The sequence below is a fragment of the Ranitomeya variabilis genome, chromosome 4 (assembly GCF_051348905.1).
Source record: "Ranitomeya variabilis isolate aRanVar5 chromosome 4, aRanVar5.hap1, whole genome shotgun sequence".
NCBI classification, from domain to species: Eukaryota; Metazoa; Chordata; class Amphibia; order Anura; family Dendrobatidae; genus Ranitomeya; species Ranitomeya variabilis.
Window position 1 is genome coordinate 168,735,205 of NC_135235.1, and position 144,179 is coordinate 168,879,383.

Below are 144,179 nucleotides of genomic sequence, written 5' to 3' on the forward strand. Positions count from 1 at the left end.
CAGACACAACGGTTGTGGGGACTCTCCGTAAGCACAGCAGGGGAGGACCACAACACATAGCGCTAGAAGGAAGGCACCGATTTCCACCTGTGAAGAGAGCTCTGGAGGTGCCATTGGACCGGCCGGACTTGCGCAGCCTGGTGAACCGTATTCTGGACTGAGGACCCAGAGATCTTCAGTAAAGAGGTAAAGAGACTGCAACCTGGTGTCCTCGTTATTTACTGCACCGCACCACCACCACCGTCTTCTACATTTCTTATTCACTGTGCGCCCCACGACAGGGTCACGGACCGGGGCCTAGCCGCCGTGACAATCCCAGAGCAGAGACTCAGTGGCCTGGTACCGGGTACCCCTCGGTGGGGGCGCTACACATGCAGCTACAGAGACTCGGACATATTTTTCGAGCATGTCGATGTTAGGAGTATAAAACCTTATCTGAACAGATTCATTCATTGCTCTTGAATCTTGGTACAATTCCCATGGGCAATGGCTTCCAGTTCGCAAATATTCTTTTCCTTGCATGCTGCATAAGCCTTCTTTGAATCACATCAAAGATTCAAGTGACAGTGAAGGTCGTAGATTGTGAACCCTCACAGGCAGGGTCCTCTTTCCTCCTGTACCAGTCGTGACTTGCATCATTTAAGATTACTGTACGTTTTTTTATTATGTATACCCCTCACATGAAAAGCGCTATGGAATAAATGGGGCTATAATAATAAATAATAATAATTTAACCATTTTCTAGGATGTCTTCTAAAACCAAACCTTAATGGAAGGTGAGCAGAGGTATAACTATAGACCTACGGACCACCGCCTCAACTTGCATGTTGGTAAGCTGTATTGGCCTCCTACAATACAATACAAGCTGTATTGGCCTCCTATAAAAAAGCATCTGTTCACACCCCATTAAAAAAAAGAAATACAGCAACATACATTTTCTAAGTAACACATTTAAATAGTAGTCATACATTTGTCAGATAGCAAATATTAGTACTATGTTGTTACTGAACAAAGTCCACTATGGCGAAAGTAGTCTAATCATACATAACATAAAAGGGGTAAAAATCGCACTATAACCTTGTATGTTCCCCAAATAAATCCTGAGTTAAACATTATCCAGTTACTGAATAAAATCCACTATTCAAAGACCAGAGTACCAATAATACATCATACAAGGGGTCAAATAATAGCACCATACTAATCATTAGCAAAAAACACAGTTATATTACCATCAGTGACAATTATACACAAAATCTGACTAAATCATTTACAAATATAGTTTAAGTGTACAGGTAATAGAGTGATCAAAAGTAACGTCTCCCAATGAAATAATTAAATTATGCATCCGGTACAGACCACTATGACTTATTTCAGCCACAATTTATCTCTACAGAAAGTAACACACAGACATTTGTGGTTGTTCTCTTTTTAGAGCACCCACTTTTCCCCCCACTTCTGCACTGTACCAGATGAAGAGAAGTGCTAGAGTGCCGACCTGGTGTCTTGCAAAGTAACAGTACCTCCCTTTCCTTCCTTTGCAATAATAGTATTCTTAAAAATAAAATATATTACGGTAGGGATGTCCCCCTTTGTGAAGCCCTCACATTTGAAATGCCCTCACCTGTGTTCTTCATACAGGATTAATGCATATGTCCCATTTTGTCACCTCATTCAAAAGTAAAATTCCACTTTTGTGACCCCATACAGTAGAAATGTTCATATTTGTGCTCAAATACAATTATAATGCCTGGGCCACAATAGTGAATATTATTAATGCACCCCAATTAAGTAATAGTGTCCCGCATTCTGACCTTCATACAATAATGGCACACTCCCTTTGAGAAAGCACGTGAGCGTCTGGGCGTTTGTGGTGGTGTCTGTAACTTGGCATATCATATTATGGGTAAGCACTGACCTTGCAACAACTTTGCCTGTATGACCCAATTGGACTATTTTGAAATTAATTTTAGAAACATTTATAAAATGTCCATTGGCAGCTATATTGCTTATGGTGATCTGCATTTGGTCTGATGTGGCACTTTTCCCTTATAATATATATTTGACTCATCACATCACCACCCCATTTCTCCATACTTGATTTAGCCTCCTTGTTACAAACCTCATTCATATGTCCTCTTTTTGTATGATATATGGTTTTAAATTTAATGTTCACTTTATTGATTTTATATTTTTGTGGTTCATAGAGACTTCGTATCCATCTAAAGGCAATATACGATTTAATCCACTGCATATATATAGACTTGTGTTAATGGGGAGATGAGTATGCAGCGCCCCAGAGTCCTGGTCGTTGCAGTACTGATGCTCCGCCGCTAAGGGGAGTGTTGGTACATCTGATGGTACTGAAGGAGTTCATCTGACCAGGTATCACAGACACCAATACACTTCACAGACTGGCCTCCAGGGGGAGCTAAGGGTGCTATGTATTAGGCCACTCCTCACAATCTGGTAAAACTGGGGGTTAGATAGGAAGTTAGACAGAAAGCTGACTGGGTTGGAACCAGGCAACATCCTGTGGCAGAGGGTGTTGCAGGGGAAGATTCAGGGGGGTCCCTGTCAGGGGTGGGATCCTGACAGAGGCCTAGCGAACAGAAAGAACTTTATGGGACCGCGCCTGCACTTCATTGCAGCGGTACCCCAAGAAAGGACTAGAAGCGAGGTTTATTGTGAAGAGTGAGAAACGAGATCAACGCAACAAGGAGAAAACACCAGTAGGAGTCGTGCTGTAAGATCGAGGCAACATCCTACTGAGGCGCGTAGCCGGTGGCCGGAAACGCCGAGGAAGTACTGGCTCCAAGCCCTAATTCAAACCTACGGCAGGACAGTCAGTTATAGGCGGGCTGTCTCACCTAAATCACCTAAGCAGACATAGGGGACAACAGTTGGAGAGGGGCGACTCTAGGGTCCCAGAAGAACTCCAGGCCTACCCGTCATACGGGTGCGTCCTAGCCATATCATCTGGGGGATGGAGAAGAACATCAGAATCAGTTGTGAGGGAACTTCAGAAACAGACACAACTGTTGTGAGGACTATCCCGTGGTGCTCAGCAGGGAAGGACTACAACACACAAGCGCTAGAAGGAAGGCACAGATTTCCACCTGTAAAGGGAACTCTGGAGGTGCCATCGGACCGGCCGGTCTCAGACAGCCCTGTTAACCGTACTCTGGATTGCAGACCCTGAAGCCTTCAGTAAAGAGGTAAAGAGACTGCAACCCTGTGTCCTCGTTATTCCTCGCACCCTGCACCACACATCATCACTCTCAACCTTCATTGGACGCCCCTCAGCAGGGTCACGGACCGGGTCTAGCCACCGTGACAATCCCAGAACCGAGACATAGAGACCCGGTACTGGGTACCCCTCGGCCCTGCGACGGTGGGGGCGCTCCAACTTGGCGTCACGAACAGGATCTACTTAAGCCTGAAGAATCAGGTCATGTGTGCCTTGGAACTGTGATTTATTTTGCTTGAACTGTGACTTAGTGCAAAGACTGTGTATTGCCACTTGCTGCCAAAAATTCCTGCCAAAACCGCCGCCATTGCTGCGCCGAAGAAGAAGGGCGTGGAGTGGGCGTAGACAAGCTGAAGAGCACGAAAGACAATGGCCGCCCATTCTAAGTATTTCTGCATCCTGAGGACGTGTCCGTCAGCAGCTGAGGTCCGCCTTCTGATCCTTTTTGGAGGGTGGAGACCATGGAGACAGGGCCGCCCCCGAAAAAGAGCGCGGGAAGGAGACACCGAGGAGGCAAAGATGGCGACGTTGAAAGCACCGTATGGGGACGACCCGACCCAGCAAGAGGCTGCACTACCCGTTACAGCCCCAGAATCACCATCGCTGCAGGGACTGGCAGTCACGGAGTTACCGCTGGGTAGACCCAACTGGATGCCGTCCGAGGAGTGTGTGGCTGCAGCCGAGGCCCGGCAGATAGCATGTCGCCAGGAGGCCAATGATCGTGTGACCTCTCGGCTGGGCCAGCCTACGGAGGTCCGCCTATCTCGGGTGTCTCCCGCCCTCTCCATCCCGGCTGCGGCAGAGTGTGAGCTGCAGGCACAGGGCCTGAGGATCCTGCTGGAGGCAGAACACGTGCGGCGCCTAATGATGGCGTGGAGAAACAGACCCCAACCTGCGGTCCAGATCAACCTGATGGGTGCTGAGAAGGCCCCGCCGTCGCACTGGGGTGTGGTGGTATTCTTTAACCCTCGAGAAGGAAGGGAAGTCATTCAAGAAATTGGGGAGCTGCTGCAGGTCCGCGTTGATCGGAAGGAAGTGGAGCCCTGCGGTGGAAGATATGACCAAGACCGTGATTTGGAGCCCGGAGACGCAGTGACCTATACCCGGTGGAGGAGGGAGGTCGGCTGGATGGCTTGGGGCGTTCAGCGGTGTGTCGCTCTCCAGGCTGTCGCCGGAACATCAGAGGACGGACCCCCTGCGGCAAAGGTAGCAGAACCTGTCCCCGTGGAACCTCAGGAAATCCTGACCCACCATGTATCCATGGGACGGGGCCTCTCTCGGTTGAGAAGGGCGGCCCAAAGAGGAGTACTGCCGCTGCCTAGACGAGGACCGGGCCTTTCTACGCCATCACGGGCTGTTTGCCAGGTGAGGCCCGGAAGGATGCCACCTCCGGATCAGCCAGAACCTGAGTAAGCATAAATGCTTTACAGAATGTATATAGTTAACTGTTTGTCTCTCCATGTGTTTCTGCTGCTACAACCCGACTAGGGTTAACTCTTAAAGGGATCCCTTAGTTTACCTGGGATCCCTATTTTTGCCTTTTTGTTTTGTTTCCTGTTTATCACTGTTGAAAAGAACTGCTGGATCATGAACACTGCATGATTACAAACTTATTGTAAATAGTTTGCACCTTCTTAAAGGTGCCCCCTACTGGTTTTACAAGGAAAAGGACTCTTTGCGAAGAAACTGTTTCTGGAAACAGTACAGGAGTCCCTGCCTTACACGAACTTGCAGCTTGAGAAGTTGCACTACCTCCAAGAGACTTGGTTCCCTCTTAAAGGGAACGTTCACTAATAGCACTTAAAGTACAATGTTGCCTTAAAAGAAGTAGTAATAATGTTTATATGTAAAAGTTATATGTAGTTAGTTAGTTGCTTGTAGGAAATGTTTAATAATGTGTTAGAGAATGAGGACAGGGAGTGAACCCGTATGGGGTTCGTTGGTGAGTCCTCCTAGGAGCCATACAGAGATGGCTCAGTGATCTTGTGCTGAGAGAAGGTTGATAAGTCCTATACTGTGTATAGAAAGAGAAAGGCAGTAGGCCCGGACGAGGAACTAGGCGGTCCTGCAAAAGAGCGAGAGGCAGTAGGCCTGGGGCAGATACACAGGCGGTCCTGCGAATGTAAAGTTGGAAAAATGAAGAAAAGTTGATTAGTATTGTAGTGTTTTATGAGTAAGCCTTTAGTGGATTCAGCTTATACATCCTTAGAGGCAAAGTTAAATTATTGTTCAGTAATTGCACTAAGTAGAATACCCGGTTGGGTAATAGAAGTTATTTATGGTATGTTATTTAAAATATTTAACCATGTTTGTAACGTTCGTGTTCTCACCTCCCATAAAGGGAAGCTCTGTTAAAATCTACTTGTTTCTGCATTTCTAAAAATTGTATGTCTTTTTGCTGACATGTATTGTTGTTTTCTTCCCAGTCCAGGAGTACTGGATTTAACCGGGGGGGGGGGAACGCCCCCGAGTCCTGGTCGTTGCAGTACTGATGCTCCGCCGCTAAGGGGAGTGTTGGTACGTCTGATGGCACTCAACTTCAGAAATAGACACAACAGTTGTGAGGACTATCCCGTGGTGCTCAGCAGAGAAGAACTACAACACAGAAGCGCTAGAAGGAAGGCACAGATTTCCACCTGTAAAGGGAACTCTGGAGGTGCCATCGGACCGGCCGGTCTCAGACAGCCCTGTTAACCATACTCTGGATTGCGGACCCTGAAGCCTTCAGTAAAGAGGTAAAGAGACTGCAACCCTGTGTCCTCGTTATTCCTCGCACCCTGCACCACACATCATCACTCTCAACCTTCATTGGACGCCCCTCAGCAGGGTCACGGACTGGGTCTAGCCACCGTGACAATCCCAGAACCGAGACAGAGAGGCCCGGTACCGGGTACCCCTCGGTCCTGCGACGGTGGGGGCGCTCCAAGTACACATATGCCTCAGCCAGCTTTACTCTTTTATGCTTTTTGAATATTTGCTTGTATCTTCATACAATAATATAGTCCCCAAATTGGTCCTATATAGTAATAATATGCCCAATTGGCTCTATATAGTGATAATGTATTTCAATGTCCCCAACAAACTAATAATTGTATTGCTAGTGGCGGGGGTCCCTGAGTGTCCCATGTTTCTACTACTGGCAGAGATGGTTGCATATTCATCACCCCGTCCCTGTGACGTGTCCATGCTGTCTGCTATGCTTCCTACTGCCATGGTTCCCTTCGACCTGCACACACCACACAGGTCTCCTTGCAGCGCCGCCTAGTGCATGCGCGCAACTCCCTGACTCTTAAAGGGGCAGCATGCACACTTTGGAAAGGCCACCAGCCGATAGTTGGCAGGCATTAAGTAACTAAGCCACACTCTCTAATTGTGAGGTTCTTGAGCAACCCCTGCAGCTTCCTTACTTTTTGTGTGCAACTCCTTTGTGTTAGTTAGTGCATGTACCTGAGTCTGAAACTGCATTGGCGAACCCTGAACTTCAAACTGCATGGCAGTCGCTGACCCCTGACACCATTTTGGCTGTACCTGAACCCTGAAACCACACCCGTGGCACCTGAAACCTAAAGCCTCACCCATGGCACCAGAACCCTGAAGCCACACCAGAACCTGAAGCCACTCCAGCAGTGCTTGAACCTGGAACTGTTCTGGAGGTACTTGAACCAGAACTAGTATCTGTCCTAGTTTGCATTCCAGAGTCCGCACTGTTAGAGCCGGTTCCAATATTAAAAGCCTGTCCTGTCAGTGACTCCTAATTAGTGTCTGCCATTTCCGACTACCCTGAACCCGCGTTGTCTGAACAGTGTCTTAATCCTGTCTTGCCAGTCACTCTGGGCCAGTGTCCAGTCTGTCTGGGGACCCAGAACCTGTGTTGTCTGAACAGTGTCCTGCCAGTGACTCTGAGGCCATGTCCGTGATTCTGACCCCTGGGGTCAGCATCTGCAGTATCTAGAAGTAGTCCCTGCCAGTTATCTGAAGCTCAAATCTATTTTACCATCATCAGCTCTAGCGAAAACAAGTTAGCCACTTAGCCACGCCCTTCATTGGTAAGGCTTTCCCTGTGGCACAGTGAATACACGAACCTTGCTGTAATAATGCCCACAATTCTATTTATTCAATAATAATATTCCCAATGGTCCTGTAAAATAAAAATGTCTCCCAATTCAACCTATATAGTAATATTATCCCCCCAATTGGCTGCCTACAGTAATTTGTCCCCAATTGCTCCCGTAAACTAGTAAAGTTCCTCATCCTGGTGGTCTTCACATTGATGCAAAAAAACCTTGATTCTAAGCTATTCTACTCACCTCTTTTCACTTCCACAGAAAGCAGCATCCTTTTCTTTCTCCATAGCCAGTGCATGTGGGAGGATGGTGCACATCCCCGTGCGCTCACCCAGCCGCTGCGTCTAACCCGTGCCTTCCCTTTTCTTTTTTTTCACATCCCTGTGTGCACAGCCAGCTGCTGCGTTTAACCCATGCCTTCCCTTTTCTTTTTTTTTTTCATATCCCCGTGGCTCACCCAGCCGATGCATCTAACCCGTGCCTTCCCTTTTTTTACCACATCCAGTGTGCACACCCAGCCGCAGCGTCTGACCAGTGCCTTCCCTTTTCTTTTTTTTCCCCACATCCCCGTGCACTCACACAGCCGCCGTGTCTAACCCGTGCCATCCCTTTTCTTTTTTTTTCACATCCCCGTGCGCCCACCCAGCCGCCGCGTCTAACCCATGCATTCCCTTTTTTTTTTTCCCACATCCCTGTATGCGCACCCAGCCGCCGCATCTAACCCGTGCCTTCCCTTTTCTTTTTTTTCTACACATCCCTGTGCGCGCACCCAGCCGCCGCATCTAACCCGTGCCTTCCCTTTTCTTTTTTTTCCACATCCCCCTTCGCTCACCCAGCTGCCGCATCTAACCTGTGCCTTCCCTTTTCTTTTTTTTTCCACATCCCCGTGCGCGCACCCAGCAGCCACCGAACTTTGATAAGTGACGCGGTTCACTTATCAGAGCTCTTGTGCCTGCCATTTTCCTTTTATTTCACATCCCTGTTCACACACCCAGCAGCCGCCGAACTTTCATAAGTGACGTGGTTCACTTATCAGAGCTCTCGTGCCTGCCGTTTTTTTTTACGTCCCTGTTCGCACACCCAGCAGCCGCCGAACTTTGATAAGTAACGCGGTTCACTTATCAGAGCTAGGGCCTGCTGTTTTAGACTTTTCCTTTCACCGGTATTTTTTTTCTCCCTATATGCTTTTTTTTCCCTTTAGCTTTTTCTTTTCAGAACAGTTTGCACCAAACACTATCCCCCCCACACGTACACATAGTTACCAATAAAGTACACCCATCCTCGCAAAAAAAAAGTCCTGCTCGTCCCGTTTGTCCCAACAGCGTTATTCATTTGAGGAGGCATATTCTTTTATTGCCTCCGACACTGATAGCGAGGGAGAGGATCCCACATTCTTTTACTCTTCAGATCCTTCATCCTGTTCCTCCTCATCATCTTCCTCCTCAGGTCCTGCGGAACCGCCTTGCAGCGTCGCAGGACAGAAGCAGTGCCCACCATTCATGAAGATGAAGATGAAGCAGCGCCCACTCCTGAAGATGAGCCAGCGTGCCCCTCTTCAGCCCCCATATGGACCTCGGCCCCCAAAAATTATGAGCCACTGATTCCTGATTTTGTGGCAGAATCTGGAATCAAGTTTGACACCACCGGCGTCTCATAAATAGACTTTTTCAAAGTCTTTTTCTCTGAGGATTTTATTAACCTCATGGTGGAGCAAACTAATTTGTATGCTCGGCAATTTTTGGCGCAAAAATCCGGTTCATCATTTTCTAACTGGTCTCCTGTAGACGCAGTTGAAATGATGCAGTTTTGGGGCCTGGTCCTTCATATGGGTATCCTGAAGAAGCCAGAAATTCACCAATATTGGAGTGTTGATATTTTAGACAACACTCCAGTGTTCCGAATGGTCATGGCCTGGACACGTTTTGAGGCCATCCATAAATTTCTACATTATTCCAATAATGCACAGTGTCCTGCACGAGATTACCCCAACTTTGACCGTCTGTTCAAAGTTCGGCCAGTCATTGAACACTTCAGCAAAAAGTTTGCTGAAGTGTATGTGCCCCAAAGGGACATCTGCGTGGATGAGTCCTTAATTCATTTTAAGGAGCAGCTCAGATTCCGTCAATACCTGCCCAACAAGAGGGCCAGGTATGGAATCAAACTCTACAAGCTGTGTGAGAGTACCTCAGGGTCTACGAAGGGAAGGACACCAGGATTGAACCCCCTGAATGTCCACCTGTCCTGGGAGTGAGTGGGAAAATTGTGTGGGATTTGGTGCACCCACTGCAGGATAAAGGTTATCACCGCTACACTGATAACTTTTATTCCAGCATCCCACTCAACAAATCCCTCTCTGCGCAAGGTACCGCAGGCTGCGGTAATGTCCGCAAAAATCAGAGAGGCCTCCCGAAGACGCTACTTGGGCAGATGCTCAGAAAAGGTGAGAGCAGAGGAGGTAGTGGTTAAGGCCCTGATATTTGGCACGAGGGAAGGATCAGGCACCAGTACTTCCGGAACTGAGGGTGCTCGTATCGTACCAGGTCAGCATTTTCTGGGGGTGGTTCCACCAACTGGAAGAAAAGGTAAACCACAAAAAAGGTGCCGAGTGTGCTACAAAAGAGGAATACTCAAGGACACCATCTATCAATGCGACACCTGCCCTGACAAACCTGACCTGGCCTGTGTATGAAGGATTGCTTCAAATTGTATCACACCTCCATGCACTTCTTCACTGCTTCCCTTCCGAGTCCCGATGTTCCCAAACAGTTTTTTCCCACATAAGGGGTACTAGCGTAATCAGGACAAATTGGACAACACCTTTTGGGGGTCCAATTTCTCCTGTTTCCCTTGGGAAAATAAAATATTGTGGACTAAAAGATAATTTTTAATGGAAACAAAATAGGATTTTTTATTTTCACGCCCAGGCGTTATCAACTTTAGTGAAGCGCTTGGGGGTTCAAAATTCTCACCACACACCTAGGTAAGCTCCTTAGGGGGTCAAGTTTCCAAAATGGGGTCACTTGTGGGGGGTTTCTACTGTTTAGGCACATCAGGGGCTCACCAAACAGAACATGATGCCCACAGACCATTCCATTAAAGTCTGCATTCCAAAACGTCACTACTTCCCTTCCGAGCCCCGAAGTGTGCCCAAGCAGTAGTTTTCTTGCACATACGGGGTATCAGCATATTCAGGACAAATTGGACAAGGACAGCAACTTTTGGGGTCCAATTTCTCCTGTTAGCCTTGAGAAAATAAAAAATTGGGGACTAAAAGATAATTTTTGTGGGAAAAAATAGTTTTTATTTTCATGCCCGGGTGTTATTAACTTCTGTGAAGCACTTGGGGGTTCAAAATTCTCACCATGCACCTAGATAAGTTCCTTAGGGGGTCAAGTTTCCAAAATGGGATCACTTTCAGGGGGTTTCTACTGTTTAGGCCCATCAGGGGCTCTCCAAACAGAATATGATGCCCGCAGACCATTCCATCAAAGTCTGCATTCCAAAACGTCACTACTTCCCTTCCGAGCCCCGAAGTGTGCCCAAACAGTAGTTTTCTCCCACATGTGGGGTATCAGCATACTCAAGACAAATAGTACAAACACTTTTGGGGTCCAATTTCTCCTGTTACCCTTGGGAAAATAAAAAATTGGGGACTAAACGATCATGTTTGTGGAAAAAATAGGATTTTGTATTTTACGCCCGAGCGTTATAAACTTCTGTGAAGCACTTGGGGGTTCAAAGTGCTCAACACACACCTAGATAAATTCATTAGGGGGTTTAGTTTCCAAAGTGGGGTCACTTGTGGGGGTTTCCACTGTTTAGGCACATCAGGGGCTCTCCAAGCGCGACATGGCGTCCAATCTCAATTCCAGCCAATTTTAGCTTGAAAATGTCAAACGGTGCTCCTTTCCTTCTAAGCCTTGCCGTGCGCCCAAAAAGTGGTCCCCCCCCCACATATCAGGTATCACCGCACTCAGGACAAATTGTACAACACCTTTTGAGGTCCAATTTCTCTTTTTAACCTTGGGAAAATAAAAAAAATGATTGCTGAAAGATAATTTTTGTGACTAAAAAGTAAAATGTTCATTTTTTCCTTCCACGTTCCTTCTGCTCCTGTGAAACACCTGAAGGGTTAATAAACTTCTTAAATGTGGTTTTGAGTACCTAGAGGAGTGCAGTTTTCAGAATAGTGTCACCTTTGGATATTTTCTGCCATATAGACCCCTCAAAATGACTTCAAATGTGAGGTGGTCCCTAAAAAAATGGTTTTGTAAAATTTGTTGTAAAAATGAGAAATCACTGGTCAAATATTAACCCTTATAACGTCCTAGCAAAACAATTTTGTATCCAAAATTGTGCTGATGTAAAGTAGACATGTGAGAAATGTTATTTATTAACTATTTTGTGTCACATAACTCTCTGGTTTTGCAGAATAAAAATTCAAAATTTGAAAAGTGCGAAATGTAAACAAATTTCACCACATTTCTGTTTTTTACACAAATAAACGCAAGTTATATCGAAATTTTTTTACCACTACCATGAAGTACAATATGTCACGAGAAAACAGTCTTAGAATCACCAAGATCCGTTGAAGTGTTTCGGAGTTATTACCTCATAAAAGGACAGTGGTGAGAATTGAAAAAATTGGCCCGGTCATTAACTTGCAAACCACCCTTGGGGGTACAGGGGTTAAACCACTGACTAATATATTTTGATTTTAGCTGGATGGAGTGCTGACTAGGGTTGAGCGACTTTCATTTTTTTAAGATCGAGTAGGGTTTTGGGAAACCCGATTTTGTCCAGAGTCGAGTCGAGTGCAGTCGGCCGATTATCGCTAAAAGTCGGGGATCGACCGAAACACGAAACCCAATGCAAGTCAATGGGGAAGCATAGTCGGCAGTGAGTGGAGGCCAGGAAAACACCTACAGTGCCCATTTTAATGCCAAAAACATCCATTCTTGTTTCTGAAGCTTGCCAATCTTAATTAACTGTATAATAATAGTTGGGCATAGGGAATTGGGGGAAAGTTGTGGGGGGAGTAGGGCTGGCTCAAGTTTTTCGTGGGCCCAGGAAATGCGGACTACGTCACGGCGGTGTTGCAGGGAAAGGTAAGTATTTAAACGTTGCAAGTGCTGTGATCCTGAGCAAGCAGGGGGGGGCCCACTCGTTCGCATTGGCACTGGCACAGGGCCCCTCAAAGTACGGCGGTGTGTTTGCATGGCGGGGGCGCCTCCCACCAGCAGCGACACTTTTGCGTACTCTGAGGGGCCCTGTGCCAGTGACGTCGCCAACGAGTATGCCCCCCCACCTGATGAAGGAACCTGCACTTTCATCTGCACCTTCCTCTTTGTCCCTGTGTAAGGTGGTATAACATGCGGGAAGGGGAACCTTACTTTCAGCAGGGTCAGATTCTGGCTGTGTAGAGTACAAGGGGAATGTAGTGGTCTAGGTCAATGTACCAGCAGACTCATTTAGCAGTGGCTGGGCAATGGGCAGGATGAGGAGGAAACAGATATAGGGCCAAAGAATAAAGTAGGCTAAATGCAGTTCAAAATTGGTAACAGGACTAAACAGGCGGCATTGCTTTGTTCAGTGGAGTAGCAAACCCAAGAGCAGCAGACACTGTTTCAAGGGCCTAACCACACTAGTAGGCCAAATGCAGTTTAATATCTGATAGTATAGGGCGAAAGCCAGAATGTGGAAGCTCAGCTTTGTTTAGTTGAGGACAACACCAGGGAGGGGCAGACACCTTTAGTAGGCCGGAAAAGCCTATTGCATTTTTTAAAATGGTAATTTGGAGCAGAAGGTTGAAGCTCAGCTTTATTTAGTTGAGGACAACACCAGGCAGGGGCACACAGACAGACACCTTTAGTAGGCCGGAAAAGCCTATTGCATTTTTTAAAATGGTAATTTGGAGCAGAAGGTTGAAGCTCAGCTTTATTTAGTTGAGGGCAACACCAGGCAGGGGAACACAGACAGACACCTTTAGTAGGCCGGAAAAGCCTATTGCATTTTTTAAAATGGTAATTTGGAGCAGAAGGTTGAAGCTCAGCTTTATTTAGTTGAGGACAACACCAGGCAGGGGAACACAGACAGACACCTTTAGTAGGCCGGAAAAGCCTATTGCATTTTTTAAAATGGTAATTTGGAGCAGAAGGTTGAAGCTCAGCTTTATTTAGTTGAGGACAACACCAGGCAGGGGCACACAGACAGACACCTTTAGTAGGCCGGAAAAGCCTATTGCATTTGTTAAAATGGTAATTTGGAGCAGAAGGTTGAAGCTCAGCTTTATTTAGTTGAGGGCAACACCAGGCAGGGGCACACAGACAGACACCTTTAGTAGGCCGGAAAAGCCTATTGCATTTTTTAAAATGGTAATTTGGAGCAGAAGGTTGAAGCTCAGCTTTATTTAGTTGAGGACAACACCAGGCAGGGGAACACAGACAGACACCTTTAGTAGGCCGGAAAAGCCTATTGAATTTTTTAAAATGGTAATTTGGAGCAGAAGGTTGAAGCTCAGCTTTATTTAGTTGAGGACAACACCAGGCAGGGGCACACAGACAGACACCTTTAGTAGGCCGGAAAAGCCTATTGCATTTTTTAAAATGGTAATTTGGAGCAGAAGGTTGAAGCTCAGCTTTATTTAGTTGAGGACAACACCAGGCAGGGGAACACAGACAGACACCTTTAGTAGGCCGGAAAAGCCTATTGCATTTTTTAAAATGGTAATTTGGAGCAGAAGGTTGAAGCTCAGCTTTATTTAGTTGAGGACAACACCAGGCAGGGGCACACAGACAGACACCTTTAGTAGGCCGGAAAAGCCTATTGCATTTTTTAAAATGGTAATTTGGAGCAGAAGGTTGAAGCTCAGCTTTATTTAGTTGAGGGCAACACCAGGGAGGGGCAGAAGCCGTTAGTAGGCCCTAACCACCATTTTTTTTTTTAAAAACCACTTAATGAGAGCCGGAAGGTTGAAGCTCAGCTTTATTTAGTTGAGGACAACACCAGGCAGGGGCACACAGACAGACACCTTTAGTAGGCCGGAAAAGCCTATTGCATTTTTTAAAATGGTAATTTGGAGCAGAAGGTTGAAGCTCAGCTTTATTTAGTTGAGGACAACACCAGGCAGGGGAACACAGACAGACACCTTTAGTAGGCCGGAAAAGCCTATTGCATTTTTTAAAATGGTAATTTGGAGCAGAAGGTTGAAGCTCAGCTTTATTTAGTTGAGGACAACACCAGGCAGGGGCACACAGACAGACACCTTTAGTAGGCCGGAAAAGCCTATTGCATTTTTTAAAATGGTAATTTGGAGCAGAAGGTTGAAGCTCAGCTTTATTTAGTTGAGGACAACACCAGGCAGGGGAACACAGACAGACACCTTTAGTAGGCCGGAAAAGCCTATTGCATTTTTTAAAATGGTAATTTGGAGCAGAAGGTTGAAGCTCAGCTTTATTTAGTTGAGGACAACACCAGGCAGGGGCACACAGACAGACACCTTTAGTAGGCCGGAAAAGCCTATTGCATTTTTTAAAATGGTAATTTGGAGCAGAAGGTTGAAGCTCAGCTTTATTTAGTTGAGGGCAACACCAGGGAGGGGCAGAAGCCGTTAGTAGGCCCTAACCACCATTTTTTTTTTTAAAAACCACTTAATGAGAGCCGGAAGGTTGAAGCTCAGCTTTATTTAGTTGAGGACAACACCAGGCAGGGGCACACAGACAGACACCTTTAGTAGGCCGGAAAAGCCTATTGCATTTTTTAAAATGGTAATTTGGAGCAGAAGGTTGAAGCTCAGCTTTATTTAGTTGAGGACAACACCAGGCAGGGGCACACAGACAGACACCTTTAGTAGGCCGGAAAAGCCTATTGCATTTTTTAAAATGGTAATTTGGAGCAGAAGGTTGAAGCTCAGCTTTATTTAGTTGAGGACAACACCAGGCAGGGGCACACAGACAGACACCTTTAGTAGGCCGGAAAAGCCTATTGCATTTTTTAAAATGGTAATTTGGAGCAGAAGGTTGAAGCTCAGCTTTATTTAGTTGAGGACAACACCAGGCAGGGGAACACAGACAGACACCTTTAGTAGGCCGGAAAAGCCTATTGCATTTTTTAAAATGGTAATTTGGAGCAGAAGGTTGAAGCTCAGCTTTATTTAGTTGAGGGCAACACCAGGGAGGGGCAGAAGCCGTTAGTAGGCCCTAACCAAAGTTGAAGGCCAAATGCAGTTTAATTTCTGATACTATAGGCCGAAAGCCAGAAGGTGGAAGCTCCGATTTAGACAGTGGAGGACAATTTGAATTAGGGACTGCAGACAGACTTAGTAGGCTGTCCCCTGTGGACCATGCATCCACCACATTAACCCATTGCGCCGTAATGGACACGTAATCTTCCGTGGCCATGCCTACAGGTCCATGCGTCTGTTGTCAGGTGCACCTTTGTACTCACAGATTGCCAGAGTGCATGGACAATGCGGTCTTCTACATGCTGGTGGAGGGTTGGGATGGCTTTTCTCGCAAAAGAAGTGTCGACTGGTTAGCTTGTAGCGTGGTACAGCGTAATCCATCATGGCCTTATTAATAGTAAATAAAATATATAACTAGGCTCTATGAACTTTTAAATAGGTTCCAGGGGTACACGGGCAGCATTGGTGTGGTCAGTGGAGGAGTATTGCAAGTAGGGGCTGCAGACAGGCTATCAAAGGCCTAAAATACCAAACAGTAGGCACTCATGGCAGTTTTACATCGGTTACATGGATACACAGGCAGGCACTCCAGGCAGCATTGTGGTCAGTGGAGGAGTATTGCAAGTAGGGGCCGCAGACAGGCTATCAAAGGCCTAAAATAACAAACAGTAGGCAGTCATGGCAGTTTTACATCGGTTACATGGATACACAGGCAGGCACTCCAGGCAGCATTGTGGTCAGTGGAGGAGTATTGCAAGTAGGGGCCGCAGACAGGCTATCAAAGGCCTAAAATAACAAACAGTAGGCAGTCATGGCAGTTTTACATCGGTTACATGGATACACAGGCAGGCACTCCAGGCAGCATTGTGGTCAGTGGAGGAGTATTGCAAGTAGGGGCCGCAGACAGGCTATCAAAGGCCTAAAATAACAAACAGTAGGCACTCATGGCAGTTTTACATCGGTTACATGGATACACAGGCAGGCACTCCAGGCAGCATTGTGGTCAGTGGAGGAGTATTGCAAGTAGGGGCTGCAGACAGGCTATCAAAGGCCTAAAATACCAAACAGTAGGCACTCATGGCAGTTTTACATCGGTTACATGGATACACAGGCAGGCACTCCAGGCAGCATTGTGGTCAGTGGAGGAGTATTGCAAGTAGGGGCCGCAGACAGGCTATCAAAGGCCTAAAATAACAAACAGTAGGCAGTCATGGCAGTTTTACATCGGTTACATGGATACACAGGCAGGCACTCCAGGCAGCATTGTGGTTAGTGGAGGAGTATTGCAAGTAGGGGCCGCAGACAGGCTATCAAAGGCCTAAAATAACAAACAGTAGGCAGTCATGGCAGTTTTACATCGGTTACATGGATACACAGGCAGGCACTCCAGGCAGCATTGTGGTCAGTGGAGGAGTATTGCAAGTAGGGGCCGCAGACAGGCTATCAAAGGCCTAAAATAACAAACAGTAGGCACTCATGGCAGTTTTACATCGGTTACATGGATACACAGGCAGGCACTCCAGGCAGCATTGTGGTCAGTGGAGGAGTATTGCAAGTAGGGGCCGCAGACAGGCTATCAAAGGCCTAAAATAACAAACAGTAGGCACTCATGGCAGTTTTACATCGGTTACATGGATACACAGGCAGGCACTCCAGGCAGCATTGTGGTCAGTGGAGGAGTATTGCAAGTAGGGGCTGCAGACAGGCTATCAAAGGCCTAAAATACCAAACAGTAGGCACTCATGGCAGTTTTACATCGGTTACATGGATACACAGGCAGGCACTCCAGGCAGCATTGTGGTCAGTGGAGGAGTATTGCAAGTAGGGGCCGCAGACAGGCTATCAAAGGCCTAAAATAACAAACAGTAGGCAGTCATGGCAGTTTTACATCGGTTACATGGATACACAGGCAGGCACTCCAGGCAGCATTGTGGTCAGTGGAGGAGTATTGCAAGTAGGGGCCGCAGACAGGCTATCAAAGGCCTAAAATAACAAACAGTAGGCAGTCATGGCAGTTTTACATCGGTTACATGGATACACAGGCAGCTAGGTGGTGAGTGGAGGAGTATTTAAAGTAAGGACCGCAGACAGGCTATCAAAGGCCTAACATAACAAACAATAGGCTCATGGCAGTTTTACAGCGGTTACATGGATAGACGGGCAGGCAGCTTGGTGGTGAGTGGAGGAGTATTTAAAGTAGGGACCGTAGACAGGCTATCAAAGGCCTAACATAACAAACAATAGGCTCATGGCAGTTTTACAGCGGTTACATGGATACACGGGCAGGCAGCTTGGTGGTGAGTGGAGGAGTATTTAAAGTAGGGACCGCAGACAGGCTTCAAAGGCCTAACATAAGAAAATGGGCTGGCTGTAGGCACTTTATAATTGGTTCCAGGGGTACACGGGCAGCAGTGGTCTGGCCAGTGGAGGACTAGTGGAAGGAGGGACCGCAGACAGGCTTCAAAGGCCTAAAATAAAAAAATGGGCTGGCTGTAGGCACTTTATAATTGGTTCCAGGGGTACACGGGCAGCAGTGGTCTGGCCAGTGGAGGACTAGTGGAAGGAGGGACCGCAGACAGGCTTCAAAGGCCTAACATAAAAAAATGGGCTGGCTGTAGGCACTTTATAATTGGTTCCAGGGGTACACGGGCAGCAGTGGTCTGGCCAGTGGAGGACTAGTGGAAGGAGGGACCGCAGACAGGCTTCAAAGGCCTAACATAAAAAAATGGGCTGGCTGTAGGCACTTTATAATTGGTTCCAGGGGTACACGGGCAGCAGTGGTCTGGCCAGTGGAGGACTAGTGGAAGGAGGGACCGCAGACAGGCTTCAAAGGCCTAACATAAAAAAATGGGCTGGCTGTAGGCACTTTATAATTGGTTCCAGGGGTACACGGGCAGCAGTGGTCTGGTCAGTGGAGGACTAGTGGAAGGAGGGACCGCAGACAGGCTTCAAAGGCCTAACATAAAAAAATGGGCTGGCTGTAGGCACTTTATAATTGGTTCCAGGGGTACACGGGCAGCAGTGGTCTGGCCAGTGGAGGACTAGTGGAAGGAGGGACCGCAGACAGGCTTCAAAGGCCTAACATAAAAAAATGGGCTGGCTGTAGGCACTTTATAATTGGTTCCAGGGGTACACGGGCAGCAGTGGTCTGGTCAGTGGAGGACTAGTGGAAGGAGGGACCGCAGACAGGCTTCAAAGGCCTAACATAAAAAAATGGGCTGGCTGTAGGCACTTTATAATTGGTTCCAGGGGTACACGGGCAGCAGTGGTCTGGCCAGTGGAGGACTAGTGGAAGGAGGGACCGCAGACAGGCTTCAAAGGCCTAACATAAAAAAATGGGCTGGCTGTAGGCACTTTATAATTGGTTCCAGGGGTACACGGGCAGCAGTGGTCTGGCCAGTGGAGGACTAGTGGAAGGAGGGACCGCAGACAGGCTTCAAAGGCCTAACATAAAAAAATGGGCTGGCTGTAGGCACTTTATAATTGGTTCCAGGGGTACACGGGCAGCAGTGGTCTGGCCAGTGGAGGACTAGTGGAAGGAGGGACCGCAGACAGGCTTCAAAGGCCTAAAATAACAAACAATAGGCTCATGGCAGTTTTACAGCGGTTACATGGATACACGGGCAGCTTGGTGGTGAGTGGAGGAGTAGTGCAAGGAGTGTCTGTCCCAGTACTCCCAAAATATAAATAGATGTTAATGTCTCGCAAAACAACCAAAACAAAAAAAAAGGTGGCATACTTAGGTACAGGGGTGGGCTCATCTGCTGAGTTTCTGACATAGTAATTTGGCAGTAACTATTTAATGGTGCCAATATAGGACACAGACACAGACTACTTTAAGTTGCATCATAGATGTCTACAAATTTGTATTGTCAGTGCCAGACATTGAATGATGTCAGCGAATAGACTAAAGATTGGTGGAGCTGTGCGACATAATTTTGCACGTGGTAGAGCACATTTTGAGCTGGGGTAGGGGGGAACTCTCTTGAGGCCGGCGGGACCGCCCCAGGGCCCCTCATGTTACAACGGTGTGTCTGACGTTGGGTGCGCACCACCACCGCCAGAGACACTACATTGTACTATGAGGGACCCAGTAGCAATGCCGTCAACCAAAAGCGAGCACACCCACCTCTTCAGACAAACAGCAGTCTCACGGGTGCTTGCGCCAAGTCGCGATACCACGGCCCCGTGTGGGGAGTTTTGCCATTTAGGGAGGTGTAAACATGTCGTATGCTGTACAATCAGCTGCAGCAAATTAGACATTAGAAAAGTAATTCACAGGCAAGAGCTTTTCATAGGAAAGCTAGGTGTCGGCCGGGCAAGGTGGGGCAAAAGATTTCGAAATCCAGTTGTGGTTCATTTTAATGAATGTTAGATCGTCAACATTTTGGGTAGCCAGACGAGTCCTTTTTTCGGTTAATATTGAACCTGCAGCACTGAATACTCTTTCTGATAGGACACTTGCTGCCGGGCAAGCAAGCTCCTGCAATGCATATTCTGCCAATTCTGGCCAGGTGTCTAATTTGGAGGCCCAGTAATCAAATGGGAATGACGGTTGAGGGAGAACATCGATAAGGGATGAAAAATAGTTAGTAACCATACTGGACAAATGTTGTCTCCTGTCACTTTCAATTGATGCAGCAGTACCTGTCCTGTCTGCGGTCATAGCAAAATCACTCCACAACCTGGTCAGAAAACCCCTCTGTCCAACGCCACTTCTGATGTGTGCACCCCTAACACTCCTAGTCTGCTGCCCCCTGGAGCTCGTGTGAGAACGATCACGTGCACTGTGTGCTGGGAATGCCTGAAGCAAACGGTCAACAAGAGTTGATTGTTTGGTTGCTAATATTAGTTCCAAGTTCTCATGTGGCATAATATTTTGCAATTTGCCTTTATAGCGTGGATCAAGGAGGCAGGCCAACCAGTAATCGTCATCGTTCATCATTTTCGTAATGCGTGTGTCCCTTTTTAGGATACGTAAGGCATAATCCGCCATGTGGGCCAAAGTTCCAGTTGTCAAATCTCCGGTTGTGATTGTTTGAGGGGCAGTTGCAGGCAAATCTACGTCACTTGTGTCCCTCAAAAAACCAGAACCCGGCCGTGACACGCAACCAATTTCCTGTGCCCCCGGGAAAGGTTCGGCATTAAAAATATACTCATCCCCATCATCCTCCTCGTCCTCCACCTCCTCTTCGCCCGCTACCTCGTCCTGTACACTGCCCTGACCAGACAATGGCTGACTGTCATCAAGGCTTTCCTCTTCCTCTGGTGCAGACGCCTGCTCCTTTATGTGCGTCAAACTTTGCATCAGCAGACGCATTAGGGGGATGCTCATGCTTATTACGGCGTTGTCTGCACTAACCAGCCGTGTGCATTCCTCAAAACACTGAAGGACTTGACACATGTCTTGTATCTTAGACCACTGCACACCTGACAACTCCATGTCTGCCATCCTACTGCCTGCCCGTGTATCCTCCCACAAATAAATAACAGCACGCCTCTGTTCGCACAGTCTCTGAAGCATGTGCAGTGTTGAGTTCCACCTTGTTGCAACGTCTATGATTAGGCGATGCTGGGGAAGGTTCAAAGACCGCTGATAGGTCTGCATACGGCTGGCGTGTACAGGCGAACGTCGGATATGTGAGCAAAGTGCACGCACTTTGAGGAGCAGGTCGGAGAACCCAGGATAAGTTTTCAATAAGCACTGCACCACCAGGTTTAAGGTGTGAGCCAGGCAAGGAATGTGTTTCAGTTGGGAAAGGGAGATGGCAGCCATGAAATTCCTTCCGTTATCACTCACTACCTTGCCTGCCTCAAGATCTACTGTGCCCAGCCACGACTGCGTTTCTTGTTGCAAGAACTCGGACAGAACTTCCGCGGTGTGTCTGTTGTCGCCCAAGCACTTCATAGCCAATACAGCCTGCTGACGCTTGGCAGTAGCTGGCCCATAATGGGACAACTGGTGTGCAACAGTGTCATCTGCCGATGGAGTGGTTGGCAGACTGCGTTCTGTGGAAGAGCTGTAGCTTCTGCAGGAGGACGAGGAGGAGGAAGAGGAGGGGGTGCGAACGCCTACAGCCAACTGTTTCCTAGACCGTGGGCTAGGCACAACTGTCCCTAAATTGATGTCGCCTGTGGACCCTGCATCCACCACATTCACCCAGTGTGCCGTGATGGACACATAACGTCCCTGGCCATGCCTACTGGTCCATGCATCTGTAGTCAGGTGCACCTTTGTACTCACAGATTGCCTGAGTGCATGGACGATGCGCTGTTTAACATGCTGGTGCAGGGCTGGGATGGCTTTTCTGGAAAAAAAGGGTCGACTGGGTAGTTCGTATCGTGGTTCAGCGTACTCCATCAGGGCTTTGAAAGCTTCGCTTTCAACTAACCGGTAGGGCATCATCTCTAACGAGATTAGTCTAGCTATGTGGGCGTTAAAACACTGTGTACGCGGATGCGAGGATAAGTACTTCCTTTTTCTAACCAGAGTCTCATGTAGGGTGAGCTGGACTGGAGAGCTGGAGATCGTGGAACTTTCGGGTGTGCCGGTGTACATGGCAGACTGAGAGACGGTTGGAGACGGTATTGTTTCCGCCGGTGCCCTAGATGCAATATTTCCTCCTACAAAACTGGTGATTCCCTGACCCTGACTGCTTTTGGCTGGCAAAGAAACCTGCACAGATACTGCCGGTGGTGCGGAAAATGGTGTCCTTACAGTGACGGAAGGGATGTTGCGTTGCTGACTAGCTTCATTGGCCGAGGGTGCTACAACCTTGAGGGACGTTTGGTAGTTAGTCCAGGCTTGAAAATGCATGGTGGTTAAGTGTCTATGCATGCAACTAGTATTTAGACTTTTCAGATTCTGACCTCTGCTTAAGCTAGTTGAACATTTTTGACAGATGACTTTGCGCTGATCAGTTGGATGTTGTTTAAAAAAATGCCAGACTGCACTCTTCCTAGACTCGGATCCCTTTTCAGGGATTGCAGACTGAGCTTTAACCGGATGGCAACGCTGTGCTCCAACAGGTTTTGGCTTTGACACGCGTTTTGGGCCAGATACGGGCCCGGCAGATGGAACCTGTTGCGATGTTGATGCCTGCTGCGGCCCCTCCTCCACCTCCGCTTCTGAACTACTGCCGCCTGCACCCTGTTCCCCCAATGGCTGCCAATCGGGGTCAATAACTGGGTCATCTATTACCTCCTCTTCGAGCTCGTGTGCAACTTCGTCTGTATCACTGTGTCGGTCGGTGGTATAGCGTTCGTGGCGGGGCAACATAGTCTCATCAGGGTCTGATTGTGGATCTGTACCCTGAGAGGGCAATGTGGTGGTCTGAGTCAAAGGAGCAGCATAGTACTCTGGCTGTGGCTGTGCATCAGTGCACTCCATGTCAGAATATACTTGTAATGGGCATGGCCTGTTAAATGTTTCACTTTCTAAGCCAGGGACGGTATGTGTAAAGAGCTCCATGGAGTGACCCGTTGTGTCGCCTGCTGCATCCTTCTCTCTTGTTGTAGTTTTTGCTGAGGAGGACAAGGAAGCGACTTGTCCCTGACCGTGAACATCCACAAGCGACGCGCTGCTTTTACATTTACCAGTTTCGGAAGAGGAGGCAAAAGAGCTAGAGGCTGAGTCTGCAATGTAAGCCAAAACTTGCTGTTGCTGCTCTGCCTTTAAAAGCGGTTTTCCTACTCCCAGAAAAGAGAGCATTCGAGGCCTTGTGTAGCCTGACGACGAAACTGGCTCCACAGCTCCAGACTTAGGTGGAATATTTTTATCCCCACGACCACCTGATGCTCCACTACCACTACCATCATTACCAGCTGACAATGAACGCCCACGACGACCTCTTGCATCAGACTTCCTCATTGTTTTAAAATCTTAACCAAAGTAACTTTATTTGTTGCTGTCAAACAACTTACACGGTGAGCTATAACTTCAGTATGATTTCAATATCCCTTAACAGGTTGGTGAGACCACAAGGAAAATCAGGCACAATGTTACACACTCTGTTTTCTGTGGCACAAAATCACAGAGATGACACACACGCAGGACTGTCACTCAAGCACTAATGTCAATATTAATCTCCCACCTAATTTATTTATTTTTTTTTCTCAGGGAGACTTTAGAAACCAAATAATATTAAAAAAAAAAAAAAAAAGGCTTTCTATGGCCCACAATTAGAGAGAGAGAGGTGGCACACCCAGGAGTCAAGACTGGCGCACAAGCTGAAAGGGCAATATTACTCTCCCACTGTTTTTTTTATTTTTTTTTTTATTTCAGGGAGACTTTAGAAACCAAATAATATTAAAAAAACCAAAAAAAAAATAGCCTTTCTATGGCCCACTGAATGAGAGAGAGAGGTGGCACACCCAGGAGTCAAGACTGGCGCACAAGCTGAAAGGGCAATATTACTCTCCCACTGTTTTTTTAATTTTTTTTTTTTTTTCAGGGAGACTTTAGAAACCAAATAATATTAAAAAAAACAAAAAAAAAATAGCCTTTCTATGGCCCACTGAATGAGAGAGAGAGGTGGCACACCCAGGAGTCAAGACTGGCACACAAGCTGAAAGGGCAATATTACTCTCCCACTGTTTTTTTATGTTTTTTTTTTTTTTTTCAGGGAGACTTTAGAAACCAAATAATAAGAAAAAAAATAAATAAATAAATAGGCTTTCTATAGCCCACTGAATGAGAGATAGCACACACAGCAGTGGCACACAAGCCCTGACTGAGGCCAATATTTTTCTCCCACTGATTGATGTAGTGTTTTTGTGTTGAGGTAGATTTTAGAACACAAATCAAGGAAAAAAAAAAAAAATGCTTTCTATGGCCCACTGAATGAGAGAGAGGTGGCACACCCAGGAGTCAAGACTGGCACACAAGCTGAAAGGGCAATATTACTCTCCCACTGTTTTTTTTATGTATTTTTTGTTTTTTAAGGGAGACTTTAGAAACCCAATAATATTTTAAAAAAAAAATAAATAGGCTTTCTATGGCCCACTGAATGAGAGAGAGAGAGGTGGCACACCCAGGAGTCAAGACTGGCGCACAAGCTGAAAGGGCAATATTACTCTCCCACTGTTTTTTTATGTTTTTTTTTTTTTTTTCAGGGAGACTTTAGAAACCAAATAATATTAAAAAAACCAAAAAAAAAAATAGCCTTTCTATGGCCCACTGAATGAGAGAGAGAGGTGGCACACCCAGGAGTCAAGACTGGCACACAAGCTGAAAGGGCAATATTACTCTCCCACTGTTTTTTTATGGTTTTTTTTTTTTTTCAGGGAGACTTTAGAAACCAAATAATAAGAAAAAAATAAAAAAAATAAATAGGCTTTCTATAGCCCACTGAATGAGAGATAGCACACACAGCAGTGGCACACAAGCCCTGACTGAGGCCAATATTTTTCTCCCACTGATTGATGTAATGTTTTTGTGTTGAGGTAGATTTTAGAACACAAATCAAGGAAAAAAAAAAAATGCTTTCTATGGCCCACTGAATGAGAGAGAGGTGGCACACCCAGGAGTCAAGACTGGCACACAAGCTGAAAGGGCAATATTACTCTCCCACTGTTTTTTTATGTATTTTTTGTTTTTTAAGGGAGACTTTAGAAACCCAATAATATTTAAAAAAAAAAATAAATAGGCTTTCTATGGCCCACTGAATGAGAGGGAGAGAGGTGGCACACCCAGGAGTCAAGACTGGCACACAAGCTGAAAGGGCAATATTACTCTCCCACTGTTTTTTTAGGTATTTTTTTTTTTTCAGGGAGACTTTAGAAACCAAATAATATTAAAAAAATAAAAAAAATAAATAGGCTTTCTATAGCCCACTGAATGAGAGATAGCACACACAGCAGTGGCACACAAGCCCTGACTGAGGCCAATATTTTTCTCCCACTGATTGATGTAGTGTTTTTGTGTTGAGGTAGAATTTAGAACACAAATCACGGAAAAAATAAATAGGCTTTCTATGGCCCACTCAGTGAGAGATGTCACACACAGGGATGGCACTGTAGCAGAAATGCCAATCTTAATCTCCCACAAAAAAAACAAAAAAAAAACAGGGACTGTCCTACAATTACTATCTCCCTGCAGTAATCTAAGCCAGGTATGGCAGGCAGCAATAGGAGTGGACTGATGCACAAATTAAATAAAAAGTGTGGACAAACAAAAAAGATAGCTGTGCAGAAAGGAAGGAACAAGAGGATATGTGCTTTGAAAAAAGCAGTTGGTTTCCACAGTGGCGTACACACAGCAATACAGCTATCACGGAGCCTTCTAGGGCAGCCCAATGAGCTACAGCGCTGAGGGGAAAAAAAAAAAAAAATAGCTTCCACAGTCCCTGCACACCGAAGGTGGTGTTGGACAGTGGAAATCGCTGCAGCACAAGCGGTTTGGTGGTTAGTGGACCCTGCCTAACGCTCTCCCTGCTTCTGACGAAGCGGCAGCAACCTCTCCCTAAGCTCAGATCAGCAGCAGTAAGATGGCGGTCGGCGGGAACGCCCCTTTATAGCCCCTGTGACGCCGCAGACAGCAAGCCAATCACTGCAATGCCCTTCTCTAAGATGGTGGGGACCAGGATCTATGTCATCACGCTGCCCACACTCTGCGTTCACCTTCATTGGCTGAGAAATGGCGCTTTTCGCGTAATTGAAACGCGACTTTGGCGCGAAAGTCGCGTACCGCATGGCCGACAAGCACAGGGGTCGGATCGGGTTTCATGAGACGCCGACTTAGCCAAAAGTCGGCGACTTTTGAAAATGATCGACCCGTTTCGCTCAACCCTAGTGCTGACAACTAATCCTCTTTTTCCTATATCATTGCTGTGTTTGCCAGCTGAATCGGCACCCTCCAGTGGTATTCTGCTAGCCTCATTTGAATTTGGGCTGCATGCGTGGAGACTCCCTGTTCCTCTCTCCTCCCTCTCATGTTTCTATTATAGTTTTCCACTGTTTGTTCCACTCCTGACAGTAGTGTAGCTACCGTGGGAGGGGCAGAGGGGTCCATCGCTCCGGGCCCTGCACTCTGAGGGGGCCCACTCGGAGCTAAGCTACTGTAAGTGCATCGGCAGGCGCAGCGTGCAAATACAGTTACATTCTGCGGCAGAGCAGGGAGAATCAATCTCCCTGCTCTGCCGCTATGGGGCCCCTTAGCAGGCGGGGGGCCTGGTGCCAGCATTGGGCCCCCAGCCGTCATCGCAAGGCCAGCTGTATCGGCATCTAGCCAAAACAGCTGACCGCGGTGATGAGGGAAGGAGTGCTGTGCTCCTTCTCCCATCATCCCCCACATCATCTGACAGCTGGCGCGATGATGTCACCACCCGGCGCCCGCTGTCAGGAGATAAGCAGGATCAGGGAGCACCCCTGGAACAAGAAGGAAGAGAAGTGAGTATTTATTGTGTTTTTTTATGGGGGTGCTGTCTTATGTACTGGATCTGCCTATGGGGTGTGTTCTGCCTTACATGCAGGATCTGCATATGGGGGGCTGCCTTATGTACAGGATCTGCCTATGGGGGGTGTGCTGCCTTACATACAGGATATGCCTATGGGGGGTGCTGCCTTACATACAGGATCTGCCTATGGGGAGGCTGCCTTATATACAGGATCAGCTTATGGAGGGTGCTGCCTTTTATACAGGATCTGCCTATGGGGGGTGTGCTGCCTTACATACAGGATCTGCCTATGGGGGAGTGCTGCCTTATATACAGATTCTGACTTTGGGGGGGTGCTGCCTTACATACAGGATCTGTCTATGGGGGTACTGCCTTTTATACAGGATCTGCCTATGGGGTGTGCTGCCTTACATACAGTATCTGCCTATGAGGGCTGCCTTATATACAGGATCTGCTTATGGGGGGTGCTGCCTTACATACAGGATCTGCCTATGGGGGGTGTGCTGCCTTACATACAAGATCTGTCTTTGGGAGGGCTGCCTTACATAAAGGATCTGCCTATAGAGGGGTGCTGGCTTATATATAGGATCTGCCTATGGGGGGTGCTGCCTTATCTATAGGATCTGCCTATGGGGGTGCTGCCTTATACTACAGGATCTGCCTATGGGGGGGTGCTGCTATTTATACAGGATCTGCCTATGGGGGGTGCTGCCTTATATACAGGATCTGTCTATGGGGGTGCTGCCTTATATATGGGATCTGCCTTGGGGGTGCTGCCTTACATACAGGATCTGCTAATGAGGGGTGCTGCCTTATATGCAGGATCTGCCTATGGGGGTGTCAGGACTCTGGATTTATTATTTATTTGTGTCAAGTATCCTCAAGAATAACTGTGCTTCATAAACTTTCTGCTTGTTTGCATTTTCCTCTGAAGTTTCCTATTGACTGCTAAACTGCGTTTCTTATTTACACCAAGTGTTGTGGACTTGAGTTTCTCTCTGCACCTGTTTGAATCACCGTGTTATAATATAAACTTTACCACTTATAAACTGTGTCCTGTTGTCTTGTTCCACGCAAAGAGTCTCCTGAGTTATCCCCTATAATTATTACAGGGGGAGTGCTCCCTTATATATAGGATCTGCCTTTGGGGGGGTGCTGCCTTACATACAGGATCTGCCTCTGTGGGCTGCCTTATATACAGGATCTTCCTATGGGGGATGCTGCCATATATACAGGATCTGCCTATGGGGGTGTGCTGCCTTACATACAGGATCTCCCTATAGGGGCTGCCTTATATACAAGATCTGCTTATGGGGGTGGTAACTTATATACAGGATCTGCCTATGGGGGAGTGCTGCCTTATATATAGGATCTGCCTTTTGGGGGATGTGCTGCCTTATATACAGGATCTGCCTATGGGGGAGTGCTGCCTTATATACAGGATCTCACTTTGGAGAGGTGCTGCCTTTTATACAGGATCTGCCTATGTGGGGTGTGCTGCCTTACATACAGGATCTGCCTATGGGGGCTGCCTTATATACAGGATCTGCTTATGGGGGGTGCTGCCTTATATACAGGATCTGCCTATGGGGTGTGTGCTGCCTTACATACAGGATCTGCCTATGGGAAGGCTGCCGTACATACAGGATCTGCCTATGGGGTGCTGCCTTATATATAGGATCTGCCTTGGGGGGAGTGCTGCCTTACATACAGGATCTGCCAATGGGGGTGCTGCCTTATATACAGGATCTGCCTATGGGGGTGTGGTGCCTTATATACAGGATCTGCCTATGAGGGAGTGCTGCCTTATATATAGGATCTGCCTATGGGGGTGCTGCCTTATATGCAGGATCTGCCTATGGGGGGCTGCCTTATATACAGGATCTGCTTTTGGGGGTGCTGACTTAAATACAGGATCTGCCTATGGGGGAGTGCTGCTTTATATATAAGATCTGCCTTTGGGGGTGCTGCCTTACATACAGGATCTGCCTATGGGGGTGCTGCCTTATATACAGGATCATCCTATGGGGGTGCTGCCTTATATACAGGATCTGCCTATGGGGCGTGTGCTGCCTTATATACAGGATCTGCCTATGGGGGAGTGCTGCCTTATATATAGAATCTGCCTATGGGGGGTGTGCTGCCTTACATACAGGATCTGCCTATGGGGGCTGCCTTATATATATATAGGATCTGCCTATGGGGGTGCTGCCTTATACTACAGGATCTACATATGGGGTGCTGCCTTATATACAGGATCTGCCTATGGGGGTGTTGCCTTAGATAAAGGATCTGCCTTTGGGGGGGTGCTGCCTTATATACAGGATCTGCCTATGGGGGGTGCTGCCTTATATACAGGATCTGCCTATGGGGGTGCTGCCTTATTCTACAGGATCTGCCTATGGGGGTGCTGCCTTACATACAGGATCTGCCAATGAGGGGTGCTGCCTTACATGCAGGATCTGCCTATGGGGGTGTCAGGACTCTGGATTTATTATTTATTTGTGTCAAGTATCCTCAAGAATAACTGTGCTTCATAGACTTTCTGCTTGTTTACATTTTCCTCTGAAGTTTCCTATTGACTGCTAAACTGCGTTTCTTATTTACACCAAGTGTTGTGGACTTGAGTTTCTCTCTGCACCTGTTTGAATCACCGTGTTATAATATAAACTTTACCACTTATAAACTGTGTCCTGTTGTCTTGTTCCACGCAAAGAGTCTCCTGAGTTATCCCCTATAATTATTACAGGGGGAGTGCTCCCTTATATATAGGATCTGCCTTTGGGGGGGGTGCTGCCTTACATACAGGATCTGCCTCTGTGGGCTGCCTTATATACAGGATCTTCCTATGGGGGATGCTGCCATATATACAGGATCTGCCTATGGGGGTTTGCTGCCTTACATACAGGATCTCCCTATAGGGGCTGCCTTATATACAAGATCTGCTTATGGGGGTGGTAACTTATATACAGGATCTGCCGATGGGGGAGTGCTGCCTTATATATAGGATCTGCCTTTTGGGGGATGTGCTGCCTTATATACAGTATCTGCCTATGGGGGAGTGCTGCCTTATATACAGGATCTCACTTTGGGGAGGTGCTGCCTTTTATACAGGATCTGCCTATGTGGGGTGTGCTGCCTTACATACAGGATCTGCCTATGGGGGCTGCCTTATATACAGGATCTGCTTATGGGGGGTGCTGCCTTATATACAGGATCTGCCTATGGGGTGTGTGCTGCCTTACATACAGGATCTGCCTATGGGAAGGCTGCCGTACATACAGGATCTGCCTATGGGGTGCTGCCTTATATATAGGATCTGCCTTGGGGGGGTGCTGCCTTACATACAGGAACTGCCAATGGGGGTGCTGCCTTATATACAGGATCTGCCTATGGGGGTGTGGTGCCTTATATACAGGATCTGCCTATGAGGGAGTGCTGCCTTATATATAGGATCTGCCTATGGGGGTGCTGCCTTATATACAGGATCTGCCTATTGGGGGCTGCCTTATATACAGGATCTGCTTTTGGGGGTGCTGACTTAAATACAGGATCTGCCTATGGGGGAGTGCTGCTTTATATATAAGATCTGCCTTTGGGGGTGCTGCCTTACATACAGGATCTGCCTATGGGGGTGCTGCCTTATATACAGGATCATCCTATGGGGTTGCTGCCTTATATACAGGATCTGCCTAATGGGGGGTGTGCTGCCTTACATACAGGATCTGCCTATGGGGGCTGCCTTATATACAGGATCTGCCTATGGGGGGTGCTGCCTTATATATATAGGATCTGCCTATGGGGGTGCTGCCTTATACTACAGGATCTACATATGAGGTGCTGCCTTATATACAGGATCTGCCTATGGGGGTGTTGCCTTAGATAAAGGATCTGCCTTTGGGGGGGTGCTGCCTTATATACAGGATCTGCCTATGGGGGTGCTGCCTTATATACAGGATCTGCCTATGGGGGTGCTGCCTTATTCTACAGGATCTGCCTATGGGGGTGCTGCCTTACATACAGGATCTGCCAATGAGGGGTGCTGCCTTATATGCAGGATCTGCCTATGGGGGTGTCAGGACTCTGAACATTTTTTATTAACTTTTGTGCATTACTGCCCTTTTTCAAGATGGTATCTTTGTTCTCATGTGCACTTGTCTTCCTGCTATAAAACTCCACCCCAGCCTTCAGTCTGTACTAGAGTATTCTGCTTTGCATCCAGCTCCTGATTACTCCCTGGCCTTGCACCTGCACCTGCTCCTGTGAACCTGTGTTGGAGATCCTGCCACTCTGCTCTGAGTTCCTGCTGCATACACCAGTTTTCAATAATCCTCCTTCATCCGCTGCTCATGTTACTTCCTTCTGCACTTGCTGGACATGTAAGCTGTTTGCTGCTCTGCAAAACCTGAAACTATTAATCAGGCCTCCCTGGTTGAGCTAAGTTATGATTTGAACTTCCTTATAAGCATATCTATCTGTGTCTGGACTAAATACAAGGATTTATTTGTGTCAAATATCCTCAAGAATAACTGTGCTTCATAGACTTTCTGCTTGTTTGCATTTTCCTCTGAAGTTTCCTATTGACTGCTAAACTGCGTTTCTTATTTACACCAAGTGTTGTGGACTTGAGTTTCTCTCTGCACCTGTTTGAATCACCGTGTTATAATATAAACTTTACCACTTATAAACTGTGTCCTGTTGTCTTGTTCCACGCAAAGAGTCTCCTGAGTAATCCCTTATAATTATTACAGGGGGAGTGCTCCCTTATATATAGGATCTGCCCTTGGAGGGGTGCTGCCTTACATACAGGATCTGCCTCTGTGGGCTGCCTTATATACAGGATCTTCCTATGGGGGATGCTGCCATATATACAGGATCTGCCTAAGGGAGTGTGCTGCCTTACATACAGGATCTCCCTATAGGGGCTGCCTTATATACAGGATCTGATACTTGCGGTATCGGAATGCTCAACACTAATAAGTACCCTTAACTGCTACCGTTAAAAGGCGTATTGGTGGTCATTAAGGAGTTAAATATATGCATTTGACTGCTTTAGCAGTACATTATGAAAAAAATACACTACTCTATTTACCACCAAAACAAATCCATAATCTAATGAATCCATATTTTTATTAAAAAATATACAAAATTAGTGCAAATAAACAGTATTATACAAAGTGATTTAAAATCTGTAAAACTATTTTTTTAGTCCTTTTTAATGCATTTACATATTATAATTAATCTCACAAATCATTTAACAATAGCATTGTGCTTGCTGATAAAATATATATTTCACAATTTAAAAAGAACGTATAGAAAAAATCAGTAGAAATAATTTAGACTACAAATGTGATTGAAATTTTTATATACATTTAAGGCTTTTTATGTTCTAAAAACTAATGTAAAGACTGATTTTCAGCTTAAGTAAGAAATATAAAGCAGTAATGATAATTGTACACTATGATTTTTCTTTTAATGCCATTTTAGCTTATACACTGGTTTATATACAAATACTGAGCTCTTCTTAATACACTGCTTTATCTATTTGTATCATGTAATATGTAGTTCCTTCTCATTCACAGTGGGAGTCACAATTTTCCAGCATTTGATCTTTTAACAAGCATGTCTGGCATGGGCTTCTCCTTTTCTCCAGCTGCCATTGAACATGGATCATAGACCACAGCATTTAGGCTGAGACTATATAGTGACTTTGGCTGTGACACAAGTGAATGGGGACCCTTAGCACACTGCAACAAGCAAGTCACAAAAATTCCAAAGTGTTTGGACTTGTTGAGATTTTCTTGTCACTGTCGCAGTATCTCAGAGTCACAATGCGATCCCATTCACTTGTATTGCCCTGTGATGTAGCAATCACATGTAGCCAACTTTAGACAACTGAATTGTGTCACGGCCAAAGTTACAGTTTGCCTTATTCTAGATACTAGCTTTTAATTTTTCAGACTGCCATGATTTCTGTGAGGAGTGTCTGAAAAGGGATGAGAAAAGATAGGTGGTGGCACCATCTTTGGGTCTGCACTTTTTAACCTTCCTGTAATCCCTCCCTGACATCAGAAAATATGCAACTAATTTATCTACTATATAATTGTCTAAGGGGTGCTTCCATCTGTCTGTCTGTCCCGAATATTCATTGGTCGCGGCCTCTGTCTGTCATGGAAATACAAGTTGCTGATTGGTCGTGGCAAAACGCCCACGGCCATTGCCACGACCAATCAGCAACAGGCACAGTCCGGCGGCAAAATGGCCACTCTTTCCTACCCGCAGTCAGTGCCCTCTCCATACTCCCCTCCAGTCAGCCCTCACACAGGGTTAATGCCAGCGTTACCGGAGCGTGGTGTAACGCACTCCGGTTACGCAGCTATTAACCCTGTGTGATCAACTTTTTACTATTGATGCTGCATATGCAGCATCAATAGTAAAAAGATCTAATGTTACAAATAAGAATAATAATAAAAAAAGGTTATTCTCACCCTCCGACGTCGCCTGCTGTCCTCGGCAGTGCAAGCGGCAGGTTCTGGTGCCAAGGATGCTATGCGAGAAAGACCTTCCATGCTGTCATCACAGGTCCTGCGCTCATACCAACCCTGGGACTGGAAGCTGCCGTGTGCACCGCACACAGGCGCCAGGACTTCAAGGGGCCTTCGGAAGGTGAGTATATGCTTATTTTTTATTTTAAGTCTTTTTTAACCACGCATATAGTGCCCACATTGCTATAAACTATGTGGGCTGTGTTACATACTGTGTGGGCTCTGTTATATACTACATCTCTGTGCTATATACTAATGTGGCTATGTTATATACTGCATGGCTGCTATATACTACGTGGGCTTTGTTATATATTATGTGGCCAGTGTTATATACTGCGGGGGCTGTGCTATATACTGCGTGGCTGCTATGTACTGCATGGGCTGTGCTATATATTACGTGGCCAGTGTTATATACTGCGGGGGCTGTGCTATAAACTGCGTGGCTGCTATGTACTGCAAGGGCTGTGCATGGGCTGTGTTATATATTACATGGCCAGTGTTATATACTGCGGGGGCTGTGCTATATACTGCGTGGCTGCTATGTACTGCATGGGCTGTGCTATATATTACGTGGCCAGTGTTATATACTGCGTGGCTGCTATATACTGCGTGGGCTGTGCTATATATTATGTGACCAGTGTTATATACTGCGTTGCCTGTGTTATATACTGCGTGGCTGCTATATACTGCGTGGGCTGTGTTATATAGTATGTGGGCTGTGTTATATACTGCGTGGCCACTGTTATATACTGCGTGGCCTGTATTAATGCAGCGGGTATTCTACAATATGTATCTATGTATGTATATAGCAGCCACATAGTATATAGCACAGGCCACGTAGTATTTATCTGCTATATACTACATGGCTCCTATATACTACGTGGCCTGTGCTATATACTATGTGGCTGCTATATACATACATAAATGCATACATATTCTAGAATACTCGATGCGTTAGAATCAGGCCACCATCTAGTGTAACATAAATGCTTGCAAATCACTGGCAGCACAGGGACATCAGGAAAGCTCAACTCATAGTAAGATAGAAAAAATGAATGCTTAATGTAATCCTCAGCATATGTAAATTACCGACATGTCTGCGTAATCTGTTCTTTGTGGGAAATCATGCATATGTGGACCACATCTCTCCTTCCTTGGGGGTGTAATCACAGCATATAAGGCAGGACTGCTCTCTATGTAGAGGGGTCACCTGAATTGGTCTACATAATTAAAGGTTTAATGTTGCGATAATAAACTATTGCATGGCTATCAAGAACATTTTTGGATACAGAATTAGCATTCCAAATGGTACTGGGTTGGTTTATGGGGTTTTCAGTAAATACAACTAAACTCCTCCAAGGAGAATACACCTCTCTAACAAAGAAAGAGATCTCCACCATATTGTACAGAGATTATTGTAGTGTCTGTTGGCACATATTTTACTCCACAATACAAAGCATTTAGTGAGCATCAAAACATCCCAATCAGTCATACTATACACAAACATATGTAAGGAGGTTGCTTTCCCTGCTCCTTGCCTGGAACCACTTAGCCAGACAGCTGGGTTGTTGGGGGGAAGACTTTCTGCCCTGGACAGAGGGGACAGGTTGACTGCTGGGAAAAGAGAGGGGAGTGGTCAGAAAAGTGCGGGAGAGAGAGCGCGCCAGAGAGGGGACAGCGTGCCAGAGAGAAAGCAGGCTGCAGCGCCGCGCTCCCCATGACAGAGTGCTCCCCGTGAGGGCACTGAGGCTGAGATACCCACCAGAGTGACGGCTGGATGTGAGGGTGTAGATTTGGAAGCCTCCATAATCAGAGACAGTGACTGTGCAGCCCTGGTGACCGCAGTGACAAGCAAAGAATCCCTGGTGACCGCAGTGACAAGCAAAGAATCCCTGAGTGTGATAAGTAACTACCCAGAGTGTGTGTGACAGCGTTACTACAGGGAGACTGTCAGCCTGGTGCATAGAGGCTCTTGCAGAAGCAAGGAGACTGTGCTATTTCCTGGTTTCACTTTCACTTTGCGAAGAACAGATTGCAGAGAGACTTAACCCCGGACCTTCCAGGAGACACAGAAGAGACTTCAGGATCCCAAGCCCTGCTGGTGACTGTATCCACATTGGGAAAAGGACCCTCCAGTCAGGACCTCCCTGGGCTGATAAGTTACAAGAACACTCGTTAACCCTTTGATTCCGCTTAACTGTTTACTGTTTTACTTGACTATTAACCCCGTTTACTCCCTGCGAGGAGAATTTTACCCCTGTTAATAAATCCCCTTCAACAGTTGGTCTGTCTGTTCCGTGGTGACATACGCAACCCTGCACTCTATTACATTTACACACTCTATAAATGTAAAACATCCATTTTACCTAAGCATTTAGCGTTAGTACATCAATAAGAATCAATAGTACAGATTTCAACATCTCTCACATCTCTGGCAATACATGATTCATTCGTCCAACTAAACTTTTTAAAATTCACACACAATCAAGTTTGCAACATCACAAGATCTATCAATCCATTGTCCTTGTTCATTTATTTCCACACAATTTTCTTTTCGGCCTCCATTAGGTTCGTTGGCATTCCAGTTTTTGTAGGAAATTTGGTTGCCGTTAGATGACATGTATTTGCCTTCTTCTTTTTGGTCATTCATGCCAAGAAAAGTTCTTCTACCTTTAGCCTTGACAATCTGTAATATGGCAGCATTTTCAGCAGAGTTGAGTGGCGTGGGCATTGTACCTTGGGCTCCTTGGCAGGCAGCTTTGGCTGTATCGTAATTACCTTCCTTTCCATTTGTGACATATATTTTGTTTCCAGATGTCACCACTCCACTTTGGAAATAGCACACTGTGAAAGAAGGGAAGTTTGAGTTTCCTGTATATGTTTTGTAACACATTACATAAGAACAGTACAGCAGAACAACCAATTTGTCCAGTTTATTTGCAAGTCTATTTTCATGTCAGTTGTGTACATGTTTATGGGGCTACAGAAAACTAGTTATTATTTTAGTTTCAAGACTAGTGTTGAGCGATACCGTCCGATACTTGAAAGTATCGGTATCGGAAAATATCGGCCGATACCGGCAAAGTATCGGATCTAATCCGATACCGATACCCGATACCAATACAAGTCAATGGGACTCAAGTATCGGACGGTATTCCTGATGGTTCCCAGGGTCTGAAGGAGAGGAAACTCTCCTTCAGGCCCTGGGATCCATATTAATGTGTAAAATAAAGAATTAAAATAAAAAATATTGCTATACTCACCTCTCCGATGCAGCCTGGACCTCACCGAGGGAACCGGCAGCGTTGTTTGCTTAAAATGCGCGCGTTTCCTGCCTCCCGCGACGTCACGGCTTCTGATTGGTCGCGTGCCGCCCATGTGGCTGCGACGCGACCAATCACAGCAAGCCGTGACGTAATTTCAGGTCCTGAATGCAGAAATAGGCATTCAGGACCTGAAATTACATCACGGCTTGCTGTGATTGGTCGCGTCGCGGCCACATGGGCGGCACGCAACCAATCACAAGCCGTGACGTAATTTTAAAATGCGCGCGTGTCTTGCCTCCTGTGACGTCACGGCTTGTGATTGGTCGCGTCGCCCATGTGACCGCGACGCGACCAATCACAAGCCGGAACGTAATTTTAAAATCCTGAATACCTAGAATTAAGCTTCCAGGACCTCAAAATTACGTCACGGCTTGCTGTGATTGGTCGCGTCGCGGCCACATGGGCGGCACGCGACCAATCAGAAGCCGTGACGTCGCGGGAGGCAGGAAACGCGCACATTTTAAGCAAACAACGCTGCCGGTTCCCTCGGTGAGGTCCAGGCTGCGTCGGAGAGGTGAGTATAGCAATATGTTTTTTATTTTAATTCTTTATTTTACACATTAATGTTGTATTTTACACATTAATGTTGTTTCGATACCGATACCCGATACCACAAAAGTATCGGATCTCGGTATCGGAATTCCGATACCCGCAAGTATCGGCCGATACCCGATACTTGCGGTATCGGAATGCTCAACACTATTCAAGACAAATTAAGACATAAAGCAGTGGCCAGGTTGTATGTAAATAAAGATATTCAACTTTCTAGAAAAAAAAATGTTTTATTTTCTCGACAGATATTAGTTTAGTGGTCAATGAATAAGAGCACTCTATTTTACATTTATAAGATGCAAACCATTCATACAGTATATTCACACTTTTAACTTGATTGAACAAGACCGATCGACAGCAGAGAATGGTGAAGTCACTAAGAATTGCCCCGGATCCTTGTCCTGGTGCACTAGGTCCATATCCTGAATATTTTTTGGAGAACAAATTATCTGATTTCTGTGTTTTGGGCACAAAATGGGGGATTATTACTGTGTAAAACAAATATGAATATGTAGGTCACAAATTGGGACATTATTACTCTGAGCAGTACACTGAAGGGTGTAATGGGGGTAGTAACAGGATGGGGAGTTTATGTGCAGAGATAAGCATAAAGAAGATCTGAAAAGTGAATGATTATATTTAAAAAAAAGATTTCACAAATGAATCTTTGACTTTACCGAGAACCTATCACTTTGTAAATGCAGTCCAATCTGCAGGCAACATGCCATGGGTGAATAGAAGTGGAGAAGGGCTGTTTGATTGTGTGGGCATGTGCACAGACTCTATCTGTAAGTGGGTCACAGAGACTGGTATACGCCCCCACCCCTTTAAGTACGTCCCGGTTGCTGCATTGTGTAAAAATTAGTTTGTCTGATGATGTATATTGTGCCTTCTAAATGTTTGCTGTACCATAATGTGTTGTACTACTTGTATGGTTCTTTTTCCATAAGAATGTAGGGATAGTGTAGTACAGCTGTTAGCCCACTAGATGGGGTCCATGACACTATCATATTAGAGTATACATAGTTAACATAGGAGGGGTCATGGTGGAAAAAGCAGGAGGGACTTCCTGATAGAGTTAGTTGGGGCCAGGGTGCCCATGCAGCTTGGTTGAGCTGGCTAGCCCCGGGCAACACCGTGACATGCAACGTTCATAAGAATAAGACCCAGCCTTCTAGTATTGGTGGCCCGGACATCATCAGAGGAAGCAGCGGCAACCATGCTAGCAGTGCAGCTTTAGTGGGAACTGCAGTTGCTAGGGAAGATTAAGCAGTACGTGCAGGTCACTCACCATGTGGCAGCTTATTGCGTAGGCTGATGCCCTCAGGACCGATGCAAAAGGGTCATGGAAGATTCCAAACGAAGTAAGCCTGCACAGGGAGGATGCTGAAGAACCAAAAAGGTATGGTCCATCCCGGAAGTGAGCTTAGTGACACAGAGAGAAAGACAGGGACAGAGGAGGAGTTGCCTGGTGTGAAAACTGATGCTGATGTTGGAACAAATATAGATGTGCTCAGTACAAAGATCAGTAAAGCTGTTTATTTGAAAGTTAATTTGGACTGTGGCTCATTTAATGAAAAACCGGACCGATGAAACATCCAGAAACGTACAGTGGGCCCTGACGGTGCAGGTGATGGAGCCACAGGTATGTAGAACTTTGGACAGTGTGTGCATGTGATGGGAGGTGATGCTAATGCAAATTCTCTCAGCCACGACTACTACCCTGGCCCTCCCTCATATATCCATCTAGTTTTGACACTGTGGACATGTGACTGCAACGGTCATGTGTTATTCTGAAGAAGAAGCTAAGTATTAAAAAATGAAAAGTTGGGAGCTGGCAGGGACCCAAGAAATGGTTTTAGAAGAATGGCAGGCAATCCGTAGTTAAGTAAATGTTTTAAATTTACTTGTCCACTATGTTGGACCCAATAAAAATAAAAGAGTCTTTAAGCTTGAAAAACCTCTTTAATCCCTTCACAACATTGGATTTTCTGGTACATCCAATTTTGTGGTGGGTTACTATTTTAAGTGATAAGCGAGAATAATCTTACTTATATTCTTGAATGAGAGAATATACTCCAGTGTGATCAAACCCTGAGGTACATTTACACTAGCCGATCATTATGACGAATGTTCCTAGGAAGCAGGCTTTATAAACAGGCAAATTTATTGTTTGTCAGGTGTAATGATTAGCAGAAAGGTCAACATGTCTGTGAAAATAAGTGGTATTAATCAAGTCTGGCAGGCGTTTGTTTCCACTCCTCTTGAAATACTTTATTCAGATTTGCGGGAGATACTTGTACTACTATTCTGAACACATTTTAGAATTTTAAAGTTAGAAAAATAATTACCTTTTTTGAGAGAAATAATATTTTTCTCTAAAGCAGCTATTTTGTTTTCTAAGTTCACAATTTTTGTTGAGAGAGTGGCATCTGAAATCAAACAGTCATAAAAAATCAGCATAAAACAGTTTTGAATATGTTTGTATCTATATCTTTTCTAGTCAATTATAAAAATGTGTCTTTCAGTTATGTTTACCTCTTCTCTATCTTTGATGTTCATGTACATTTGCTAGCAGGTGGACCTCAACCAGAAGTGTCACTCATTTACAGCACAGGTATAGCACAGGCTCAAGGTCTGAACATTGACCATCAGCAAAGGGTAAAGTGTGCCAATCTAGATAAGAACTAGCTTCAATTTCAGCTGATTATTCCTAGAAAGGACTGCAGCATCAAAGTAGTGAGACAAACACCTCATTTTACTCATCTGTGTCAAGTATTGAAATCACACAGAGTGGATAATTTGTTTGGCAAATAGGAGCCTAACAAGACCCTATGGTCTGCTATAGTAGAACTTTCATCTTGTTCTTCCAGAATTATCGCTGCCAGGCATAATAGATTGTGAAATAGAAATAAAATTATTACATAGCATGATTATCATAGGAAAATTGTCATTTTTTTTTTTTAAAGATCAATATACTTTAAGGGAATCTGCCAACTAGGCTAACTAGTACCTAACTATTCATGGGGCCATTGCTCTCTCCAGTTTGAGGGTATGTGCACACGCTGCGGATTTCGCTGCGGAACCACAGCGTTTCCGCAGCTGCGGGTCCGCAGCGGTTTCCCATGAGTTTACAGTACAATGTAAACCTACGGGAAACGAAATCCGCAGTGCACATGCTGCGGAAAAAAATGTGCGGAAACGCAGCGGTTTATATTCCGCAGCATGTCAATTGTTTGTGCGGATTCCGCTGCGGGTTTCAACCTGCTCCAATAGAAATCTGCAGGTGAAAACCCGCAGAGGAAACCGCAATAGTGGTTTTTCACTGCGGATTTATCAAATCCGCTGCGGAAAATTTCGCAGCGGAATCTGCAGCATGGGCACATACCCTAATGGTCATACTAATCATGTTATTACACCCCTGTGGGCCATGATTTTCAAGAGTGGAATCATCAACAGCTCTTGGCAAATCTTTGTCTCCCTGACAATGCCCACCCCAGTTTCATTGGCGCACTGCACATGGTACATGAAGGACATAGCCAGCTGCAACATTTGCAGAGCTGACATTGCTACTGCTTCCCTGGGCATTCAAGGTGCACTTATGAAGCCAGGATACATGCACTCAACTTCAGTTCACATTGACAAGGAGGCAGAGATTTGTAAAGAGCCATGTTAGGTTTGGCGGATTGCACTAAATAAATTTAATAGAGAAATGCAATCGCAACCCGGGGGACACCGTGCAGAGATGATAAACTGCAGTTAGTGTGAACAATGATGGAACACACAGCGAGCGATTGCTTGCACACACTGAGTTAAATGCCATTCAATGAATAGCACATGAAGCTGTGTCACTCACACACATAAACGGAATAGATGCATCGAAATAGAGCTGTGTCACATGCACAGAGTAATGAAATAGATGTTCTGCTATAGAGCTGTGTCACTGCACACAGTAATGGAATGGATGCTCTGCTATAGCGCTGTGTCACCGCACACAGTAATAGAATAGATGCATCGAAATAGAGCTGTGTCACATGCACACAGTAATGAAATAGATGCTCTGCTATAGAGCTGTGTCACTGCACACAGTAATGGAATAGATACTCTGCTATAGCGCTGTGTCACCGCACACAGTAATGGAATAGATGCTCTGCTATAGAGCTGTGTCACTCGCACACAGTAACGGAATATAAATTATGCTAGATACGATCCCTGTTAACCTCACAGGGGAACGAAGCACGCTCATGGGGTAAGAAGCAATCAGTGGTTACACAGTCAGCAAAAGCACTTAACCAACTCATCTCCGGAGGTGCTGGAATTCTAATGACTAGACGCCAGCTCTCAATTCATACAGACAAACTCCTATCTGGAGAACCGGAATTCTAACGGCTTACCGCTGACCCTGAGCACATGCTGATAAAGACCATACTGATGCAATGTTCCATACAAACATGTAATGAGAATGATACTAGCACGTCTGCGTGCACCTCTGAGAACCTTTTATATTTTTAGTACATGTCCAGTCGGACAGGACCTTGCTTACGGACCAATCCGGAGCAGCTACATCACAAGGATAGCTGATGACCAAACATCAATGAGAAATAAATGGCGCTATAATAATAAATAATAATAATAATAATAATACTGCCACATCATAAGCATGCTCCGTAGGGTGATTTCTGGACTTAGCCTCCAGTGCATCAGTTCGTAGCTGCCTACCACTGGTTACCATAGACTTAGCTGAAGAGCCAGCAGCAACCAGATGAACAGCACGAGCCTGAGCAAGACACTGGGACCGATGTCTTTGCTCAGCAGCACCTGCAGGCCATAGCTGAATGGGAGACCGCTGATGCAGACAAGGCTTGGGATCTACCCTATGCGGTGGGAGAATCTCGCTGCCCAACACACCACTCTTGAAAATCATGTCACTCACATCAAGGGTGTTTTAACATGATTAGTCCAGAAAAACAACACTCCCAAGACTAGTCACCCACCAATTAGCATATCACAGGCCAAGTTATAAAACCTATTTTATGGTGACAGACAATGCAATAAGCCATAAAAAGGGTCTTTATTAAATATATTAATATATATGGTTGATTAAAGACAAGTTCACTTTAATTTATATTTTTTTTCCTGTAAAAAATCCCCTTTTATGACTAAAAAAATGACTTCACATATTGGTACTGCCAAAGATAATCATGTCAATATTTCTTGTTTTACACACTCCATAATACCACCTAAAAGAGAACAGCGGGCAGCATGGTGGCTCAGTGGATAGCATTGCAGCACTGGGGTCCTCAGTTCAAATTCCACCAAGGACAACATCTGCAAGGAGTTTGTATGTGCTCCCACATTTCAAAAACATACAGATAGGGAATTTAGATTGTGAGCCCCATAGGGGACAGCGATGATAATGTGTGCAAACTGTAAAGTGCTGCGGAATATGTTAGCGCTATATAAAAAAAATAAAGATTATTATAGTAGTAAACTGAGCAGTTTACACTGGAAAAAAATAAACTATTACACAGCTGCATTGAATAATATATTTTTATATTATATATACATTATATACACAATGTTTATAGGTCTCTGAAGACGGAACACAAGATAAATATTTTTTTTCAATCATTTTGATTTACAAATGTAGTCAAATATAAGATAGCAAAAAACTGCAAAACTCCCCCAAAAAGGTCGGAACTGCTATTTCATTCTACCTGTTATATATAAATACTGAACGCTTACTTAAGGGGTTAAATGGAGATAATATTCTTTGATATATATGATAAAAAGAGTCTGTCAAAGGCATTGATATCCTGGAGGCTTTAACCTCAAAACTAACAAGCAATGTAAATTTATGGTGTCTAGTAGTGTTGAGCGACTTTTGCTTTTTTAGGATCGAGTCGGGTTTCGTGAAACCCGACTGTCTCGAAAGTCGGATCGTGTGAAATCAGCCAATTATTGTCAAAAGTCGGGGGGCCGACCGAAACACGAAACCCAATGCAAATTTTTTTTTTTTTAGTTATTCTCTCTCTCTCTCTCTCTCTCTCTCTCTCTCTCCCCCTCCGTCCCTGCAAAATTTGTGTTTCACTGTGGGAATCGCTATATCCCAAACGTTAAGATGGCGGTTTTACCCCTTGTGACGCCGTACAAAGCGAGCCGGAACCCATGTCATCACGCTGCACACACTCCTTCATTGGCTGAAAAAATGGCGGGGAAAGCGTCATACGAAACGCCACTTTGGCGCGAAGATCGCCGACCGTGTGGCCGATCCCACGCTGGGGTCGGGTCAGGTTTCAAAAAACCCGACTTTGCCAAAAGTCGGCGACTTTTGAAAATGACCGATCCGTTTCGCTCAACCCTAGTGTCTAGTTCTGAGGATTTTATTTTATCTTGTGCCTTTGTAAATGTATGGTGTAGGATTATATCTCCTACATTCTAGCAGGAGAAGGTGGAGTCTTCAACTGTCAGGGACAGTAAGAAAAAAAATAGTTTTGTATTTTCATATTAACCCCTTTCTGACCTCGGACGGGATAGTACGTCCGAAGTCAGAACCCCCGCTTTGATGCGGGCTCCGGAGAGCCCGCATCAAAGATGGGACATGTCAGCTGTTTTGAACAGCTGACATGTGCCCGCAATAGCGGCGGGTGAAATCGCGATTAACTAGTTAAATGCCGCTGTCAAACGCAGACAGCAGCATTTAACCGGCGCTTTCGGCCATCGGGCTGGAAATGAGCGCATCGCTGACCCTCGTCACATGATCGGCGGTCAGCGATGCTTCTGCATGGTAACCGTAGAGGCCCTGTGGTCGGCGCTCATAGCAAGCCTGCATTTCAGATACGTAGCAGTGATCTGATGATCGCTGCTATGTAGCAGAGCCGATCGAGTTGTGCCAGCTTCTAGCCTCCCATGGAGGCTATTGAAGCATTGCAAAAGTTAAAAAAAAGTTAAAAAAAGTGAAAAAAATAAAAAAATATAAAAGTTTAAATCACCCTCCTTTCGCCCCATTCAAAATAAAACAATAAAAAAAAAATCAAACCTACACATATTTGGTATCGCCGTGTTCAGAATCGCCCGATCTATCAAAAAAAAAACATTAACCTGATCGCTATACAGCGTAGCGAAAAAAAATTTGAAACGCCAGAATTACAGTTTTTTGGTCGCCGCAACATTGCATGAAAATGCAATAACGGGCGATCAAAAGAACGTATCTGCACAAATGTGGTATCAATAAAAACATAAGCTCTGCATGCAAAAAATAAGCCCTCAACTGACCCTAGATCACGAAAAATGGACACACAATGGGTATTGGAAAATGGCGCAATTTTTATTTTTTTTTAGCAAAGTTTGGAATTTTTTTCACCACTTAGATAAAAGAGAACCTAGACATGTTTGGTGTCTATGAACTCGTAATGACCTGGAGAATCATAATGGCAACTCAGTTTTAGCATTTAAAGGATCTAGCAAAACAGCCAAACAAAAAACAAGTGTGGGATTGCACTTTTTTTGCAATTTCACCGCACTTGGAATTTTTTTCCCGTTTTCTAGTACATGACATGATAAAACCAATGATGTTATTCAAAAGTACAACTCGTCCCGCAAAAAATAAGCCCTCACATGGCCATATGGACGGAGAAATAAAAAAGTTATGTCTCTGGGAAGGAGGGGAGCGAAAAACGAACATGGAAAAACGGAAAATCCCAAGGTCGTGAAGGGGTTAAATACTATACATTTTGTTGCATAGGGATAGCAAAAACACCATACAAATTGGATATCTATATAACTTTAATAACCTGAATTCAATCAGCAGGTTATTTAGTATGATAGTATGAAACATGAACTGTAAAAAAATAAGCAAAAAGTAAAAAAAATAAAAAAAAAATGTTTTTTTTTGCATCAAAAAATAACTACTTGACTTGCACATCAATTAATATGTACCCATAAATAGTGCTGAAAATAAAATACTTTATTCCCAATAAAAGGCCTCATACATCCACTTTCATGAAAAAATAAAAAGTTATTATCTCCACTGAAATGTGGGGAGGCAAGAAAGGCAGAAAAAAAAACCAATGGCCATAAAAGGGAATCTGTCAACTGGTTGTTGTTATTTCTTAGAGAAGCATGATATAGAGGCCGAGAGCTTGATCCCAGGGATGTGTCCATAAGGCCGGTTTCACACGTCAGTGGCTCCGGTACGTGAGGTGACAGTTTCCTCCCGTACCGGAGACACTGACACACGTAGACCCATAAAAATCAATGCATCTGTTCAGATGTCATTGATTTTGTGCGGACCGTGTGCGGACCGTGTGCGGACCGTGTCTCCGTGTGCCAAACACGGAGACATGTCAGTGTTCGTGGGAGCGCACGTTTTACATGGACCCAATAGAGTCAATGGGTCCGCGTAAAACACGCACCTCACACGGACATTCTCCGTCTGGGGTCCGTGTGCGTGCAGGAGACAGCGCTACAGTAAGCGCTGTCCCCCCCACATGGTGCTGAAGCCGCGATTCATATGTTCCCTGTAGCAGCGTTTGCTATAGAGAAAATATGAATGATAGTGTTTAAACTAAAGATCCATGTGTCCGCCGCCCTCCCACCCCCTGTGCGCCCCCCCGCTGGTCAGAAAATACTCACCCGGATCCCCCGTCGGCAGTCGCTCCTTCCTGGTCTGGCCGCGGCTTCTCTACTGTATGCGGCCGATTACACTCATGAATATGTGGCTCCACCTCCAATAGGGGCGGAGCCGCCTATTCATGAGTGTAAATGAGCGGCCCCACGTGACCGCATACAGTAGGAGGCGCGGCCAGACCAGGAAGGAGCGACAGCCGACGGGGGACCCGGATAAGTATTTTCTGACCAGCGGGGGGGCGCACAGGGGGTGGGGGGGCGGCGGACACATGGATCTTTATTTTAAACACTATTCTTCATATTTTCCCTGCAGCAAACGTTGCTGCAGGGATGATATGAATCGCAGCTTCAGCACCATGCAGAGTGGGTACCACACGCTCCGTGTGGTACCCACTCGCCATACGGGCGGCACACGTGTGCCGCACGTATGGCCTCCGTGAGTTCCCAGGCACACGGACACGGATAACTCCGGTACCGATTTATTCCGGTACCGGAATTATCTGGACGTGTGGGACAGCCCTAACAGGTTGTGTGTTGCTGTTTCAATTCAATCAATTTAATCAACATGAGATTATCACATCAGTGTCTCAGCCGCTACATCATGCTGCTATTGAACATAACAAAAACCTGCAAAACTTGAGGGAAGAAGTGCAAAATAATCTTATCTCGTGGCAAAAAGGTATATAATGTTAAGAAATCCACTCACTTGACAGGGTTGTGACAGACAGTCAGATCTCCTGTATACAGCATGTGAAGGCTGCTGAAGGATCATCAAAGGGGATTGATGCTTTAGAATGGGGAATCTGGTGATTCAAAATCTGCTCTGCCAAGTATCCAAGTCCGATCATAGACAGTGAAGTCGCATAGTTGTGGTTTATTGTATCAAACACGTTGATACAATAAATCATACCTTTTCGACATCTATGATCGCACCTTTGATACTAGGCAGCATGGATTTTGCATCACCAGATTCCTCATTCAATTGCATAAAAAAACCTGCTAACAGATTCCCTTTAAGGCACTTTGAGAAATGGTAAAGGATTAACAGCATCAGGCTGGAAGCTTAGATTGTGGATTTTGATGACACTTATTCAGCTGTCCCAATCATCTGAAATATACCAATCAGATGAATAATACTAGCTTTCATTTTCAGAAATTTCTGCAACAAAATCCGCAGTGTGTGAATTCAACATTATTTTTGATCCGCATCTAAGACTTCTCCCGTGCTTCCCCCATACTCTGGAACTCTCTACCACAACACATCAGACTCTCGCCTACCATAGAAACCTTCAAAAAGAACCTGAAGACTCACCTCTTCCGACAAGCCTACAGCCTGCAGTGATACTCAACCTACTGAACCGCCGCACAACCAGCTCTACCTTCTCCTAGTGTATCCTCACCCATCCCCTGCAGACTGTGAGCCCTTGTGGGCAGGGTCCTCCCTCCTTATGTACCTGTGTGCCTTGTTTTTTGCTCATGTTTAGTTGTATTTGTCTATATTTGCCCCCTTTTCCCATGTAAAGCGCAATGGAATAACTGGCGTTATAAAAATGTACAATAATAATAATAATAATAATAATAATAAATAATAATTTAATTGTAGTTTGAGAACCTATTTTTTTAGGTACTTTATAGGTTATATACCAAAAACAATTGTGTCCTGTCCTTGACAAAATCAAGTTAATCCTACCTGGATCTCCTTTAGCACCAGCTACTCCTTTGGCACCGGGGATACCTGGAGCTCCCGTTACTCCTTTGGCCCCTGCAATACCAGGAGCACCAGCTGCCCCTGAAGGACCTGGTAGGCCTCTGTCTCCCTTTACTCCTTGAATGCCTTTAAATGCAAATTACACATGAATTTGAATTACATACTCTAAATACAGTTGTTTGATAATTGTACAAAGTAATTTGCCAGGAAGTGTAATTGTAATACACCTTACATTGTCATGTTTGGCACCAAGGTTATGTATAAAAAAATTATATTTTCATCTAAAATCTGCATCACAAAACTGTTACTGTATTGTGGCTAAAAAAACTGCAATAGGTGGTATGTGTGAGACCTGGTCTGGCAGGAGGTATGATATAACCATTAGCTAAAATGTGTCCTGAGATAGAAGTTACACCATGGTACTTCAAGAGCATTAGTGGACCCTTTAGCAGATAAATAGGCACCATGCCTCTCTAGCTACGGTGGACTGAAATTTATGTGTTTCTTTTGTGCCTCGATAATTACATTTGCCTTTCAAATTTACCATACTTCTCCAGAAAGTAGATTAGATTATTTTTCCATAATATCACATGGTGTGTTGGGAAATAGTCCTATTAGATATTTTCCATTGGTGTTTAGGAACCACAAATTATACTTATTTTTTTAGTCCCTTACATATTAGTGGCTAACAAGAGATAATAATTACAACAATCAGCATGTAGTGTCGACAAATATGTGGACAGCCCCAGGAATTATCAGGATCCTATAAAAGACTATGGCAAAAAGTCTGTATTCCCCTTGAGAAAATAGTAAAATAATGTCTAATGGACAAAAAGCGTTTTCAGTATATATGCAGCATATATATAACAATGCATAAGCATTCAAAATAAGGTAGAAAACAAGTGAAAACATGGCTAGAACAGTAACAAAGTGATATATAGGGAAGAGAGCATCCTTCCACAAAGGGCTCACAATCTAGAAGGAAAAGGAAAAAGAGAAAATAGGTGAGGGCAGAACCTGCTCATAGGTTAGTGTACTAGCAGCCAGGTTATTGTAAGTTGTAAGCTTTTCTGAAGAAGTGTGTTAGTAAGTTGTTTTTGAACGTTTTGAAGATAAGGCAGATTCCATGATGGAACAGTGAAAAAGAGTTCTTGTGATGATGAAAGATTTACATGTGTGTAGATGGTGGGAAAGGATGGTAGAGGAGTATGAAATCGACACAATTTCAAAACTATTTTACGTTATTATTAGCATTTTGAATAACATTTTCTGGGCAATCGGTAGTGATTGATGTAACTTGACATATGGGGTGTTTATGATCTGGTGGCTTAGGAGCAACATGGGACGTGCTCTGGAGGAGGTGGTACCTGTACTGACCGCAGTTCCTGAGCTTAACACAACACTAGAAGTAGCCGTGGGATGTTCCTGTCACTCCCTAGACACCTCGTCACAGCCGGAGGACTAACTACCCCTAAAGATAGAAACAGGAAAGCTATCTTACCTCAGAGAAAATCCCCAAAGAATAGGACAGCCCCCCACAAATATTGACTGTGAGTGGAGAGGGAAATGACATACGCAGAATGAAACCAGGATGTAGCAAAGGAGGCCAGTCTAACTAGATAAATAGAACAGGAAAGAATACTGTGCGGTCAGTATTAAAAGCTAGAAAAATCCACCACAGAGTTTACAAAAATCTCCACACCTGACTAAAGGTGTGGAGGGTAAATCTGCTTCCCAGAGCTTCCAGCTTAACTGAATAAATCCATATTGACAAGCTGGACAAGAAAAAAATAGAATGTGCAAAACAATTAAGTCCACAATATGTGGACAACAAAAGAACAAGCAAGGACTTATCTTTGCTGAACTGGTCAGAATATCTGGGAAATCCAAGCAGAGATGTGAATACAAGCAGGAACCATTGACAACTGGCACAGGCTGAAGGATAGAACCAGGCTAAATAGTAGAGCCAGAAAGACAATCAGTGGAAGCAGCTGCTGACTAGTAAATCCAAGGAGCAGCAGTACCACTTAAAACCACCGGAGGGAGCCCAAGAGCAGAACTCGCAAAAATGCTACTTACAACCACCGGAGGGAGCCAAGAGCGGAATTCACAACAGTACCCCTCCCTTGAGGAGGGGTCACCGAACCCTCACCAGAGCCCCCAGGCTGATCAGGACGAGCCAAGTGAAAAGCACGAACCAAATCGGCGGCATGGACATCGGAGGCAACAACCCAAGAATTATCCTCTTGGCCATAACCCTTAGACTTGACAAGATACTGAAGCCTCCGCCTCGAAAAACGAGAATCCAAAATTTTCTCCACCACATATTCCAACTCCCCATCAACCAACACCGGGGCAGGAGGATCAACAGAGGGAACAACGGGCACCACATATCTCCCCAACAAAGATCTATGGAAAACATTATGGATGGCAAAAGAGGTTGGAAGGGCCAAATGAAAAGATACCGGATTGATAATCCCAGAAATCTTATAAGGACCAATAAACCGAGGCTTGAACTTAGGGGAAGAAACCTTCATAGGAACATGACGAGAAGATAACCAGACTAAATCCCCCACCCGAAGCCGGGGACCAACACACCGACGGCGGTTAGCAAAACGTTGAGCCTTTTCCTGAGACAACGTCAAATTGTCTACCACATGAGTCCAAATCTGCTGTAACCTGTCCATTACAGAATCCACACCAGGACAATCAGACGGCTCAACTTGCCCTGAAGAAAAACGAGGATGAAAACCAAAATTACAAAAGAAAGGCAAAACCAAAGTAGCCGAACTAGTCCGATTATTTATGGCAAACTCGGCCAACGGCAAGAAAGCCACCCAATCATCCTGATCAGCAGACACAAAGCATCTCAAATAGGTTTCCAAGGTCTGATTAGTTTGCTCAGTTTGGCCATTTGTCTGAGGATGAAATGCCGAAGAAAATGACAAATCAATACCCATCCTAGCACAAAAGGCCCGCCAAAACCTAGAAACAAACTGGGAACCTCTGTCAGACACAATATTCTCCAGAATGCCATGCAAACGAACCACATGCTGAAAAAACAATGGAACCAAGTCAGAGGAGGAAGGCAATTTAGGCAAAGGTACCAAATGGACTATTTTAGAGAACCGGTCACAAACCACCCAGATAACAGACATCTTCTGGGAAACAGGAAGATCCGAAATAAAATCCATGGAAATATGCGTCCAGGGCCTCTCAGGGACCGGCAAAGGCAAAAGCAACCCACTGGCGCGGGAACAGCAAGTCTTGGCCTGGGCACAAGTCCCACAGGACTGCACAAAAGAACGCACATCCCGCGACAAGGAAGGCCACCAAAAGGACCTAGCAACCAAATCTCTGGTACCAAAAATCCCAGGATGACCAGCCAACACTGAACAATGAACCTCAGAAATTACCTTACTAGTCCATCTGTAGGGGACAGGGACCTGGTGAGCTGTGCAGACGGGTGGAACCATTGTTGCCGGGAGTCGGGGTTCCGGGGGACGGATTTGAGGGGTGCATGGGAAGCCAGGCTCATGTGACAGGAGGCAGAGTGACGCAGGGAGAGGAGAGGATAAAAAGCAAAACGCGCGAAAGCAGGGGCAGAGAAGCGCGGGAAATCTCTGAGGAGAGGAAACTGCAGCGCAGTTGCTGTGAGTGTGCAGGCCGCAGTGAGACTTGCAGGAAGCAGGGGGAAAACATGCAACAGACACTGCGGGCAATTACTGGAGCCCCCAAAAAGAGACGCATTCGTCGTCAGCGACCCCCCAGGCAGAGGGGTAGTGCTGACCAGCTCAGGGACAGTATTACCGCGATCCCTGAGAACACCTTGCCAGAGAGTGCTACAGACTCGCATGGTTTCGTCTCAGCTGTGACTGATACTGATTATTCTCCTAATCCTCCTCAAAAAGACTCTTCTCTGGACTGGGAGGCTGTTACCTCGGATCAACGTCCGCCTGCAGGAGGGAACGCAGCACCGCAAAAGACATTCTGGACTCGACTCTACGCCTGGGCCCGTCGCCAGAAGACACCTCCTTCCTCCGCCATCAGGACTACGGCGTTGTCGGAGCCTCCCCGTCAGGACTACATCGCTGAACCAGCACTGATAAGTGACCGTTGTTGACTTTATCTTAGTAGGGAGTCACTAGTGAGGCGCTGCCGCGTTCTACGGGTGTAGTTCAGGGCGGCCATATAATAATTGGGATTTACTGCGAGATTGTGTTCTTGTATATAAGTTCCCTGCGTGGAAAACGTTTGTTATCTTTTTGGTTGGAAGTTAAAAAGAAAGTTAAAAACGCTATTTGCTTTCTGGCTCCTATTTGTCCCTGCATCCTTCTTTACCTGCGGTCTCTACATTTGGCGTAGTCGGCAGGATGCAGGATCCAAAGAAGGAGCCAGAAGATACGGAGGATGGGGCTGGGCCTAGAGCTTCTCTCTCATTGGGGGCCATGTTAAACAATTTGCCCAAGTTTAATGGGAGCAACATGTTGTTGTGGAGCTGGACTGAGAGGATGAGGGGGCTGTTGAGAATGCATCCTATGACCCCGGCCCTGGAAGCTGAGGTAGCCATTATGGCATTAGACGGAGAGGCCCGAGATTCAGTGATGTTGAGACCCCCCACAGAGCGGAATACTTTTACCGGGGTGTTACATGTGTTAGAGGGGACGCACGGGGATCCCACCGACGTGGGAGAGCTGCGGGCCCGGTTGTTTGGACGGCGACAAAAAGAGGGCGAGACTGTCACTCAGTACATGAATGCTCTGCAAGAGCTAAACATTGCAATCGTGCGGAAAGATGGTATGGGGATGGGACATGTCGACGTGACCCTGCGCGACCAACTGGTGACGGGACTGCGGGATGAGTTGACCAAACAGGCTCTACGTGAACGAGTGCGGGTCGACCCGCGCCTGACTTTCTCCGACATAGGCAATGAGGCCCGCACCCGGGAGCAAGAGAGGGGGGTGACGGTCCTGACAGGAGAGGATCGGGTTATCCAGACCGCTGCACCAGGAGGGGGTGAGCCGTCGTGGGTTCAGGAGATGCGGCAGGAGCTCAAACAAATCCGAGACGAACTGGCCGAAGTAAAAAAAAATGCGCGAAGCCCAAGGGAGCTACCCCGGGGGCAAGGGTCTGGGAGTCCAGCTCGTGGCGCTCGTTCAGGATATTATCCGGTCTCCGGTGCTTGCTATGGTTGCAGGGAGGCAGGACATTTCGCACGGGAGTGCCCCCGGAGAGGGAGGGCCTCGTCACGGCGGGCGTTAAACTAGAGGACTCCGAGCTAAGGGGACGACGCTCGGAGTCAGAATCCCCGCGGATGGGTGGTGAAAGTCCCGAAAATTTGGTTGCCAGCTGCCCCCTGGTTTGGGCAGAGTTTGAAGGGCGGGCTGTACGTTGTCTGGTGGACACCGGATCTCAAGTCACGACTATGCCCGAGGCCTATTTTAGAAAACACTTCCCTGTGTCAGTCAGACCCCAATGGGGCCCCGTAATCCGGTTGCAGGCCGCCAATCAGCTGCCCATCCCAGTGGAAGGGGTCACCTGGATGCAAATATCTTTATGTGGGAAAGACCTGGGCCGCCGGGGGGTTGTGTTGACACGGGGGGATCCCAGCCCACAACATATCGTGACTTTGGGGATGAATGTATTGAAGGACTTTGGCAGTTTGCTGTTAGGGGAGACCACACAAGAGACACTCAATCAGTGGGGGACCAGTACACCTCAAGGCTCCGTGTTCAGACAGTTAGTGAGGGAAGTCCGTGTGCAAGAGACCTTTCAGGAGGGAGACATACTAGGGAAAGTAATCACCTCCCCGACAGCAGAAGTGACGTTTCCCCCAGGACAGACTGTTATATCCCTGCCCATCCGAGCTCGCATCCCTCTGGAAGGAGTGCAAGTGCAGGTTGAGCCCACCTGTACGTCCCCTTTGCCCACAGGACTGCTGGTGGCCCGATCTCTGGCTACTGTTAAAAATGGGGCCGTACCAGTGCGATGTGTGAATGTGGACGAACACGATGTCGTGCTACGGGTCCGAAGTGAGATGGCCAAAGTGTTACGACCGTTAGAAGTGATGCCTCCTCCAGATACTTTACAGTTAAAGGTGGATTCCCCTGATCCCTGGATGGTCAGTGTCCGGTCTACACAGGATCCTGAGCTGATAGCGTTACGAAAAGGTCAAACTATTCTGGAACATATGCGAGCAGAATTACCGGGTCTGGATCCATCACAAGTCTCGCGAGTGCAGCGGCTCCTTGGACACTATGCTGAAGTGTTTGCGCAACATGAAGATGATTTTGGCTGTACCACGGCCATCGAACATGGAATTCCGACCGGAGATACAGTGCCCATCAGGGAGCGGTACAGACAGATTCCCCCGCAGATGTACCAGGAAGTAAAGACGTTGTTAGGCCAGATGCTACAAAAGGGAGTGATCCGCGAGAGTCAGAGCCCGTGGGCTGCCCCGATCGTGCTGGTGCGGAAAAAGGACGGCACGCTCCGGTTCTGTGTGGACTATCGTAAGCTAAATGCATGCACCGTCCGAGACTCTTATCCACTTCCCCGTATCGAGGAGTCTCTCTCCGTGCTGGGTCGGGCCAAATATTTTTCCACCTTAGACCTAGCCAGCGGATACTGGCAGGTCCCGATGACAGAAGCAGATCGTCCTAAGACAGCGTTCATCCTTCCCATGGGACTATTTGAGTTCAATCGAATGCCGTTTGGGCTGGCCAACGCTCCAGGCACCTTCCAACGATTAATGGAGCGGTGTCTGGGGGATTTGAACTTCGAGGCCACTCTCATTTATCTGGATGACATCATCATCTACGCCCCAACATTCGAGGAACATCTGTGCCGACTGGAACAGGTACTAGATCGGTTGCTGAAATACGGGCTTAAGGTGAAGCCCCAGAAGTGTCACTTGTTCCGGGAACAGATCGAGTACCTGGGACATGTGGTGTCCGCCGAAGGAGTCCGGCCATCGCAGGAGAAGATTGCTGCAATCCAGGAGTGGCCCACACCGGAGACCGCTAAAGATGTACGGGCATTCTTGGGCCTCGCTGGGTACTACCGGCGCTTCGTGAAGAATTTTGCTCGCCGTTCTCACAATCTACAAGTCCTGCTGAAAGGAAGCTCCCCCAAGGAACGGGGAAAGAAGATACAATGGCAGGAGCCTCAAGAAGCAGCGTTCCGGGACTTGAAGACAGCTCTCATGGAGCCGCCGGTGTTGGCTTATGCGGACTTTTCGCAACCGTTCATCCTACACACCGACGGCAGCTCTCAGGGATTGGGGGCTGTGTTGTCTCAGGTTCAGGATGGGCGGGAGAGAGTGATCGCCTATGCGAGTCGGTCTCTTCATGACTCTGAGTTGAACCCAGACAATTACAGTTCTTTCAAGGTGGAGCTGCTGGCCGTGGTGTGGGCTATGACGGAGCGGTTCGCTGAGTACCTGGCCGGTTCCGAGGTGCTGATACGCACGGATAACAACCCATTGGCACATCTGGAAAATGCGAAATTGGGTGCCCTAGAACAGCGCTGGGTAGCCCGGATGGCCAAGTACAGATACCGTATCCTTTACAAGCGAGGAGCGGAGAATGTTCATGCTGACGCATTATCTCGTCTGCGGAAAAATCCCCCAAGAACTAACCGAGATGAGGAGCTGGAGGGAGAAGAAATCCCCTACGCCATCGGGGGCGCTGCTCAGACGGCTGTGAGCCGGGAACAGACCGGGAACAGAACGGCTGCAGGACTGTTGGTTCAGAGTCGGGACGAATGGATACGGCTACAACAGGAAGACCAGGAACTAGCTCCATTGCGACAGTGGATAACGAATGGTCTATTGCCCGTGAGAACCCCTGGACAAATTCTCCCATCAGATCTGAACCTTCTTCTGCGGCAGTGGGAGCGCCTAACTCTTCAGGACGGGCTCTTATGCCACTTAACCATGGCTCTGGCAGATTCTGAGCCGACCTGGCAGATGGTCTTACCAGGGCCTGTGGTGGCCGCAGTTGCTAAAGAAGCTCATGAGTCCGGGGCACACTTCGGAGTGAAGAGGACGTTTAAGTGGCTGCAAACTCGGTTCTATCATCCTCGGCTGCTTGCGGAAGTACAAACTGCCTGTAGACAATGTCGACAATGTGAGCTAACCAAGTCACCGGAGGAAAGGGCGCCTGTGCAGAGCATCACGACGTCTGCCCCTTTTGAAGTATTAATGATAGACTACATTACCATTGGAGCAGCGCATCAAGGCTACGAACACTGCCTCGTTATGGTAGATCATTTTTCAAAATTCGCAGTAGTCATCCCTACCCGTGATCAGACAGCTGAGTCGGCGGCGAGCGCTATCTGTAAGAACTTTATTCAAGTTTACGGCTGTCCGAGGCGAATACATTCGGATCAAGGCGCCTGCTTCTTGGGCAAGGTCATGGAAGAGCTGCATCGCCTCTACGGCATTGATAAGTCACGCACCACACCGTATCATCCCCAGGGAAATGGGGCTTGTGAGCGGTTTAACCGGACTTTGCTTCAAATGCTGCGTGCGCTAGAACAAGATCAGAAGGCCCGCTGGCCGGAGTACGTGTCTGACCTAGTGTGGGTCTACAACAATAGAGTTCATCAAGTCACAGGACGCACCCCGTATGAAGTGGTCTTTGGGCGCCCAGGAAAAGGCATGACAGATCTGGAACTGTCTTCGGAGGAAGAAGGCCCCCGAACAGGGATGGCTTCGTGGGTGCGTGATCATCGGCATCGGCTGCAGACCTTACACCGACTGGTACACACTCGAATTCGGGAAGTGGAGCATCGGAGCACCCCTACAGCAAAACCCCCAGAGTTCCGGCCAGGTGATCGAGTACTCGTTCGAGAGCAAAGACCGCAAAACAAGTTAGACCATCGTTGGGAAAAAACACCCTATCGGGTGCTTCGCCGTATAGACCCGCATGGACCTGTATATGAAGTGCAGTCTGAGGCCCTCGGAAGTACAGGTACTCGCATTCTTCATCGCAACATGCTCCGGTTGTGTCGCTCTGTTGACTCGGACACCCCGGAATCCGCAATCAGGGAAGAGCCACCTACGACTGAGTCCCCCAACAACCATTGGTGGGATGAAGAAGATGATGAAGAAGAAGAACGGCGTCAAAATACTCCCCCTATCTCGACTACTACACTACCCCTGACCAGTCACCCTTCCGCTGACGACATTCCCCCAACACCCCCTACACAAGGACCCGAGCCACGACGTTCTGAACGTTCTACTGCCGGTAGACCCCCAACTCGCTACAGTCCTGACTTACACACTAGACAGACCCAAGTGTGGAACAATCCGTCAGGTGGGCGACCTGTCAGTGCGAAGGCCTCGCCCAGGGACTAGCGAGCATACAGGGTGGGGGAATGTAGGGGACAGGGACCTGGTGAGCTGTGCAGACGGGTGGAATCATTGTTGCCGGGAGTCGGGGTTCCGGGGGACGGATTTGAGGGGTGCATGGGAAGCCAGGCTCATGTGACAGGAGGCAGAGTGACGCAGGGAGAGGAGAGGATAAAAAGCAAAACGCGCGAAAGCAGGGGCAGAGAAGCGCGGGAAATCTCTGAGGAGAGGAAACTGCAGCGCAGTTGCTGTGAGTGTGCAGGCCGCAGTGAGACTTGCAGGAAGCAGGGGGAAAACGTGCAACAGACACTGCGGGCAATTACTGGAGCCCCCAAAAAGAGACGCATTCGTCGTCAGCGACCCCCCAGGCAGAGGGGTAGTGCTGACCAGCTCAGGGACAGTATTACCGCGATCCCTGAGAACACCTTGCCAGAGAGTGCTACAGACTCGCATGGTTTCGTCTCAGCTGTGACTGATACTGATTATTCTCCTAATCCTCCTCAAAAAGACTCTTCTCTGGACTGGGAGGCTGTTACCTCGGATCAACGTCCGCCTGCAGGAGGGAACGCAGCACCGCAAAAGACATTCTGGACTCGACTCTACGCCTGGGCCCGTCGCCAGAAGACACCTCCTTCCTCCGCCATCAGGACTACGGCGTTGTCGGAGCCTCCCCGTCAGGACTACATCGCTGAACCAGCACTGATAAGTGACCGTTGTTGACTTTATCTTAGTAGGGAGTCACTAGTGAGGCGCTGCCGCGTTCTACGGGTGTAGTTCAGGGCGGCCATATAATAATTGGGATTTACTGCGAGATTGTGTTCTTGTATATAAGTTCCCTGCGTGGAAAACGTTTGTTATCTTTTTGGTTGGAAGTTAAAAAGAAAGTTAAAAACGCTATTTGCTTTCTGGCTCCTATTTGTCCCTGCATCCTTCTTTACCTGCGGTCTCTACACATCTATCAGGAACAAACAGCTTCCCCACAGGACAGCGGTCAGGTTTATCAGCCTGAAATTCCTGAAGCACCCACCGCAAATCAGGGGAGAAGGCACATAGAATCACCCCTTCTTTAAGAATGCCAACCGGCTCAAGGACTCCAGGAGAATCAGGCAAAAAACTCCTAGAGAGGGCATCAGCCTTAACATTCTTAGATCCCGGAAGATACGAGACCACAAAATCAAAATGGGGGAAAAACAGGGACCATCGAGCCTGTCTAGGGTTCAACCGCTTGGCCGACTCGAGGTAAATCAGATTCTTATGATCGGTCAAGACCACAACGCGGTGCTTGGCTCCCTCAAGCCAATGTCGCCACTCCTCAAATGCCCACTTCATAGCCAACAACTCCAGATTGCCAACGTCATAATTGCGCTCCGCAGGCGAAAACTTTCTGGAAAAAAAGGCACACGGTTTCATCAAAGAACCATCAGAATTCCTCTGAGACAAAACGGCCCCTGCCCCAATCTCAGAAGCGTCAACCTCAACCTGAAAAGGAAGAGAAACATCCGGCTGACGCAACACAGGGGCAGAAGTAAATCGGCGTTTAAGCTCCTGAAAGGCCTCAACAGCCGCAGAGGACCAATTCGTCACATCAGCGCCTTTCTTCGTCAAATCGGTCAGGGGCTTAACCACACTGGAAAAGTTGGCAATGAAACGGCGATAAAAATTAGCAAAGCCCAAAAATTTCTGAAGGCTCTTCACCGATGTGGGTTGAATCCAGTCATGAATGGCTTGGACCTTAACAGGATCCATTTCTATAGACGAGGGAGAAAAAATAAACCCCAAAAAAGAGACCTTCTGAACTCCAAATAGGCACTTAGACCCCTTCACAAATAAAGCATTATCACGAAGGATCTGGAATACCATCCTGACCTGCTTCACATGAGACTCCCAATCATCGGAAAAATCAAAATCATCCAAATACACAATCATGAATTTATCAAGATAAATGCGGAAAATATCATGCATAAAGGACTGAAATACAGAAGGAGCATTAGAAAGCCCGAAAGGCATCACAAGGTATTCAAAATGGCCTTCGGGCGTATTAAATGCAGTTTTCCATTCGTCACCCTGATTAATACGAACAAGATTATATGCCCCTCGAAGGTCAATCTTAGTAAACCAACTAGCCCCCTTAATCCGAGCAAACAAATCAGAAAGCAAAGGTAAAGGGTATTGGAATTTGACCGTGATCCTATTAAGAAGGCGATAATCAATGCAGGGTCTCAAGGAGCCATCCTTCTTGGCAACAAAAAAGAACCCCGCTCCCAATGGTGATAAAGACGGCCGAATATGCCCCTTCTCCAAAGACTCCTTGACATAACTCCACATGGCGGCATGCTCTGGCACAGACAGATTGAAAAGTCGGCCCTTAGGGAACTTACAGCCAGGAATCAAGTTAATAGCACAATCACAGTCCCTATGTGGAGGAAGGGAACTGGACTTGGGCTCATCAAATACATCCTGGAAATCCGACAAAAACTCAGGGACTTCAGAAGAGGAGGAAGAGGAAATTGACATCAAAGGAATGTCACTATGTATCCCTTGACAACCCCAACTAGTCACAGACATAGATTTGCAATCCAGCACCGGATTATGTTCCTGTAACCATGGAAAACCCAGTACAACAACATCATGCAAGTTATGCAACACCAGAAAACGGCAATCTTCCTGATGTGCTGGAGCCATGGACATGGTCAGCTGAGTCCAATACTGAGGTTTATTCTTGGCCAACGGTGTAGCATCAATGCCCCTCAAAGGAATAGGGCTCTGCAAAGGCTGCAAGGAAAAACCACAGCGCCTGGCGAATTCCAAGTCCATTAAGTTCAGGGCAGCACCTGAATCCACAAATGCCATGACAGAAAAGGACGATAATGAGCAAATCAGGGTCACAGATAAGAGAAATTTAGGCTGTACAGTACTGATGGTAACAGACCTAGCGACCCTCTTAGGCTACGTTCACATTTGCGGTCCTCGCCGCAGCGTCGGGCGCCGCAGCGGCGCCGCATGCGTCATGCGCCCCTATATTTAACATGGGGGCGCATGGACATGCGGCGCACTTGCGTTTTGCGCCGCATGCGTCGCTGCGGCGCCCGCGTTGGAGCGCAGAGGACGCAGCAAGTTGCATTTTTGCTGCGTCCAAATTCAATGAAAAAAACGACGCATGCGGCGCAAAACGCAGCGTTGTGCATGCGTTTTGCTGCGTTTTTATTTGCGTTGTGCATTGCGGCGCCGACGCTGCGGCGCACAACGCAAATGTGAACGTAGCCTTAGCACGCTTAGGGCAATCAGAAATAACATGAGCAGAATCACCACAGTAAAAACACAGCCCATTCTGACATCTGAATCCCTGCCGTACTGCTCTAGTCAAAATCCTATCACATTGCATAGGCTCAGGACTCTGCTCAGAGGACACTGCCATATGGTGCACAACTTTGCGCTCGCGCAGGCGCCGATCAATCTGAATGGCTAGAGACATAGATTCGCTCAAACCAGCAGGCGTGGGGAACCCCACCATAACATCTTTAAGGGCTTCAGAAAGACACTTTCTGAAAATTGCTGCCAGAGCATCCTCATTCCATTTAGTGAGCACAGACCATTTTCTAAATTTCTGGCAGTATAATTCTGCCGCTTCCTGACCCTGACATAGGGCCAACAAGGTTTTTTCTGCATGATCTACAGAATTAGGTTCGTCATACAATAATCCGAGCGCTTGAAAAAATGCGTCTACATTAAGCAATGCCGGATCCCCTGATTCAAGGGAGAATGCCCAGTCCTGAGGGTCACCACGCAGCAGAGAGATGACAATCTTAACCTGCTGAATGGGATCACCAGAGGAACGGGGTTTCAAAGCAAAAAACAATTTGCAGTTCTTTTTGAAGTTCAAAAACTTGGATCTATCCCCAAAAAACAAATCAGGAGTAGGAATTTTAGGCTCTAAAGCCGGAGTCTGGACAACATAATCTTGGATACTCTGTACTCTTGCAGCAAGTTGATCCACACGAGAAAACAAACCCTGAACATCCATGCCAGCGCCAAAATCCTGAACCACCCAGAGATTAAGAGGAAAAAAAAGACAAAACAGACTGCAGAAAAAAAAATGGTTCAGAACTTTTTTTTCCTTCTTTTGAGATGCATTTAATTCATTTTTGGCCAGTTGTACTGTTATGATCTGGTGGTTTAGGAGCAACATGGGACGTGCTCTGGAGGAGGTGGTACCTGTACTGACCGCAGTTCCTGAGCTTAACACAACACTAGAAGTAGCCGTGGGATGTTCCTGTCACTCCCTAGACACCTCGTCACAGCCGGAGGACTAACTACCCCTAAAGATAGAAACAGGAAAGCTATCTTGCCTCAGAGAAAATCCCCAAAGGATAGGACAGCGCCCCACAAATATTGACTGTGAGTGGAGAGGGAAATGACATACGCAGAATGAAACCAGGATGTAGCAAAGGAGGCCAGTCTAACTAGATAAATAGAACAGGAAAGAATGCTGTGCGGTCAGTATTAAAAACTAGAAAAATCCACCACAGAGTTTACAAAAATCTCCACACCTGAGTAAAGGTGTGGAGGGTAAATCTGCTTCCCAGAGCTTCCAGCTTAACTGAATAAATCCATAGTGACAAGCTGGACAAGAAAAAACATAGAATGTGCAAAACGATTAAGTCCACAATATGTGGACAACAAAAGAACAAGCCAGGACTTATCTTTGCTGAACTGGTCAGAATATCAGGGAAATCCAAGCAGAGATGTGAATACAAGCAGGAAACATTGACAACTGGCAAAGGCTGAAGGATAGAACCAGGCTAAATAGTAGAGCCAGAAAGACAATCAGTGGAAGCAGCTGCTGACTAGTAAATCCAAGGAGCAGCAGTACCACTTAAAACCACCGGAGGGAGCCCAAGAGCAGAACTCGCAAAAATGCCACTTACAACCACCGGAGGGAGACTAAGAGCGGAATTCACAACAATGGGGTTGGCAGAGGGGGGTAGCAGAAGTAATAGCAGAAGTAATAGCAGAGTGGCAACAAGGGGAGAGGTCAAATATCCGGATGGTAAAGATTAAGATAGATGAGAGTTCTGAAACAGTGTCACATGGAAGGCCACATAGAAGAATGTTGCAGTTAATGTTTGAGGGAATTAATTACATAATCCACTAGTGTATATTCAAGATATGTCTTTGAGTTGGAGTTGGAATAAGCTAGTTATTGCTTGGGTGTGCTGGGTCCGAAAAACAGGGCAGACTCAAAGGTTATTCTTTGAATAGATCTTTTAACAATGATTGATAGGTCTGATGGTGTGGTTGAGTGAGATTGTGGAAAGAATCAATTCACATTTCTCAGTTGAGTTCTAGAAACCTCTCTTAGAACAAAGAAGAAATATCTGGTAGACACTGCAATTCTGGTGACATCTGAATCAGAGTGGTAAATTTGTGTGTCATCAGGTTACAAATGGTACAAAAATGATCTAAGGTCAGATGGAGTAGAATAGGAGTCTTAGTACAGGGTTTCAAGAAAGAGAAATAGAGATGGGTTGAGATGAGGTGGTGTCCGAATGGGAGATGCTATGGGCCCAATTCATTAACTCTTTGGTAAGTTAGCCAAAATAATTTATTATACCTGGATTTCCTTTATCTCCTTTAACTCCAGCAGTTCCCATTGCCCCTGCAGTTCCAGGTGGTCCAGTTAATCCTCTTTCTCCCTTTGCACCTGCAGCTCCAGGAACACCAGTTGAACCTTTAGCTCCAGAGGAACCAACATTACCCTGGAGTCCTTGTGGCCCTAGAATAAAAAATGTAAAGTGTTGGATTAGTGTTACAAATTATTTAATTAATATAATTTATTTGAATGGCCACAATAGATTACAGCTGCCTAGAGAATTAAAAGGGAAATGAGATTTTAAAAAATTGGAAAACGTTTCTGGCTGTTATCGTCAATCTTTCAGTCAATTTCATACGCTTTGAAAGACAGTTTGCAGAAGGCTCCTAGCTGCAGATATTCACAGGTAGGAATGTCCCTCCCATAAAGGACACTGTGCATAAGTCTTGGGGATTGAGAATGTCTTCTAGCTCACATATAGTAGCCTAGCTTCATTTTTACACTCACTTCACAATCTACAATCCATGACGGATGTCTTCTACATTTGCTGACAGACATTGATGCTAAATATATTCTTACTTGTACCCTGCAGTTCTGCATTGGATATTTTCCTCTCCCTGTACACTGATACACAGCTTATATGATTCAAATCCCATCATGTCATTCTCCCTATCTACAGCTTGTAGTACCTGCTCAACTCAGTAACTTCCCACTCTAAACTCCAGTGTTCAGCCTCCTTTCCCTGCCCTTGACTTCTAACACTGAGAGAAGGGAGTGGGAAAAAAGAACAATGTCAGGATCATAGCTCTGCAGGTCTATGTCAAATTCAGAAGGGCAGCTTGTTAAGTGTTAGACTTCGTCACACTTCACATAAGCTGAATGGTAGTATTCTAGATATATTTGACCTACAATGGTTCTACAAAGGTTCCTTGTTTTGTTGTAATGTTACTTGACAAATATATTTCTAGTATATTGAAAATCAAAAATGTATCTGCAGTACAACATACCTGGATCTCCCTTATCTCCTTTGGTACCAGCAGCTCCTTTAACCCCTTGAATCCCTTGTGGTCCTGTTGCTCCTGTAGCACCTTTAGCACCCGCAGCTCCAGGAGTGCCTCCTGACCCAGTTACACCAATTGGTCCTTTTTCTCCCTTAATTCCTTGTAAACCTTTAAGGAAGACAGTACAAAAATAAAAAATATGAATATTACACCATTTTGAAATAATTGCCTGTACAACTTCTGACTCATAGGAACAGTAAAAATTGATGGCAATCCTGACATCATAGATAGTCTACTGTATAGATACTTTTCTAATACATCCAACACTAAAGAGAGGTTGTTCGGACTACTTCTACAACTTTACTTAAATAATAGGATTGTATGAAGTAAAGACTATTACTGTTTTAACATATTTAAAAATTAAATGTGCAAAAAGAATTTACAGTACCTAGCGCACCTGTTTATCTTTTCTAGTGCAACTAGACAACATGACTTAAGGGGACAATGTGACAATGTGCACCACGTTACACATGCGATTTTAAGTCACTTTCTTGGTACAATATAAGCCAACCAAACGTTTTTGTAAAATTAGACCAAATTTCATGATGTACTAAATTAATAATTCTGCATGCACCACAATAAATTTAGTACAGGGGTTGGACAAAATAATGGAAACACCTGGAAACATCAACAAAAGTTAGTTTAATCTGGTGTAGGTCCACCTTTTGCGGCGATTACAGCCTCAGTTCTCTGATGTATGGATTCATACAAGGCGTGAATTGTTTCCAAAGGAATTTTAGCCCATTCCGAAGTTAAAACACCCTCCAGTTCTTTGAGCGACGATGGCAGCGGAAATTGATGTCTAACTTGAATCTCTAAAATCGACCATAAATGCTCAATAATGTTGAGGTCTGGGGATTGTGGGGGCCAGATGAGATGCTCAACTTCATTAGAATGTTCCCGTGCCATGCTTTAACGATTCTAGCTGTATGAATTGGTGCGTTATCATCCTGAAGGATGGCGTTCCTCTCCGGGAACAGTGCTTGAACCATTGGATGCACTTGGTTGCCCAAAATGCCTAAATAATCTTGGCTGTTAATTCTTCCATGAAGGGATATCATTGGCCCAGCGGAGCTCCATGAAATAGCACCCCAGATCATCACAGAACCTCTGCCATGTTTTATGGTTGGGAGAAGGCAGTCTGGATGGAATGCTTCTTTTGGCTGTCACTAAACATGCACTCAGCCAGAGGTTGGAAATAGGGTAAATGATGATTCGTCTGAGAATATCACATGTTTCCACTGCTCGAGGGACCAATTCTGGAGGTTTCTACACCACTCTAAACACTTGGAAACATTTGTCATTGAGAGCAGCAGTTTTCTAATTGCAGCTCTTCCGTGGAATCCAGATTTGTGCAGCTCCCGACAAACAGTTTTTGTGGAAACTGGGTTCTGTAGGTGTTCATTGAGCTCACCAGTGATTTTCGGAGCCGTGGTCTTGCGATCGCTCTCACAATTCGCTTTAGAGGCCGACTTTCTCTCTCAGTCATCTTTGACTTTCGGCAGGACCTGTGCTTTGCTGCTGACATTTTTCCTTCTCTTTCAAACGCAGTCATTACTTTGGAGACAGTACCTCTTGACACGCCAAGCATTCAGGCACTTTCTGTTACACTAGCGCCTGCCATACAAGCACCAACAATCTGGCCTTTTTGAAAATCCGAGAGGTCTGTCATTGGTATCAAGTTCTCATCAATGTTCTTACAATTATGCAAAGCAAACAGTTAATTTACATACACATATCACATAACACAAATAATCAACTGCAAAACATTACCATATATCACGGTTTGCATGTTTATCACATGTTCGAAGATTATGATGCCAAACGTTAGGTGTTTCCATTATTTTGTCCCTGTAGATTTTTAGATTCTAAAATATATGCTGTCTCTGTGTATGCACACATAAATTGTATACATTGTTAATTTTCTGGACTATCTAGGTGGAAGATCTGCTGCTTATTATACAAAATCTAATTCACAAGCTGGGGAGAAAATAAACAGCAGAAATTGATGATGCAGTGGATTTGAATACAGCAGCATGTCATTATATGCTGCCATCAGGGCCATCATCAGGGAATTACTGACCCGAGACGTAGGTTCAGTTAAACTCAATTGCCGTGCAGGCCCGTGTGGTAATGGTTAAAAGCTGCCAGCCAACCAGAGGCTTTCAGCTGACGTCATTGTCATTCGCCGGCGAGTCCGTGCTTGAAATGCCTAGGGTGGGTGTCGGCGCTGGACACCGGCCAAAGGCAAGCCCGGGGCAGGATGGGAGACACAGGGGCAGGATGAGAGACATGGGGGCAGGATGTAAACACATGGGGCAGAATGGAGACAAGGAGGATGAATGGAGACATGGGGGCAGGATGTAAACACATGATGCAGAATGGAGACATTGGGCAGAATGGAGACAAGGGGCAGAATGGAGACAAGGGGCAGAATGAAGACAAGGGGCAGGATGGGAAACATGGGGCAGGATGGTAGACACAGGGCAGGCTGGAAGACATGAAGGGCAGAATGGAGACACGGAGGGCAGAATGGAGACACGGAGGGCAGGCTGGAGACACTGGACAGGATGGAGACAAATGGAGCTGGAATATGGAGCAGGATGGAGACAGATGGGGCAGGATCATGATGCAGAACAGAGACACATTGTGCAGGATCATAGGGCAGGTTGGATATGATGGAGACAAATAGGGAAGGATCATGGGGCAGGATCATGGGACAGATGGGGCAGGATCATGGGACAGATGGGGCAGGATCATGAGACAGGTGGGGCAGGATGGGGTGATCATATGGGGGCAGAATGGATACTCATGAGGGCAGGATGGGATAACATATGGCTGGAGCCAGGAATGAGATACATGGGCCAGGATGAGGGATATTATTACCATATAGGCTAATTAACGGATATTATTACGGCAGTGAAGTATTTATTTTATTTTTTGAGGATACTGTTTTAAATGGGGGGGGCGGTCCTGTTACTGTGCAGAGTGACATTATGTTGCCTTTTTTTCTTCATCTGGTGTAGTGTAGAAGTTGAGAAAAAATTAAGTAATGTGTTCTGGAAGCAGAGCTCTAGATAACTGTGTAATTTCCTGCAGAGACAAGCCCTGGTTGGAAGAAGTGATGGCAGTCTGTGCTGGATGAAGATTAAAAAAGAAGATGAAGGACTTTACCTAGAGACATCACTGGTGAGTCAGTGTGTTACTTGTACACACTATATGTACACTGACACTATACACTGTATACTATATACAGAGGTCATGTGTACAATGTTACCAGTGATCACTGTATTACCTTTACACTGACACTATGTACAGAGATCCTGTGTATAATGTCACTGGTGATCACTGTATTACCTGTACACAGACACTGCATACTAAGTATAGATCTCCTGTGTATAATGGCACTTGTGGTGACAGTATTGTGTCTTTTTTATTAATGATCAGTATTGTAGCATTTAGTCACTATGTGGTGATAATATGTTGTCCAGCCATGGTCTGGTGGTATTTGTTCATTGAGTGCTATTACTCGGTCACTGTGTGGTGGTAATATGTGGTCTGGACATGGTACGGTTATATTTGTCCCTTGTATGTGATATTATTAGTCATTTTAAAAATTAAAAAATAACTAAAAATATACATAAATTGTATTGCATATTTTAACAAATGTTTAATAGATTAGAGTAGAGTAGGAGCTGGCCAAAAGAGTCTACTTTGTCATGGTAGCAGATTAAAAAAATCTTTTGGCCAAAACAGGAGCTGCTGGCTATATGTGTGATCTGGTGATTGGAACTGTTAATGTGTAATTGGTGAGAAGTGGAGTTTTTCCAAGAGAGAGAGGTGGGACTGTGGACAGTTTGAGGGGGTGGAGGTGGGCTGGGGTGGAGCCTGGGTGGAGACTCAAGGGGGACCCAAAAATGTTGCCAGTATGGTGCCCAAAATTCCTAGTGGCAGCCCTGCTGCACATTACACCCTTTGCAACGCAATACTAAATCTGCAATATATTTTACGACTGGGAAAATCAAACTGGATATGTCCTGTGTGACCATACCCTAAATATTAAGTAGCATGTTAAAAATACCCCATATTGTGAGACTGTATGGCTCCACATCAAAGATATGGACCTAAAAGTAATGATACAGAGTTCAGATCCTTAATTCCGCCTGAAGGACTCATATCTTAGGTTGACCATAAATCGTATTTATTCTTAGAAATATTTGTCCTTTACTTATAAACAAATGTTTATAATAAGGTTAAACTCAGTTACGTCACAGAGATATAAATATACTGCATATAGTTAGAATTTCTTTTTTTACCTCCGTCCCCTTTGTCCCCCTTTGCACCAGCTGGTCCTGTCCCATGAGGTCCAATAGCACCTTTAGTTCCTGGAATTCCTGGGGAGCCTTTTTCCCCTGCCACACCTCTGTCTCCTTTGAATCCTTGAGGACCTTGAATTAAAATTGTTAAGCAAAGTTTGAGGGTATAACATTATTTTAAAACAGGCAAAGACAAATCTACGAGATATAGAAAAACATAGTATAGCCATATTTGACAACGCGGCCTATCATCTGTTATTTACTCTATATATAGGTAAACTACATTCTCAGAATTCAGATTGCAGACAGTACATTGACCAAACATTGTGTAAACACACAGAGGAAGGTTTTATATAATGAATATAACACAGGCATTTGGTAAATTACCTAGGTCGCCTTTGTCCCCTTTGGAACCAGCAGCTCCTTTAATGCCTGGAGTTCCAGTTGCTCCAGTTGCACCTATAGCACCTTTAGCACCAGGAATTCCAACAGCACCTGTAGCCCCTGAAAGTCCCAGTGAACCTTTTTCTCCTTTAAGACCCTGTGGACCTTGAATTAGAAATAGTACACAAAAATTATAATTGTTAGAATCTAAAACAGGTTTGACATCAATTTTCACAAAATTAAAGGACCAATAATACTAAATCAATTAACATCAAGCAATTTTAATAACTGTGAGTACATAGTGCAAGACAAAAGGGCTTGATGCTTTTCTCTACTCATGACCTTCCTTTCACTCTTTGGCCAATTTCCAAATCCTTTGCTCTCAATGCAATTTTACAGAAAAATAACAGAAAAACTTCCCAATAACTCCCCAAGGAATTGGATCAATTGCAAACAAAATATGGGCAAACTATGTAAACCCAGCCACAAAAAAAAGTGCATACTATTTTCCATATTTTGCTTTTTTTACCACTTAATAGAAGCTAACAGTTAACTGAAACTCCACAACACACAGTATAAAGGCCAATGCCAACAATTTTGGCACAAAATGTGCACAGCCATGTGAACATCTGGTCTCACCCTAGGGGTATGTGTTCGCAATGTCTTTTTGAGGGGGATGATGACTTAGCTATTGTTATTTTACCAACTTTTTTGAGGTGTATTTTTGCGGGCGCTTTCTGGATGTCAATTTAACTTCAGTGAACAGCTACAAAACATTAAAAACAATAATCAGGTGTCTTCCAGACATCTTTCCTGCTTTCCCATTGACTTGTACTATACGGCCAGTGTCTTAAGAGCAGAAATGGCCTGAAGAATAATCTGGTGACTTCTTTTAACAGCTTGGTTCAAAAGCCTAAAAATATGAACAGTAAGTCATTTTTACAAAGAAATGTACATGTTCATTCTTTTGTGTTTTCTGAGACTTTCTCAGGTGGAATCTGGAGCAGAAAAAACATCATGTGCACAATACATGAGTAATTAGTTCTGGAAGTCTAACAGATGAAATGTACCAGTGACCAGAAATTCTGCTAGAATTGGATCATACATTACGTCCAAAATGTTGCTACAGTGTGGAGTTTACGATGTTTCAGAAAGCTGTGACAAAAAATTCCTTGAAGGTGCAATTTATAATTCCATTCACATATTGAGTATTACAAGCAGAATTTCTGAATTTCTGTTTCAATATCTGCTCTAAGGGTAGATTCACCTACTGCTGATTTTGTTGTAACATTTTTGAGAGTTTAAATTGTTTTTAATCATTTGAATGGTGTTGTTTTATATGAATGACTTAGCTGCAAAAATTTCTGTGCCAAAATCTGCAGAATGTAAATTTAGGATGTGTTTACATGTAGCATAAATGCTGCATTTACATGTTGTGTAGTAAAAGTCCAAAAAAAACTTGCCAATCTCTGTCTTCTGTGTTTTCCTGCAATGTTTTGTTCCTCTTCTCACTCGCCCAGTCTCTAGATCAGTGTTCCCCAAGTCAGGTCCTCAAGAGCCACCAACAGGTCATGTTTTCAGGATTTCCTTAGTCCACAGGTGATGGAATTTGTTGTGAATTCTGCTCTTGGGCTCCCTCTGGTGGTTGTTAGTGGTAGTGCAGTTGTTTCTGAGTTGTATTCCAGGGCAGGTGTTTCTGCTGATTGCAGCTCTATTAGGTATTTAGGTGTGTAGGATCCAGGAGTCCCTGCCAGTTGTCCATTGTTCTTGGAGGGATTGCATCTCTGTCTGGCTCCTCATGCCCTGCTGTCAATTCAGCTAAGATAAGTGTCTGGTTTTTTGCCTCTGAAGCATACATGCCGTGTGCTTTATTGTTCAGTGCAATTTATTGTGTTTTTGTCCAGCTTAGACTTTGTTTGGATTTTTCTGTCATGCTGGATTCTCTGGAGATGCAGATATACATTCTATGTCTTTAGTTAGATGTAGAATATTAGTATTATCTGTTGTGGATATTTTTAGGGTTTTAATACTGACCGCTTAGAATTCTGTCCTATCCTTTTCTATTTAGCTAGAAGTGCCTCTTTTGCTAAATCCTGTTTTTCTGTCCGCGTACGTCTTTCCTCTTGAACTCACAGTCAATATTTGTGGGGGGCTGCCTATCCTTTGGGGTTCTGCTTTGAGGCAAAATAGAATTCGCTTTTCCAACTTTAGGGGGTATTTAGTCCTCCGGCTGTGTCGAGGTGTCTAGGCCGTGATAGGTACACCCCACGGCTACTTCTAGTTGCGGTGTCAGTTTAGGGTTGTGGTCAGTACAGGTACCACGTACTCCAGAGATAGTCTCATGCGGCTCCAGGGTCACTGGATCATAACAGTACAACTGGCCGACAATGAGTTAAATGCATCTCAGAGGAAGGGAAGAAAAGTGTTGAGCCATTTTTTTTTCTGTAGTCTGTTTTGTCTTTCCTTCCCTCTTTTCCTCTGGGTGACTGAGGAGTTTTTTGCTAGCATGGACGTTCAGGGATTAGCTTCTCGTGTAGACCAACTTGCTGCTAGGATACAGGGTATTTCCGATTATATTGTTCAGACTCCGGTTTTAGAGCCTAGGATTCCTACTCCTGATTTGTTTTTTGGGGACAGGTCCAAATTTTTGAGTTTTAAAAATAACTGTAAACTGTTTTTTGTTCTGAAACCTCGTTCCTCTGGTGATCCCATTCAGCAGGTTAAAATTGTCATCTCCCTGCTGCGTGGCGATCCTCAGGATTGGGAATTTTCCCTGGAATCTGGGAATCCGGCCTTGCTTAATGTAGACACCTTTTTTCAGGCTCTAGGGTTATTATATGATGAACCAAATTCTGTGGATCATGCGGAGAAGACCTTGTTGGCCCTGTTTCAGGGTCAAGAAGTGGCAGAATTGTATTGTCAGAAATTTAGAAAATGGTCTGTGCTGACTAAATGGAATGAGGATGCTTTGGCGGTGATTTTCAGAAAGGGTCTTTCTGAATCTGTTAAAGATGTTATGGTGGGGTTTCCCATGCCTATTGGTCTGAGTGATTCTATGTCTCTGGCCATTCAGATTGATCGGCGCTTGCAGGAGCGCAGAACTGTGCGCACTGTGGCGTTGTCCTCAGAGCAGATGCCTGAGCCAATGCAGTGTGATGGGATTCTGTCTAGAATGGAACAACAAGGATTCAGATGTCAGAATAGGTTGTGTTTTTATTGTGGCGATGCTTCTCATGTCATTTCAGTCTGCCCTAAGCGTACAAAGAGGATCGCTAGGTCATTTACCATCAGTACTGTACAACCTAAATTTCTGTTATCTGTGCCCTTGGTCTGCTCATTGTCATCATTTTCTGTCATGGCGTTTGTGGATTCAGGCGCCGCCTTAAACTTAATGGACTTTGAGTTTGCCAGAGGTTGTAGTTTCCCTTTGCAGTCTTTGCAGAACCCTATTCCTTTAAGGGGCATTGATGCTACTCCTTTGGCTAAAAATAAGCCCCAATTTTGGACACAGGTGACCATGTGCATGGCGCCAGCCCATCAGGAAGATTGTCGTTTTCTGGTGTTGCATAATTTGCATGAAGCTATCGTGCTGGGTTTTCCATGGTTGCAGGTACATAATCATGTGTTGGATTGGAAGTCTATGTCTGTGACTAGTTGGGGTTGCCAGGGGGTTCATAATGATGTTCCTTTGATGTCAATCTCCTCTTCTTCCTCTTCTGAAATTCCAGAGTTTTTGTCTGATTTTCAGGATGTATTCGATGAGCCCAAGTCCAGTTCCCTTCCACCGCATAAGGACTGTGATTGTGCGATTGACTTGATTCCTGGCTGTAAGTTTCATAAGGGCCGACTTTTCAACCTGTCTGTGCCTGAACATACCGCCATGCGGAGTTATGTTAAGGAGTCTTTGTAGAAAGGGCATATTCGGCTATCTTCTTCACCATTGGGAGCGGGATTTTTTTTGTTGCTAAGAAGGATGGCTCCTTGAGACCCTGTATTGATTATCGCCTCTTGAATAAGATCACGGTCAAGTTTCAATACCCTTTACCTCTGCTTTCCGATTTGTTTGCTAGGATTAAGTGGGCTAGTTGGTTTTCGAAGATTGACCTTCGGGGGGCATATAATCTTGTTCGTATTAAGCAGGGTGATGAATGGAAAACTGCGTTTAATACGCCCGAAGGTCATTTTGAATACCTTGTGATGCCATTCGGGCTCTCTAATGCTCCATCTGTTTTTCAGTCCTTCATGCACGATATCTTCTGGACTTATCTTGATAAATTCATGATTGTATATTTGGATGACATTTTAATTTTTTCCGATGATTGGGAGTCTCATGTGGAACAGGTCAGGATGGTATTTCAGATCCTTCGTGATAATGTTTGTTTGTGAAGGGGTCTAAGTGTCTCTTTGGAGTGCAGAAGGTTATTTTGGGGGGCTTCATTTTTTCTCCCTCATCTATAGAGATGGATCCGGTTAAGGTTCAGGCCATTCATGATTGGATTCAACCCACATCCGTGAAGAGCCTTCAGAAATTTTTGGGCTTTGCTAATTTTTATCGCCATTTCATTGCTAACTTCTCCAGTGTGGTTAAACCCTTGACCGATTTGATGAAGAAAGGCGCTGATGTGACGAATTGGTCCTCTGCGGCTGTCTCTGCCTTTCAGGAGCTTAAACGCCGATTTACTTCTGCCCCGGTGTTGCGTCAACCGGATGTTTCTCTTCCGTTTCAGGTTGAGGTGGACGCTTCTGAGATTGGGGCAGGGGCTGTTTTGTTTCAGAGGGATTCTGTTGGTTCCTTGTTGAAACCGTGTGCCTTCTTTTCCCGTAAGTTTTCCCCTGCTGAACGCAATTATGATGTCGGCAATCGGGAGTGTTGGATTGGAAGTCTATGTCTGTGACTAGTTGGGGTTGCCAGGGGGTTCATAATGATGTTTCTTTGATGTCAATCTCCTCTTCTTCCTCTTCTGAAATTCCAGAGTTTTTGTCTGATTTTCAGGATGTATTCGATGAGCCCAAGTCCAGTTCCCTTCCACCGCATAGGGACTGTGATTGTGCGATTGACTTGATTCCTGGCTGTAAGTTTCATAAGGGCCGACTTTTCAACCTGTCTGTGCCTGAACATACCGCCATGCGGAGTTATGTTAAGGAGTCTTTGGAGAAAGGGCATATTCAGCCATCTTCTTCACCGTTGGTAGCGGGATTTTTTTTTCTTGCTAAGAAGGATGGCTCCTTGAGACCCTGTATTGATTATCGCCTCTTGAATAAGATCACGGTCAAGTTTCAATACCCTTTACCTCTGCTTTCCGATTTGTTTGCTAGGATTAAGGGGGCTAGTTGGTTTACGAAGATTGACCTTCGGGGGGCATATAATCTTGTTCGTATTAAGCAGGGTGATGAATGGAAAACGCGTTTAATACACCCGAGGGCCATTTTGAATACCTTGTGATGCCATTCGGGCTCTCTAATGCTCCTTCTGTTTTTCAGTCCTTCATGCTTGATATCTTTCGGACTTATTTGGATAAATACATGATTGTATATTTGGATGACATTTTGATTTTTTCCGATGATTGGGAGTCTCAGGTGGAACAGGTCAGGATGGTATTTCAGATCCTTCATGATAATGCTTTGTTCATGAAGGGGTCTAAGTGTCTCTTTGGAGTACAGAAGGTTTCTTTTTTGGGCTTCATTTTTTCTCCCTCATCTATGGAGATTGATCCGGTTAAGGTTCAGGCCATTCATAATTGGATTCAACCCACATCCGTGAAGAGCCTTCAGAAATTTTTGGGCTTTGCTAATTTTTATCGCCGTTTCATTGCTAACTTCTCCAGTGTGGTTAAACCCTTGAATGATTTGACGAAGAAAGGCGCTGATGTGACGAATTGATCCTCTGCGGCTGTCTCTGCCTTTCAGGAGCTTAAACGCCGATTTACTTCTGCCCCGGTGTTGCGTCAACCGGATGTTTCTCTTCCGTTTCAGGTTGAGGTTGACGCTTCTAAGATTGGGGCAGGGGCCGTTTTGTTTCAGAGGGATTCTGTTGGTTCCTTGTTGAAACCGTGTGCCTTCTTTTCCCGTAAGTTTTCGCCTGCTGAATGCAATTATGATGTCGGCAATCGGGAGTTGTTGGCTCTGAAGTGGGCGTTTGAGGAGTGGCGACATTGGCTTGAGGGAGCTAAGCACCGTATTGTGGTCTTGACCGATCATAAAAATCTGATTTACCTCGAGTCTGCCAGACGGCTGAATCCTAGACAGGCTCGATGGTCCTTGTTTTTTTCCCATTTTGATTTTGTGGTCTCGTATCTTCCAGGTTCTAAGAATATCAAGGCTGATGCCCTTTCTAGGTTTTTTTTGCCTGATTCTCCTGAGGTCCTTGAACCGGTCGGCATTCTGAAGGAGGGGGTGGTCCTTTCTGCCATTTCTCCTGATTTACGATGGGTTCTTCAGGAATTTCAGGCTGACAAACCTGACCGCTGTCCAGTGGGGAAATTGTTTGTTCCTGATAGATGGACTAGTAGAGTGATTTCTGAGGTTCATTGTTCTGTGTTGGCTGTCCATCCTGGTATTTTTGGTACCAGAGATTTGGTTGGTAGGTCCTTTTGGTGGCCTTCCTTGTCATGTGATGTGCGTTCTTTTGTGCAGTCCTGTGGGACTTGTGCGTGGGCCAAGCCTTGTTGTTCCCGTGCTAGTGGGTTGCTTTTGCCTTTGCCGGTCCCTGAGAGGCCCTGGACGCATATTTCTATGGATTTTATTTGTGATCTTCCGGTTTCTCAGAGGATGTCGGTTATCTGGGTTGTTTGTGACCGGTAGTGTTGAGCGACACCGTCCGATACTTGAAAGTATCGGTATAGGAAAGTATCGGCCGATACCGGCAAAGTATCGGATCTGATCCGATACCGATACCCGATACCAATACAAGTCAGTGGGACTCAAGTATTGGAAGGTATTCCTGATGGTTCCCAGGGTCTGAAGGAGAGGAAACTCTCCTTCAGGCCCTGGGATCCATATTAATGTGTAAAATAAAGAATTAAAATAAAAAATATTGATATACTCACCTCTCCGACGCAGCCTGGACCTTACCGCTGTGAACCGGCAGCCTTCTTTGCTTAAAATGAGCGCGTTTATGGCCTTCCATGACGTCACGGCTTCTGATTGGTCGCGTGCCGCTCATGTGACCGCCACGCGACCAATCACAAGCCGAGACGTCATCCCTCAGGTCCTAAATTCCCTTCTAGGAATTTAGGACCTGAGGGATGACGTCATGGCTTGTGATTGGTCGCGTGGCGGTCACATGAGCGGCACGCGACCAATCAGAAGCCGTGACGTCATGGAAGGCCATAAACGCGCTCATTTTAAGCAAAGAAGGCTGCCGGTTACTAGCGGTGATGTCCAGGGGCCTCCGGACAAGTTAGTATATCAATATTTTTTATTTTAATTCTTTATTTTACACATTAATGTTGTTTCGATACCGATTCCCGAAACCACAAAAGTATCAGATCTTGGTATTGGAATTCCGATACCGCAAGTATCGGCCGATACCCGATACTTGCGGTATCGGAATGCTCAACACTAGTGACCGGTTCTCTAAGATGGTTCATTTGGTGCCTTTGCCTAAATTGCCTTCCTCTTCTGATTTGGTTCCATTGTTTTTTCAGCATGTGGTTCGTTTGCATGGTATTCCGGAGAATATTGTGTCTGACAGAGGTTCCCAGTTTGTTTCTAGGTTTTGGCGGGCCTTTTGTGCTAGGCTGGGCATTGATTTGTTTTTTTCTTCCACATTCCATCCTCAGACAAATGGCCAGACCGAGCGAACTAATCAGACTTTGGAAACTTATTTGAGATGCTTTGTGTCTGCTGATCAGGATGATTGGGTGGCTTTCTTGCCATTGGCCGAGTTTGCCCTTAATAATCGGGCTAGTTCGGCTACTTTGGTTTCGCCCTTCTTTTGTAATTTTGGTTTTCATCCTCGTTTTTCTTCAGGGCAGGTTGAGCCTTCTGACTGTCCTGGTGTGGATTCTGTGGTGGACAGGTTGCAGCGGAATTGGGCTCATGTGGTGGACAATTTGGTGTTGTCTCAGGAGGAGGCTCAGCGTTTTGCTAACCGTCGTCGGTGTGTTGGTTCCCGGCTTCGGGTTGGGGATCTGGTCTGGCTGTCTTCCCGTCATGTTCCTATGAAGGTTTCTTCTCCTAAGTTTAAGCCTCGGTTTATTGGTCCTTATAGGATTTCTGAGATTATTAATCCGGTGTCTTTTCGATTGGCCCTTCCGGCCTCGTTTGCTATCCATAATGTCTTCCATAGATCTTTATTGCGGAAATATGTGGTGCCCGTTGTTCCCTCTGTTGATCCTCCGGCCCCTGTGTTGGTTGATGGGGAGTTGGAGTATGTGGTTGAGAAGATTTTGGATTCTCGCTTTTCGAGGAGGAGGCTTCAGTACCTTGTCAAATGGAAGAGTTATGGCCAGGAGGATAATTCTTGGGTTTTTGCCTCTGATGTCCATGCTGCTGATTTGGTCCGTGCCTTTCATCTGGCGCGGCCTGATCGACCTGGGGGCTCTGGTGAGGGTTCGGTGCCCCCTCCTCAAGGGGGGGGGGATACTGTTGTGAATTCTGCTCTTGGGTTCCCTCCGGTGGTTGTTGGTGGTAATGCAGTTGTCCCTGGATTGCAATCCTGGGCAGGTGTCGCTGCTGATTGCAGCTCTGACTGGACTATTTAGGTCTGCAGGATTCATTAGTCATTGCCAGTTGTCCATTGTTCTTGGAGGTTTTGCATCTCTGTCTAGTTCCCCTTCCCTGCTGCCAAAATCAGCAAAGATAAGTGTCTGGTTTTGTTTCTGCAACACACATGCAGTGTGCTTTACAATTCAGTACTGTTCATTGTTTTTCTTAGTCCAGCTTTGACTGTGTTTGGATTTATTCAGTCTAGTTGGATTCTCTGGAGATGCAGATATACATTCCATGTCTTTAGTTAGATGGTGGAATTTTTGTATTACCTGCTGTGGATATTTTTAGGATTTTAATAGTGACCGCTTAGTATTCTGTCCTATCCTTTTCTATTTAGCTAGAGTGGCCTCTTTTGCTAAATCCTGTTTTTCTGCCTGTGTGTGTCTTTCCTCTTATACTCATAGTCAATATTTGTGGGGGGCTGCCTATCCTTTGGGGTACTGCTCTGAGGCAAGATAGAATTCCCATTTCCATCTATAGGGGTATTTAGTCCTCCAGCTGTGTCGAGGTGTCTAGGATGTGTTAGGTACACCCCACGGCTACTTCTAGTTGTGGTGTCAGTTTAGGGATTGCGGTCAGTATAGGTTCCACCTACTCCAGAGAAAGTCCATGCAGCTCCAAGGTCACCAGATCATAACAGTCCGGCCAGCTTGGAGGCAATGGTGATCCCTCTCTCACGTGAGGTCTGTAAGCCTCTGATGCTCACTAACATTCCAACCCTTCAGGTTATCTTCCATTCCTGGAGCTGCAGCTCATATGTGGCTGCACAGCCCCACTAGTACTTCTCACTGCTCTCTTCCACTTTCTGCCAGGAGCTACAGACTCCCACGTCTGCTCAGCTGCACACTTCTCTTACCAGCTCCGCCTAGATGATGTTCCTCGACAAGCTCCTCTCTGGCAATCTCTGTCCAACTCTCTTTCTTTCCAGGGACTGCACCACTTTCTCTGCTCTTCCGTCCTCACTCTTCCACTGTCTCTCCAGACTAATCTAACTCCTCCAGACCAGAATATTTAGAGCTGGGGAAGCTTCCCCTTCTGGCCTGGATTCAGAATGTGTTGCATCTAGGTGCTTTCCTGGTAAAGGAAATCCCCCTTGCCTCCAAGCATGATATTGCCCTCCCCGAATGGAAGGCAACATCACTGTAACAACCGGTTACCTGGTGTGTTACAGAAACACAGATTATGCTAAACCAAATAGCATCCACAATGGTTATCACTGGAATATTAGGTCATTCATCTTCATTACCACCTTATTTTAGATTAATTTTGTAATTTTGTACAGATTTATATGCACTTACCATAAATATTTAAAAATGTATTTTTTTCCATGCTAGCTCATGCTGGACCATAAGAAACCTCACATTATAAAAAGAAAAATACAATTTTGAGTACTCCGGAGACATTAATAAATGTTACTCCTATCATACAAATGTTTTCTGTGCAGTTAGTATTGATATTGGTGACTGTCAATGATAATTTTCACAATCTGCATGACAAACATTTTGAAATTGCGCCTTTTGTTACCTGGTGTTCCATTTATCCCTTTATCACCCCGATCTCCTTTCAAACCTTGGGGACCTGCTTTACCTGGAACCCCTGGATCTCCTTTTAAACCTGGCCTCCCTTCTTCCCCAGGAGTTCCTAAAATTAGAAAAAATAATAGTATTACATTACTAGTGACCAGGGATGTAACAAATGTCACAGAGATTGCCACCTGGCCCGTTAGGGTGGGGGCCCATCAATACCACCAGAAAGTTCAACTGGATGTTCGTCCATCAGACTCTAGTTAAGCCACTGGTAATTGCACAGTAGTATTTTGATGGAAAATGTGAACATTATGTCTTCTTGTTTTTATTAAATGTTTATAAATTGTAAAGTTGCGTTTGCATGCAGATGATAGATTCTGCCGTGGTGCTATTGTATCCAGCTACTACATGAGCCGATTATCTGTGCTGTAAGAGCCAGACTCATTCCAAAACCCATATTGGAAGATAGAAGGTATGTACTTAACATTTGGGCATTACGGCAGTGCCCACAGTTAAACAGCCAGAAGGGACCCACTATGCCACAATACTTCATAAATGTTAACTAGATCACGGCAAGGCCATTTACCCCTTTCCTGAACAACCACTTCTTAAGATTTTGTTTCATACATGTGGTTTAAAGAGCTGTAAAAACTTTTCTTGTTTGGATAGTCAAATTTTTTTGTGTGGTCCTAAGTTTTATATCTGTTTTTTTTTTGTTTGTTTGTTTTTTTAAATATATAAGGCAACATACCACTGAAATACATTTTATAATATATTTCTCTATCAGTAACATTTACTTTTATATATCAGACATTTTATTTTCCTGGTTTTTATATATCTATAAAATCATGTTGTTCTGTCTCCGCCATCTAATTTGTTACCTCCGATTATCTGTTTGCATAATTTGCAGTTTCTCAGCCAGTGTACAGGACTTGATATATTCATACCTTTATTTGTAGTGCTTTGGCTCCCTCTAGCGGTCAGAGATATGTTGACTGTTCTATTTTTCTGTTATGTATTTTTTATGTCTGATTCTCCCTTGCAATGCATTATGGTAGCTCAGCCTACATTTCCCTCCATTATCCTTTCACTTCCAGTTTGCTCTCCAGGAAAGACGCTTGCACTTCATCCCCCTTGCGATTGCATTGCCGGTATGTCTTTATGCTCTCTGTAGATATTTCTGCTCTATATTAGCCTAGCTTAACCAGTTGCTCTCCTAGTTCAGTTACTAGCCTTCTAAATGTAATGCATAACGTTTATCATGTGTAGTATGTATTTGTTCTATACCATGTACTGATTCCATGTATATCATTATCCACAGTTTCACCGCATCAATATACCACTACGTTTAATAAAGCACAGACTCAACCGCAGTCTCCTTATTGGACCCGGTATAGCGGTTTAGCTGACTGGATAGCTACAATGAGCCTGCCTCATTTAGTGAGGACAGAACACATGTACAATATTTATTTCACATATTATGCACCCTATAAGGTCATAAAAGACCCTTGATGGGTATTTCAACATTTAAATACTTTCTCACATCTGATTTTTACATGTAATTGGAATGGGTATATTAGACCCAGCTACAGTGAAAATTTAGCATCCTGTCTGCACATCAGAGATGATTCTCCTATGACACAGCAGCTTTTGCTTACTTCTTACACCCAGTGATCACTTGGCTGCTGGGTCTGGAGGAGAAAATGCTGTTATTGTTTTCTACACAGTATAAACTAGCACTTTTTTAGTGCAATAATATCAAGAAAGTAGAGACTGTAACAAACCATCTCTGGCTACTCTGTAGGGAGTCGGGCTGTGTATAGCAGCCAGCTCCACGATCCTGCAAGCTGCTTGATTTCATGTAGTCGCTCCTCTATGCAGTGATATTTTAGAATAGAAATGATTGAATATTCTAAGACTCAAATCTGCCAAATCCCACAAATTTTTCAAGAATATTAAATTCACTTCAAAGCTATTTGATGCAAGTTCAATTCCCCTCATTAAACTCTGGCATCATTACAGAATGCTAACCTCACAGCTCAACTGTCCCAACTCTCCAGCAGCCTGCAGTCTAATCATCCACGCCTCTTTTTTTTCTTCATGCTTCTATCTTATTCAACCTTTTTACATCAGGCTGTTGCTACCAGCTAAACTAGACCTCATACATCATTGTGTGCCATCACTGTCACTCTGGTGATGTGTGTCGTAATGTCAAGATATGAGCGTCAACTGCACAGTGCACCAAGGACCTAACTGAGCCTGAAGCCCCTGCCTGAAATGAAGACACAGAATAGGATACGTATGATGGCATATGTAATGAAATATGTATTTGTAAGATGTATGACCAGCAGTAAATTAGCATCTTTTCTAGGCTGCATCTCCTCACAAAAAGTCTTGACATATGTTATCATGAGAAAACACCACTTTCCAGGTCTCAGGTCATATGGCCCCAGGGTCCCTTCCTGACACAAACAGAATTGGAAACATTTCACACCTTCTGACTCCTTTGAAGGCAGACAAAAAAAATTGCAACCTGACAATCAAACAATCCGAGGGTCACGTGAAGCGTAGTGCAACATAAAGTCAGCCATGCATGCCAGACTACTAACAGGCAAGACTTCCATGTCCTCATCAACAGGATGACTGACCATTCTGTCCTCCTCCTCCTCATCCTCCTCCTCCCTGTCCTCAGGCCATCCACTCTGAACAGACGGTATGACAGCTGTGCTTGTAGTACTGTCTCTAGCGCATCAAAGTAGCTCCTGTTCTTCCTTCCCCTCCTCCTCATTGCCTACCAATCCATGGTGAGAAGACATGAGGCTGGGCTAAGTGTAATCCCTCTGTATGGTAACTTGCTCCATGTCCTCATGCTCTACCTGCAATGCATCCTCTTTAATTGTGAGCAGAGAGGTTTTCAGAATGCTGAGAAGTGGGATGGTGATGCTAATTATGGCATCATTGCCGCTCACCATCTTGGTGCAGTCCTCAAAGTTTTGGAAGATGGTACATATGTCTGACATCCATGTCCACTCCTGAGGTGAATTGTGTGGATTCTGAACTGAATATCGATGGCCTTGTTGATTTTGGTAGTGAACAACTACCCTCTTCTGCTCAAAAATCCTTTCCAACATATGCAGCGTAGAGTTCCAGTGCGTGGGGACATCACGCACCAGTCGGTGAGCTGGTAGCTGAAAACGCTGCTGAAGCATGGCAAGGGCGGCTGAAGCTGTAGCTGACTTTCTAAAATGGGCAGACAGATGGCGTACTTTCACTAGCAGATCCGGCAGCTCTGGGTAGCTTTTCAGAAAAAGTTGAACCACGAGGTTAAGCACATGGGCCAAGTAATGTACGTCTGTGAGCTCACCTTGCCTCAGAGCCGCCACCAGGTTACGGCCATTGTCACACAAGTCCATGCCTGGCTGTAGTTTCAGAGGTGTCATTCAAATAGCTGACTGCTCTTTCAGTGCTGTCCACAACTCTTCTGCATTGTCACCTATGCAGATTAGCTGATTAGGTGGACTTTCCCTGTAACAGCATTGCTGAGGGCACATGTAATGTTGTGAGACACATGCTGGTGTAATGCCGGTAGGGCACACCGGGAGAAAAAGTGGCGACTTGGGACCGAGTACTTTGGGACGGCCACTGCCATCATGTTGTGGAAAGCTTCCGTCCCAACGAGCCTAAAAGGCAACATTTCGAGAGCAAGCAGAAGAGAAATGTTAGAATTTAGGACTGTGGCCTGTGGGGCGTTGGCTGGGTATTTCCGCTTGCGTTCCAAAGCCTGGGGTATAGAAAACTGAAGGCTGTGCTGGGACAAGGATATGGACGGGCTTTATGATGGTGCTGCTTGACTGTGGGCAACAACATAGTAACATAGTAACATAGTAACATAGTTAGTAAGGCCGAAAAAAGACATTTGTCCATCCAGTTCAGCCTATATTCCTATATTCCATCATAATAAATCCCCAGATCTACATCCTTCTACAGAACCTAATAATTGAATGATACAATATTGTTCTGCTCCAGGAAGACATCCAGGCCTCTCTTGAACCCCTCGACTGAGTTCGCCATCACCACCTCCTCAGGCAAGCAATTCCAGATTCTCACTGCCCTAACAGTAAAGAATCCTCTTCTATGTTGGTGGAAAAACCTTCTCTCCTCCAGATGCAAAGAATGCCCCCTTGTGCCCGTCACCTTCCTTGGTATAAACAGATCCTCAGCGAGATATTTGTATTGTCCCCTTATATACTTATACATGGTTATTAGATCGCCCCTCAGTCGTCTTTTTTCTAGACTAAATAATCCTAATTTCGCTAATCTATCTGGGTATTGTAGTTCTCCCATCCCCTTTATTAACTTTGTTGCCCTCCTTTGTACTCTCTCTAGTTCCATTATATCCTTCATGAGCACCGGTGCCCAAAACTGGACACAGTACTCCATGTGCGGTCTAACTAGGGATTTGAACAGAGGCAGTATAATGCTCTCATCATGTGTATCCAGACCTCTTTTAATGCACCCCATGATCCTGTTTGCCTTGGCAGCTGCTGCCTGGCACTGGCTGCTCCAGGTAAGTTTATCATTAACTAGGATCCCCAAGTCCTTCTCCCTGTCAGATTTACCCAGTGGTTTCCCGTTCAGTGTGTAATGGTGATATTGATTCCTTCTTCCCATGTGTATAACCTTACATTTATCATTGTTAAACCTCAACTGCCACCTTTCAGCCTAAGTTTCCAACTTATCCAGATCCATCTGTAGCAGAATACTATCTTCTCTTGTATTAACTGCTTTACATAGTTTTGTATCATCTGCAAATATCAATATTTTACTGTGTAAACCTTCTACCAGATCATTAATGAATATGTTGAAGAGAACAGGTCCCAATACCGACCCCTGCGGTACCCCACTGGTCACAGCGACCCAGTTAGAGACTATACCATTTATAACCACCCTCTGCTTTCTATCACTAAGCCAGTTACTAACCCATTTACACACATTTTCCCCCAGACCAAGCATTCTCATTTTGTGTACCAACCTCTTGTGCGGCACGGTATCAAACGCTTTGGAAAAATCGAGATATACCACGTCCAATGACTCACCGTGGTCTAGCCTATAGCTTACCTCTTCATAAAAACTGATTAGATTGGTTTGACATGAGCGATTTCTCATAAACCCATGCTGATATGGAGTTAAACAGTTATTCTCATTGAGATAATCCAGAATAACATCCTTCAGAAACCCTTCAAATATTTTACCAACAGTAGAGGTTAGACTTACTGGCCTATAATTTCCAGGTTCACTTTTAGAGCCCTTTTTGAATATTGGTACCACATTTGCTATGCGCCAGTCCTGCGGAACAGACCCCGTCGCTATAGAGTCCCTAAAAATAAGAAATAATGGTTTATCTATTACATTACTTAGTTCTCTTAGTACTCGTGGGTGTATGCCATCCGGACCCGGAGATTTATCTATTTTAATCTTATTTAGCCGGTTTCGCACCTCTTCTTGGGTTAGATTGGTGACCCTTAATATAGGGTTTTCATTGTTTCTTGGGATTTCACCTAGCATTTCATTTTCCACCGTGAATACCGTGGAGAAGAAGGTGTTTAATATGTTAGCCTTTTCCTCATCATCTACAACCATTCTTTCCTCACTATTTTTTAAGGGGCCTACATTTTCAGTTTTTATTATTTTACTATTGATATAGTTGAAGAACAGTTTGGGATTAGTTTTACTCTCCTTAGCAATGTGCTTCTCTGTTTCCTTTTTGGCAGCTTTAATTAGTTTTTTAGATAAAGTATTTTTCTCCCTATAGTTTTTTAGAGCTTCAATGGTGCCATCCTGCTTTAGTAGTGCAAATGCTTTCTTTTTACTGTTAATTGCCTTGCCTGTCTTACTTCTTTGTTTAGCCACATTGGGTTTTTCCTATTTCTAGTCCTTTTATTCCCACAAGGTATAAACCGCTTACAGTGCCTATTTAGGATGTTCTTAAACATTTTCCATTTATTATCTGTATTCTTATTTCTGAGGATATTGTCCCAGTCTACCAGATTAAGGGCATCTCTAAGCTGGTCAAACTTTGCCTTCCTAAAGTTCAGTGTTTTTGTGACTCCCTGACAAGTCCCCCTAGTGAAAGACAGGTGAAACTGTACAATATTGTGGTCGCTATTTCCTAGATGCCCGACCACCTGCAGATTTGTTATTCTGTCAGGTCTATTAGATAGTATTAGGTCTAAAAGTGCTGCTCCTCTGGTTGGATTCTGCACCAATTGTGAAAGATAATTTTTCTTGGTTATTAGCAGAAACCTGTTGCCTTTATGGGTTTCACAGGTTTCTGTTTCCCAGTTAATATCCGGGTAGTTAAAGTCCCCCATAACCAGGACCTCACAGATGCAGGGCTAGAGGCATCTTCACATGCATGGTGTACTGGGGATTGGCTTCTACACAAAACAGTGGAAGAAGCAATGGTGTGACCTGCAGACAGTGGTCCTGGAGCCTGGAGTTCGACCCTCAAAGTCGGGTGCTCTGCTGCCATGTGCCTGATCATGCTGGTGGTGGTCAGGCTGGTTGTTTTGCTACCCCTTGTTTGATTGTAACCATGCCCATGTATTGACTGATAGCCGACACAGAATTTTAGTCAGCTGTCAGTTAGTACGGGGGCCTGGTTACAGCCACTGTTTATTACACACTGAGCGGTGATTGAAGCTGTGCCTCTATAATTGAAAGGCTGCTAGTAGGAGCAAAGTTCATTCATTTTCAAAATGATATTGACCTGCAGATTAACCTCATATTTGCAGGTTAATAGCATTTTTTTGCATGACAGGTGCCCTTAGAAGACAAGCATTTTCAGATGATTTATCATAGCTGGACTATAGTCTGTGAAATCATATTCACTTCTCTTTTGCTTTTCCTAATTTCGCCTCTGCACTTCCATACTCCACCCTCTCTCAGCACTGCAGCCAGCCCTCGGTCCCGCAGTTGTAGTCACATAAAAGAATATTTCCTCCTACACTTGCCAAAGCTTAGAGCTTGAACTCTACAGTACTATCCCCAATCTGTTGGCCACATAAATGCTGCCTTTCTGCCTGGTGGATACAGACAGTTTCAGAAAGTTGATGGCATCGCAGTCTCCCAGTACCAATTGCCCAGCCGCCATTACTTCTCTAAGAAAGCGTGGTTGCACTATGCCAGCATGTCACCGACAACATCACCCACTCCCTGAAAAAATCTACGTCTGTCAGGGTGCATTTTACCACTAACACCTAGACAAGAAAACATCAGAAGGACTGTTACATCTCGCTGACAGGACACGGGGTGACTCTGGTAGCTGTGGAGGCAGGAGATCAAGGGGCTTTTCCACAAGCTTTTGAATCCCCAAGCTTGCGGTGCAAACTGTTGTGAATTTGCTTTTTGCTCCCTCTAGTGGTTACTAGTTTTTTGACTCTGGTTTTTCTGTCATTCCTTTTATCCGCACCTGGGTCGTTAGTTAGGGGTGTTGCTATATAAGCTCCCTGGACCTTCAGTTCAATGCCTGGCAACGTAGTTATCAGAGCTAGTCTGCTGTGCTCTTGTCTACTGATCCTGGTTCCAGTTATATCAGCTAAGTCTGCCTTTTGCTTTTTGCTATTTGTTTTGGTTTTGTATTTTTGTCCAGCTTGTTCCAAATCTATATTCTGACCTTTGCTGGAAGCTCTAGGGGGCTGGTGTTCTCCCCCCGGACCGTTAGACGGTTCGGGGGTTCTTGAATTTCCAGTGTGGATTTTGATAGGGTTTTTGTTGACCATATAAGTTACCTTTCTTTATTCTGCTATCAGTAAGCGGGCCTCTCTGTGCTAAACCTGGTTCATTTCTGTGTTTGTCATTTCCTCTTACCTCACCGTCATTATTTGTGGGGGGCGTCTATCCAGCTTTGGGGTCCCCTTCTCTGGAGGCAAGAAAGGTCTTTGTTTTCCTCTACTAGGGGTAGCTAGATTCTCCGGCTGGCGCGTGTCATCTAGAATCAACGTAGGAATGATCCCCGGCTACTTCTAGTGTTGGCGTTAGGAGTAGATATATGGTCAACCCAGTTACCACTGCCCTATGAGCTGGATTTTTGTATTCTGCAGACTTCCACGTTCCTCTGAGACCCTCGCCATTGGGGTCATAACAGTTTGCCAGGCCAATATTAAATGTTTAATGCATTGCAGAAGAGGGATTATAAGAAAGAAGATTCTGAGTTTTTTTTTTTCTTTTTCCCCTTTACCTCAGAGTGGCTATGCTTGCTGCAGACATGAATGTCCAGACCTTGATTACAAGTGTGGACCAGCTGGCTACTCGTGTGCAGGGCATACAAGACTATGTTATCAGAAATCCTAGGTCAGAACCTAAAATACCGATTCCTGAACTGTTTTCCGGAGACAGGTTTAAGTTTAGGAATTTCGTGAATAATTGTAAATTGTTTTTGTCCCTGAGACCCTGTTCATCTGGAGATTCTGCTCAGCAAGTAAAAATTGTTATTTCGTTCTTACGGGGCGACCCTCAGGATTGGGCTTTTTCGCTGGCGCCAGGAGATCCGGCATTGGCTGATCTTGATGCGTTTTTTCTGGCGCTCGGTTTACTTTATGAGGAACCCAATCTTGAGATTCAGGCAGAAAAGGCCTTGCTGGCTATGTCTCAGGGGCAGGACGAGGCTGAAGTGTATTGCCAAAAATTTCGGAAATGGTCCGTGCTGACACATTGGAACGAGTGTGCACTGGCCGCTAATTTTAGAAATGGCCTTTCTGAAGCCATTAAGAATGTTATGGTGGGTTTTCCCATTCCCACAGGTCTGAATGATACTATGGCACTGGCTATTCAAATTGACCGGCGGTTGCGGGAGCGCAAAACCGCAAATTCCCTCATGGTGTTGTCTGAACAGACACCTAATTCGGTGCAATGTGATAGAAAAACCGCAAATTCCCTCATGGTGTTGTCTGAACAGACACCTGATTTAATGCAATGTGATAGAATCCTGACTAGAAATGAGCGGAAAATTCATAGACGCCGGAATGGCTTGTGCTACTACTGTGGTGATTCTACACATGTTATCTCAGCATGCTCTAAACGTATAGCTAAGGTTGTTAGTCCTGTCACCGTTGGTAATTTGCAACCTAAATTTATTCTGTCTGTAACTTTGATTTGCTCACTGTCATCTTATCCTGTCATGGCGTTTGTAGATTCAGGTGCTGCCCTGAGTCTCATGGATCTCTCATTTGCTAAGCGCTGTGGTTTTACTCTTGAACCATTAGAAAATCCTATTCCTCTTAGGGGTATTGATGCTACACCATTGGCAGCAAATAAACCGCAGTATTGGACACAGGTTACCATGTGCATGACTCCTGAACACCGCGAGGTGATACGTTTCCTGGTTTTACATAAAATGCATGATTTGGTTGTTTTAGGGCTGCCATGGTTACAGACCCATAATCCAGTCCTGGACTGGAAGGCTATGTCAGTCTCTAGTTGGGGCTGTCGTGGTATTCATGGGGATTCCCTGCCTGTGTCTATTGCTTCTTCTACGCCTTCGGAAGTTCCGGAGTATTTGTCTGATTATCAGGATGTCTTCAGTGAGTCTGAGTCCAGTGCACTGCCTCCTCATAGGGACTGTGACTGTGCTATAGATTTGATCCCAGGCAGTAAATTTCCTAAGGGAAGACTGTTTAATCTGTCGGTACCTGAACATACCGCTATGCGTTCATATATCAAGGAGTCTCTGGAGAAAGGACATATTCGTCCGTCTTCTTCCCCTCTTGGTGCGGGATTCTTTTTTGTGGCAAAAAAGGACGGATCTTTGAGACCTTGTATTGATTATCGGCTTTTAAATAAGATCACTGTCAAATTTCAGTATCCTTTACCGCTGTTGTCTGACTTGTTTGCCCGGATTAAGGGTGCCAAGTGGTTCACCAAGATAGACCTTCGTGGTGCGTACAACCTTGTGCGCATTAAGCAAGGTGATGAATGGAAAACCGCATTCAATACGCCCGAAGGTCATTTTGAGTACTTGGTGATGCCTTTTGGGCTCTCCAATGCGCCTTCAGTTTTTCAGTCCTTTATGCATGACATTTTCCGGAAGTATCTGGATAAATTTTTGATTGTTTATCTGGATGATATTTTGGTTTTTTCTGATGATTGGGATTCGCATGTGGAGCAGGTCAGGTTGGTCTTTAAAATTTTGCGTGAAAATTCTTTGTTTGTCAAGGGCTCAAAGTGTCTCTTTGGTGTACAGAAGGTTCCCTTTTTGGGGTTCATTTTTTCCCCTTCTGCTGTGGAGATGGACCCAGTCAAGGTCCGAGCTATTCTTGATTGGACTCAGCCCTCGTCAGTTAAGAGTCTTCAGAAGTTCTTGGGCTTCGCTAACTTCTACCGTCGTTTTATCGCTAATTTTTCTAGCATTGTGAAACCTTTGACGGATATGACCAAGAAGGGCTCCGATGTAGCTAACTGGGCTCCTGCTGCCGTGGAGGCTTTCCAGGAGTTGAAACGCCGGTTTACTTCGGCGCCTGTTTTGTGCCAGCCTGACGTCTCACTTCCCTTTCAGGTTGAGGTGGATGCTTCGGAGATTGGGGCAGGGGCCGTTTTGTCGCAGAGAGGCCCTGGTTGCTCTGTTATGAAACCTTGTGCCTTTTTCTCTAGGAAGTTTTCGCCTGCCGAGCGAAATTATGATGTGGGCAATCGGGAGTTGTTGGCCATGAAATGGGCATTTGAGGAGTGGCGTCATTGGCTCGAGGGTGCTAAGCATCGTGTGGTGGTCTTGACTGATCACAAAAATCTGATGTATCTCGAGTCTGCTAAACGCCTTAATCCGAGACAGGCCCGCTGGTCATTATTTTTCTCCCGCTTTGATTTTGTTGTCTCGTATTTACCAGGTTCAAAGAATGTGAAGGCCGATGCTCTTTCTAGGAGCTTTGTGCCTGATGCTCCTGGAGTCGCGGATCCTGTTGGTATTCTTAAAGATGGAGTTATCTTGTCAGCTATTTCTCCGGATCTGCGACGTGTGTTGCAGAGATTTCAGGCTGATAGGCCTGAGTCTTGTCCACCTGACAGACTGTTTGTCCCGGATAAGTGGACCAGCAGAGTAATTTCCGAGGTTCATTCCTCGGTGTTGGCAGGTCACCCGGGAATTTTTGGCACCAGAGATCTGGTGGCCAGGTCCTTTTGGTGGCCTTCCTTGTCAAGGGATGTGCGGTCATTTGTGCAGTCCTGTGGGACTTGTGCTCGAGCTAAGCCTTGCTGTTCTCGTGCCAGCGGTTTGCTCTTGCCCTTGCCTGTCCCGAAGAGACCTTGGACACATATCTCCATGGATTTCATTTCTGATCTTCCGCTATCTCAGGGCATGTCCGTTATCTGGGTGATATGTGATCGCTTCTCCAAGATGGTCCATTTGGTTCCTTTGCCTAAGCTGCCTTCCTCTTCCGATCTGGTTCCTGTGTTTTTCCAGAACGTGGTTCGTTTGCACGGCATCCCTGAGAATATTGTGTCAGACAGAGGATCCCAGTTCGTTTCCAGGTTCTGGCGATCCTTTTGTAGTAGGATGGGCATTGATTTGTCGTTTTCGTCTGCTTTCCATCCTCAGACTAATGGACAGACGGAGCGAACCAATCAGACTTTGGAGGCTTATTTGAGGTGTTTTGTCTCTGCTGATCAGGACGATTGGGTGACATTCTTGCCGTTGGCTGAGTTTGCCCTTAATAATCGGGCTAGTTCCGCCACCTTGGTTTCGCCTTTTTTCTGCAACTCTGGTTTCCATCCTCGCTTTTCTTCGGGTCATGTGGAGCCTTCTGACTGTCCTGGGGTGGATTCTTTGGTGGATAGGTTGCAGCAGATCTGGAATCATGTGGTGGACAACTTGAAGTTGTCACAGGAGAAGGCTCAGCGCTTTGCCAACCGCCGCCGCGGTGTGGGTCCCCGACTACGCGTTGGGGATTTGGTATGGCTTTCTTCCCGCTTTGTTCCTATGAAGGTCTCCTCTCCCAAATTTAAACCTCGTTTTATTGGGCCTTACAAGATATTGGAAATCCTTAATCCTGTATCTTTTCGTCTGGATCTTCCTGTGTCGTTTGCTATTCACAATGTATTTCATAGGTCCTTGTTGCGGCGGTACATTGTGCCTGTAGTTCCTTCTGCTGAGCCTCCTGCTCCGGTGTTGGTTGAGGGCGAGTTGGAGTACGTGGTGGAGAAGATCTTGGATTCTCGCCTCTCCAGGCGGAGGCTTCAGTACCTGGTCAAGTGGAAGGGCTATGGTCAGGAGGATAATTCCTGGGTGGTCGCCTCTGATGTTCATGCGGCCGATTTAGTTCGTGCCTTTCATGCCGCTCATCCTGATCGCCCTGGTGGTCGTGGTGAGGGTTCGGTGACCCCTCACTAAGGGGGGGGTACTGTTGTGAATTTGCTTTTTGCTCCCTCTAGTGGTTACTAGTTTTTTGACTCTGGTTTTTCTGTCATTCCTTTTATCCGCACCTGGGTCGTTAGTTAGGGGTGTTGCTATATAAGCTCCCTGGACCTTCAGTTCAATGCCTGGCAACGTAGTTATCAGAGCTAGTCTGCTGTGCTCTTGTCTACTGATCCTGGTTCCAGTTATATCAGCTAAGTCTGCCTTTTGCTTTTTGCTATTTGTTTTGGTTTTGTATTTTTGTCCAGCTTGTTCCAAATCTATATTCTGACCTTTGCTGGAAGCTCTAGGGGGCTGGTGTTCTCCCCCCGGACCGTTAGACGGTTCGGGGGTTCTTGAATTTCCAGTGTGGATTTTGATAGGGTTTTTGTTGACCATATAAGTTACCTTTCTTTATTCTGCTATCAGTAAGCGGGCCTCTCTGTGCTAAACCTGGTTCATTTCTGTGTTTGTCATTTCCTCTTACCTCACCGTCATTATTTGTGGGGGGCGTCTATCCAGCTTTGGGGTCCCCTTCTCTGGAGGCAAGAAAGGTCTTTGTTTTCCTCTACTAGGGGTAGCTAGATTCTCCGGCTGGCGCGTGTCATCTAGAATCAACGTAGGAATGATCCCCGGCTACTTCTAGTGTTGGCGTTAGGAGTAGATATATGGTCAACCCAGTTACCACTGCCCTATGAGCTGGATTTTTGTATTCTGCAGACTTCCACGTTCCTCTGAGACCCTCGCCATTGGGGTCATAACAGCAAACCTCTGTATCAAACAGTTACTACATTGCTTCTGGCTCATCCACCTCCTCTAGGGCCTGTACCTGTGCCCTAAAACTCTTCCCTAATCAGAAACTAATTCCTTAATCAGAAAATAATTATGTACTGCGCAACCATGGCCCACCGCAATCAGGCAGTTTTCAAATTAGTATGCCTCAGAGATCGCAGTCACACAGCTCAAGAGTTGTCAACAGCTATCCAGGCCAAGTTAGAGAAATAGCTGTTTCCACCATACCTGGAGCAAGGGAAGGCCATGTGCGATAATGGTGCAAACCTGGTGGTGGTCCTATACTGAGGCAAGCTCACACATGTTCCTTGCATAAAATAATTGTGGAGGAGATGTCACTCATGCACTGCTGATTATGAAACCACAATGGCTTCCAATGGATAAAAATTATAACATTCAGGCTATGTGCACACGTCAGGATTTCTTGCAGAAATTTCCTGAACAAAACCGGACAGTTTCTGCAAGAAATTAACCATCCTTTTTTTTCTCATTTTTCACGCGTTTTTTGCAATAGCGGCAAAAATGCAAAAAACTCGGTAAAATTAATGAACATGCTGCGTTTTTTACCATGAAAAAAACGCATCATGTGCACAAAAATTGCAGAATGCATTACAAATGATGGGATGCTTATGTATGCGTTTTTAAGCGTTTTTTTCCACGGAAAACGGACAAAAAAAGCTAAAAAAAACCACAAAAAATCCTGAACGTGTGCACATAGCCTTATTGTAAAGGTTTACAGGGTCAATGCATTTCGAGGTCACGCAGGACCTCTTCATCAGGACAGAAACCTGATTTGACTGTCAGGAATGGATGTCCATTTATACTGTATTATTTAGAAAAAAAACTGCCAAACCAGGCACATGGCTGTGTCAAAGTTCTGCAGTGTCACTTTGAGAAAGCAAGGTCACACAAAGCGTGTTTAGAGAAAAAATAATGTATTCATTGGTAAATTAGCTATGGTCCAGTCACAAACCAGGAATTAGAATATTAACATGAAAGGCTGGTCCAGAAATCTGATCTCCAGGTTTAATCTATACATTTGGCCTTTACCCATAGAAGGTTGTTCACAGACTGAGGAGCAGCCAAGCTAATGTGAGCCATTTCATACCACTCTCCCCTCAGGGAGCAGAATACCAGACTGCAAAGTTTGATATTTCTGTAAGTTTCTCTATTTTATTTTATTACTGTTTTGCATTCGTATGTCACTTTTTATTTCCATATTATTATATCTTTTCATTGTAAGCACTGTACCTTTTCAATAAAAACTTAAAACTTTAATACATTTGAACCTTGTATGCTCTAAAAATATACATAGCCTTAGAGTTTATGATCCTGGTGATTGGTATATAGTAGTAATATTTCTGGGACTCATCGCCCGTGTGTTCGGTGAGTGGTGGCAGTGTGTATGAGTGTGCGGTCTGTGTCAGGGTGTGATTTATGCTCCCATTGTAGCATAGGACAGAGGTGAATGCTGGACTGAGTGAAAGGTGATAGATTAACCCTTGTAGGCGCAACCCCAAGTCACGTGCTGAGAAGCAGGTACATGACAGTGTACAAGATAAAGAAGAGGTGCAATGGACCAGAAGTCAGGTGTGGGGCAATGGGAGAGAGGAGTCATCAGGTGAATACTATTATTATAATTGCTTTAATCATCTTATTGGTCTTCTATGGTTCAGCAAAATGGAAATTGCAGCTGGCCACCAATTTGCCGAATTCACGTGGAGCAAATTGTAAAAAAAAATCACATTCTGGAGAAAGCAGATTTTTGTAAAATGGAGAATTCAATTCCACATCAATAAATGTAATCATCTCTAGTTAGCACTGATTTAAATCTATGCATCCTAAAATGACCATTCTAAACAACACAAAAAATGGAATACATGAATATATCAAATGAAAAAGAATGTGAAGCTCTTCAGTTCATTTTACTATTGGGAGGATTACAATTACATATTTAAATTTTTTTTTAATGAATGAATTTACCTGGTTCACCTTTACTGCCAGTAGGACCATCTCTTCCATCTCTGCCATCTCTGCCATTATGACTTTGAAATCCTTCGATAACTGAACATACCACAGGTTTTTGTGGAGCTTCACATGATGCCAGGAGGAATGATGTCAGCATAAGAATGGTAACTTTTACGCAAAACCCCATATCCTAATGGAAAAGTTCACACATCTGTGTAGGATTATTTCTGCTAAATCTCGGCAAGATAGAGTACATGACATTCTAGTTCTTTATATCATTGATTTGACTGCAAGCAACTACAGTTTATTTTTCAATCGGCCCTTCTATTTCTTTTCCCTATTATTGGCTTTAGTAAAAAATTGGTAATAGTGTCCACCAATTATACCACATAAAGTGTTGGATTCTGGGGTATTTTCATGTGGTAAAGAGATCTTTCAGCCTCACCCTTATCTACTATCCCCAGACTTTCACATGTACTTCTTCATATCATAGGCTATTCCCACCTTTTGGAATCATTTTTCTATTGTTAAAATACATGCTAAATAAAGATGAAGCAACTTTACATGTACTAATAAGTGATCTTAGCCATAACATTTTGTGCCTAAGGCTCTTTTTACAAATCAATACGAGTCCATGGTTACAGAGTACAACCAAACTCAATGTAGTCTGATCCTGCTACCGTGCTCTATTCCCCTTATTTGACATTCATACTTCTATGTCCTCAGTTAGAGATTCTTTATTGTGATCCCCAGCCTCTGATGATTGTGGCAGGAGTTACCAGGTAAAACTTAATGGCATAACTTTTGAGGAGCTAAGGTTAATTAGACCGGACCTCTACCTGATAAGGTCATTGCCATTAGGGAGTTTACTTTGTTTTTAGGTCCCACAAATCAACACTTAAATTAGGAAAAGGATATAACCTCCATATATTGTTTTCCTGTTATCAAAGCTTTGTCAGGATTAGAGATGAGCGAATATTGAAATTTTCAGTTTGGCTCACGATCGCCGAATTTGTAATATTCGCTGATTTAATCCTTGATTAAATCGCCGAATATAGTCGAACATACACAGGTGTTTCCCAAGCTGTGTAACGGCGTGGGAAACACCAGCGTAGCGCTTCTGATCGGTGGTGAAATCATCCCAGCCGGTCAGAGAACCATGGTTCCCACGCTATCAGAAGACAGCGTGACTGATCAACTGTGATCGGAGATAAAAAGTTTACCTCCGGTCACTGGTGGCAGCTAATGGGACTACCGCTCCTATCATCGGACCCCTGTTGCCACTAATAACAGTTAAAGCACTAGCGTCGGATGGGAGTATTCAGCAGCCGCTCCTGCACTGTAATTAATAAATAATGAACAAAAACCTGTGTGAGTATTGTACTGTATTTTTGATCACCAGCCAGGCAAAACACACAGCTGGGAGCTGCAACCCTCAGCTGTCAGCTTCAGAAAGGTTGGTTATCAGGAATAGAGGGGTCCCCCCATTTTTAATTATTTAAATAAATAATAAAAAAAGGCATGTGGTCCCTCCCAATTTTGACAACCAGCCTTGCTAAAGCAGACAGCTGGGGGCTGGTATTCTCAGGCTGGTAAGAGGCCATGGATAGAGGCACTCAGCCTAAAAACAGCAGCCTGCAGCTGCCAAGAAAAAGCACATGTATTATATGCTCCATTTCTGGCATTTTGCCTGGCTCTTTCCACTTGTCCTGGAGTGGTGGGAAGTGGGGTTCATATTTATTGGATTGATGTCACCTTTGTATTGTCAGGTGACATCAAGCACATGGCTTAGTAATGGAGAAGTGTCAATTAGACACCTATCAATTATTAACACTATAATTACATGGTAAATAAAGACACAGCCAGAATAAAGTCCATTATTAGAAATAAGATTAACGTAGTTTTCAATTTTATTTAAAAACTAGCTGAAGAGCCTAGCGCTGCCCGGGCATAGGAACTAACTGTGGTTAGTTATAGCATCTCACTTCCCTTATTTTCCCATCATGCCTCTCATTTTCCCCCTCAAATCTCTCATTTTCCAACTCACATCTCTCATTTTTCCCTCACATCTCTCATTTTCCCCTCACTCCTCTCATTTTCCCCCTCACAACTCTCATTTTTCCCTCACTCCTCTCATTTCCCCCCCCTTACACCTGTCATTTTGACCTCACACCTGTCATATTCCGATCACTCCACTATTTTCCCCTCACTGCTCTCATTTTGCACTCACACCTCTTTATTTTCAACTCACACTTCTCATTTTCACCTCTCACCTCTAATTTTCCCCTCAGTATATACCTGTATGTCATCTCCCCTGTATATAGTATATACCTGTATGTCATCTCCTCCTGTATATAGTATATACCTGTGTGTCATCTCCTCCTGTATATAGTATACTAGAACGGTAGCCCGATTCTAATGCATCGGGTATTCTAGAATATGTATGTAGCTTATTTATGAAGATTTTAGAATAATACATTGAATACACAGGATTCGGCCAACCTCAACCAATTAGCGATGCGTGGTTCAAATCCCGCGCCCATTCGCGGCCAGACTGCGCCTGTCGCTGATTGTTCGTGGAAGGCCACATAGCATATACCACAGCCACGTAGTATATAACAGCCCACGTAGTAAACAGCACAGCCCACGGAGTATATAGCACAGCCCATGGAGTGTACAACAGCCCACATAGCATATAACACAGCCACGTAGTTTATAACAGCCCACGTAGCATATAACACAGCTCACGTAGTATATAACAGCCCACGCACACAGTATAACACAATGATGATTCCAGAATTCACGGCAGACTGTGCCCATCGCTGATTGGTTGAGGCCAGCTGGCCACGACCAATCAAAGACTGTGCCCGTCGCTGATTGGTCGAGGCCGGCTGGCCTCGACCAATCAAAGACTGTGCCCATCGCTGATTGGTCGAGGCCTGGCAGCCTCGACCAATCAGTGACGCGGGATTTCCTGGACAGACAAACAATTAAACCCTTAGACAATTATATATATAGATACCTGTATGTCCTCTCCCCCTGTATATAGCATATCCTGCTCTGCGGTTTGTGTTGCGTCTCGCAAAAGGTTTTTTTAATACAATATTAACCCCTTAACAACTGCAGATACGACTTTTAATGGAGGCAGCTAAAGGGAACCTGTCACCCCCCCAGGCGTTTGTAACTAAAAGAGCCACCTTGTGCAGCACTAATGCTGCATTCTGACAAAGTTGCGCTTTTAGTTCTTGTTCCTGCCACTGCTGAAAGAATCGTTTATCAAATTTGTCCCTCATACCTTGAAATCACCCGGGGTTAGGTCTTTCCCCCCTAACACAGACGCACCACAGCCATCACTCAGGGCCTCTGTGCACCGGGCACCATCTCCTCTTCCTTCACTAGCGTCCCCGGCGCCTGCACTGCAAGTTCGAAGGGCAGCACAACTGCGCTTGCCCGAAAAAAAACACAGTTGCGCTGCCGGGCGATTTCAAGGTATGAGGGACAAATTTGATAAACGATTCTTTCAGCAGTGGCAGGAACTTTTTCTACACTCATGGTTAGTGGTTGGGTGAAGCCATTTATTGTCAAACTACTGTGTTTTCTCTTTTTAACCCCTTCATGACCGTGGGATTTTCCGTTTTTCCGTATTCGTTTTTCTCTCCCCTCCTTCCCAGAGCTATAACTTTTTTATTTTTCCATCAGTTTGGCCACATGAGGGCTTATTTTTTGCGGGACGAGTTGTACTTTTGAACGACATCATTGGTTTTACCATGTCGTGTACTAGAAAACGGGAAAAAAATTCCAAGTGCGGTGAAATTGCAAAAAAAGTGCAATCCCACACTTGTTTTTTGCTTGGGTTTTTTGCTGACATTATGATTTTCCAGGTCATTATGAGTTCATAGACACCTAACATGACTAGGTTATTTTTTATCTAAGTGGTGAAAAAAAATTCCAAACTTTGCTAAAAAAAAAAAAGAAAAAAAAAAAAGGGCCATTTTCCGATACTCGTAGCGTCTCCATTTTTCATGATCTGGGGTCGGTCAAGGGCTTATTTTTTGCGTGCTGAGCTGGAGTTTTTAATGATACCATTTTGGTGCAGATACATTCTTTTGATCGCCCGTTATTGCATTTTAATGCAATGTCACGGCGACCAAAAAAACGTAATTCTGGCGTTTCGGATTTTTTTGTCATTATGCCGTTTAGCTCAGGTTAATGCTTTTTTTTTTGATAGATCGGGCGATTCTGAACTCGGCGATACCAAATATATGTAGGTTTGATTTTTTTTTATTGATTTATTTTGATTGGGGCAAAAGGGGGGTGATTTAAACTTTTATGTTTTTGTTTTTTTTTCAAATTTTTTTTAACTTTTTTCTTTTACTTTTGCCATGCTTCAATAGCCTCCATGGGAGGCTAGAAGCAGGCACAACTCGATCGCCTCTGCTACATAACAGCGATCATCAGATCGCTGCTATGCAGCAGAAAATCAGGTGTGCTGTGAGCGCCGACCACAGGGTGGCGCTCACAGCTACCGGTGATCAGTAACCATAGAGGTCTCAAGGACCTCTATGGTTACAATACTGAAGCATCGCCGACCTCCGATCATGTGACGGGGGGCGGCGATGCCGTCATTTTCGGCCGCCCGCCGGATGCGGTAGTTAAATGCCGCTGTCTGCGTTTGACAGCGGCATTTAACTAGTTAATAGCGGCGGGTGAATCGCGATTTCACCCACCGCTATTGCGGGCACATGTCAGCTGTTCAAAACAGCTGACATGTCCCGGCTTTGATGCAGGCTCACTGCGGAGCCCTGCATCAAAGCAGGGTACCTGACATCGGACGTACTATCCCGTCCGACGTCAGGAAGGGGTTAAATCATAATGACAACCCAAAACATCCAAATGACCCTGATCAAAAGTTCGTTAGTGATTTTGGCCTGATAACATGCACAGAGGTTGACACAAATGGGTTTGAATGGCTTCTAAAGGTAACATCCTCACCTGTAATCTGTTTGCTTGTAATCAGTGTGTGCAAAAAAGCTGAGTGAGTTTCTGGGATCCAGACTCTTGCAGCTTTTATCCAAGCCACTTATGTTTTTGGATTGTGAGTCATGGAGTAAGAAAAATAATTATCAATAGATCTGCGGGAAAAGGTAGTTGAACTGTATAAAACAGGAAAGGGATACAAAAAGATATCATAGGAAATTATAATGCCAGTCAGCAGTGTTCAAACTGTGATTAACAAATGGAAAATCAAAGGCTCTGTTAAAAGAAAACCACGGTCAGATAGACCAGCAAAAATGTCGCCCACAACTGCCAGGAAAATTGTTCGGGATGCAAAGAAAAACCCACAAACAACATCAGCTGAAATATAGGACTCTCTGAAAGCTAGTGGTGTGGCTGTTTCAAAATGCACAATAAGGAGGCACTGGAAGAAAAATGGGCTGAATAGTCGAGTCGCCAGAAGAAAGCCATTACTGTGCAAATGCCACAGAGTATCTCACCTACAATATGCAAAACAGCACAGAGACAAGCCTCAAAATGTAATTTGCAATTATGAGACTAAAACTGGACTTTTTGCCACAACCTTAAAGTTAAATTTGGAGAGAGGTCAACAAGGCCTATGATGAAAGGAACATCATTCCTATTGTAAAACATGGAGGTGGAGCGCTGTTGTTTTGGGGATGTGTGAGCTACAAAGACACCAGAAACTTGGTCACAGTTGAAGGAAGCATGAATGCAGCATGTTATCTTCAAATACTGGAGGCAAATTTGCACTCTTCAGCCCAGAAGCTGCGCATGGGATGTACTTGGACGTTCCAACATGATGAATCAAAACACAAGCCCAAGTCCACCTGTCATTGGCTACAGCAAAGTGAAGGTTCTGAAGTGGCTATCTCAGTCTTCTAACTTCAATATGTCACGGGGAGACAATTAGGGCGAGAGCTAATAATAATAATAATAATAATAATAATTTTTATTTATATAGCGCCAACATATTCCGCAGCGCTTTACAACTTATAGAGGGGACTTGTACAGACAATAGACATTACAGCATAACAGAAATCACAGTTCAAAACAGATACCAGGAGGAATGAGGGCCCTGCTCGCAAGCTTACAAACTATGAGGAAAAGGGGAGACACGAGAGGTGGATGCCCCTGCAATTTCCCTCAGACTAGGGAGACCCTGTCTGACCCTCTACCTGAAGTTTACACTGAAGGCGTGCATGTTCAGGCCTCCACCCTCACCCTGACTCCTGATTCAGCCCAAGACTGAATACCACTACCCTCCACCCAGTGAATGCAATAGACCAATACCCACAGTTATAACAAACAAATATAAAGGAAAATATACATCACGCCGCAGTCAATCAGGAATAAACAATAAATGTGCAGGGCAAAATAAATACAAATATAGGAAGGAGTAAATAAGACAAAGGTAAATACACCACCAGCAACGATTCTCCAACAACCAGCTCACCACTCCGGACCGAGATAACTACGGAAAAGACAGAAGCTATAATCGGCGACGCCCAAAGATCAGGAGAACCATTTAAAGGAAATGGCATGGCCCAGCTTCCAATCCGAGGATCAAATAAATTAACCCCGGAGCAGCCAGACGAAAACTAGCCGACGCCAATGAGCAAAGAGTGGTCAAATGCGGAATTACCGCTGTCTGTCAGACGACCTGGTCTGAACAGTGTCCGACATGACACAATATCACTGAGCCACTCTGGGGAGATCTCAAGTGTGCAGTTCATGCTAAACAGCCCAGGAATTTACAGGAACTGGAATCTTTTTGTCAAGAAGAGTGGGTAGCTTTACCATCTAAGAAAATAAAGAGCCTCATCCACAACTACCACAAAAGACTTTAAGCTGTCATTGAAGTTGGAGTGGGCAATACACGGTTTTAAGAAATGGGGTATGTCAACTTTTGATCAGGGTCATTTGGATAATTGGGGTTGTCATTATGATTTAAAAAGAGAAAACACAGTAGTTTCACAATAAATGACTTCACCCAACCATTTTGATAGACAAGAAGATCTATCTACAGGAGACTGGCACAGCAATGGGAAGTAAAATGGCCCCACAGTGTGCAAATCTTTTCATGGCCAAGCTTGAAAGCGACTTTTTGTCCTCATGTCCCATCAGGCCTCTGGCGTACTACCACTACATTGATGATATTTTAATCATCTGGACAGAGTCTGAGCCACAGCTAAAGATGTTCCATGAACAGTTTAATCAATTTCATCCTACCATCAACTTGACACTCAACTACTCCTGTACTGAAATTAACTTTTGGACACCATCATTAAGCTGCAGAACAATAAAATGGAGACATCACTGTATCAGAAGCCAATCGACCGTCCAACATACCTTAAATGGAACAATTTCCATCCAAAACACACAAAAAACTCTATTCTCTACAGCCAAGCCATCAGATACAATTGTAAATGTTCCAACCCAATGGATAGGGATGAACACCTTGGTCGCCTCAGAAAGACCTTTTTGAATCAGGGCTACCTTCCAAGAATAATTGAAAACCAGATTACAAGAGCCACCAGAATATCAAGGAATCACCTGCTACATTACAAAGCTAAAGAAGAAAATAACCGGGTACCTCTAGTAGTTACCTACAATCTAAATCTGGAGGTGCTAAGGGGAGCTGCATGGAAATTACAACCTTTACTACAAAAAGATGCCCGATTACGATCCATTTTTCCAGACCCCCACTACTGTGTTTTAGGCAGCCCCCAAATCTAAGAAGCATCATTGTAAAGAGCTCCCTGTCCTCTCCAACAGCTGCAGGTACCTTTCCTTGCAACCAGAAAAAATGTAAAACCTGTCCATTTATAATGACCACGGACAAGATAAAGATCCCCAATTCACATCAGGACTACAAGATACCAGGTACTTTCAGCTGCGACACTTCTAATGTGGTATACCTAATTATTTGAACTAAATGTCCAACTGAGGGTCTGTATGTGGGGGAGACAGGGCAAAAACTAAGAACAAGAATGAATTCTCATCACACAATAAGAGAAAAAAGAATGGATCTACCTTTGGCAATACATTTTTGTCTCCCAAATCATAACAGTATGGACATGAAATTACTTGTGTTAAAAGGTAGCTTCAAATCTAAGAGAGACAGAAGAGTCTGGGAGTATAAACTGATGAAGACCTTTGACTGTCTCACTGGAGGAATGAATGTGTCGCATGGATTTATGTCTTTTTACATCAACTAAGGAACTTGCCCCTCAGACTATGAGGGGTCATCACAACAGAACCAGACCCCAATCAGAGGACAATAAAACATTCCTTATCTAAGAACTGGTCCAATATTTATGGACATAACTGTTTATCACTCATGGTAATTCTGCTTCATGTCACCTGTCTTATCCATGTTTTGTTTTTTTTTTCTGTGCTATGTTGTGCATAAATATGTGATTCTTCAGAATTTCTTTTAGTCTTTGCCTGATGAAGAGACCTGTGTAGTCTCGAAAGCTTGCAATGTGTTACCATCTTTTCAGTTAGCCATTAAAAGGTATCAACCACTGAGGACTCTCAATTCCAAATATTTTGCACCCAACCACTAACCATGAGTGGAGAAAAAGGTTTGGTGTTATGTTATTATCATTAATATTCTTTGAAAAAAAGCCAAGGAAGCAAAAATTCTTCCAGGTATGTAAATTTTTGTATGTGGTGTAAGGGGAATAAACTTACTGACAGATTCTTATTAATATCACATATTGAATGCAACACAATATAATATCATATATTATTAATTCCTCTCAATGCAAAATCATAAAACTACCTCATAACTCAGAGCACATTTTTTTAAAAGTGAACCTTATCCCACCCTATAAAATGGCTAACATCTGGATTACTACCTTTTTATATGTGCATAATGAGAGGCTAACAGAAAAAATAGCTTACCTTAGTGAGAATTCTGTGTAGTGGATGCATCTAATATAGGTGTTTTGTGTTTTCAGATTAAGGACAAACTATGCACTGTAACTTGGACCCTTTTTATATGCAGATATCTAGATGTAGTGCATGTATTTGTGAACTATTTTTATGGAAAATTTGCTTGCAAAACTTCCTTAGGATTATGCTATCTGCAAATGCTGGACTTTCACAGATGTTACAAGAGTGTTGCAATCATTCCTCGCATAACTAAGGAAACTGACAAAAGTTCACTAAGCAGGAATTCTGATAAAGAGCAGCAGCAATAATGTTTTTTATGCTTTATTGACATAATTTTTTTAGAAGGGAAAGCATCAGGAAGTTGAAACAATAATTTTGTCAGGGGTCAACTTTTCAATAGAAAAGTCATGAAGCTATTTTACTACATACTCTAATACCGAAAGACAATATCTGCAGGAAACAGTTGATTAAAAATTCTATAAGAATTATGTCATTACTTTCAAAATGAAAAAAAAAAAATAAAATGTATGAGAAGAAATGCACAATAGTGGATAAAAGACAAAGGTGGAGGATACTAATAGGGCCCAAATGAGCAAGTAAGAAGCAAAAATATTTAACAAAAAGGACAACAACCATCACTGTTAAGAATTAGGATAAAAGAGTACGGTTTGAATAGTAGCACAAGACGTTGAACAACAAGAATATGTCATACACCAAGGAATTAAACGGGTTTTCCATTACTTGGACATTCCTTACACAATAACAAAATTGCCCTGGGACGTCCGTGTAAAAGGGAAAGGTCTTTAAGGGGAAAGTTCTTGACGCCACCTGTGGTATTCTACCCTGGTAGCTAAGGAGACCGCCCTGTTAGTAACCTGCCAAGTCTCCTCCACCACCACCACCCGGCCGGGTGTGTAGCCATTTAGCCTGAGACCGACCCTGGGAGACCTTGGAGACTGCTGATACCCCGCTGCAGCCCACCAAAAAGGCCATAGACATTCAGCATCTACAGTCCAGGGCACCAGATCACAGGGCAGGCATTCAAGGGGAGTGGCGGGTAAGTCTTCAGTAAAGGTAAAGAGACTGCCACATTGTGTCCTCGTTCTTCATTGCGCCATTCACCATAGCACCATCTACATACTGGGAAGCCCTGGAGACATACTTCACCTTTGGGAAGGTATACCATCTAGCTGCCATAACATCACCCCAGCGGACCACCCTGACCGAATACCACAGGTGGCATCACAAACATTCCCCTTAAAGACCTTTCCCTTTTACACGGACGTCCCAGGGCCACGGACCAGGTCATCCACCATGACATCCCCCTGTGAACCGAAGGACCCGGTACCGAGTACGCCATTGCCTTTGGGGGGGCAATCCAAATGCAAGTCTGACTGTCTGGGAACCTACTTACACGGGCAATACACCAGATGGAGGGCAAACTTGGAGTCTCCACATTTTAAAAAATAATTGTCACACAGCACAAAAGTTCCATCAATTTCCACAGAGTAGAAACAATACAATAGACCTCTGGCACATCTTCTACTACTGGCAGCCTACGAGTTGGAGACCCAACTCTGAGTCTCCACATTTCAAAAAATTGTTTGTAACATCAGCAGCCTGTAGCAACAGCAGGCACAGAGCACACCACAAAAATGGCACAGACTGCAATAACGTGGGATCAATACATGACACTGCGACTAGGATGTAAAAGTCAACGAAGATTCAAGACTTGTTCATTTTAATAAAAGATAGGTGGTCTACACTTTGAGAGGACAGCCAGATGAGCTTATCAGGACACCACCAGCAGTGCTGTAGACACTTTCAGAGAGCACGCTGGCTGCCGGGCATGACAAAACATCCAAGGCGTCACAGGCAAGCTCAGGCCATTCTTTCATTTTTGAAGACCAAAATGTAAAAGGGTCCAACCCCGCCCTTGATGGCATTGATATTAAGCTCCAGATGTTCCTGCATCATCCTCTTCAGTCATTCACAATGTGACTAGTGTTGAGCGATACTTTCCGATATCGGAAAGTATCGGTATCGGAAAGTATCGGCCGATACCGTCAAAATATCGGATCCAATCCGATACCGATACCCGATCCCAATGCAAGTCAATGGGACGAAAATATCGGAATTAAAATAAACCCTTTATACACTTGTAGGTTCATTCTACATGAAGGAAAACAACTAAGAATAATGTAGGATGTATTGGGGACGTGGCGGAGACATTAAAGGCACAGAGGTTTAGCCCAATGTAATAGAATAGCAGGATTTTTTTTTTTTTGGATGACGTTCGGCGTTAGAAAGAATTTGACTATGTTAATTTTTTTTTTTTTTTATGCCACATATTGATGTTTCACTACTTCAACGCCCTTCACCTTCTTTTTTTCTTCTCCCACGCTTTCTTCTTCATTATCCTCATCATCAGCTTCTTTGACATCAACTTCTTCACCTTATTCATCTTCTTCTTCATCTTCTACCTATTATTTTTTGGGTTACATTGTTCATATTCTTTTTATTTTACTATTATCTTCATCATATTCTACTTCTTCATCATATTCTTATTTGTGACAGGCATTCCTGTAGTTGTTATCTATAAAAGTTTGAAGATTACACCTTCCGTTCTGCCTGTCACAAAACAGTTACATTTGTCCGCGTTCAGTTTGGCCTGCAGCATCAGGCTTTATCCAGGGGCACCACGAGGAGGAACGGACTCACCCCCATACACTGCTTAGTCTTCTTCTGCTTATAATTTAGATAATATTTTTTGCTCTGATATTTAGTGTTATGCTTAATGTTCTTCTGCTCTTTGTTCTGCAGCCTCTTGTTCTTCTGCTTCTCGGTCTTCCAGGTCGTCGTCGTCTCCAGGGTCGTCGTCTCCAGGGTCGTCGTCTCCCGGGTCGTCGTCATCGGGGTGGTCTTCAGGGTCGTCGTCTCCGGGGTCGTCGTCATCACGGTGGTCTTCAGGGTCATCGTCTCCAGGGTCGTCGTCATCACGGTGGTTGTCGTCTCTGGTGTCGTCGTCATCTTAGGGGTGTTCTTCCGGGTCATCGTGTTTAGTCTCTTGAACTTGGAAATGTAGCAGAAGGTACAAGAAGGCTGAGAAAATGCCGAGAACCAGCTGATGGAACTGGAACTCGGATGGCTACCCAAAGGTCCAAGAGCCAATGGAACTACCGAGGACCAGCTGACGTTACTGGAACCCGGTTACTAAGCAGGAGGTACCCGTGCCTGAAAGCACTACCAAGGACCACCTGATGTTGGTGGAACTCGGATACCCAGAGGGAGGCACCTAAGCCAAAGGCTCTGCCCGGAACCAGCTGACGGTACTGGAACCAGGATGGGGAGCAGAAGGTACAAGAGCAAAAGACAGTGCCGAGAACCAGCTGACGGTGCTGGAACCCGGATGGGTAGCCGAAGGTCCAAGAGCCAATGGAACTACCGAGGACCAGCTGACGTTACTGGAACCCGGTTACTAAGCAGGAGGTACCCGTGCCTGAAAGCACTACCAAGGACCACCTGACGTTGGTGGAACTCGGATACCCAGAGGGAGGCACCTAAGCCAAAGGCTCTGCCCGGAACCAGCTGACGGTACTGGAACCAGGATGGGGAGCAGAAGGTACAAGAGCAAGTGTCTGCGTGGCTTTTGCAGGACACGATGCCGGCTGCACAGCAGGGGAACAGCTGGCGGTGCTGAACCCCACTGACACATTGGCTGGTGTTTTTCTCTGTGCAGCTAGCAGTACCGGGCCCCAACTGGCGGTGTTGGAGCCCGGGGTCAGCAGGAGGAGGAGAGGGAGCAGAGTGTAGGCCGAAGCCTGCACTGGCGGCAGCTTTGGGTCTGTTGTGCCTGCGTGGCTGTTGCAGGACACGTTGCCGGCTGCACAGCAGGGGAACAGCTGGCGGTGCTGAACCCCACTGACACATTGGCGAGGTGTTTTTCTCTGTGCAGCTAGCAGTACCGGGCCCCAACTGGCGGTGTTGGAGCCCGGGCTCTGCAGGGGGAGCAGAGTGTAGGCCGAAGCCTAATCGAACCAATTTCAAAGGTAACCTTTAACCCCCCCTCAGGGGTTACAAAGTAGAAGAGCCACAGCTTATGCAGCAGTAGTGGTGCACAAGTCAAAGGTTGCTCTTTTAATTTGGCTCCTTGCACACGCTGAATGGAACACGTATAACATTTAGCCCTTTATACAGTCAAACTGTGTTGGAGGCGCGAGTTCCCTTTGTAATGAGACGCAGCACAGATGTCAAGAATCCCACCTTGGTGCTGGGTGCAGCCTCCTGAGCGTTGTTATTTGCTGTACAGGAGTCTGCGCTGTCGTGTTATCCCCTGGCCTAGCGCTGTTAGCGCTGCCCATCTTCTGACCTCATTTAATGTTGGCTGGTGCGGTTCGCGATGCCCATGAATCACAGCCCCGCAGTGTATTGACATAGTTAAAACACTGCGGGGCTGGGATTCATGGCCTGGCGCAGTACATATGTTCGCCTCTCGCTTGGGTTCTTACACCTGCTTCAGACTATGTGGCGTCAGCTGATCCCTTATCGCATGCCACGGCCATGAAGCCGCACAGTCTGAAGAAGGCGGAAGGAGATGAGGGACAGGCGAACTGATGCACTGCTCATGCCCATCAAACACACCCTCGCAGTCCCAAGAAATAAGACACCGAGGGGCGTTGTGTGGGTCAGGGCGGCCGCAGAGGCGCAGGCAGCCAAACAATGATGCCAGAAGACGGGCAGCGCTACCAAGGGGGTTGCAGCGTGTCATTACAAAGGAAAGTCACACCACCGGGACGGTTAAATGGTCACACAGAGGACACATTTTAGACGTGTTTTCCGTTCCACATGTGCGAGGAGAATACGTTTATGAGCCACCTTGCACATATGCAGCATTACCGCTGTACAAGGTGGCCTTAAAAACGTACAAACGCCTGGGGGAGGGGGGACAGGTTCCCTTCAATTTCAGTTCTGGTGTCTGCGTGGCTTTTGCAGGACACGATGCCGGCTGCACAGCAGGGGAACAGCTGGCGGTGCTATACCCCACTGACACATTGGCTGGTGTTTTTCTCTGTGCAGCTAGCAGTACCGGGCCCCAACTGGCGGTGTTGGAGCCCGGGGTCAGCAGGAGGAGGAGAGGGAGCAGAGTGTAGGCCGAAGCCTGCACTGGCGGCAGCTTTGGGTCTGTTGTGCCTGCGTGGCTGTTGCAGGACACGTTGCCGGCTGCACAGCAGGGGAACAGCTGGCGGTGCTGAACCCCACTGACACATTGGCGAGGTGTTTTTCTCTGTGCAGCTAGCAGTACCGGGCCCCAACTGGCGGTGTTGGAGCCCGGGCTCTGCAGGGGGAGCAGAGTGTAGGCCGAAGCCTAATCGAACCAATTTCAAAGGTAACCTTTAACCCCCCCTCAGGGGTTACAAAGTAGAAGAGCCACAGCTTATGCAGCAGTAGTGGTGCACAAGTCAAAGGTTGCTCTTTTAATTTGGCTCCTTGCACACGCTGAATGGAACACGTATAACATTTAGCCCTTTATACAGTCAAACTGTGTTGGAGGCGCGAGTTCCCTTTGTAATGAGACGCAGCACAGATGTCAAGAATCCCACCTTGGTGCTGGGTGCAGCCTCCTGAGCGTTGTTATTTGCTGTACAGGAGTCTGCGCTGTCGTGTTATCCCCTGGCCTAGCGCTGTTAGCGCTGCCCATCTTCTGACCTCATTTAATGTTGGCTGGTGCGGTTCGCGATGCCCATGAATCACAGCCCCGCAGTGTATTGACATAGTTAAAACACTGCGGGGCTGGGATTCATGGCCTGGCGCAGTACATATGTTCGCCTCTCGCTTGGGTTCTTACACCTGCTTCAGACTATGTGGCGTCAGCTGATCCCTTATCGCATGCCACGGCCATGAAGCCGCACAGTCTGAAGAAGGCGGAAGGAGATGAGGGACAGGCGAACTGATGCACTGCTCATGCCCATCAAACACACCCTCGCAGTCCCAAGAAATAAGACACCGAGGGGCGTTGTGTGGGTCAGGGCGGCCGCAGAGGCGCAGGCAGCCAAACAATGATGCCAGAAGACGGGCAGCGCTACCAAGGGGGTTGCAGCGTGTCATTACAAAGGAAAGTCACACCACCGGGACGGTTAAATGGTCACACAGAGGACACATTTTAGACGTGTTTTCCGTTCCACATGTGCGAGGAGAATACGTTTATGAGCCACCTTGCACACATGCAGCATTACCGCTGTACAAGGTGGCCTTAAAAACGTACAAACGCCTGGGGGAGGGGGGACAGGTTCCCTTCAATTTCAGTTCTGGTGTCTGCGTGGCTTTTGCAGGACACGATGCCGGCTGCACAGCAGGGGAACAGCTGGCGGTGCTGAACCCCACTGACACATTGGCTGGTGTTTTTCTCTGTGCAGCTAGCAGTACCGGGCCCCAACTGGCGGTGTTGGAGCCCGGGGTCAGCAGGAGGAGGAGAGGGAGCAGAGTGTAGGCCGAAGCCTGCACTGGCGGCAGCTTTGGGTCTGTTGTGCCTGCGTGGCTGTTGCAGGACACGTTGCCGGCTGCACAGCAGGGGAACAGCTGGCGATGCTGAACCCCACTGACACATTGGCGAGGTGTTTTTCTCTGTGCAGCTAGCACATCTGGGCCCCAACTGGCGGTGTTAGAGCCCAGGGTCAGCAGGAGGAGCAGGGGGAGCGGAGTGTAGGCCGAAGCCTGCACTGGAGCAAGTTGAAAGGAAACCTTTAACCCTCCCCCCAGGCGTTTGTAGCTGGAAGAGCCATCGTGTACAGCACTAATGCTGGAAAAGGTAAACTTAGCTCTTTTAATTATGGTCCTTGCAGATGCTGAACCTAACACTTATGAAATGTGTCCCCTCACAGCGTTCAACCGTCCGGTAGGTGGAACTTTCCTTTGTCATGTGACGCAGCACAGCCGTCATTTTTACCCCCTTGTCGCCGTGCGCCGCCTCCTCAGCGTTGTTTGAATCTGTCCCGGAGCCTGCGCTGTTAGGTTACCCCTTGGCCATGCACACATTTTGCGCTGCCCGTCTTCTGACATCATTTGCTGTCAGGCTGGCTGCGCCTGTGCGGGTGCGCTGTCCGAGATTCAGCCTCGCGGTGTCGTCTAATGTAATCCCACCGCGGGCCTGGGATCCGTGTCCATGCGCAGTGCATATCCTCGCCTCTCACTCCCCTCCCTACGGCTTCTTAAGACTGTGCGGTGTCACGGCCGTGGCATGCTATTAGGGATCAGCTGACACCGAACAGTCTTTAGAAGCCGTAGGGAGGGGAGTGAGAGGCGAGGATATGCACTGCGCATGGACACGGATCCCAGGCCCGCGGTGGGATTACATTAGACGACACCGCGAGGCTGAATCTCGGACAACGCACCCGCACAGGCGCAGCCAGCCTGACAGCAAATGATGTCAGAAGACGGGCAGCGCAAAATGTGTGCATGGCGAAGGGGTAACCTAACAGCGCAGGCTCCGGGACAGATTCAAACAACGCTGAGGAGGCGGCGCACGGCGACAAGGGGGTAAAAATGACGGCTGTGCTGCGTCACATGACAAAGGAAAGTTCCACCTACCGGACGGTTGAACGCTGTGAGGGGACACATTTCATAAGTGTTAGGTTCAGCATCTGCAAGGAGCACCACGAAAAGAGGCACTTTTTCCCTTTGCATCATTACTGCTGCACAAGGTGGCTCCTTCAGTAACAAACGCCTGGGGGGGGGGGGGACAGGTTCCCTTAAATTTAACTTGTTGTGCCTGCGTGGCGGTCGCAGTACACGTTGCCGTATACACAGCAGGGGAACAGCTGGCGGTGCTGAACCCCACTAACACATTGGCGAGGTGTTTGGCTCTGTGCGTACAGCACTTCTGGACGGCAACTGGCGGTGTTGGAGCCCAGGGACAGGTGGAGGAGGAGAAGGTTGGAGGAGGTAGGAGGGATTGCCACACACACAGCAGGGGAACAGCTGACGTTACTGAACCCCAATAACAGAGGAGGGACTGTTGACTGTGCGTACAGCACTTCTGGACGGCAACTGGCGGTGTTGAAGCCCAGGGGCAGGTGGAGGAGGAGGAGGTTGGAGGAGGTAGGAGGGATTGCCACACACACAGCAGGGGAACAGCTGACGTTACTGAACCCCAATAACAGAGGAGGGACTGTTGACTGTGCGTACAGCACTTCTGGACGGCAACTGGCGGTGTTGAAGCCCAGGGGCAGGTGGAGGAGGAGGAGGTTGGAGGAGGTAGGAGGGATTGCCACACACACAGCAGGGGAACAGCTGACGTTACTGAACCCCAATAACAGAGGAGGGACTGTTGACTGTGCGTACAGCACTTCTGGACGGCAACTGGCGGTGTTGAAGCCCAGGGGCAGGTGGAGGAGGAGGAGGTTGGAGGAGGTAGGAGGGATTGCCACACACACAGCAGGGGAACAGCTGACGTTACTGAACCCCAATAACAGAGGAGGGACTGTTGACTGTGCGTACAGCACTTCTGGACGGCAACTGGCGGTGTTGGAGCCCAGGGACAGGTGGAGGAGGAGGAGGTTGGAGGAGGTAGGAGGGATTGCCACACACACAGCAGGGGAACAGCTGACGTTACTGAACCCCAATAACAGAGGAGGGACTGTTGACTGTGCGTACAGCACTTCTGGACGGCAACTGGCGGTGTTGGAGCCCAGGGACAGGTGGAGGAGGAGGAGGTTGGAGGAGGTAGGAGGGATTGCCACACACACAGCAGGGGAACAGCTGACGTTACTGAACCCCAATAACAGAGGAGGGACTGTTGACTGTGCGTACAGCACTTCTGGACGGCAACTGGCGGTGTTGAAGCCCAGGGGCAGGTGGAGGAGGAGGAGGTTGGAGGAGGTAGGAGGGATTGCCACACACACAGCAGGGGAACAGCTAACGTTACTGAACCCCAATAACAGAGGAGGGACTGTTGACTGTGCGTACAGCACTTCTGGACGGCAACTGGCGGTGTTGGAGCCCAGGGGCAGGTGGAGGAGGAGGAGGTTGGAGGAGGTAGGAGGGATTGCCACACACACAGCAGGGGAACAGCTGACGTTACTGAACCCCAATAACAGAGGAGCGACTGTTGACTGTGCGTACAGCACTTCTGGACGGCAACTGGCGGTGTTGGAGCCCAGGGGCAGGTGGAGGAGGAGGAGGTTGGAGGAAGTAGGAGGGATTGCCACACACACAGCAGGGGAACAGCTGACGTTACTGAACCCCAATAACAGAGGAGGGACTGTTGACTGTGCGTACAGCACTTCTGGACGGCAACTGGCGGTGTTGAAGCCCAGGGGCAGGTGGAGGAGGAGGAGGTTGGAGGAGGTAGGAGGGATTGCCACACACACAGCAGGGGAACAGCTGACGTTACTGAACCCCAATAACAGAGGAGGGACTGTTGACTGTGCGTACAGCACTTCTGGACGGCAACTGGCGGTGTTGGAGCCCAGGGGCAGGTGGAGGAGGAGGAGGTTGGAGGAGGTAGGAGGGATTGCCACACACACAGCAGGGGAACAGCTGACGTTACTGAACCCCAATAACAGAGGAGGGACTGTTGACTGTGCGTACAGCACTTCTGGACGGCAACTGGCGGTGTTGGAGCCCAGGGACAGGTGGAGGAGGAGGAGGTTGGAGGAGGTAGGAGGGATTGCCACACACACAGCAGGGGAACAGCTGACGTTACTGAACCCCAATAACAGAGGAGGGACTGTTGACTGTGCGTACAGCACTTCTGGACGGCAACTGGCGGTGTTGAAGCCCAGGGGCAGGTGGAGGAGGAGGAGGTTGGAGGAGGTAGGAGGGATTGCCACACACACAGCAGGGGAACAGCTGACGTTACTGAACCCCAATAACAGAGGAGGGACTGTTGACTGTGCGTACAGCACTTCTGGACGGCAACTGGCGGTGTTGAAGCCCAGGGACAGGTGGAGGAGGAGGAGGTTGGAGGAGGTAGGAGGGATTGCCACACACACAGCAGGGGAACAGCTGACGTTACTGAACCCCAATAACAGAGGAGGGACTGTTGACTGTGCGTACAGCACTTCTGGACGGCAACTGGCGGTGTTGGAGCCCAGGGACAGGTGGAAAAGCAGAGGAACACAATGTAGGCCGAAGCCTGAGAAAGTCGAAAGGGAACCTTTAACCCCCCCCCAAGGCGTTTGTAGCTGAAAGAGCCAGCTTGTGCAGCACAAAAGATGCAAAAGGAAAAGGTGGCTCTTTTCATCATGCTCCTTGCAAACACAGAACTAAACACTTATAAAATGTGTCCCCTGCAACCGTAAAACCGTCCCGGAGGTGGGACTTTCCTTCGTAATGTGACGCAGCACAGCCGTCATTCCTACCCCCCCGGCGCCGCGCACCGGCTCCTCAGCGTTGTTTTATTCCGTCCCGGAGCCTGCGCTGTTATGTTATCCCGTGGCCAGGCACACTTAGCGCTGCCCGTCTTCTGGCATCATTTGGTGTCAGGATGGCTGCGCCTGTGCGGCCGCGCTGGCAGAGAGCCCGCCTCGCAGTGTCTTCTGATTTAATCCCACTGGGGGCCTGGGATCCATGGACATGCGCAGTGCATATCCTCGCCTCTCACTCCCCTCCCTACGGCTTCTTAAGACTGTGCGGTGTCACGGCCGTGGCATGCTATTAGGGACCAGCTGACACCGAACAGTCTGAAGAAGCCATAGGGAAATGAGTGAGAGGTGGAGGTTCAGATATGCACTGCGCATGTCCATGGATCCCAGGCCCCCAGTGGGATTAAATCAGAAGACACTGCGAGGCGGGCTCTCTGCCAGCGCGGCCGCACAGGCGCAGCCATCCTGACACCAAATGATGCCAGAAGACGGGCAGCGCTAAGTGTGCCTGGCCACGGGATAACATAACAGCGCAGGCTCCGGGACGGAATAAAACAACGCTGAGGAGCCGGTGCGCGGCGCCGTGGGGGTAGGAATGACGGCTGTGCTGCGTCACATTACGAAGGAAAGTCCCACCTCCGGGACGGTTTTACGGTATCAGTGGACACATTTTATAAGTGTTAAGTTCTGCGTGTGCAAGGAGCTAAACAAAAATAGCTACCTTTTCCTTGTGCAGCATTACTGCTGCACAAGGTGGCTCTTTCAGTAACAAACGCCTTGGGGGGGGGGGACAGATTCCCTTACATTTCAGTTGTTGTGTCAGCGTGGCGGTCGCATGACACATTGCCGGCTACACAGCTGGGGATCAGCTGACGTTACTGAAACCCAATAACACTGGGTCGTATGTTTTGACTGTGCAGACGGCACTTCTGAGCCTCAACTGGCGGTGTTGGAGCACAGGAATTTAAGTTCAGGTGGTAGAAAGATGAACACAACAGGAGACCTGGATAACGTATACAGTGACCTAATTATTTAATCAGGAGGAGGAGTGGCAAATTCCTGCGAGATCCAGGCCTTGTTCATTTTCAGGAAAGTAAGCCGGTCAAGGTTATCGGAGGATAGTCGCATGCGATGGTCAGTTAGTACACCACCTGCAGCACTAAAGACACGTTCCGATAATACACTGGCCGCAGGGCAAGACAGCACCTCCAATGCATACTGGCTTAGCTCTGGCCATGTATCCAGCTTTGAGACCCAAAACTTGAAAGGGGAAGAGCCGTCTGGGAGTACAGCAAGAGGGCAAGACATGTAGTCTGTCACCATCTGACGGAACCGTTGCCTCCTGCTGACTGGAGCCGTCTGTGATGGTGTAGACTTTTGTGGGGGGCACAGAAAACTGTGCCACAGTTGGGCCATACTGGTCTTGCCTTGGGCAGAGGCACTGCTTCTGCTCCCTCTTTGTGCAGAGCCTCCTCCACTGCCTGGACGCACTGAGCTGCTTTGTAATGCACTAGCAGCACTTCTCTCAGTTGGAATGGAGAAGATGATGGAATTGACCAGTGTGTCTTGGTACTCCCGCATTTTTCGCTCCCGGTTCAACGGTGTGATGAGGCTTTCTACGTTGTCCTGGTAGCGAGGATCGAGGAGGGTGAACACCCAATAATCAGACATGTTGAGAATGTGGGCGATGCGGCGGTCGTTTCTCAGGCACTGCAGCATGTAATCCACCATGTGCTGCAGACTGCCAACTGCCCAAGAAACGCTGTCCCCTGCTGGAGGCGTGATCTCTGCCTGCTCGTCATCACCCCACCCTCGCTGTACACACTGAGTACTGGACAATTCGGTAACTCCCTCCTCTGGATGGACGTCTTCCTCCTCCATTGACTCCTCCTCATCCTCCTCACAAACTGTCCCCTGCCTACGCGTTTGTGAGGAACCACGTGGCGCTGACTGTCCAGAAGATGATGGAAATGGTGAATCCTCATCCTCCACCTCTTCCACAACATCATCCCTTAGCGCTTGCAGTGATTTTTCAAGCAGGCAGATAAGAGGGACAGTCATGCTGACTAGTGCATCATCTGCACTCGCCATCCGCGTGGAATAATCAAAGGGACGCAAAACCTGGCAGACGTCATTCATAGTGGCCCACTCTGTGGTTGTGAAGTCTGTACGGCGCTGACTGCGACTTTTTTGCGCCTGAAGCAGCTGGTACTCCATTACAGCTTGCTGCTGCTCACACAACCGCTCCAACATATGTAACGTGGAATTCCACCTGGTAGGTAGGTCACATATGATGCGATGTTCCGGCAGGCGGTGTCGGCGCTGCAGAGCCGCAATGCGCGCTTTTGCCGTGCTGGAACGCCGCAAGTGAGCACACTCTAGGCGGACCTTGTGCAGCAGTGCATCAAGATCCGGATAGTCCCTCAAAAAGCTCTGCACGACCAAATTGAGCACATGTGCCAGACATGGGATGTGAGTGAGGTTGCCGAGGCCCAGAGCTGCCACCAGATTTCGGCCATTATCACACACTACCATGCCTGGCTGGAGATTCGCTGGCACAAACCACACATCGCTCTCCTGCTTGATGGCATTCCAGAGCTCCTGCGCTGTGTGGCTACGATTCCCCAAAAAAATTAATTTCAACACGGCCTGTTGACGTTTGGCCACGGCTGTGCTCATGTCAGTCGTAACAGGTACACGTTCATCACGGGTCCATGTGGAGGTGGACTGTGACGGCTCCTGCAGCGATGATTCTGAGGAACTGGTGTAAGAGGAGGAGTCAATGCGTACAGAATGGATTCCTGCAATCCTTGGAGTGGGCAGGACACGTCCTGCGCCACTCGCACGGTCTGTACCTGGCTCAACGACATTAACCCAATGGGCAGTGAGGGAAAGGTATCGCCCCTGTCCATGTTGACTGGTCCACGCATCGGTGGTGAGGTGGACCTTGCTACTGACGGCGTTCAGAAGCGCGTGTTTTATGTGTCCCTCCACATGCTTGTGCAGGGCAGGGACGGCTTGCCTGCTGAAGTAAAAGCGGCTGGGCACATTGTACTGTGGGACTGCCAATGACATCAAGTCACGGAAGCTGTCAGTCTCCACCAGCCTGAATGACAGCATTTCCAGTGACAGCAGTTTGGCAATGCCTGCAGTCAGAGCCTGTGCTCGTGGGTGGTTTGACGAGAAAGGCCGCCTTTTCTCCCATGCCTGTACTACCGATGGCTGTAGACTGGGCTGGGAGTGTGTGGATGACTGGGAAAGTGGTGCTGCGGGTGGAATTACAGCGGGTCTCTGGACAACAGGGCCAGAGGTTCTTCCACGGCGATCCTGGGAGGAAGCCGAACCAGCTGCGTGTGAGCTAGAGGAAGAGGCAACACGAGCTGAAGAGGTGGTAGCTGCCGCTGTTGGTTGGCCTACCTCTTCAGTGTGTTTTTCTAACTCCGCCGGGTGCCTGTTGCGCACATGTTTCCACATGTTGGAGGTATTGAGGTTGCTGACATTTTTCCCTCTTTTGACTTTTTGATGACACACGTTGCATCTGACATAGCAAATGTCATCTGCAACTGTGTCAAAAAAGGACCAGGCACTGCAAGTCTTGGGAGCGCCCTTTTTGGCTTTTGGAAGAGACATGCTCCTAACGGGTGCCAAAGCGGAGGCTGCAGGATCCGCAGTCTTCCCCCTCCCTCTCCCTCTTTGGGCCGTACGGGGAATCTCTTCCTCAGAGCTGCTCCCACCACCTTCCTGTCCCTCACGCCAAGATGGGTCGAGGACCTCATCATCTACACTACCCTCTGCCCCCAACTGCTCCTCCTGGGTAGTCTCAGCAGCAGAGCACGCACTAGTAAGTGGCACCTGAGTGTCATCATCAGCTGATGCGGCCTGCGATGTGGTGACCGGAGCCACTGGCCCACCCGCCTCTTCAGAGGAAGACAGAAAAAGCTGTTGGGCATCACTGCACCCTGCCTCTTCTTCCATTTCTCCAATGCTGCTTGGCTGGCCCCCTGTTTCCAAGCCAAGAGATTCAGAGAACAGAAGTAGAGACGGCTCCTGTCCTGGGCTCTCTGTCTGCCTGGGCAATTTGGCAGGTGGTGAAGAGACAGATGGCTGCTCTCCAGTGCTCTGTGTCTGAGAGGATGTGGCACTAATGGAAGTTGATGCATTAGCTGCCATCCATCCGACAACAGCTTCAATTTGGTCTTGACGCAGCAGCGGTGTACGGCGCTCTGACACAAAGCTGCGCATGAACGACTGTTGCCTGGTGAAAGTGGGTGCTGATGAGTCACCGGTGCCCGCAGCAGGCACAGAATCCCCACGTCCCCTCCCTGCTCCGCGCCCACGCCCACGCCCACGTGCCTTACTCACTGCCTTCTTCATCTTGGTTGACTGATAAAGATAAGCAGAAAAGTACTAACGGATTTGTGTGCTTATTCCTGAGCAACTCCTCCTAACAGGTATAAGAAACACTAATTTTCTAAAGTGTGGACTAGACTTTAATATGAGCTAATGTGGCCTACAGAAATGTAAAGTGGTGTAACTGGTGTGTTTGGTGAACTTTATTATTTATTTCTTTTTTGGGGGCTGAACTGACAACAGATAGAGCTGCAGTCACACAGAGACCGTGCAGACAGCCGTAAACGGCGCTGCAAGGCCCAAAAACCCTCCTCTACTTTATCTTATGTAGTGTTTTTCCACAAATTAGCTGGAGACGGGTGGAAAGACACTAATAGGATTTTTTTAAATTAATTAGCAGCAGACTACACTACTTGAAAAAAAATTAAAATTGATTTGGCGGTATGACGCAGTGAACAACCCTGAGCTGGAGACAACCAGGCTACGGCTGCTCACAGACTACAGGGCGAGCTGCAGTCACACGGAGACCGTGCAGACAGCCGTAAACGGCGCTGCAAGGCCCAAAAACCCTCCTCTACTTTATCCTATGTAGTGTTTTTCCACAAATTAGCTGGAGACGGGTGGAAAGACACTAATAGGATTTTTTAAAATTAATTAGCAGCAGACTACACTACTTGAAAAAAAATTAAAATTGATTTGGCGGTATGACGCAGTGAACAACCCTGAGCTGGAGACAACCAGGCTACGGCTGCTCACAGACTACAGGGCGAGCTGCAGTCACACGGAGACCGTGCAGACAGCCGTAAACGGCGCTGCAAGGCCCAAAAACCCTCCTCTACTTTATCCTATGTAGTGTTTTTCCACAAATTAGCTGGAGACGGGTGGAAAGACACTAATAGGATTTTTTTAAATTAATTAGCAGCAGACTACACTACTTGAAAAAAAATTAAAATTGATTTGGCGGTATGACGCAGTGAACAACCCTGAGCTGGAGACAACCAGGCTACGGCTGCTCACAGACTACAGGGCGAGCTGCAGTCACACGGAGACCGTGCAGACAGCCGTAAACGGCGCTGCAAGGCCCAAAAACCCTCCTCTACTTTATCCTATGTAGTGTTTTTCCACAAATTAGCTGGAGACGGGTGGAAAGACACTAATAGGATTTTTTAAAATTAATTAGCAGCAGACTACACTACTTGAAAAAAAATTAAAATTGATTTGGCGGTATGACGCAGTGAACAACCCTGAGCTGGAGACAACCAGGCTACGGCTGCTCACAGACTACAGGGCGAGCTGCAGTCACACAGAGACCGTGCAGACAGCCGTAAACGGCGCTGCAAGGCCCAAAAACCCTCCTCTACTTTATCCTATGTAGTGTTTTTCCACAAATTAGCTGGAGACGGGTGGAAAGACACTAATAGGATTTTTTTAAATTAATTAGCAGCAGACTACACTACTTGAAAAAAAATTAAAATTGATTTGGCGGTATGACGCAGTGAACAACCCTGAGCTGGAGACAACCAGGCTACGGCTGCTCACAGACTACAGGGCGAGCTGCAGTCACACGGAGACCGTGCAGACAGCCGTAAACGGCGCTGCAAGGCCCAAAAACCCTCCTCTACTTTATCCTATGTAGTGTTTTTCCACAAATTAGCTGGAGACGGGTGGAAAGACACTAATAGGATTTTTTTAAATTAATTAGCAGCAGACTACACTACTTGAAAAAAAATTAAAATTGATTTGGCGGTATGACGCAGTGAACAACCCTGAGCTGGAGACAACCAGGCTACGGCTGCTCACAGACTACAGGGCGAGCTGCAGTCACACAGAGACCGTGCAGACAGCCGTAAACGGCGCTGCAAGGCCCAAAAACCCTCCTCTACTTTATCCTATGTAGTGTTTTTCCACAAATTAGCTGGAGACGGGTGGAAAGACACTAATAGGATTTTTTTAAATTAATTAGCAGCAGACTACACTACTTGAAAAAAAAAAAAAAAGAACAGTATGAGGCAATGAACCACCCTCCCTGAACTGAATACAACCAGCTATGGATGGCCTATGTGGCTGCACTCAGACTAGAGAGTGGGCTGCACTCACACACACACACACACAGACCTTGCAGATCGCTGTGAAAACAGCGCTACAAGGCAAAAGCAAGGTGAATAGTAGGTGAACACAGCGGTTGCTAAATTAGCCTTTGGAAAGCACAAAGAAGCAAATCGCTATCTCTAAACTGTCCCTCAGTCAGCAAACAGCGTCCTGTCACTAACTGAATTCACAGCAGAGTGATCGCAAAATGGTGCCAGCGACTTTTAAACTGCATCATGACATCATTTCAGCAGCCAATCACAGCCTTGCCAGTAGTTTCATGCCCTTCATGCTAAACAGGATGTGCCCACACTTGGAATCATTCTCATTGGCTGAATTTCGGAATTTTGAATCTGGGAACTTCCGATTCCGGTATCCGATACGCGGCAAGTATCGGAATCCCGGTATCGGAATTCCGATACCGCAAGTATCGGCCGATACCCGATACTTGCGGTATCGGAATGCTCAACACTAAATGTGACAAATAAAAAAGGCAGCTCCATGGCATGCAAATATGAAATATAAAAATTGAATTGCATCACTACCCCTCCGCAGAGATATAGATTTTAGTCTAATAGAGGATTCATGGTCCCATACAGATGAAGACTTTATTCTAAGAGAGGAAAGATATTGCCCCCACAGTCTACAGCTCCTGCACCTCCTCCTCTTCAGCCTCCATCTCTGAAATGAGCACATCAGTTAGAAGCTGGAAGCACTGCAGCACTGCTTCAGTCAAGTGGCAACATGCTGTGTTGAAGCTAATCTGCTCAATGCTGAAGAGTTGTGGACAGCGCTGAAAGAGCAGTCAGATTTTTGGATGACATCGGTGAACCTACAGCCAGGCATGGTCGTGTGTGACAATGGCCGGAACATGGTAGCGGCTCTGAGACAAGGTGAGCTTACACATGTACCTTGCCTGGCCCATGTGCTTAACCTCGTCGTTCAATATTTTCTCAAAAGTTACCCGGAGCTGCCAGATCTGCTAGTGAAAATACGCCATCTGTCTGCCCATTTTAGAATGTCAGCTACAGCTTCAGCCGCCCTTGCCATGCTTCAGCAGCATTTGCAGCTTTCGGCTCACCGACTGCTGTGTGATGTCCCCATGCATTGGAACTCTCCACTGCATACAGTACAGACCAAAAGTTTGGACACACCTTCTCATTTAAAGATTTTTCTGTATTTTCATGACTATGAAAATTGTACATTCACACTGAAGGCATCAAAACTATGAATTTACACATGTGGAATTATATACTTAACAAAAAAGTGTGAAACAACTGAAATTATGTCTTATATTCTAGGTTCTTCAAAGTAGCCACCTTTTGCTTTGATGACTGCTTTGCACACTCATACTGTATGTTGGAAAGGTTTTGTGAGCAGAAGAGGGCAGTTGTTGACTACAGCATCAACAAGGCCGTAGATATTTAGTTCAGACTCCACACATAAGACCTCAGGAGTGGACATGGATGTCAGACATATGTACCTTCTTCCAAAACTTTGAGGACTGCTCCAAGATGGTGAGCAGCGATGTCGCCATAATTAGCGTCACCATCCTGCTTCTCTGCATTCTGAAAACCTCTCTGCTCACAATTAAAGAGGATGCATTGCAGGCAGAGCACAAGTACATGGAGCAAGGAACCATACAGGGTGATTACACTCAGCCCAACCTCATGTTGTCCCAACATGGATTAGTAGGCAATGAGGAAGAGGAGGAGGAGGAAGAACAGGAGCTGCTTTCATGTGCGATAGATAGTACTTCAAGCACAGCTGTCATACCGTCTGTTCAGCGTGGATGGCTGAGAACAGGGAGGAGGAGGATGAGGAGGACAGCATGGTCAGTCATCCTGTTGGTGAGGACATGGAAGTCTTGCCTGTTAGCAGGCTGGTACGCATGGCTGACTTTATGTTGCGGTGCATTTCCCATGAACCTCGCAATATTAAAATTTTTGGTGACACATTACTTGTTGGTGACAATTCTAGACCCATGCTACAAGGAGAACTTTCAATCTCTTATTCCAGAGGCAGACAGGTGTATTAAAATGTTGCAGTACCAGAGGGCCCTTGCAGCAGAATTACTTAAAATATTCCCATCTGAAAATACTGGCAGAGAATTGCAATGTTTGGGAAGATGCTGAGAGAGTACCTTGCTGATCGTACAAACGTCCTCCGGGATTCCTCTGGGCCCTTTAATTATTGGGTATCCAAGCTGGACACGTGGCATGAACTGGCTCTCTACACCTTGGAGGTTCTGGCCTGCCCTGCTGCTGGCTTTCTGTCAGAGCGGGTTTTCAGTGCCGCTGGTGGAATTATAACAGATAAGCGCATCCGCCTGTCAACTGAAAATGCTGACAGGCTGACACTTATAAAAATGAACAGGGGCTTGATTGGGCACGACTTCTGTACACCACCGGGTGAAAACAGCAAAACATAACCTCAAATACATTGTCTTTTTGTGGAGGTGTATTCTCATGCACATTTTCACAACCACACATGAGTATACGCTTACTGATTTGGTCCGTTTGGTGTTTTTCTCCTCCATATCCTCATCCTCATCATCGACAACCATACGAACACCAGAGTGAACGTATTCCGTGATGCAAAAGTAACTCATTTTTTTGTGCAAGGGTGTTTCTATGATGCTCGTTAATCATTTTAAACCCCAAAAAAATTTTAGTCCCCCAGGGGGAAATGTTTGTCAGCCCATACACTTAGTGTATGGGCATTACAAGTCTAAGAGACCCGCTCCTTAACATTGGGCCCAGTTTTTTAATAAGGACTTCCTCCACATCTCATCATTCTCCTCCACTAGAACACCCTGGTGAATGTGTTGTATGCTGCAACAGCCATTCAATGTTTGGGCAAGGGTGTCTATGATCCCCATAATTTTTTTTTTTTAAATGTAGTCCCCATGGGGAAATGTTTGTCAGCCCATGCACTTAGTCTATGAGCATTACAAGTCTAGAAGACACGCTCCTTTCCATTGGGCCTTTTTCTAATGAGGCCTTCCTTCACGTCTCACCATCCAATGCTAGGGATCACTGATGAGCGAAAATGCTCGCCACAACTCGGTACTTGCCCAAAAATCACCGAGCATTTCCGGAATTATTAGGCAGGAGCTTGTGTCTACTTCCTGCAATTTTGGCGCTCTTTACAGCGCCAATGAATATGCAGGGATTGTCTGCCATGCACTGTAATACTGCAGCCATCTTTGTTGTGGTATTACAGTGATTGGCTGGCTGCACAACAGCATCAGGTCTGTAAGAGACCTGACGCCACCCTTCTCGGTGCATTCTGCTCCTGGTCTACTATTGTTCAATCCATAAATCCTGATAAACCAACAGTACTTTTCACGGCTAATACGGGGATATATAGATCAATGTGCTAGGTAGTCAGGGGAGTCTATGTGCACATATCCACATCACTGCAAGGCAGGCAGGCACTGTAGGTGAGTCTATAGATCTCCCTGCATAAATCAAAAGGCTCCATTACTGTCTGCTGCTACATATTTTATATATACCTAGCTGCAGATATCCGTGGCCAGGATTTTTTTGGGGGGTGACACCTTATACCTGCTAATTTTAGTACAAAGCAATCCAGAGCCCCATTTTTTTCAACATTTATTTGCTTGGACACAATGCAGACTACAACCAGGTCATTTTAATACAAGAGCATTAAAATCTAACAATTTGAAACGGTTGTTTTTGTCCTAGTCATCAGATGTGAGTGCGCATAAAATTCTTGCCCTTTTTTATTCTTTAGCTGGCAAAAAATATTTTGCTACAGTTCTTATATTTAGCACTGTAATTTGTACACCACACGCATTGCATATCATTGCGCTAAATATTGTACAATTTTAGTGCTCCAAATTTTTTTATTTTAGTGTTATAGCCTACTTAATGACACAATTTTGGTGGTCCCCAAAAAATCAAGGCCACATTTTGATCAGTCTGTTATCTTCGTCAGACGCACGGTGTATCTGTGGTGTTCAAATCCTTGCTTTGCAGGCATACATTCCAGTTTTTGGCCTGCTACCCTTGGTGTATCCAGTATTTTGTGGTTTTAAAAAATTGTAAAAAATACAGGCCACATATTGAAAGTATGTTATCTCAGTCAGATGCCTGGTCTATCTGTGGTCTCCAAATCCTTGCTTTTCAGGCATACATCCCAGTTTTTGGTCTGCTACCCTTGGTGTATACAGAATTTTGTGGTTTTAAAAATTGTAAAAAATACAGGCCACATATTGAAACAGTCTGTTACCTCCGTCCGACGCCCATTCTATGTGTGGTCTAAAAATAGTTGTTTTTCATGCATACATTCCAATTTTTGGGTCTAACACCCTAGGTCTATACACTATTTTGGTAAAGAAAACAAAACAAAACCATACATTACAGTGTGGTAGTTCCGTGACACGCCTCGTCTATCCGTAGGCTGCAAAGTGTGCTTTTGAGGCTTCCATTCATCTTTTTGCGGTGTGTTACCCTAGCTCTAAACACTATTTAGCAGTAAAAAGTAAATATACAGGCCACATATTGAAGAGTCTGGTATCTCAGTCAAACGCCAGATGTGTCTGTGGCCTACAAATTGTGGCATTTCAGGGCCACATTTCACTGTATTTGCTTTCTTTGACCTGATTTCTATACACTATTTTTGGGGCCAAAATAAAAACACAGGCCGCATATTTTACAGTGTGGTATTTCCATGACTCGCCTCATGTTTCTTTGGTCTACAATGTGTGCTTTTCAGGCTTCCATTCACCTTTTTTGGATGTGTGCTACCCTTGCTCTAAACACTATTTATCAGTAAAAAATAAACATGCAGGCCACATATTTAAGAGTCTTGTATCTCGGTACAAATCGTTATGCTTCAAGTTGTTATGGCTGCTTCATGACTGTGTCTTAAATGCACTAACTACTGCTACCATCATCATATTCTGCCTAGAGGCAGTCACTGCGCAGATAGAAAGTCTGAGGAGCAGAGGGTGAATGCTTGGCCGGTGTTGGACTCTGTGTCTGGATTACAAAGGTGAAATCTTCTAGATTAAATCATGACTGGAAAAGCCTGAGGAAGAGCACGGGGCCAGTACTCGCAACTACTGAAGCCTTTGTGTTCATTTACCGGATTCTGTAAATTCATCACCTACTAATACTGAAATTGTTGGACGAGGACATCAAAAAGGAGACCCTGCAGTTTCTGGAACAGAAGCTAGATATGTTGACATTTCTGCTGTATTTCAAAGGTGTCAATTGGAGAGCGTGGTGGTCGTAGGTGTAACTTCAACTATATGAGTGTTTCCACTAGACAATCTATCCAACATGTTTTTGAATCAAAATGTTGTTTTTCTTGCAACTTCAGCTGTGCACAAACTATGTCAAATCGGTAGCTAGAACACATTGGTTCTTGTCACTGTGTCATGTTGACTACAGTCCACAGATGTTATGTAGATCCCTAATCTCACCTCTACTTTACCAGCATGATGAATTAATAGGAAAAGCACGTGGTTTGATAGAGCGGTTGTTTTCTTGACAAAGAAAAAAATAAATTCAATGATGTGGTTAGTCGCACACGCAACGGAGAAATACTCAAGATGACAATTACTTCAACATTTCAGTTAACACACACTTCACCAACTTGCTTTATCTTTTACAACATTATATTCTGAAGCCTTGAAGAAGATGAATATATTGTGAAGCAAATAGGTCTGAATAATTATCACCCAAATGATGTTAAAGAAGTCAGAACATACGTAACCTATCTGTGGGGAAATGATTTAATTATCACCGAAATTTTGAAGTATGAGACTAATGTTATCTTGTAGATTGATATGAGCCACAAAAATCCTTCAAAGTGAAACTGTTCTGGATGTAATGTACAATTTGCTATTTAAAATTGTAACATGCATTCTATGATGCTTGCATTAAAGAACTGATTGATCAGATATGTACGGACTCGGATGACCGGGCTTCGGGTACCTGTTCTACCCTGGGTCCAGAACTGTCAAGGCTGCGTCCCCTGTTTCCCAGGGGAAGGAATAGGGGAAGGGACAGGCCCCCATTACCCAGGAAGAGGGGGAGTGTTTAGACAGGGAACCTGGCCGGAAGCTGAGGGAAAAAACATGCAAAGCAGGAGGGAGTCCCCAGCTGTCAGCATGTGAGCAGCAAGGGGGGCAGTGCACTACACACCCGAAGCGCCGGCGCTGTGACGAACTGCAGCTAAAGGACCCGGTGACCTATAGGCAGGAGGGCCTGCTTAATAGAAAGCGAGCACAACAGCAGAAATTTTTGGCGTGGACAAGCAGTGCATAGGAGGCTGAGCAGCGTGCTCCGTCCTTAGAGCACTGCCTCTTCAAAGGACTGTTCACATTTGCTCACACAAACTGCCAGAGAGCAAGGCACTGTGCCCAGTGACTGCCATAGAGGAAGGTGCCGTGCATTGCAAGACCTTGAGTACAGCGCACGTACGCAGTAGAGAGCCAGTTCATGCCACGTGTTCAGCTTCGCTAACCAATAATTATAAGGCACAGAGGAATAACAGAGGACATTGATACGGTCAGTAAGGTACTCCTTCAGCAACTTCAAAAACTTTGCACTCCTTGTGAGAGTCCCCCGCACCTCAGGGCGATGGGAGGGTCTGATAAAACTCTCCCAGAACTTTGCCAGTGTTCCACTGCCTCTGCTAGATTGGTGTTGTGCCTCTGGCACCTGTACTCCTTGCTTAGGCAATGAACTATGTCTGTGACCTCTGCTGCCAGCGCTTTCAGATGGGAATTTTTTTAATAATTCCGCAAGAAAGGCCCTCTGATCCTCCAACATTTTTGCCCACCTGTCTGCCTATGGAATAAGAGATATAAAGTTCTTCTTGTAGCGTGTGTCTAGAAGTGTCACCAATCAGTATTGCTTGTCACTCAAAATTTTGAGAACGCAATGATGATGGGAAAGGCAGCGTAACATAAACTCAGCCATGAGTGCAAGATTGCTAACAGTCAATACTTCCGTGTCCTCACCAAGAGGATGAATGACCATGCTCTACTCCTCCTCCTTGTCCTCAGGCCTCCACAACTTTCAACTAACCTCAGTACTATCATTGTAAATACATACAGTCATATGAAAAAGTTTGGGCACCCCTATTAATCTTAAGCTTAATGTTTTATAAAAATGTTTTTTTTTGCAACAGCTATTTCAGTTTCATATATCTAATAACTGTTGGACACAGTAATTTTTCTGCCTTGAAATGAGGTTTATTGTACTAACAGAAAATGTGCAATCTGCATTCAAACAAAATTTGACAGGTGCAAAAGTATGGGCACCCTTATCATTTTCTTGTTTTAAATACTCCTACCTGCTTTTTACTGACTTACTAAAGCACTTTTTTTGGTTTTGTAACCTCATTGAGCTTTGAACTTCATAGCCAGGTCTATGCAATCATGAGAAAAGCTACTTAAAGTGGCCACTTGCAAGTTGTTCTCCTGTTTGAATCTCCTCCGAAGAGTGGCATCATGGGCTCCTCAAAACAACTGTCAAATGATGTGAAAACAAAGATTATTCAACATAGTTGTTCAGGGGAAGGATACAAAAAGCTGTCTCAGAGGTTTAACCTGTCAATTTCCACTGTGAGGAGCATAGTAAGGAAATGGAAGAACACAGGTACAGTTCTTGTTAAGGCCAGAAGTGGCAGGCCAAGAAAAACATCAGAAAGGCAGAGAAGAAGAATGGTGAGATCAGTCAAGGACAATCCACAGGCCACCTCCAGAGATCTGCAGCATCAACTTGCTGCAGATGATGTCATTGTGCAAAGGTCAACTATACAACGCACTTGCACAAGGAGAAACTGTATGGGAGAGTGATGCAAAAGAAGCCGTTTCTGCAAGCACGCCACAAACAGAGTCGGCTGAGGTATGCAAAAACACATTTGGAGAAGCCAATTTCTTTTTGGAAGAAGGTCCTGTGGACTCATGAAACCAAGATTGAGTTGTTTGGTAATACAAAAAGGCGTTATGCATGGCGGCAAAAAAACACAGTGCATTGTATAGTTGACCGATGCACAGTGACACCATCTGCAGCAAGTTGATGCTGCAGCTCTCTGGAGATAGTCTGAGGATTGTCCTTGACTGATCTCACCATTCTTCTTCTCTGCCTTTCTGATGTTTTTCTTGGCCTGCCACTTCTGGCCTTAACAAGAACTGTACCTGTGTTCTTCCATTTCCTTACTATGTTCCTCACAGTGGAAATTGACAGGTTAAATCTCTGAGACAGCTTTTTGTATCCTTCCCCTGAACAACTATGTTGAATAATCTTTGTTTTCACATCATTTGACAGTTGTTTTGAGGAGCCCATGATTCCACTCTTCAGAGGAGATTCAAACAGGAGAACAACTTGCAAGTGGCCACTTTAAGTAGCTTTTCTCATGATTGCATACACCTAGCTATGAAGTTCAAAACTCAATGAGGTTACAAAACCAAAAAAAGTGCTTTAATAAGTTAGTAAAAAGTAGGTAGGAGTATTTAAAACAAGAAAATGATAAGGGTGCCCATACTTATGCACCTGTCAAATTTTGTTTGAATGCAGATTGCACATTTTCTGTTAGTACAATAAACCTCATTTCAAGGCAGAAACATTACTGTGTCCAACAGTTATTAGATATATGAAACTGAAATAGCTGTTGCAAAAAAAACAATTTTTATAAAACATTAAGCTTAAGATTAATAGGGGTGCCCAAACCTTTTCATATGACTGTAGTTGTAAATACACCCCTGTAGTTTTTATCTCCCCCACCTCATTGTAGATTTTAAGTTGGGGCGAGCAGGATGTTTTTTTATTTTGTTTAATTTATTATCATCATTGTTACTTACTGTAGATTGTAAGCTGTGACAAGCAGGGTCATTTTATTTGGGTTGAACTATTGTATTATTGTCTTCGTTGTTATTTAGGACTGTTGTGTTTGACACTGTTAAACTATAAATATATTTGCGCTATATAAATAAATCTAAATTTTATTATTAGAACACAAAGAAGCAGGATGGAGGCAATAATTATGGATTCATTGCCGCTCAACATCTTGGTGAATTCCTCAAAGTTTTGGAGGATGGTACATATGTCTGACATCCATGTCCACTACTGAGATCTTATGTGTGAAGTCAGAACTGAATACTGACGGCCTTGTTGATACTTGTAGTCACCAACTGCCCTCTTTGCTCACAAATCCTTTCCAACATCTGCAGTGTAGTGTTCCAATGCGTGGGGACATCACACAACAGTCGGTGAGCCATAAGCTGTAAACGCTTATGAAGTACGGCAAGGGCGGATGAAGCTCTATCTGACTTTCTAAAATGGGAACACATGGCATCGTAATTTCCCTAGCAGATATGGCACCTCCGTGTCGCTTTTCCTAAACTGTTGAACAATTAGGTTAAGCACATAGGCCAGGCATGGCACGTGTGTGATCTTGCCTTGCCTCAGAGCAGTCACCAGATTCTGGCCATTGTCACACACGACCATGCTTAGCTGTATGTTCAGTGGTGTCAGCCACAGATCTGACTGCTCTTTCACAGCTGTCCACAACTACTCAGCATTGTGCGATTTGGCACCTAAGCATATTAGCTTCTGCACAACCTGATGCCACTTGGATGAGGCAGTGTTGCAGTGCCTCCGGGTTGTGACTGATGTGCTACTTTTGGAGATGGAGGCTGAAGAGGAGGAGGAGGAGATGCAAGAGCTGTAGACTGTGGGGGCAACCCAGATTGACATAGGGCATGCAATATTTGGGGTTGGGAGGACTTGCAACATTCCAAGGTTGAACTGGTTCCCGGCTACACTATGTTAACCCAGTGTGCCATGAGAGAGATGTAACATCCCTGCCCACAAGCTCTTGTCCATGTGTCTGTGGTTAGGTAGACTTTCCCAGTAACAGCATTGTGGAGGGCACGGGTAATGTTGTGGGACACGTGTCTGTGTAATGCCGGTGCAAGAGGCCAGATTAACCTCCCCACCCAGAATATACTCGGGGTTAAAGTCTAGGCCACAATATACCCCAGGTATATTCTGGAATAGGCAAAACTATACCTCGGGGTATAAATTGGACTTGGCCAGTTTATACCCCTCTGGGCCAGAACATACCCCAGCTGCTGTAGATAAGATTTTTCATGCTTTTGAGAACCATTGAGTGATATACTTAATAACGGGGCCCCAGTCAGTGCACAGGGGCACCAGGCAGCACACAGGGGCCCCAGGCAGCACAGAGGTGGTAGAGACAGTGCATGGGGCCCCAGACAGCGGAAGGGGCCCCAGACATGGCAGAGGGGCCCCAGACATCACACAGGGGCCCCATACATCACACAGGATTTAGTGATATACTCAAGAACATGGCCCCAGGCAGTGTACGGAGGGGCAGAGACAGGGATCGAATGGAGTCCTAAGCAGCATATGGGGTCCCAGACAGAACACGAAGGGCAGAGACAGCGAACGGGGTCCCAGGCAGTACACTGGGGCCCCAGGCAGTACACAGGGTCCCAGGCAGCTCACAGGGCCACAGGTAGCACACAGGGCCCCAGACAGTGCACAGGACCCCAGGCAGTACACAGGGGCCCCAGGCAGCACACTGGGGTGCAGAGACAGCGAACGAGGTCCCAGGCAGCACACAGGGCCCCAGGCAGCCATGGGGCCCCAAGCAGTGCACAGGGCCCCAGGCAGCATACGGGCCCCAGGCAGCGCACAGGGCCCCAGGCAGCATACAAATGCCCCTGGCAGCGCACAGCGCCCCAGGCAGTAAACGGGGGTCCCAGGCAGCACACAGGGTCCCAGGCAGCACACAGGGACCCCAGGCAACACATATGGGGCAGAGACAGCGAACGGGGTCCCAAGCAGCCCACTTGGCATCCTATAGTATCGGGGTTTGGAGGATTGTGTGATGCCGTATGCAAATTTATCGACTTTTATTTGAAACCAATAGTCGAAACCATGTCAAAAGGAAGAGCAAAGAAGCCACTAAATGGTATGCACACCACCCAGATAAATTTGGTCTAAAACAGGAAAACTTTATTGGCAACATTATAAAAAAACAATTAAAAACAATAACACACTCCACCACATGATTCCAGTTTCTGTGTGAGCAAATCACAATAAATAGTTGTACAAACTAAAGAATATTGAACAATGGTCACCAGAAAAATAATAAATGTATTATGACATGCAGATGTTACAATACCAAGCCTAGTCTAACCAGGAAGATAATAAAGTGCACCCAGGCAGCCAAGTATTCAATCAAATGAACATCAAAAAGGTCCACAACAGGGATATAATAAAGCCTATTGAAAAGGATGAACATAAGGTGCAGAAATGCAGATGCAAAGTCCAACCCATCAAGTAAGTAACAGTGACGGTGCTGCTGGAAAAGACAATTCACCTAAAAGAGCAATGCATGCTGGTGGCCAGACATAGGAATGGGATGTGGAGGAGAGAGCACCCAACGTGTATCGCTGTTTCCAGGACAGCTTCGTCAGGGAGTGTGGATGTGAAGCTGCCAATATCGTGTATAAATACCTGAATCCTTAATGAATAAGGACGCCCGGTATGCGTGGAAGGCAGGACGAGAGGCGGAAGTGACGGATCGTAGTCACAAACAACAAGCAGACGTCTCTGCTGAAGTCTGTTAAGTGCGCACACTCAAAGAAAACAGCACGCCGCACGAGACAGAAAATAAATAAAATGAAGGACGCATGCCCGGCTCCCGGGAGTCAGGATAGTAGGGAGGGAGATGCCGAATACAACCCAGATAAACCGCTGGCATGAAAAAGAGAGGGGTAAAGAAGGAAAAAAGAGAGAGAGAGAGAGAGAGGGGAAGTGGAAGGATACAGAGATGAGCCTGTCGTGGGAATGAATTGGGAAAAAGAGTCTACAGGGTGGTAAGAAATGGAAGCCCAATCCAAGCATACCCATAGAACACCAGGAAAGAAAATGATTGCGCATGAATGAAATTTGTAAATACATTTGTTTATTTGATCATATTCAATATCTAATGGATGAAATCTACCAAAAACTATTGCAAAATTAAGTGTCATTAAAATAACATGCCCAGATGAGAGTCTAATTGGGGTCAAAAAATACATGGTTCAAGTAAGTATAAATATAAATTGACCCCCAGTTCTGATGGTGCAGAATATATACAAATGGAACCCTCAAACAAAAGGGCTATTGCAAGCCTTTAAGCAACAATAAAAGAGGGACAATGAAGTATCTTATATCCCAGATGGTTGAACTGCACACATAAACTACCCAGTAAGATAATTAATGTAAGTATGAACTGGACCCCTGGGTGTAAAAATAGGAAATATACCCAGGTATAGATACCACCTTCAACAGAGAGGGAGGTACAAGCAGGCATCCAAGCGGCAGTGAAAAAGAGGGGACAATAGGGCAACCAATATCCAAAATCATTATAGGTATATGTTATATAAATGAAACGCCCAAACATAAATCAGGCCCCCAGTTATGGTGGTGCAGAATATATACAAATGAAACCCTCAAATACAAGTGTTCTTGTAAGCCCTTAAGCAGCACTAGAAGGGGGGAGGGTAAAGTATCTTGTATCCCAAATGGTTGAACTGCACACATAAACTACCGAGTAACATGATTAATGTAAGTATAAACTGGACCCCTCAGTGTGAAAATAAAAAAATATATATCCAGGTATAGAGACCACCTTGACCAGGGAGGGAGGTGAAAGCAAGCATCCATGCGGCAATGAAAGAAATGGACAATAAGGCAACCAATCTCCCAAATAATTATAGGTGTATGCTGTACAGATGAGATGCCCAATATTATGCTTCATATAAATATAAGCTGCCCTTGGTTATAAACGTGCGGGATCTGTACCGATGAAAATCCCACAAATGGGGAGGGTACATGTGAGTATTTCTAAACCAGAGTACACCTTGAATGCACATTTGGGACACAAGGATCCATCTGATTCCATAGAGGTCTCCAAAGAGAAATGTCCCAAACATAGATCAATGTGAGATTTTGCAGACACAGGTAAAAGCCAAAGTCACCAAGTATCCGATTCCAGTCCATAATGTGCATAGATCCACCGATAAGCATGTTCATTCGGAACCAAACAGAAGAAATCCTAAGCCAAGGAGACTGTACATTGATTGATGTAGATATATATGTCCAAGATGTTTCGCTGGTGAAGCAGGGCATATTCTTTAAGTAGATCAACCCAGGAAGCCTGTGAATAAGAGATCTTCATTAAAACCATGCGGTGCCGTAGAATGAAGCAAGAAAATCCAACAGGATTCTGCCAGAAGTAGTCTCTTATGTAGAGAACCACCTCTACCAGAGCCCTTTATATGTTCCAATCCAACTACCCTTGTGTTTGAACAGCTCCCTGCATGGTTGGTCAGGAAATGGGATGCCACTGTTGTAAGTGTCTTACCTTTGCGGCAATCTGTGGCAGCTGTGTTAATGGTGGAAAAGTGTCCCTGAATTCTGCAACGTAGTTCTTGTGACGTCTGACCAATGAACCAATGAACTGTGACCTCTGCTGCCAGCGTTTTCAAATGTGATTTTTTTTTATAATTCCGCAAGAAGGGCCCTTTGGTCCTCCAACATTTTAGTAAACCTGTCCGCCTCTGGAATAAGAGATATAAAGAGATATAAAGTTATCCTTGTAGCATGGGTCTGGAAGTGTCACCAATCAGCATTGCCTTCTCAAAATTTTGAGAACGTGAGCATGATGGGAAAGGCAGCGTAACATAAACTCAGCCATGCGTGCAAGACTGCTAACAGTCAATACTTCCGTGTCCTCACCAAGAGGACGACTAACCATGCTCCTTGTCCTCAGGCCTCCACGACTTTCGACAAACCTCAATAATATAATTGTAAATACATCATTGTAAATACATTATTGTAAATACACTCCTGTTGTTTTTATCTCCCCCACCTCATTGTAGATTGTAAGTTTTCACAAGCAGGATTTTTTGGGGGGTTTAAATTATTGTTATCGTTGTTACTTAGTGTAGATTCTAAGCTGTCACAAGCAGGGTAGTTTTATTTCTGTTTAATTATTGTATTATTGTTATCATTGTTACTTACGACTGTTGTGTTTGAAACTGTTAAACTGTAAATGTGTTGGTGCTATATAAATAACTATAAATATTCAGATTAGAACACAGAGAGCAGGATGGAGATGTTAATTATGGTGTCATTGCCACTAGCCATCTTGGTGGATTCCTCAAAGTTTTGGAGGATGGTACATATGTCTGACATCCATGTCCACTACTGAGATCTTATGTGTGAAGTCAGAACTGAATACCGACTGCCTTGTTGATGCTGGTAGTCACCAACTGCCCTCTTCTGCTCTCAAATCCTATCCAACATCTGCAGTGTAGAGTTCCAACGCGTGGGGACATCACACACCAGTTGGTTAACCAGAAGCTGCAAATGATGCTGAAGCGCAGCAAGGGCAGATGAAGCTCTAGCTGACTTTCTAAAATGGGTATGCAGAGCCTCGTACTTTTCCTAACAGATCTGGCACCTTCTTGTTGCTTTTCAGAAGACGTTGAACAATGAGGTTAAGCACATGGGCCAGGCATGGCAAGTGTGTGAGCTCACCTCGACACAGGACAGCCACCAGGTGCCAGACATTGTCATGCACGACCATGCCACAGATCTACCTGCTCTTTCAGAGCTGTCCACAACTCTTCATCATTGTGCGGTTTGTCACCTAAGCATATTAGCTTCAGCACAGCCTGTTGCCGCTTGGATGAGGCAGTGCTGAAGTGCTTCAAGCTTGTGACTGATGTGCTACTTTCAGAGATGGAGGCTGAAGAGGATGCAAAGGAGGAGGAGGTGCAGGAGCTGTAGACTGTGGGGGCAACCCAGATTGACGTAGTGCCCACAATACTTGGGGTTGGGCAGACGTGCACCATCCCAAGGTCAAACTGGGTCTGGGCTTCCACTATGTTAACCCAGTGTGCCGTTAGTGAGAAGTACCATCCCTGTCCACAATCACTTGTCCACGTGTCTGTGGTTAGGTGGACTTTCCCAGTAACGGCATTGTGGAGGGCACTGGTAATGTTGTGGGACATGTGCCTGTCTAATGCCAGGACGGCACACCGGGACAAATAGTCCCGCATGTTTGGGGCCTCGGGGTGATCCTCGACACTGCCCTCTCTTTCAAGCTACATATCCAAGCCCTAGCCTCCTCCTGCCCACTGCAACTCAAAAACATTTCAAGGATCCATACATTCCAAGAAACTGCAAAAATGTTTGTGCATGCCCTCATGATCTCCTGCCTCGACTATTGCAACCTTCTACTCTCTGGCCTCCCCTCTAGCACTCTTGCACCACTCCAATCTATCCTAAAGTCTACTGCCTGAATAATCTAACTGTCCCTCCATTATTACCCAGCCTCTCCTCTCTACCAGGCCCTTCAATGCCTTCCTATTGCCTAGAGGCTACAGTTCAAAACTCTAACTAACCCTAAGCCTTCCACAACCTGTCTCCATACATCTGTGACATGGTCTCCCAATGTCCGACTGGGTCATGGCTTCCTCTACACTAACCCAGTGTTCCGTCAGTGAGATGTACCATCCCTGCCCATAAGCACTTGTCCTCGTGTCCATGGTTAGGTGCACTTTCCCTGTAACAGCATTGTTGAGGGCCCAGGTAATGTTGTGGGACATGTGTTTGCTTGTGTAATGTCATGACGGCAGATCGGGAGAAATTGTGGTGACTGGGGAATGAGTACCTTGTGACGGTCAACGCCATCAGGTTGCGGAAAGCTGCCGTCTTCCATGAGCCTAAAATGCACAAGCAGATGAGAAATATGTGAATTTAGTAGTGTTGCATTGGCTGCGTATTTCTGCTTGGGTTCCAAGGACTGGGGTATGGACAATTGAATGCTGCACTGGGACAAGGATGTGGATGTGCTTGTTGATGGTGCTAGTTGAGTTTGTGTGCAATTATAGATGCAGTGCATGAGGCATCTTTGCATGCACCATGGACAGGGGATTGGCTTGCAAGCACAACATCGGAAGACGCAGTGGTATCACCCGCAGACACTGTTCATGGAGCCTGGTAACCAGGCAGTTACGGGAAAATTAAGTGTCTCCCTCTCCCACACCACCTCCTCACCTCGACCCCTTTCTTTTGGTGTTTTCTCAAGGCTCTAAGACAGCTACTCTTCTCCATCTACACCTTCGGCCTGGGACAGCTGATGTAATGGCAGGATTTGCAATATCATCAGTACGCCGATGACATGCAGATCTACCTATCTGTACCTGACATCACCTCCTTACTGACCAAAATCACATGTCTCCCTCTATTTCATTCTTCTTTTCTGCTCGCTTTCAAAAAGTGGACATGGACAAAACAGAATACATCATCTTTCAACCATCTCACGCTAAATAGACATGAGAGCTGTGTATGCATCATTTGGTACCAATTTAGTAAGAGTGAAAGTTTGCCCAAGAGAAAATGATTTTCCAGACATTCTTGGCATTCTTTTTTGCACATTTTTTGCAGCTGTGATCTTCATCTTCTTGGTGTGGGTGTGGTAAATTTCAAAGTCGTCATCAATACCATCATCGTCCATGTCTTATTAAGAGGAAATCTGGTGTTTCCCAATGTCATGGTTATCTACTTTTAGTGGCATTCCTTTAATAGTGTTCGCTACACTAGAACATATAATTTCCGACTGTGACATTTGCATATTATTGGTAGTACGTATGGGTGAAGATGAAGAAGCTTGTTTGTGCAACGGGTGTCTTTATAGTTACGGATGGTGCACCCCTCTTTAAACTTAGTTTTTCACAAGCATCCATCAGTTTGCTTGGTTTTCCTCCAACACTGATCTGCTTTCTCTATTTCAGCATCTCACGAACATGTTGTACTTTGCCCTTTAGACAGATACGTGCGTCTTTGGCAACATATTTGTGATGGGCATTTTTTAGGCCGAATCTCACACACGCATCTGTTACACCGATCTTCTGACGGGCATGAAACACATTCTAGTAATTGGTGGTGGTTAAACGATTAATTGTAGGTTGTATCCTGGATCTCATATCTCCCATAGCCACCGCTGTTAGTAATCATGTACATTCCCATTCCTGTCATCACTATGTCCCTTTTCCTGATCACTTCATCCAACGATTCATCCGCCATATTTTTACTAAAAACCTGCACCTTCCCAGCAGCAACTGTGTAGGAAACCACTTTACAGTTTTGCAAGGTGTTTATGATGCGACTAAAAATTTTTTACACACTATGTTGATATGTACCCCCAGGGGAAAATGTCCAGTCTAGGAGACCCGCTCCTTTAAATTGGGCCTATTTTTTAATGAGGCCTTTCTCCACGTCTCATCATCCACCACCACTAAAGCACCAGAGTAAACGTGTTCCGTGCTGCTGCAGCCATTCTAGTTTTTTTAAAGGGTGTTTGTGATGCCATTAAACAATTTTTTTTTTTTTTAAATTACCCCCCTATGGGGAAATGTTTGTCATTTCAAGTCTAGGAGACCCGCTCCTTTAAATTGGGCCTATTTTTTAATGAGGCCTTCCTCAATGTCTCATCATCCACAGCCACTGGATCACCAGGGTTAACGTGTTCCATGCTGCTAAAGCCACTATAGTTTTTTATAACGGTGTTTATGATGCCTGTAAAAAAATATTTACACAGTATGATGATTTGTACCCCCCAGGAGAAAATGTTTATCAGCCCATACACTTAGTGTATGGGCATTACGAGTCTAGGAGACAGGCTCCTTTGTAATGGGACAGTTTTTTTATGAGACCCTCCTCCATATTTCTTCCAAGGGCGGATTGGGGTGGGTGCAAATTCGGGTCAAGGTGGCCCTTGATTTCAGTGCATAAGGATACAGTATGGCAGGACCAACTGTAGAATGTGAATTGGGTTTTCCTGTGGCTATTCAGTACCTAGGTTCATAGAATTCTTGGGGTACATATGACTTGGTAGCAGGGCAGGCCTTGCAGTCAATGCATAAGAAAACAGTATGGGAGTACAAAATGAATAATGTGAAACGGGTTTTCCTGTGGCCATCCATTACCTTGGTTCAAAGGTTTCTTGGGGTGCATATGACTTGATAGCAGGGCAGGCCTTACATTCAATGCAACATTTTTTCAGGAAGCCCTCCTGTACCTCTTGTGAAATGGGTATTGGGGTTCGTAATTCTTGGCATCCCAGCCACTCACTGCATAGGCAATAACAGAATAGGAGACCCACTGTTTAATAATGGCCCTCTAAGTTTGTTAATGCTGCCTGATGCACCTCTAAAAATAGGCTTTGTGACTTTAAGAGTCCCTCCTTCAAAAATGAAACAAGATGTGTCTGCTTATGTGTCACACACCACATGGCCAGCTAGGGTTGTTAAATGTTACAATGACATTTCCCAGTGAATGCAATGTTAAAGTTGAAAAAATGCATCAAAAACGCTGCGTGTGAACACAGCCCAAGTGATGGAGGAACATTTTGGTCTGGGGTTAATTATTTTGCTTTATATACAAGTCATTACCCTGGAAAGGATGTACGTTAACATGTATCCCAGCAACATCCATTTTGGTTTCGTTTTTGTATGTTTTTTGGTGCACCTGTAAAAATGGCGTGAAACTCTGACAGCATTGTTTATAGCTATGACCTAGCAGTCAGAAATGCTTCCAGGGGCGATCCCCAAAATGTTCCCGTGTCATTTGAGCAGTGTTTTCATCATTTTCAGCCGTTTTTAGACCTTAAACCGACCCCCGAGGATCACTGTGAAAATGCTCGGGTCTCCCATAGACTTACATTGGGCTCGTTGTTCTGTCCGAGGACCCGAGTATTCCAATTTGCTCAACCCGAGCAACGAGCACCCGAGCATTTTAGTGCTCGCTCATCACTAGTTAACACCTAACCAATGTCCTGTACATGTCGAACAACGAGCCTATTCCCCTTTCCACCATGACCTTGCTTTTTTCCACTCATGTTGTAAGTAGCCTTCCCTTCTTGTACCTTGCTGTTACACAACCTTAGGCCCACAGCGGTCAGTCACTTGTCACTAAATGAACAATTACTATTTTTTTTCTTTGATAGTGCGGAAATCAGGTCTTGTGATTTGCCACTGAAACACAATTTTAGCACAAACGATTTGGAGTAACTAATTGGGCCTCGTGGCTGCTCCACTATTTTAGGCCTAATGATTTTTAAGTTGAAAACTGGCCTTCTGATTTGTCACTGAAACACAGTTTTAATATAAAATGATTAAGAGTAGTTAATTTGGCCTTGTGGCTGCAACGCCATAGTAGGCCTAACGATTTTCAAGTGGAAATCTGTCCTTCTGATTTGACACTGAAACAGAGTTTTAGCACAAACGATTAGGAGTAGCTAATTGGGCCTAGTGGCTGCATCACTATATTAGCTACTTCAGAACAGATGATGATAAATGGTCCAATAAAGTAGATGAAAAAATACAAACTTTATTAGATGGTAAAAAACACACAAGTGAATGGAAGGACAATTAGTGACACTATACAGGTGATACTGGATAAATAGCAGGAGGCGCGTGCCCAGGAAGGACTGTACACTAGAATAATAGTGGCATATTGGTATATTAGCTACAAGAAAAAATCAGCAAAAGAGACAACCAAAAAAAAAATAAACAACAAAATATACATAACAAAAATATATACCTATAAATAGAATAGCCATGTGAGAGACTACACTGCGGACTGCCCATACATAGCACCTATGCACCAATAGCAGAAGTAAGCAATATCATAACAGGCCACAAGCAAGGCACCTATCTACTACCGAGAACTAAAGGCATATGGAGAAAGTCAGAGCAATAATGGAAAAGTTACTGCCGCAAAGTACCCACCGCACAATGAACAGGGACTCCTGGGGACGCGCCTCCGCCCCAACGCGCGTTTCGGCGATCACACCTTCGTCAGGGGGCAAATCACTATATTAGGCCTAACTAATCTAAATGAAAATCTGGCCTTTTAATTTTCCACTGAAATACAGTTTTAGCACAAACGATTTGGAGTAGCTAATTGGGCCTCATGACTGCAAAACTATGTAAGGCCAGTTTCACACGTTCGTTTATTTCTGGTATCGGAAAAAAAGGGTACAGGAGATATCCCTGTCCGTGTGTGCAATGCATGCGGCACACGTGTGGAAACCTTGCGCCACATCAGTACTGTGGTGCCCCTGGGATCCAGTCGCCACAGAGTACTGCATCTCAGCCAGAGGTGTGGTATTCAGCTCTCTGATAAGGAGGGGGCACTGCACGGAACCCCACACCAGCATCCAACACTAGGCAACTCAGTCATGGCACCTGGGCATACTCTTAGGGAGGAAGTCCTCATCCCAGGCTGGAGGGTGTATATAGGTAGAGGGTGTGGGTGGGTTGGAGATTCTGCAGGGACAAAGAGAGGAGAGCAGACGTGAGAGTGAGAGGAAACAGAAAGATCCAAACAGACAGAAAGGAGTAACCATAGAGAGGGAAGTGAAGGGAAGTGAAGCTAATAGAAGGAAGAGCAGGAAGGGGTCCTAGAGGCACGGGTAGTGAGAAGTCCACCCGTGGGGCTCACATTCACGCTGACCAACATCAAGTGGAGGGGCCAGGTTGCAGTCAGGGGACCCGCCCCTTTCTAGTGAAGAAACTAAGGACTCAGCTAGATAACTGAAGGCTGTGGCTTTTGCAAGAAGCACAGCCACATCTGCACATATTCGCAGAAAAGGCAGCCGTATATTATCCAGGGGGACTTAGAGCTCGCTGTTGTGAACTCTGTTTTTGGGCTCCCTCTTGTGGTCACAAGTGGTACTGTGTGAGTGCTTTCTTTGGGCTCCCTCTGGTGGCTCTTTGTGTCATTCTGCAGGTCTGAGGCTGGATCAGCTGTCTCGTTATCTGTTAGCTGGTTTCCTATTTAGCTCACCTGGACTTTCAGTGTTTGCCTGCTGTCGATGTATTCAGTGCTATTTTGATCTCTCCTGAATTCCTTCGCTATCAGTCTCTCCAAGAGAAGCTAAGTTTTCTGTTTGGTTATTTTTTGCTCATCAGTGTTCAATATGTTTTTTGGTTATTTACTTGTCCTTGTCCAGCTTGCTAATATGTGATTTCCTTGCTTGCTGGTAGCTCTAGGGGGCTGAGTTTCTCCCCTCACACCGTTATTTGGTGTGGGGGTTCTTGAATTCTCAGCGTGGATATTTTGTATAGGGTTTTTTACTGACCGCACAGTTCCCTGCCTGTTATGGTTCTCAATGGCAAGAGAACATAGCCCAGCAAACATAAGTACTAGCTCTTGGAAGGATGGAAACTAAACTGACCATGAACTAAACCTGCCGCACAACTAACAGTAGCCGGGTAGCGTTGCCTACGTTTTTTATCCCTAGACGCCCAGCGCCGGCCGGAGGACTAACTAATCCTGGCAGAGGAAAATATAGTCCTGGCTCACCTCTAGAGAAATTTCCCCGATAGGCAGACAGAGGCCCCCACATATATTGGCGGTGATTTTAGATGAAATGACAAACGTAGTATGAAAATAGGTTTAGCAAAATTGAGGTCCGCTTACTAGATAGCAGGAAGACAGAAAGGGCACTTTCATGGTCAGCTGAAAACCCTATCAAAATACCATCCTGAAATTACTTTAAGACTCTAGTATTAACTCATAACATCAGAGTGGCAATTTCAGATCACAAGAGCTTTCCAGACACAGAAACGAAACTACAGCTGTGAACTGGAACAAAATGCAAAAACAAACGAGGACTAAAGTCCAACTTAGCTGGGAGTTGTCTAGAAGCAGGAACATGCACAGAAAGGCTTCTGATTACAATGTTGACCGGCATGGAAGTGACAGAGGAGCAAGGTTAAATAGCGACTCCCACATCCTGATGGAAACAGGTGAACAGAGGGGATGATGCACACCAGTTCAATTCCACCAGTGGCCACCGGGGGAGCCCAAAATCCAATTTCACAACAGTACCCCCCCCTCAAGGAGGGGGCACCGAACCCTCACCAGAACCACCAGGGCGATCAGGATGAGCCCTATGAAAGGCACGGACCAGATCGGAGGCATGAACATCAGAGGCAGTCACCCAAGAATTATCCTCCTGACCATATCCCTTCCATTTGACCAGATACTGGAGTTTCCGTCTGGAAACACGGGAGTCCAAGATTTTTTCCACAACGTACTCCAACTCGCCCTCAACCAACACCGGAGCAGGAGGCTCAACGGAAGGCACAACCGGTACCTCATACCTGCGCAACAATGACCGATGAAAAACATTATGAATAGAAAAAGATGCAGGGAGGTCCAAACAGAAGGACACAGGGTTAAGAATCTCCAATATCTTGTACGGGCCGATGAACCGAGGCTTAAACTTAGGAGAAGAAACCCTCATAGGGACAAAACGAGAAGACAACCACACCAAGTCCCCAACACAAAGCCGAGGACCAACCCGACGCCGGCGGTTGGCAAAAAGCTGAGTCTTCTCCTGGGACAACTTCAAATTGTCCACTACCTGCCCCCAAATCTGATGCAACCTCTCCACCACAGCATCCACTCCAGGACAATCCGAAGATTCCACCTGACCAGAAGAAAATCGAGGATGAAACCCCGAATTACAGAAAAAAGGAGACACCAAGGTGGCAGAGCTGGCCCGATTATTGAGGGCAAACTCCGCTAAAGGCAAAAAAGCAACCCAATCATCCTGATCTGCAGACACAAAACACCTCAAATATGTCTCCAAGGTCTGATTCGTCCGCTCGGTCTGGCCATTAGTCTGAGGATGGAAAGCAGACGAGAAAGACAAATCTATGCCCATCCTAGCACAGAATGCTCGCCAAAATCTAGACACGAACTGGGTTCCTCTGTCAGAAACGATATTCTCCGGAATACCATGCAAACGGACCACATTTTGAAAAAACAGAGGAACCAACTCGGAAGAAGAAGGCAACTTAGGCAGGGGAACCAAATGGACCATCTTAGAGAAACGGTCACACACCACCCAGATGACAGACATCTTCTGAGAAACAGGAAGATCCGAAATAAAATCCATCGAGATGTGCGTCCAGGGCCTCTTCGGGATAGGCAAGGGCAACAACAATCCACTAGCCCGAGAACAACAAGGCTTGGCCCGAGCACAAACGTCACAAGACTGCACAAAGCCTCGCACATCTCGAGACAGGGAAGGCCACCAGAAGGACCTTGCCACCAAATCCCTGGTACCAAAGATTCCAGGATGACCTGTCAACGCAGAAGAATGAACCTCAGAAATGACTTTACTGGTCCAATCATCAGGAACAAACAGTCTACCAGGTGGGCAACGATCAGGTCTATCCGCCTGAAACTCCTGCAAGGCCCGCCGCAGGTCTGGAGAAACGGCAGACAATATCACTCCATCCTTAAGGATACCTGTAGGTTCAGAGTTACCAGGGGAGTCAGGCTCAAAACTCCTAGAAAGGGCATCCGCCTTAACATTCTTAGAACCCGGCAGGTAGGACACCACAAAATTAAACCGAGAGAAAAACAACGACCTGCGCGCCTGTCTAGGATTCAGGCGTCTGGCGGACTCAAGATAAATTAGATTTTTGTGGTCAGTCAATACCACCACCTGATGTCTAGCCCCCTCAAGCCAATGACGCCACTCCTCAAAAGCCCACTTCATGGCCAAAAGCTCCCGATTCCCAACATCATAATTCCGCTCGGCGGGCGAAAATTTACGCGAGAAAAAGGCACAAGGTCTCATCACGGAACAATCGGAACTTCTCTGCGACAAAACTGCCCCAGCTCTGATTTCAGAAGCGTCGACCTCAACCTGAAAAGGAAGAGCAACATCAGGCTGACGCAACACAGGGGCGGAAGAAAAGCGGCGCTTAAGCTCCCGAAAGGCCTCCACAGCAGCAGGGGACCAATCAGCAACATCAGCACCCTTCTTAGTCAAATCAGTCAATGGTTTAACAACATCAGAAAAACCAGCAATAAATCGACGATAAAAGTTAGCAAAGCCCAAAAATTTCTGAAGACTCTTAAGAGAAGAGGGTTGCGTCCAATCACAAATAGCCTGAACCTTGACAGGATCCATCTCGATGGAAGAGGGGGAAAAAATATATCCCAAAAAGGAAATCTTTTGAACCCCAAAAACGCACTTAGAACCCTTCACACACAAGGAATTAGACCGCAAAACCTGAAAAACCCTCCTGACCTGCTGGACATGAGAGTCCCAGTCATCCGAAAAAATCAAAATATCATCCAGATACACAATCATAAATTTATCCAAATAATCACGGAAAATGTCATGCATAAAGGACTGAAAGACTGAAGGGGCATTTGAAAGACCAAAAGGCATCACCAAATACTCAAAGTGGCCCTCGGGCGTATTAAATGCGGTCTTCCACTCATCCCCCTGCTTAATTCGCACCAAATTATACGCCCCACGGAGATCTATCTTAGAGAACCACTTGGCCCCCTTTATGCGAGCAAACAAATCAGTCAGCAGTGGCAACGGATATTGATATTTAACCGTGATTTTATTCAAAAGCCGATAATCAATACACGGTCTCAAAGAGCCATCTTTCTTAGCCACAAAGAAAAAACCGGCTCCTAAGGGAGATGACGAAGGACGAATATGTCCCTTTTCCAAGGACTCCTTTATATATTCTCGCATAGCAGCATGTTCAGGCACAGACAGATTAAATAAACGACCCTTAGGGTATTTACTACCCGGAATCAAATCTATAGCA

At 45.8% G+C, this 144,179-nt stretch overlaps 1 protein-coding gene across 1 annotated transcript; it reads right to left on the minus strand.

The window, feature by feature from the left end:
* Nucleotides 1–35,768: 35,768 nt before the first annotated feature.
* On the minus strand, nucleotides 35,769–102,738 carry LOC143770102 (uncharacterized). Its single transcript, XM_077259366.1, has 10 exons — nucleotides 102,663–102,738; nucleotides 93,750–93,924; nucleotides 78,591–78,707; nucleotides 68,358–68,519; nucleotides 67,971–68,102; nucleotides 63,601–63,762; nucleotides 62,615–62,776; nucleotides 47,631–47,774; nucleotides 39,664–39,744; nucleotides 35,769–36,278 (listed from the first exon to the last, which is right to left on the minus strand). Exons 1-10 carry the CDS (start codon nucleotides 102,690–102,692, stop codon nucleotides 35,902–35,904), a joined length of 1,542 nt encoding a protein of 513 aa, XP_077115481.1. The 5' UTR covers nucleotides 102,693–102,738; the 3' UTR covers nucleotides 35,769–35,901.
* Nucleotides 102,739–144,179: the final 41,441 nt, after the last annotated feature.

Coding starts and splice junctions, on each gene's coding strand:
- LOC143770102 (XM_077259366.1), bottom strand. CDS start 102,692: ATGCATCCACTACACAGAATTCTCACTAAG. Junction 93,925..102,662: donor TACACAGAATTCTCACTAAG/GTAAGCTATTTT, acceptor CTTTTCCATTAG/GATATGGGGTTTTGCGTAAA. Junction 68,520..78,590: donor AGGGATAAATGGAACACCAG/GTAACAAAAGGC, acceptor TTCTAATTCAAG/GTCCACAGGGTCTTAAAGGA.